The sequence below is a fragment of the Petaurus breviceps genome, unplaced genomic scaffold (assembly GCF_028583685.1).
Source record: "Petaurus breviceps papuanus isolate PSGF00001 unplaced genomic scaffold, PetGlider_PUasm1.0 90416, whole genome shotgun sequence".
In the NCBI taxonomy this organism is placed as follows: Eukaryota; Metazoa; Chordata; class Mammalia; order Diprotodontia; family Petauridae; genus Petaurus; species Petaurus breviceps.
Window position 1 is genome coordinate 2878661 of NW_027187244.1, and position 144179 is coordinate 3022839.

General features: G+C 37.1%; 1 pseudogene; it reads right to left on the reverse strand.

The window, feature by feature from the left end:
- Positions 1-38445: 38445 nt before the first annotated feature.
- LOC138177460 (small ribosomal subunit protein uS19 pseudogene) lies at positions 38446-92498 on the reverse strand (annotated as a pseudogene).
- Positions 92499-144179: the final 51681 nt, after the last annotated feature.

The window sequence follows — 144179 nt, forward strand, 5'->3', positions numbered from 1 at the left end:
TCCTACATGTACCAAAGTATGATGGCACCAATGAGTGTATAGTAAAAGACTTGAAAGAAGAAAGTCATGCATCAAAACTCAAGCAACCTGATTTTAGTATTAGAAAAGACTGAACAAAAAGAAAGGTGATGAGGGTTTATGTTTGTTTGTTATGTTTTGTTTTTTTGACCCCTAATCTCTATGGTCATTATTCCCCAACCAGTACAGAAATCCTCCATGCTATTTAAATAGCTAAATAAAGCTATTTATGTCACATTTATTTACTGATTTATTGAATGGCTAAAGGGATGAACAAGTTTTCCCTTCCTTTCCTATTCAAGGCACAAAGCAGCAGATATTACATTATAAAACAGCAATTTGTTTCCTTTATCGCAAAAGGAATGCTGGGGCAAAACAAAAAAAAGCATTCATTGGCAACTTTTTTTTTTTTAAGCAATCCGGGTTAAGTAACTTGCTCAAGGTTTCATGGCCGGTTATTTCTGGGTGTGGTGCTAAATGTCTGAGCCCGGATTTGATCCCCAGGTCATCCCGACACTGGAGCCGCTGCTCTCACTCGTTGAGCCACCTGGCCACCCCTAAGCAATTGTGGTTAAGTAACTTGCTCAAGGTTACAGGGCCAGGTGTTTCTGGGTGGGTGCTAAGTGTCTGAGCCCATCCCCATGTCATCCCATCACCGGAGCTGGTGCTCTTACTCGCTGTGCTACCTGGCCGCCCCGACAACTTTTTTTTTTTAATGAAACAGTAATATGTAATCCCTAATATATTTTCCCAGGCTGTAACCCCCCCCCCCCAGGGGATTTTGGTATTCTTAGGCAGACATTTCATTAATAGAGTAATGCCCATTCAGGTAATACCTCTCTCTGAGTACCTGAAAAAACCTTAACCTAAAAGGGTCAGGATCTCCCATTGCATGCTGGTTAATTACCAGTTATCCTGATGAATATCTGGTCCCTGGACTCAGTTATCTCTGGAGTAGAAAGTGAGGCTGGTGACCTTGTACAGTTGTCCGTCACTCAAATCAATGTCAACTGCATGTTGTCATAGTCCTCTTCAAAACAAAAGACAAACATAACAACCTCATAAATAAGGATTTGAATTGTCCAAACAAATTACTCAAGGTCCCTATCCTCTGACCAATAAGAAATACATGGTTCATTCTTATTTTAGTGGTCATCTCCCTTAAGAAGGGTCATACTTATAGGAAGAACCTCTTCCTTCAAGTCCTTGAAACTCTTCAGGACTTTTGACATCTTAATCCCACAAATGAAATATCAAAACTGGAAAAATCCATTTCAGGATCATTCTTCAGTCACCTTTGCACAAAGAAATACACACACACACACACACACACACACACTGGAAGAGGCATCTAGGTACTAGAGATAGTCTAAGACAATATAACACCAATGTGATTTTCACAGTGCCCACATCGGCTATGAATATGCTATTGTAGTTGTGAACCATAAAATGCAACTGGCTCTCCACATGGAGGACAGAACAAAAGCATTTATTCAAATACCAGAAAATTGGGGGGTAGAACCAAGATGGTGGAATGGAAGCAGTAAATTTTCTATATTCTTCCAAGAATCTCATCACTAAACTTTAAAAAAGTGAACCTGAATGGATTTTAGACTTTCAGAATCCACTGGGAGACTGAGTGTGGTAGAATCCAGGCCAGGAATGTGCCCACGTGGGTCAGGACAGGGGGAGTATGGAACATGCAGGGGCTGTACCAGCCTTGACTAGAGAGGGAATTACAGGAGAGAGAAGGAGCCCCAGCCAGCAGAATCGCCCACCCCAAAGGTGATTCGCAGCCTTCTCACAAGTGTCTCACCACAGGACAGGATTATCCTTAGGAGCTGGGTAAAAGAAAGCACAGGGCCCACAGCAGAGACAGGAGCTTCTCCTGAGCCTATTAGTCCAAAGCCTGGAAGGATAAAAATCACCTGCCTGATTTTCCAGGGGCCAGGATGGCAAGGTAAACTCTAGCAGCTCTGATTGCCCCTCCCTGACCTAGAAAAGGCAGAGATAATTGTCCCACCCAGAGTAAAATCCTGAAATAGGGGAAATAGCCTCAGGCTAAGGAGTCTAGGAGAAAGAATGTAACTGAGGCAGTAAGGAGTCTGAAATGAATGGAGGGAGGGGTCCCAACAAGCCCCACCTCACCTGACAAGCAAGAGCTCCTAAAGTCCAGGGGTTGGAGCCAGCAAGCACTAACAGCAGAATCCCAGGTGGACTTCAGCACTACCAGGAGAATCTGAAGACATTAGCTCTGCCAGCTGCAACATGCTGAACTTGCCTGAGCTGTAGCCCAAGGGCCTAGAGGCAGAAATCTGAAGTGGCCAGACCAGTCCTCCTCCACAGGTTACTCTGTGGTAACTCAGGGAAAAGACTGTGAATCCTGTCAATGGCCTCAGTCTAGACACCCAGAGGCTACAGCACACAAAGCCTACAATGAGGCCCTTAGCTCCCAGCCTGAGAAAGTAGAAAATAGGAAATTACAATGGGAAGTAAGGAAGCCGAGAAGAAGGGGAATGCAAGAAAATTGATCAGAATTTATTATAGCCAGCAAGAACAACTAAATACAGAGGACAGCATGGACTCTATATTCACACCTGAGACCACAGAAGGAAATATGAACTGGTCACAAGCCCAAAAAGCATTCTTGGAGGATCTCAAGAAAGATTTTAAAACCCAAATTAGAAAGGTAGAAGATAAATTTAAATCTACAGTGACCAAATTGGAAAAAAGTCTCACTGAAGAAAACAAATCCTTACAAAGTAATATTTCTGACCTAATTGGAGAAAATACCTCCCTAAAAAAGGACCTTCAAAAACTAACCAAAGAAAATAATTCACTAAAAATTAGAATCACTAAAATCAAAGCTCAGGACTCTATGATGCACCAAGAGTCAATAAAGCAAAACATGAAAATTGAAAAATTAGAAGAAAGTGTAAAATACCTCACTGGAAAAACAACTGACCTAGACAACAGATCCAGGAGAGATAACCTAAGAATTATTGGTCTACTGGAAAGCCATGATGAAAAAAAGCAGCCTGGACAACATTCTTCAAGAGATTGTTAAAGAAAACTGCCCTGAAGTTCTAGAATCAGAAGGTAAAATAGTTATCAAAATAATTCACTGGACTCCTCCTGAAAGAGATACCAAATTGAAAATGCAAAGAAATAGAGTAGCCAAATTCCAGAATTTCAGGGTTAAGGAGAAAATACTGTAAACAGTCAAAAAGAAACAATTCAAATATCACAGAACTACAGTCAGAATTGCTCAGGATCTAGCAGCCTCTACAGTACAAGATCATAGGGATTAGAATTTGATATTTCGTGGGGCAAAAGAGCTAGGACTGCAAGCAAGGATCAACTACCCGGCAAAACTGAATATAATCTTTCAGGCAATGAGATGGTAATTTAATGAAATAAGGGACTTCCAGACTTTCCTGATGAAAAAGCCAGAGCTCAGTGGAAAATTTGATCTCCAATTACAAGATTCAAGAAAGACATGAAAAGGTAAAAAAGGAAAACACACACTCAGACACACCCATGCACACATACACACTCATGCACACATGCACATAACTTGAGATGCATTAAGAACAAACCATTTACATCCTTATATGAGAAGCTGATACCTGTCGATATTGAAATTAATATGATTAATATGATTATCATGACCTTTAAAAGGAATAGAAGGTGTGGGTATAAATGAACTAATCTGATGATAACAAAAACACCTTATTAAGGGGATCAAAGGATGGTAATGGGATAAAAGGAAATTATGAGGTAGAAAAAGGTAAATTATGCCATAAAAAGAGGCATAAAGGCATACTATAGTAGAGGGGAAGGAGAGAGGGAGATGAACATTATTTGAATATTGTTCTCATTGGTTCTGATTCAAAAAGGGATCAACAGAGTCAATTAAGTGTACGATTCTAAGGTGAAAAGATACAAAATCTTATTACAATAGAGGGATAGGAGGGAGGGAGAGGAGCATTGTATGAAATTTATTCTATTTGGTTTGGGTCAAAGAAGGAATAACATACTCTGATATGTATAAAAATCCATTGTGCCTTATAGGCAGTAGGAGGGGTAAGGGGGGGTATAAAAAGGCGGTGTTAGAAGGGAGGGAAATTCTAGCAAGAGGAAAGGGTAGGTAAAGAAGGAGGGTCCACAGGGAGGGAATATTGAGGGAGTTGGTGGTCAAAAGTAAAACCCTTAAGGAGGGGAAGGGGGAAGGAAGAAACAAAAACAAACAGGGGAGGGAATAGGATGGAGGGAAAGAGACAGATAGTAATCATTATTGTGAATGTGAATGGGATGAACTCTCCCATAAAATGGAGGTGGATAGCAAAATGGATTAAAAACCATAATCCTAATATATGCTGTCTACAAGAAACATATATGAAACAAGTGGATACACACAGGGTAAAGGTAAAAGGCTGGAGTAGAACATACTATGCTTTAGCTAAAGCAAAAAAAAAAAATTAGCAGAGGTAGCAATCCTTATCTAAGATAAAGCAAAAGCAAAAATAGGTTTAATTAAAAGAGTTAATGAAGGAAACTATATCCTGCTAAAAGGCACCATCGATAATGAAGCAATATCATAACTTAACATATATGCACCAAGTGGTATAGTGTCCAAATTCCGAGAGGAGAAGCTTAGAAAATTAGAGGAAGAAATAGATAGCAAAACTATACTAGTGGGGGGGTCTTAATCTTCCTCTCTCAGAACACAATAAATCTAACCTCAAAATAAACAAGAAATAAGTTAAGGAGGTGAACAGAATTTTAGAGAGGCTAAAAATGATAGATTTCTGGAGACAACTGAAAGGGGTTAAAAGAATATACCTTCATCTCAGTAGTACATGGAAAATAAAAAAAAAAATTTGACCACGTACTAGGGCATAAAAACCTTAAAATTTAGTGCAGAAAGGCATAAATATTAAATTCATCATTCTCAGACCATGATGCAATAAAAATCATATGCAGTAAAGGGCCATGGAAAGATAGATTAAAAACTAATTGGAAAAGAAACAATTTATTCATAAAGAATGAGGGGGTCAAACAAGAAACTATAGAAGTAATCTGTAACTTCATTCAAGAGAATGACAATAATGAGACAATATACCAAAATTTGTGGGATGCGGCAAAGGCAGTTCTTATAGGAAGTTTTATATCCCTGAGTGCATACATGAATAAATTAGGGAAAAGGGAGGTCAATGAATTCGGCATACACTTTAAAAAGCTAGAAAAAGAACAAATTGAAAATCCCCAATTAAGTACTAAATTAGAAATACTGAAAACCAAAGGAGAGATTAATAAAATTGATATTAAGAAAATTATTGAATTAATAAATAAAAATAGGAGCTGGTATTATGATAAAAAAAAACAATGGAATTGATAAACCCTTAGTCAATATGATAAAAAAAGAAAGAAGAAAATCAAATTATGAGTACCAAAAATGAAAAGGGTGAATCTGCTTCAAAAGAAGAGGAAATAAAAACAATAATTAGGAATTATTTGGCCAAATTTTATGGCACATAAATGTGACAATCTTAGTGAAATTTATGAATATTTACAAAAATATAACTTGACCAGATTAAAATAACTGACCTGGAAAACAGATCCAGGAGAGATAATCTGAGAATCATAGGCCTACCAGAAAACCATGATGAAAAAAATGAGCCTGGACAACTTTCTCCAAGAGATCATTCATGAAAACTGCCCTGAGATACTAGAAGCTGAGGGCAAAATAGAAATCGAGAGAATCCAACGGACATATGCTGAAAGAGATCCCAAATTGAAAAGTCCTCAAAATGTTGTGACCAAACTTCAGAACTAGCATGTAAAAGAGAAAATATTTCAAGTGGCCAGAAAGAAACAATTCAAATATTGATGGTCTGCAGTGAGGATCACACAGGATTTGGCAGCCTCTACATTGAAAGATTGGAGGCAGTGGATTACAATTTTCTGGAAGGCAAAAGAGCTTGGGTTACAACCAAGGACCACATACCCAGCGAGATTGAGCATATTCTTGCAGGCAAAAACATGGTCATTCAATGATATAACTGAGTTCCTGACCTTCCAGATGAAAAAGCCAGAGCTCAATGGAAAATTCAACCTCCAATTATGAGATCCAAGAGTGACATAGAGTGGTAAACACACACACACACACACACACACACACACACACACACAGCTATTTAATAAGTGAAAATTGTTTATAGACAATTAGAGGGTATGAGTATAAAATACACAAAATGACAATTTAAAAAATATTTTATTTATTTATTTTTCATTTTTCTATTTTTCAAATGCTTTATTAACTTCTGATTTACATCATCCATTTCCACCAAATTTTGAGTTACAGATTTTCTCCACATTTTTCCCCTACCAACGACCCCAAAATAGCAGTCCCATAGGATATCCCCTCCTCCAATTTGCTTTCAACCATATTTTTTCCCATACCCCTTTCGAATTTTCCAGTGGATCTCTATGCCCCAGTGCTGTATATCTTATTTACCAATTACATATAAACTAGTATTAATAATAGTATATATATATTTTAAAATTTTATTTTAAAACTTTGAATTACAGATTCATTTCCTTCCTCCCTTGTCACCCACCCTTACTGGGAAGATAAGCAGTTCAGTATAGGTTGAACATGTATGACTAATGCAAAATAATAACATAGTAGATATATTGTGAAAGACTGACTATATTTCCCTACCTCCTATCCCACCTCCCACTTGTTCTATTCTCTACTTTGATCCTGTCCCTTTTCAAAAGTGGGTGCTTCCAAATTCCCCCCCCCAGGCTGCCCTACCATCCATCATCCCCCCACTCATCCCCTTCCCCCCTAATCTCCTGGAGGGTGAGATACCTTATTTAGTGTGTATTTCACTCCCTCCTCAAGCCAAATGCAATGGGAATAATGTTGACCCATTCCCTTTTGCCTTCCTATTCTTCCCCTTCATTGTAACCATTTTCCCTTGCCTCTTCTATATGAGATAGTATACCCCATTCTGTCTCTCCCCACCTCCCCTCTTTATATTCCTCTTACCTCTTAATTTTATTTTTAAGTATCATACCTTCCTGTTAAATTGGTTCTGTGCCCTCTATCTGTGTATACATGTAAACATATATACACACATTCACATATGTATTCATATGCCCATATACCCTCATAAATAGACATATATATACATATACAAATTTCTATTCCCGTCAACTACTGAGAAAAGTTTCATCTGTTACAATTATTGTGTTTTCCATGTAGGAATATTAATAGTTCAATTTTGATAAGTTTCTTATGATTTGTTTTCCCTGTTTATGTTCTCATACTTCTCTTGCTTCTTGTATCTGAATGTCAAATTTTCTATTCAACTCTGGTTTTTTCAGCAAGAATGCTTGAAAGTCCTCTATTCCACTGAATGAGCATATTTTCCACTGAAATATGATACTCAGTTTTGCTTGGTAAGTGACTCTTTGTTTTAATCCCAGCTCCTTTGACCTCTGGAATATCATATTCCAAGTTCAGTGTAAAAGCTTCCAGATCCTGGGTTATCCTGATTGTGTTTCCCCAATATTCAAAATGTTTCTTCCTGGCTGCTTGTAATATTCTCTCATTAATCTGGGAATTACAGAACCTGGCTATAATATTCCTAGGAGTTCTCTTTTTGGGATCATTTTCAGGAAGTGATAGGTGGATTCTTTCAACTCCATTTTGCCCTCTGGTTCTAAAATATCAGGGCAGTTTTCTTTGAGAACTTTCTGGAGGATGATTTCTAGGTTCTTACTTTGATCATGGCTTTCAGGTAGTCCAATAATTTTTAAATTATCTCTCCTGGATATATTTTCAAGGTCAGTGGTTTTTCCCATGAGATATTTCACATTGCCTTCTATTCTTTCATTTGTTTGGATCTGTTTAATAGCATCTTGATTTCTCATAAAGTCATGTAATGGGAATGTAAATTTGTAAGATCTTTCTGCCCCTAGGCTAAAGTGCACCTGGATCCTGGGGTGGGTGGCTTGTTTTTGAGTAGATACTTTTTGATTGGCCACAGGGTCAATAAGGTTGTTACATTCTCTGAGCCAGGAGAAGGCTATATAAGCCCTGATGTGTACCTTTGTTTGGGGGCTCACTTTGGGAAGTGTTTTGTGATTTGATCAGATGAAACTTTGGGAAGCTGTTGTTGAGAGCCCCCCCACCCCCACCCCCACCCCCACCCCCGGCTTTGAAAAACCCAGATGGTGATTTAGTATGGATGTAATGGTTGGACAATTTGGAAATCTGTCTACTTGATTTGTTTCTCTGTCTTGATAATTCTGTCTGTATATTCTGAAGTTCAGGGTGCTGACCTTTTCCCCCTGAACTAGGTAAATGATACATATTTGAGTGATTAAAGTAAGCTTGTTAACCCATTTTGAGTTTCTTTCCTTTATCAAAGCAGATCCAAGAACCTGTGTTGGCAGCAAACCCTGGGGACACTTGGGGTGCTTGCTGCTACAAAATGACATCACGAACAGGATCTGCAGAGTAAAAGGAAAGTGTGGGGGCTGGGATAATTGTTTGTTTCCCAGTTGTGGTAGCTGTGATTCTGTGGAGCCATGGACCAGGAGAGAAGAATTACCTGCATGCAGACTTCCCTGAGCTGAGAGCAGGAATGGTGAGCTGCTTGTATTAGGACCTGGGCAGAAGCCAGGAGCGGCAGCCACCTGCGGGAGGAGAAGGAACCCAGGAGTTTGGAATTCAGCCACAGGAAAAGATGAGAACTGAGCAGCAAAGCAGCGGCATTGAATGTGTTTCCTTGCTGCATCCCACAACTTGGGACCCAGGGGGAGGATGGACTTGTGACTATGGTGGGTGGGATGAAGTGCCTTGGACTCCCAAGGACCCAACCTAGTTGGTTTTGTTGCCCATCCCCCTATCTGTACTTGGAAGCAGGGGCTGGAGCTGTGTGAGGGGAAGAACACCCCCTCCTCCCAAGACAACTTTATTTGGGCTCTTGTTTTGAATTGAGGCGATAATGCAATGTACTTTGTATTTGTTTAAGGCCCAGTGGCCACATTGGTAACTTTAGTTTTATATCTTGAAAATGTGATCTAAGAGATGTTTAGTGCTAATTCAAAACTAAATTGACTATGCTATGGGCATGAAAGATCTTGGGGCCGAATGTAATGGGAATGTAAATTTTTAAGATCTTCCCTGCCCCTAGGCTAAAGTGCACCTGGAGCCTGGGGTGGGAGGCTTGTTTTTCAAAAGATACTTTTTGATTGAACAGTGGGTCAATAGGGTTGTTACATTGTCTGAGCCAGGAGAAGGCTATATACCTTTGTGTACCTTTGTTTTGGGGCTCACTTTCAGAAGTGTTCTGTGATTTGATCAGATGAAACTCTGGGAAGGCCTTTGTTGAGAGCCCCACCTCGGCTTTCAAAAACCCAGATGTTGATTTGTTATGGATGTAATGGTTGGGCAGTTTGGAAATCTGTCTACTTGATCTGTTTCTCTGTCTTGATAATTCTGTCTGTATATTCTGAAGTTCGGGGTGCTGACCTTTTTCCCCTGAACTAGGTAAATGATCCATATTTGACTGATTTAAGTAAGCTTGTTAAGCCATTTTGAATTGCTTTCCTCTATCTAAGATCTAAGAACCTGTGTTGGCAGCCACCCTGGGAATGCTGGGGTGCTTACTGAAACAAGTCATTAGCTTCTATTTCCTCCAATATAATTATGAAGCAATTATTCTCCTCATTGAGCTTTTGAGATTCTTTTTCCATCTGGCATATTCAGCTTTTTAAGGCATTCTTCTCCTCATTGCCTTTTTGAGCCTCTTTTGCCATTTGAGTTAGTCTACTTTTTAAGGTATGATTTTCCTCAGTCAGGGTGTTGACTCTCATTTCATAATTTTCTTGCATCATTCTCATTTCTCTTCCCAATATTTCCTCCACTTCTCTTACCTGCTTCTTAAGGTCCTCTATGGCCTATAACCAGCTCATATTTTCCTTTGAAGCTTTTGGTGCTAGAGTTCGGACTTCACTGTCTTCCTCTTGTTCCATGCTTTGCTCCTTTTTGTCTGCAAAATAGGAGACAAATGTTGGAATCTTCTGTCTGCTTTGTTTCCTTTGCCTGGTCATGTTGCCCCTCAGTCACTCAATTCCTGGGCTTTTTGCCACAATAGGACGCTTCCACCAGACAGGGGAGCATTCATCCCAAACACTGGGGTTTTCTCAGCTGCCAGAGGTATTAGATGGGTCCTCTCTCTGAGGTCTCCCCACTCTCTGGCAAGATGGACATACACCCCAGGACCTCCACCCTAGACTGCAATTAAGATCCAAGAAGGTTAAAGCAAGAGCCATTACCCCTCAGACTGGTGCTTGGTCCCCCTACACTCTGCAGGCCAGGAGCTGAAGCTGCCACATGGCCCTGGCTGGCTGTGCTAGCTTCTCAGTGGCTTCTCGCCCCAAGGGTCAAAAGCCATGCACTACTACTTACTGTGTCCCAAAGTCTAGACTGCACTGACGTCTCAATTTGTCCTTTACATCTATGCCAGAGGCTGGTCAGGCCCACCCTGAGGCTAAAGTCTTCGTGTGGGGCTGGGCTCAGCTCCCAGAGCACTATGCTGGCTGATTCCTGCTGGCCTGCCAGGCTGTCCTCAGTGGGAGGTTAGCTTCTCTGTGTCATTTTGTGGGTTCTGGAGCTCCAAAGTTTGTTCAGAGTCCCCTTTTTACATGGATTGGGGAAGGTGGAATCTGGAGCAGCTGGGAGGTCCTGCTTCTACTCCGCCATCTTGACTCCACCTTCCATAAAAAAAAAAATCTTAATAAGAGCAACAAAGGGACTGCAATGTTAGAGGAGGAACGAATGAAGTGGAAAAGGGTAAATCATGCCAAAAAACGATGCATTAAGTCAATATTGCAGAGGAAAAGAAGGGAGGGAGTTGAGAATTATATGAGCTTTTCCCTCATTGGTTCTGGTGCTAGGAGGGAATAACAACCAGTTAAGCATAGGACTCTATGGAGAAGAAATGCAAAAAGTATAATTTTAGAGGGAAAGAGAGGAGGGAGAGGAGCTTTGCATGAGATTTGTTCCTGTCACTCTTGGTGCGAAGAAGAAACATATTTCATTAAGTATAAAAATATCGTACAGGCAGTAGGAGGGGGAAAGTGCTACAAAAGGGTGGGGGGTGGTTAGTAGGGAGGGAAGAAGTAATGGGGAAGGGGAGGAAAAGGGAGGGGGCTGATAAGGGAATATTGAAGGAGGCAGTGGTCAAAATGAAAACTATTAAGAGGGGAAAGGAGAAGGGGGAAAATATGAGCATTAACAGGGGAGGGAATAAGATGGAGGGAAAGAAACAGATAACAATCACAACTGTAAAAGTGCATTGAATGAACTCTCCCATAAAACAGAAATGGATAGCAGAATGGATTAGAAATCACAATCCTAAAATATGCTGTTTACAAGAAACACATCTGAAACAGAAGGATACACACAAGGTAAAGGTAAAAGGCTGCTAAAAAACACAATATATCCTGCCTCAGCTAAAGTAAAAAAAAGAAAGCAGGGCTAGCAATCCTTATCTCAGACAAAGAAAAAGCAAAAATTCATCTAATTAAAAGAGATAAGGAAGTAAACTATATCCTGCTAAAAGGCACCATCAAGAATGAAGCAATATCATTACTTAACATATATGCATCAAGTGGTATAGCATCCAAATTCCTAGAGGAGAAGGCAAAGGAATTAGAAGAAGAAATAGATAGCAAAATTACACTAGTGGGAGACCTTAATCTCCCCCTCTCTGAACTTGATAAATCCAACATCAAAATAAACAAGAAAGAATATAAGGAGGTGAATGGAATTTTAGAGAGGATAGGTATGACAGATCTCTGGAGAAAACTGAATGGGCATAAAAAAGAATATACTTTCTTCTCAGCAGTACATGGCACATACTCAAAAATTTACCATGTTCTAGGGCATAAAACGTCACAATTCTATGCAGTAAGACAGAAATATTAAATGCATCCTCCTCAGATCGTAATTCAATAAAAATGATATGCAATAACGGGCCATGGAATGAGAGACTAAAAATTAATTGGAAATTTAAAAATTTAATCCTAAAGAATGAATGGGTCAAACAAGAAATTATAGAAACAATCAGTACCTTTATTCAAGAGAATGATAATATTGAGACAACATACCAAAATTTTTGGGATGCATTAAAGGCAGTTCTTAGGGGAAGTTTTATGTCCCTGAGTGCATTCATGACTAAATTAGAGAAAAGGGAGGTCAACAAACTGGTCATGCAATTGAAATACCTAGAAAAAGAACAAATTCAAAATCCCCAATTAAATATTATATTAGAAATATTGAAAACCAAAGGAGACATTAATAAAATTGAAATTAAAAAACTATTGAATGAATAAATAAAACTAAGAGCTGGTTTTATGAAAAAAAAACAAATAAAATTGATAGACCTTTAGTCAATATGTTAAAAAAAAAAGAAAGATGATAACAAAATTATGAGTATCAAAAATGAAAAGGGTCAATCTACCTCTAATGAAGAGGAAATCAAAACAATAATTAGGAATTATTTTTCCCAATTGTATGCACATAAATTTGACAATCTTAGGTAAATGGATGAATATTTGCAAAAATACAAGTTGCCCAGATTAACTGAAGAGGAAGTAAATTACTTAACTCACCCCATCTCAGAAAAAGAAATTGAACAAGCCATCAGTGAACTCCCTAGGAAAAAATCTCCAGGGCCAGATGGATTTACTAGTGAATTCTATTAAAGATTTAAAGAACAATTGATTACAATACTCTACAAAGTATTTGGGAAAATTAGTGAAGAAGGAGCCCTACCAAATTCTTTTTATGACACAAATATGGTACTGATACCTATATCAGGAAGAGATAAAACAGAGAAAGAAAATTATAGACCAATCTCCCTCATGAATATAGATGCAAAACATTTATATAAAATATTAGCAAAAGGACTACAGCAGATTATTTCAAGAACAATATACTTTGATCAGGTAGGATTTATTCGAGGAATTCAAGCTTGGTTTAATATTAGGACATTCATCAGTATAATTGATCATATCAATAAAACTGACAGAAAGCACATTATCATCTCAATAGATGCAGAAAAGGCTTTTGACAAAATACAACATCCATTTCTATTAAAAACACTAGAAAGTATAGGAATAAATTGAGCCTTCCTTAAAATAATAGGTAGCATCTTTTTAAAACCATCAGCAACTATTATATGTAATGGGGAGAAGCTAGAAGCATTTCCCATAAGAAAGGTGTGAAACAAGGGTGTCCATTATCACCCCTCTTACTCAATCTGGTACTTGAAATGTTAGCAGTAGCAATTAGAGAAGAAAAAGAAATCAAAGGAATCAAATTAGGCAAAGAAGAGACCAAGTCATCACTCTTTGCAGATGATATGATGATACGACTTAGACAGTCATAGAGAATCAATTAAAAAGAAACTACTTGAGATAAATAAATTTTTGCAAAGTTGCTGGATATAAAATAAACCTGCATAAATCCTTGGCATTCTTGTAAATTTCTAATGAAATCCAACAACAAGAGATAGAAAGAGAAATCTCATTTAATGTTACTGTAGACATTATAAAATATTTGGGAATCTACCTCCAAAAACAAACCCAGGACCTATATGAACACAACTACAAAACACTGTTCACAGAAATAAAGTCAGATCTAACCTATTGGAAAAACATCAATTGCTTGTGGCTGGGTAGATCTAATATAATAAAAATGATAATTTTACCTAATTTAAATTACATATTTAGTGCCATACTAATCAATTTACCCAAAAATCACTATATAGAACTAGAAAAAAAATAGTAACATAATTAATTTGGAAGAAAAAAGGTCCAGAATATCAAGGGAATTAATGAAAAGAAATGCTAGGGATGGTGGCCTAGTTATACCAGATTTTAATCTGTATCATAAAGCAGCAGTCATCAAAACTACTTGGTACTGGCTGAGGAATAGATCAGTGGATCAATGGAGTAGATTGGGAACATGAGACTCAGCAGTAAATGACTATAGTAATACCCTGTTTGATAAACCCAAAGATCCCATTTTGGGGGATAAGAACTCGCTATTTCACAAAAACTGCTGGGAAAACTAGAATATAGTAGGGCAGAAACTGGGTATAGTCCCCTATCTAACACCTTATGCCAAAATCAAATCTAAATGGGTTCATGATCTAGGTATAAAGGCTGATACTGTAAGCAATCTGGGAAAGCAAGGAATAATTTACCTGTCAGATTTATGGAGAGGGGAAGACTTCATGACCAAAAAAGCATTAGAGAGCATTATAAAATGCAAAATGGATAATTTTGATTATATGAAATTGAAAAGCTTCTGTACAAACAAAGCTGATGAAATCAAGATTAAGAGGGAAGTAAAAAATTGGGAAAGAATTTTTTTTAATGCAATTCGGGTTAAGCAACTTGCTCAAGGTTACACGGCCAAATATTTCTGGGTGTGGTGCTAAGTATCTGAGCTTGGATTTGATCCCCAGGTCATCCCGACACTGGGGCTGGTGCTCTTATTCACTGTGCCACCTGGCCACCCCTAAGCAATTGGGGTTAAGTAACTTGCTCAAGGTTACAGGGCCAGGTGTTTCTGGGTGGGTGTTAAGTGTCTGAGCCTGGATTTGATCCCCAGGTCATCCTGACCCTGCAGCCGGGACTGCTCTGACTCGCTGTGCTACCTGGTCACCCTGGGAAAGAATTTTTACAAACAATGTCTCTGATAAAGGCATCATTTCTAAAATATACAGAGAATTGAGAAAAATCTATAAGAATACAAGTCATTCCCCAATTAATAAATGGTCAAAGCATGAGAACATGCAGTTTTCAAATGAAGAAATTAAAGATATCTATAAGAATATGAAAAAATTCTCTAAATCACTATTGGTTAGAGAAATGCCAATCAAAATAACTCTGAGGTACCACATCTCACCAGTCAGATTGGCTAATATGAGAAAAGAGGAAAATGACAAATTCTGGAGAGGATTTGGACAAATCGAAAAATCAGTGTGTTGTTGGTAGAGTTGTGAACTGATTCAACATTCTGGAGAGCAATCTGGAGCTATGCCCAAAGGGCAATAAGTAAATTCATACCTTTTGACCCAAAAATACCACTTCTAGTGTTGTATCCCAAAGATATCATAGAAGTGGGAGGAAGACACATATGCACAAAAATAATTATAGCAGCTCTTTTTATGGTGGCAAAGAATTGGAAGTTAAGGGGTTACCCATCAACTGGGGAATGGCTAAACAAGTTGTAGTATATGAAAGTAATGGAATACTATTGAGCCATAAGAAATGAGGAACATATGGACTTCATATTTACCTGGAGAGGCTTATTCAAACTGATGTTGAGTGAGAAGAGCAGAACCAGGAGAAATTTGTACACAATTACAGAAACCACATATGTGTGATGACCAACTTTAACAGACTGGACTCTTCTCAGCAATGCAGGGTTATAAGTCAACTCCAAAAGTCTCATTGGAGAGAGATGCCTACATTCAGAAAAAAAGAAAAACCAGAAAGAACAGAGTTTGAATGCAGATCAAAGCAAACTACCTGCTCTCTGTCTTTTTCTTGTTTGGTTTTGTCTCCTCTTTCCCATTGTTCATTCCATCAATACAATCCTTCTTCATAACCTGACTAATGTTTAATGTGAAAGTATTTGCGGATCCTATACTTGATTGTATACCTCCATGGCGGGTGGGGAATTCAGGGAGGGGGAGAAATTTGAAACTCAAGGAATTGTAGAACTGAATCTTGTAAACTAAAAGTAAACAAATTAATGAAGACCAAAATTTTTTTAATTAATTAATTTTAAAAATAAAAAAAGAAAAGAAGCAGGAAATTTGTAAAAAAACAACAACAACAACAACAAAAAACAGAAAATCCAGTCCCAAAACCAGAACGTGAAATTCATTACAATAACCATGAAGTTGGTACAAATAACCCATGCTGCACAACAACATTCCCAAGCATTCCAAAGCCTCCCCTCCATCAGGCCTTTAAAACAAAACAGGTTCCCTGAAGCAAGAATGCCCCTCTCACACTTGCTCTAGCTGCTGAGCCTCCATGCTGCTTCCTCCTGGCAGTTCAGGGTCTCTCTTAGCTTGTGCTCAGCTTTTTATTCTGGTCATTAACTCCTCCCTGTTCTGCCCCTTCCTGTTGCATCACCAAGTTCATCCCACTATGGGATTCATGCCTTCTGTTTCTTAACAAAGACTTGATATAATCAAGGGCAAGGTTCAACTGAAACAAGGTGCTAAGTACTTTTTTGTTTGCCATTACAAGGGGCAGGGAAGATCTTCAAATCCCCATTACAATTACAGACAATCACTTGTATTCACTTCCATTTTTTTTGTGCAAACATTTTGACTGTTGCTGAGGAAGGTGGTAGGGAGTGCCGTCCCTTCCCCTTACCTCCATTTTCAGAAAAAATTGAAGGAGATTTATAAGAAACCTAAGCAACATGCTTGAAGGAGAGAAATTAAGGATAAGAGAGCAATTTGCTTCTCCTATTAAGCCTACTGAGTGTGAAACATTTCTTGTTCAGTTGGCATAGCCTTAGGAATGGGAAATGAGAGAGAAAGAAAGAAAAGAAAGAAAAAAGAAAGGAAGAAAGGAAGGAAGGAAGGAAGGAAGGAAGGAAGGAAGGAAGGAAGGAAGGAAGGAAGGAAGGAAGGAAGGAGGGAAGGAAGGAAGGAAGGAGGGAAGGGGGGAAGGAAGGAGAGAAGGAAGGAGAAAGGGAGGGAGAAGGAAGGGAGGGAGAAGGAAGGGAGGGAGAGAGAGAGAGAAAGAGAGGGAGAGAGAGAGAATATGCAAACCACTATGTAAAAGCAACCTACCTAAAGGAGAAATCAAAAATAAAATCAACAGAGGGAAGACACCAAAATAAGGGGGGGCCAGGAATAGTAGAAGGTTTCATTTTAATTGTGTTTTGAAGGAAGCCAGGAAATCCAGGAAGTGAAGATGAAGAAGGGGGGAGACCATTACAAGCATAAGAGAGAGTCAGTGAAAACACCCAGAGTTAGGAAATGGAGTCTCTTATTTGTGGAACAACAAAGAGGCTCAGTATTACTGTAAGAAAATGTGTAGGAGAAAGAAGGGAATGTAAATTGGAAGAAGACTGGAAAGGTATGAAGGGGCAGGTTATATAAAAGAGAAGTTTTTATATTTAATCCTGGAGGTGACTGGAAGCCAACTGTAGAAACATCTCTCAAAAGAAAGAACTGTAACACCCAAGTTATTCAGGGGAAAAATATAGCAGAGAAAGACATGCATTCTAATTGAATTAATGACACATGAGAGTTAGAAAGTATTTGCCATAATCTTGGGACTTAATCTTTCCAATTATTGAAACAGAAACAGAAGCATTAGATTCTTCACTGAAAATGCAGTTGAGATGTAGATGTAGTTACTTAACAATGCAGCACAGGCTGAAATTCAAGTAAGAAAATAATTGAAGTTGTATCAGTGGAAGCTCTCTGACCTCAAGGAAATGAAATATGGGAGAGGATGGGGGGGGGGACAGTGACAAGTTCACCCTTCCCTACATATAATTGGGCTCTGTGCCCCTCTTGGATTCTCTAAGAATATCTAGTCACAATCCCTAGTGATTCTATCAGCCAGAGCTACATAGTAGGGCTGGCCCTTAATTTGGGCATAACGAGTCTCTGAGTGTATCAAGGCTTAACCAAAATATGTTCTCCACTGACTGCCTGAAATTCTTACCTTAAAATCATGCCATTGGATTGTTTGTCATAGTGAGTTTGTGTTAAATTTAAAAATAAATCAAAATGGGAAATGAGTTTGGGTTATTGAAAGAAACCAAGATTTAGAGGCAAAGGTCCGTAGTTTGAATTCCTTCCCTGACACCATCTGATTGTGTCACATAAAATGAGTAACTTACCCCTCAGTTTCAGTTTTCTCATCTAGAAAATGTGAATAATAAGATTCACAATGCCTATGTCAAAGGATTATTTTGAGGAACACGTTTCATAAACTTCAAAGTGATATGTCAATATGAAAATATACTTTAAAGTTCTTATAACATTAAGAGAAAGCAATGGGTACCTTGGGTATCAGCTCTGTGGGTTTGGACTCCACTTAACATGATAATCCCCATGCATGAGGTTCCCTCTCATGCCCCCCTTTCCAACTTCCTTTTGTTTGTCTTATTCCATCAGATTGTAATATCCTTAAGGCTAAAAAATAAATGTTTATTCAATTGAATTATGAAATTGAAATATATATGTAGTCTTGTGGGAAATATACTAGATCTGGAATCAAAAGACATGGATATGAGTCACACCTATGCCACTTATTAGTCACGTAGTCTTTTTTTTTTTAAGCAATCAGGGTTAAGTAACTTGCTCAAGATTACATGGCCAGTTATTTCTGGGTGTGGTGCTAAGTATCTGAGCCCGGATTTGATCCCGGGTCATCCCGACATGGGAGCCGGTGCTCTTACTTGCTGAGCCACCTGGCCTCCCCTAACCAATTGGGGCTAAGTAACTTGCTCAAAGTTACACGACCTGGTGTTTCTGGGTGGGTGTTAAGTGCCTAAGCCCAGATTCGATCCCCAGGTCATCCCAACACTGGAGCCGATGCTCTTACTCGCTGTGCTACCTGGCTGCCCCAGTCACATAGTCTTGCAAAAAGCACCAGCATCTTTCAACCTCATTTATCTCCTTTAAAAATGGAAATAATAGAACTTGAGAGTTGAAAGGGACCTTAATCAACATCTTGTTCAAGCCCCCACTTCAAAGAAAAGAAAACATACCTGCTCTGACTCATTTAAGACTTGTTCAGGAAGATCAAATGAAATCTTGAGGTTTCTAAGTTTTCAAGAGCTTAATAAGTGTTACAAACATTACTGCTACTATCATGCTGGATTCCAAAGCACCCGAGGAAGACCTTCTTGGTCCTCTAAGCAGTATTTAGAGGAACAGTTGTAGGTTTGAGAAATCAAAACTGGAGATGCCATTTGAAACAGTGAAAGTCATAGAGAAGTTGAGATTAGAGATCCATTTAAAAATAAGATAATTGCAAAGGACTGGGTGATACCAGTTTTCTGAGTACCTAGACAGCAAGGAGCTACAGTAGGGTGTCTGTATTCTTAGGAAATTACCAAGAAAGGAGCAGGGAGTTGCTAAAGATAAACCAGCGATTGTAGCCAATCAAATCAATAAATATTTATTAAGCACTTTCTGTGCACCATACATTGTATTAAACACAGGGAATACAAACAGTGAAGTAAAAAGAAAAAACACAAAACAAAACACAATGTGCTTAAGAAGCTCATAGTCTAATGAGGGAGACAAACAACTTTTCTAACTTGGTTTCAAGCTTGCACTGGTTAGAAAGTCGACACCAATCTATATTACTGCCTGGCATAGTTCTAAAAGATAAAGAGGCCACACATGCTTTCTCTTTCCTAGAACCCAGTGTTGAGTGGAAAAAAAATCAGCTTGCTACCCTATGTGGTCCCAAATGTAGAGCATTTCCTTTGAGAGAGACGATAAAGGGGCCCATTAAAAAGACATACGGTAAGGGGCATTAGGCCTATCATATCATAAGTTTGATGGCAGATAGTTAGATCCAGCTTGTGCTGGCTTTGATATTACATTGTGCACTTAAAGTCTATTTTTGATCATTTACAAGGAAAAGAAAACTCCCAAATCAAAAATGTGTCCATCCCCCTGGGTCACACATCAAAGACTGCAGGCCACTCAGCTTTCTTGTCTATTGCTATACTCCAACACTAAGAGCTTTGGAAATTTTCTGACAAATTACATGGTGAATGAAATATTGACCTCCCAGGGGCTATCCTCAAGGGTAGCAAAAGGAGAATTCCATCAACCTATTACTCTTCTCCATTAAAATTCCTTGGATAGTGGAAAGTTTTGCCGGTCTGACAATGCTACCAATTTCTGATCTATACCATTTAACAGAATTCTATTGAATAGCACAGCATGAAAAGACAGCTGCAGTGCATGTGCTGAAAAAATGCATTGAGAACTATATTATTGGGGACAAAATAGGAAAAACAAACATTTTTTTTAAATTTAAGGAATATTATTTTAGAGGATCAAAAGATCCAGTCATATCCTTAAAATGACTGTACCTGGTTGTGTATCTGTGGCTGTCATCTCACTTTGGTTAAGATTAGTAATTTGTGCATTCTAAACTCACATATCTTTGGACTTTTCAGAATCAGTAGACATTTTGCAAGGAAAAAAAAAGAAGTAACCATTATATAATCCTGCTTTTAGATGACTCTCTTGGTTTTCTTCTTCTACAAAATGGTGTTAAAATAGTCTCTAAATTACTTTCCAGGTCAACAGTTTAAGACATTCGATACAATTCAACTCAATTTAATTCACTTCCATGCCCAAGGAGTTTCATTTTGCAATCAGAAAACAAATGTATGTACTGGAGGCTACTTTTGGTTAACAAGTGTTTTTAATTTGCTTATTTTTAGTTTTCAACATTCATTTCCACAACAAGAGATTGAGTTACAAATTATTTCCCATCTTTCCCCTATCCCCCACCCCAAAATAGCTATCCAACTGAATACCCCTTCCCCCAATCTGTTCTTTCTTATATCCTCCCCCATTTCCCCTCTGACTTTCTAGTAGGGCAAGATGGATTTCTATACCCAGTGTGTGTATATCTTATTTCCCAGGGGCATGTAAAAAACAATTTTTTTTAACATTTGTTTTTAAAACTTTGATTTCCATATTCTTTCCCTTCTTCCCTTGTCACCCACCCCTACTGGGAAGATAAGTGATTCAATATAGATTGTACATGTGTAGTTATGCAAAACGTTTCCATAGTAGATATATTGTGAAAGACTATATTTCCTTCCATCCTATCCCGCCCCCTCACTTATTCTATTTTCAACTTTGACTCTGTCCCTTTTCAGAAGTATTTGCTTCTAACTCCCCTCCCCTCCTGCAATCTGCCCTTCCTTCTATCATCCCCACTCTTATCCCTTTCCCCCCTATTTTCCTGTAGGGTAAGATACCCAAAGGAGTGTGTATGTTATTCCATCCTTAAGGCAAATTCAATGAAAGTAAGGTTGACCCATTCCCTTTCACCTTCCTTCTCCTCCCCTCCATTGTAACAGTTTTCTCTTGCCTCTTTTTTATGAGATAATTTACCCTATTCTATCTCTCCCTATCTCCTTCTCTCATTATATTCCTCTCTCTCCTCTTAATTTTATTTTTTAGATACCATCCCTTCCTATTAAACTAATCCTGTTCCCCCCCTCTGTCTATGTGTACATGTATACACATATTCACACATGTATTTATACACACATACACTCTCCTATATATATACACATATATTCCCTTCAACTATCCTTATACTGAGAAAAGCCTCATGAGTTACAATTATAGTTTTTACACATAGGAATGTAAATAGTTCAACTTTAATAAGTTCCTTATGATTTCTTTTTTCTGTTTATCTTTTCATGCTTCTATTGCTTCTTGTATTTGAAAGTCAAATTTTCTGTTCAGCTCTGTTTTTTTTTTCATCATGAATACTTGAAATTCCTTTATTTCACTGAATGACCATATTTTCCCCTGAAACATTATACTCACTTTTGCTGGGTAGGTAATTCTTGGTTTTAATCCTAGCTCCTTTGACCTCTGCAATATCATATTTCAAGCCCTTCAATCCCATATTGTAGAAGCTACCAGATCTTGTAGTATCCTGATTGTATTTCCACAATACTCAAATTGTTTCTTCCTGACAGCATGTAATATTTTTTTTTCCTTGACCTGGGAACTCTGGAATCGGGCTGTAATATTCCTAGGAGTTTTATTTTTGGGTCTTTTACAAGAGGCAATTGGTGAATTCTTTCAATTCCTATTTTGCACTCTGGTTCTAAAATATCAGGGCAATTTTGCTTGAGAATTTCTTGAAGAATGATTTCAAGGCTCTTTTTTTTTTATCGTGGCTTCACATAGTCCAATAATTTTAAAATTACCTCTCCTGGATCTATTTTTCCAGGTCAGTGGTTTTTCCAATGAGACATTTCACATTGCCTTCTATTTTTTTTTCATTTGTTTGGATCTGTTTTATAGTATCTTGATTTCTCATAAAGTCATTAGCTTTAAATTGCTCCAATCTAATTTTGAAGAAATCATTCTCTTCAGTAAGTTTTTAAAATTCCTTTTCCATCTGGAAAATTTGGCTTTTTAAGGCATTCTCCTCCTCATTGGATTTTTGGGCCTCTTTTGCCATTTGAGTTAGTCTATTTTTTAAGGTGTTATTTTCTTCAGAATTTTTTTGGGTCTCCTTTAGCAGGCTGTTGACTTGCTTTCATGATTTTCTTGGACCATTCTCATTTCTCTTCCCAATTTATCTTCCACTTCTCTTACTTGATTTTCAAAATCCTTCTTGAGCTCCTCCATGGCCTATAATCAATTCATACTTTTTCTTGGAAGCTTTTGATGTAGGAGTTCTGACTTCATTTTCTTCCTCCTGATCCATGCTTTGATCCTTATTGTTCCCCAAAAAAGGATTCTATGGGATGATAGCACTTTCTTTGCCTGCTCATCTTGCCAGCGAATTACTTGACTTTTGGGCTCTTTACCACCATAGAACTCTGCTTCCAGAACAGAAAGCTTTATCCCAAATTGCTGGGGTTTTCACAAATGTTGTCAGAGTTTTGAGGAGGGCACTCTCTCTACAGACACTACACTGGTACACTGGCATTTCCCACTCTAGGACCACCACCCAAGACAGCAACCCTGATCCAAGCAGGTTAAAGCAAGAGCAATTATCCTCGGAATGGTTGCTTGGCAGCCCTAGCATCTGTAGGCCAGGAGTTCTGGAAGCAGCCACACAGAAGCAGCAGAAGCTACAGCTATCTTGCCTTTCACAACTATCTCCCTGGGGGCAGGGGCTAGAACATGCTCTTAGGTCACCTGGTTTCAACAAAATTCTCCACTGACCTTTTTTTCTCTTTTTGGCGATTATGAGTTGAGAAGTCTGGAAACCGCCACAGCTACCTCACCAGGACTGCTCTTGGCTTCCAGAGCACTTCTATGTATCTTTCTTGCTGGCCTTCCAGGCTGCCTTCAGCAGGAGATTTGTTTTCCTCTGCCACTTTGTGTTTTCTGTAGCTCTAAAATTTGTGTAGAGTGATTTTTTTGCTTGGATTGGAAGTGATTGGAGCAGGAACTCATGCAAGTTTGTGCTTCTACTCCACCAGCTTGGCTCCCTTTCAAAATGTTTATAAACATATAATCAGAACTGGAATTGAGGACTTTGGATCCCAAAAGTCTGTTTTAGAACCTTAAAAGTTTTCTTATATTTAATCATACCTATGCACATGACATTCTAAAATATTAATATACTTTCATTTTACTCAAAAATACATTTAATTTCCCCCCTCCATATATTTATACTGCCTATCTGCACACCTGGAAATCTCTGCTCCTTCACTTATGTATCAGTTTCCCTGACCTTCTTTGAGACTCAGTTCAAATACCACCTGGTGCAAGAAGCCTCTCCTGCCCTACTTTCCCAGTTGATAATGCCTTCTCCTAGAATGTTCTCCGTATATTATGTACTTATCATTTAGATATATAGATATACACATTCTCACCCCTAATTCTCGTTGACATTTGAACTTTTTAAGGATAGACACTTTTTCATATTGTTTTCCCAGTATTTATCATATATACCTAACACATAAAAAGTGCCAAATAAATGCTTGCTGACTAAGCAACTAATCATCCTCCATGTGTGTGTGTGTGTATGTGTGTATACTCTACCTTATTGTACTATACCATGCTGTACCATACATACCATACCATACTATGCTATACTATGCTATGCTATACTATAATGTAATATAACACAACATAATGAAATATAATATATAATATTACTTTATATTACATTATATCATATCATATTCTATTCTATTCTAATCTATTATCCTCATTTTACATTAAGCAAACTGGAGCAAACAGAGGTCAAATGACTTGACCAATGTAACATTTACTGTCTGAGGCTGAATTTGTACTCAGATGTTCCTGACTCCAGGTCCAGTGTTCTCTACTGTGACACCTAGCTGCCTCTGTGTGTATATGAATAGATGCATGTTCCTATTATATACATACACATGTTTATGTACATAAATAGCCATGTATGTATATGTAACTATGCATACGCACACATATATGCTATAGAAGGAAAATAGTACTAAACTTGGAGACAGGAAACCTTGGCTTCGGTTGGGACTTTTTCTACAAACTAGCTATGTGACCTTGAACAAATTACCTACTTTCCCTGAGTTTCATTTGCCTTCTCTGTAAAATGATGTACAGATAAACTTAATGTTCTTTTAAGCTCTAAATCTACAAATTTATCACTGTAGGCTGCAAATTGGAAGAAAGTTGTTTCCATGGTAAGTTGAGTATATCTGAAAAAAATAAGTTCATTCGTTTAGAAAAAGGGGAACCTGTTTATTTTTCATGTTACAGAGAATACTGACTGGGGCATTGAATAAAATCAACAAGAAATAGGATTCTTCAGAGAAGAAACCCTTGACATTTTTTGCCTCAAATTCTAAATATGAAGAGATAACTTATTTCCTATAATTTATTGACTGCCTATGCAAGTGGAAATCAATAAAAATTCAAGTGAATAATAAAGTGGGAAAAATTAAATGTGTACAATGAGTTTTGGAAAGTATATACTGGCATGAGCTCAAATAAAGTCATGTGTTCAAGTTGTCAGATGCTTTTTCCCTCTTTTGTTGACAATATTTACCTATATGAATAATTCAGAATAGATTAAGATATCCTTAAAAGACCAAAGGAACAATACTTCAAAGATTCAAAAATCTATTTGTCCCTCCTTCTCTCCTTTTTTCCTCCCTCCCTTCTTTCCTCACCTCTTTTCCCTCTCTTCCCCCCTCACTTTTCCTCATTCTTCTCCTTCTTCTTCTCTCTTACCTAGGATTTCATTTGGTATAGGGTTGTACCAGGGAGAAAACTCTCTCTACCAAAGGAAATAATTAACCAACTTCGAGTTTATAGTCTTAGAGTAGTCTGGGACCACTGAGGGATTAATGAGTTGCTCAAGGTCAAAATCCAACATGTGTCATAGGTAGAAATTAAACCTAAGTGTTCCTGTCTCCCAGGTCAACCCTCTAGCCCTACAGCACAATGGTGGAGAAAGTACTCATAATTTAATCCTTCCAGTAACATTGAAAGAGAAATGTTTGAGAAAAAATGAATTTGTAGGCATGAATATAGGCCTTAATCAAAACTTTATGGGTGCCTCCAAGGTTCTATTTAAAAGCTCTTGCCCCTTTTGTGAGTTGGTTGGAACTCTATTTTTCTTTTGCTACTCCAATAAAAAAGTTACTCTCAGCCAGAAGAAGTGTTCCCTTCAACCAGGGACTAAATGAGGCTCTTTTGCTCTCCTTCCTAGCAAGGTGTAGCAGCAAGCACCCCAGCATCCCCAGGGTGGCTGCCAACACAGGTTTTTAGATCTGCTTTTCTAAAGGAAAGCAACTCAAAATGGGTTAACAAACTTACTTTAATCAATTAAACATATATCTAGTTAAGGGGAAAAAGGTCAGCACAACGAACTTCAGGGTATATAGACAGAAGTTATAAGACAGAGAAACAGATCAAATAGGCTTCCAAATTGTCCAACCATTACATCCATACCAAATCACAGTTACCAGAGAGGGAAGCATCAGCATCTGGGTTTTCAAAGCCAGGGGGCTCTCAATAGCTGCCCAGAGTCTCATCTGGTCAAATCACACAACACTTCTCAAACTGAGCCTCAAAGCAAAGCCTCCCATCAGGGCTTATATAGCCTTCTCCTGGCTCAGAGAATGTAACAACCCTTTTTATCCAATGTCCAATCACAAAGGACCAAGGTGTGGGGATTCCTGAAAAACAAGCTTCCCACCACAGGCTACAAGTGCACTTAACCCATGGGCAGGGAAGATCTTAAAATTTCTATTTCTAAAAAATTTCCATTCCTATAACACAAGGGCAAAGGGAGACACTTGAAAACCAATGATAAATAAATTTCTAAAAGGTCCAATTAAACTCCTGAACATGTAAATGTTTTATTTAATCATCTGCTCTGAGCATTACTTTTGAAATCTCACCAAAAATATTTTTATTGTAAGCTTGCTACCCCAACTCCAAAGTTGCCAAATTTTAGCCAAATTTAAAGAAACAAAGAATTCCACATATCATGCTAGTTATTATTTTATTTCTGTTTCGTGGAGAAGAGAAACTAATGGGGCAGGAAACAGTTATGAATTAATGATTCAAATACTGGAGATGAAGTTAGAATCAATCAACAAATAATTATTATGTACCTATTATGTGCCAAACACTGCTATTCACTGAGCATATAAGGACAAAACTGAACAGTCTCTGATGTCAAGGATCTCAAAGAGCTTACATTCTTTTGTAATGAAAAAAGACCTTTGAGTCATGGAACAAAAGTGGATGACATTGCATAGGTCTTCTTGTTTATCCTTCTCATCTTATTGTTAAGGAAATTGAGGCACAGGGAAATAGTCTTGTCTCTCAGACTTAGCTTCCTCAATTTTAAAAGTAAAGAATTGACCTAAATTACCTGGAAGATTGCTTCCAGCTCTAACTTACAAACTGATTTATATATAGGAGGTAAAATGGAAAAAAATGGCAATTGTTTATATACTTTTATCCAGAATTAGGTTGAAGCATCGGGCAGTTTTGGTTATTTATAAATTCACATATCCAGAGGTATTAGGGAGAACACAAATAAAGGCTTTATACTATTCAAATACCAAAATTTGTTTGGAGTGGTTGCACAAAGCAATATGCAAGAATGTGCCTATGCTAGCCTTTACAATCAAGATTTATTTAAAACCTTATTTCAGATATCTTATAACAGTAGTTTGATGAAGGAGAAAGATTCCTGGACTAAATGTGAACAGACACTTCAAAATGAATTCTGATAAAAAATCTTTATTCGTTTTGTTATTCTTGATAGAGTGCTGGACCTGGAATCAAGAAGACCAGAGTGCAAATAAAAAATCTGACACTTGCTATCTGTATGACCCTGGACAAGTCACTTAACCTCTGTTTGCCTCAATTTCCTCAAATGTAAAATGGAGATAATAACATTACCTATCTCAAAGGATTTTTGTGATGACAAAATGAGATGATATATACTAAAAAGTGCTTAACACAGTGACTGGCACATAATAGGCAGTAAAGAAATATTTATGATTTTCCCTTCCCTTTCCTATCTATTTCACAAGACTATTGTGAGAACCAAATGAAATTATAAGTACAATGTGCATAACCAGTTGAAAGTATTATATAAGTGCCATGATAATGTCTTGAAAATTAGAAAAATATTATTTTGTTAAAAAGTTAAAACTCCATAGACTATATTCCCCTATTAAATTAGAACTGCTTTTAATGGAAATTTGTTTATTCCTGGTGAACAAGAAGAAAAGACCACATTTTCCTTTGGGTGAATTCAAGACAATTGTTATCATTTTACCCCAACCAAGATGGTAGAGATTTTAAAGGGGAAACAGCAATTCTGCATACATGTAAAGGATGATACAAACTGTAAGTGACAATATAAATGTCAATTTTAATTTTTCTATAAATTTGGGGAAATCTTTTGTAAATTTCAATTAATCTAAAAGTTCATCATTATTCGTGATGATATTGTAATATTCAATGATGTTAATGTAATGTAAGCTTTAATATCCACTTTCACTGAGTTTACAGATATTGTTACTTTATATTGAAGAGCCAATGGAATTTGGGAAGTTACTGATTAGCTGTCATCCTCTAAATACTCTTTAAGAAGACTGAAAGTTATAACTGTAAATGTAGAGAGACAGACCATACACAGAAAACAGACAAAGCAGTGAGAGAACCTATTTCTTGAGATAACTGAGTTTAATCAATATCTTTTGAAGTATCACGATGAGAATTATTGAAAAGGAATTTTAATTGGTATCCTGAGGAAAAAGAACAGTGAGACTGCATTTCCAAATGTGGGAAATCAGCTGTTACAATGATGAGCAAAGATAACTTTGTCTATGATCAGTCTCACAGATGATACATAATTATGTTTAGTTTTTTTTCTTTGTTCATTGCACTGCTGATAAATAGTTTAGTCAGTTATCCTGATTCTTATTTAAGTCTAAAATGTTAGGGGGATTTGATAAGCAGAGAGATATGAATAAAATGTTATGGGAAGGAAAATTTTTGTTGATTAAATAAGTAATATTTGGGAAATAGGGTAGGTCTATAATCCTTACTATTGGGGAAGTCTAAGGCTGATGCACCCCTTGAGTTCAGGAATTCTGTGCTGCATTGAGGCTTAATGTATACTAAGTCTAAAACCAGTATGGTGGACTCCATCACTAGGATTCCTAAGGCAGGATAAACCCTACCAGAATAGAGAAACAGAGTGGTGACAGCTACCCTTTCAGCTTGAGGAAAATAGGAAGACCTAGTCTTAAAATATCAACAACAGCAAGATAAAATAAATATAAACTAAAGTGGAGACTCAAAGCTAATTATTTAATGAAAGATGTTGCAATTTTAGAAACTGACAAAGATATATTCAAACTTATCATTTGATGACATTAGAACCTGGAGTGAAAATTAATAATGAAAATGAGTTAAGTAGGTAGCAGATGTATACACATACATAGTGCATTCCCCAAATGATTAAAAAAGTATTACAATATCAATGTAATTCTACTTAAATGCTTTATAAAATGTCATGAAAAGTTCATGATCCCCAGGGGAAAATAAAAAGCTTATGGGAGGCCTCCAAAGTACTTTTTACCTTGTGTGGGTCAATCATATTACCTAGAAACAGATTTAGAGAGAGATGATCACCTAGCTATTCTTTATATGAGGACAGTTGATCCAAAAATCTTTTATAGCTGCAATAATGATGTAGTCATTATTATTCTTAAACCCATTTAACTTGGTTTTTTTTCCAAATATGGATGAGAAACTAGGGACTATCTTTTATGCCAAGCATATTAATTCTCATAAAATTTACACTTACTGATTTTTGTTCAATAGCTATATTAATGACATGATGGTAATTGGAAGAATAGAGAAAGAACATCTGGAGTCAGGACTCTTGGAGGTAGGATGGAATCAAATACTTCCTGTGAAAAGAAGATTCTCTTAGGATTTGAGAGATGTTATCAACAAGATAAGAAGGTGCTTCAGAGGTTTCCTATTTGTAGGGATTATGGACTCTTCAGGATATTTTTAAAAATCATTTCGGTAGAACTCCATCCATTTATATGTGCCTTTTCAATAATTCAAGGAAGGCATGTTTATTTCATTTGTATTTGTGTATATGTAATAAATTGTTATGATATATTATATTCTACATCTGGAAAGGCATAAATTACTTCCTCCATATCCATATACATTTTAATGTAGAAACTCAAAAGGTTTTTTGTTTTTTGTTTTTTTTAATGTCCAAGCAACCACAGCAGTCATGTAGTCTAACCCATGCCTAAATTAAAATTCCCACCATAACAAACCAAGCAAATGGTCATTCAGCATTTTGTTACATAGCTCTCATGAAGGGGAAATCGCTATTTCCTTAATCTGCCAATTATGGATTGGAATGCTTCTAATTCTTAGGAGGTTTTCCATGATATAAAAGTAAAATACAGAATTTGCTTTCTTTTTAAGCAGGGTACTGTCCCCTGCGTTCTTGGTGCCTTACATTTATTAGAATTGCCCCTGCAATATTCTCTTAATTCTCTTCATTCTGTCCTATGTGGGCAAATAATACAAATCTAAACTTCCTCCTCTATAACAACTTTTTGAATAATTGAAGACAGTTCTTATGCCCATATACATGAGCTCTCACATAGATGTATATGAATACAAAACATGTAGACATGTTAGTGTAAAATACACACAAATCCTACATGTATTTTGTAGGATTTATTTACTTATCTGTATATGTGCTGTCTTCCCTAAGAAGGATGTCAAATGCAAACTCCTTGAATGCAGTAACTGATTTGTTCTTGTTCCCTCACTGTATTTATAGCACGAAAGTAGACAAAAATACTTAATAAATGCTTGTTGTTGTATTATTAACTTTATTGAATTAGGTATCCTGAACTATAATTATATATCAGATTATTTCAAATTGAATTGAATTATATATATTGAACTTTGTCTTTCTGAGAAATCCCTTTTCTCCAATAAATTCAAATTAGCTTTCAACTTTAAAGATTTACAAGTTAACAAGTAAAAACTAAAACTAAACATTCATTTTTTCCCCTGCCCATGAAAATATGCCCTTTAAAATTGCACAAGAAAGTGAAATACCCACATTTCAAACTATCTTATGAATTTAACAAGTCCTTCTCTAAATTCCTATTTTGACTTTACATTGTGAAAGTGACTCTGGGTTCTTCAATGTTACTCTAGAAAAGAACAAGGCATGAGAGATAGAGGGGAGCTGTAGCAGTGTCATCTAGAGACATGGATATGCCTGCATTCCAATGACTAAGCTAGTTAAATCCAGAGATATTTCTCAACAGGTTGGTCACAAGGTAATGCCTTTTATACCATAGCAACTTTTGGATATTATTTCGTAATAATAATAATAGTGACGACTATGATAACTAAAATTTGTATAGCTCTCTAAGACTTGTGAAGTACCTTGCATATAGTATTTAATTTAATTTACTAAATTGAAGAGAATGTGTGAAATTCATAATAGTGGGGGTATAATCCACACTGTTGATATTTCAGAAGTATTAAAGCATATTTGTAAGAATACTTGCAAGAGGGAGACAGAGCCAAGATGGTGGAGTAAAAGTGGGGACTTGCTTGAGCTTTACCCCAAACCCTCCAAATACCTGTAAAAATGACTCTAAAAAAATTCTAGAGCTATAGAACTCACAAAATTACAGAGTGAAACACATCCCCAGCCTAAGAGAGACTGGAAGTTTAACAGAAAAGGTATACCACACCAGGTTGGGAGCATAGAATAGTGCTGTGAGCGCCATGTGGGCACAGATGCAGCAGGGGCTGAATCACTGGAGCTGTGGTGGTTTCCAGACTTCTCAACCCACAAACACCAAAGACAGCACAGAAGGTCAGAGGGAAAACTCCGTGGACCTGGGTGAAAAAGGAGTATGATCTGCTGGGGTCCAACCCCAGACCCAGGGACAAGCAGCAGCAGCACGAGTGGCAGCAGCGGGGGCAGTGGTTGCTTCCAGAGATCTGGCCCCAAAGATGGTGGGGGATTGTGCAGCTAATACAAAACCCCTGAAGTCTGGGACAGTACACCCACCTCCACTCCCAGCCCCACTGGAAGCAAAGTCCTATCTTGACAAAGAGTTAGAAAGTCAAGTATTTGGTTGGGAAAATGAGCAAACAGTGCAAAAAAAGTCAGACTATAGAATGTTACTTTAGTGACAAAGAAGATCAAAACATACCAACCAGAAGATAACAAAGTCAAAATTTCTACATTAAAAATCACAAAGAAAAATATGAAGTGGTAGCAGACCATGAAAGAGCTCAAAAAGGATTCTGAAAATAAGAGTAGTAGAGGAAAAATTGGGAAAATAAATGAGAGTGATGCAACAGTACTTTCAAGAGAAATAAACAAAACTGGAAATAATGGATCTTGACTGAAAAACAAAAGATTTTTTTTATATAATCAGGATATATTTCCCCATTTGGTAGAAAGTAATATTTAAAGTTATTTTTTATTAATGCTAAAAAAGATATTCCATTACAAATTGTATTTATATGACATGGAGAAAATATTTTACTGCTTTATCTTTGTAACACTTACACTATTAATTTAAATTGGTTAAACTGCATCTCTCATGCATTCATAATAAGACTAGACTAAATTGCAATCTTTAATTTTCCAGTGATGTTTTTATTGCCCAGTGATACATAGACTAATACATTTCTACAAGTTTTAATTCATCTTCTCTATCTTCCCTAATGTAGAATTGGCTGACAAAAAGTAAAAGTTAAGTGAAACAATATACATGTATATGTTTCATGAGATATGGATTTGGATTCTGATTTTTCAAAGCAAAATTGAACCATCCCAATTATTAATCCAGGAAAGAAAAGGGGAAAAGAAAGACTGCACTCTTATTTTGGGAAAAGACCTGACATTGTAATGCAGACAGTGCCTAATTGGTATAGTGTTGGTATGACAAAAGTTCATGTTGTTTGAAGCATGTTGTTTCCCCATAAGAATAGTTGTACAAATAAAAGTTAGGTTGCCAGCACATCTCACAAAAAGGTCAATGTAACTAAAGATTTAGCTGACCATTTGCAGTAACCTCATGGCTTAATGAGTAAGAAATGGAGAGATTCAGGGAACTTTTTTTAGGAACTCTTTTAGGTTCCTTAGACGCCTATTTCTGCCGCCATAACAGGCCAGCCATTCATATGGATATATATTAATAAGCTGAGTATTTATATCTCACTGTATCTGTATTTGGGGGGAGTATATAGTAAATGCTAATTGATGAAGAAAAAATAGAGAATGCTTTGGTGCTTTGGATTATAAGAATATGATGATAGGATTTTGATTTAAAGAAACAAGGCACTGTAAAGATCACCTGCTCCAACACCCTTCTTTTACAAAGGAGGAAATTTATTGAGCATCACATAAGGAGAGAAAAGACTAAGGCAGTAAGTAGCAATACATAGTAGGAATAGACTTCTAGCTAAGATATTGTCCCTCTAAGTCCATGGCTTTTACAAGTTCACTGAATCCTAATATTTTTTAAAGAATAAAAATCCTTATAGTGTCAAAGAAGTTCATGGATTATAATTTAATAATAATTGTACTATTAGTTTAATAATGAGTTGACTGGGTCATATCAATCAATCTACCAAAAATTACTTTATAGAGCTAGAAAAAATAGTAAAAAAAAATTCATATGGAAGAACAAAAAGTCCAGAATATCAAGAGAATTAATGAAAAGAAATGCTAGGGAAGGTGGCCTAACCATACCAAATTTTAATCTGTATTGTAAAGCAGCAGTCATCAAAACTGCTTGGTACTAGCTGAGGAATAGGGTAGTAGACAAATGGAATAGATTGGGTACATGAGACTCAGCATTGAATGACTATAGTAATCTACTGTTTGATAAACCCAAAGACTCCAGTTTTGGGGATAAGAACTCACTATTTCATAAAAACTGCTGGGAAAATTGGAATATAGTATAACAGAAACTGGACTTAGACCATCATGTAATACCACATACTAAAATCAAGTCTAAGTGGGTGCATGATCTAGGTATAAAGGCTGATACTATAAGCAATCCGGAAAAGGAAGGAATTGTTTACCTGTCAGATTTATGGAGAAGGGAAGACTTTATGACCAAACAAGTATTAGAGAAAATTATAAAATGCAAAATGGATAATCTTGATTACATTAAATTGAAAAGTTTCTGTACAAATAAAGCCAATGTAAACAAGATTAAGAGAGAAGTGGGAAATTGGGAAAGAATTTTTATAACTAGTGTCTCTGATAAAGGTCTAATTTCAAAAATATACAGAGAATTGAGTCAAATCTATAAGAATACAAGTCATTGCCCAATTGATAAATGGTCAAAGGACATGAAAAGGTAATTTTCAGAGGTAGAAATTAAAGATATCTATAAGCATATGAAAAATGCTCTAAATCACTATTGATTAGACAAATGCAAATCAAAACAACTCTGAAGTACTACATCTCACTGGTTACATTGGCTAGGACAACAAAACAGGAAAATGACAAATGCTGGAGAGGATGTGGAAAAATTGGAACACTAATGCATAGTTGGTAGAGTTGTGAACTGATTCAACCATTCTGGAGAGCAATATGGAACTATGTCCAAAGACTATAAATAATTGCATACCCAGTAATACCACTTCTAGGGCTGTATCCCCAAAGAGATCATAGAAGTAGGAGGAAGACCTGTATGTACAAAAATATTTATTGCAGCTATTTTTGTGGTGGCAAAGATTTGTAAATTAAGGGGATGCCCATCAATTGGGGAATGGCTGAACAAGTTGTAATATATGAATGTAATGGAACACTATTGTGCTATAAGAAATGAGGAGTAGACAGACTTCATATTTACCTGGAGAGACTTACACAAACTGATTTTGAGTGAGAAGAGCATAACCAGGAGAAATTTGTACACAAACACAGACACAACGTATGTTTGACAACCAACTTTGATAAACTGGACTCTTCTCAGCAATGCAAGGTTATAAGAAAACTCCAGAAGACTCATGATGAAAGGAAATGTCTACATTCAGAAAAAGAACTAGTAAGAACAGAGTTTGAATGCTGACTGAAGAAAACTACCTGCTTTCTTTTTCTTGTTTGGTTTAGTTTCCTCTTTCCCGTTGTTCATTCCAAGGGTTACAATCCTTCTTTACAACCTGACTAATGTCTAATGTGGAAGTATTTGCAGATCCTATACTTGATTGCATGCCGCCATGGGTGGGGGGGGGGGGAAGAAGGGGGAGAAAACTTGAAACTGAAGGGATTGTGGAACTGAATCTTGTAAACTAAAAGCAAACAAACAAATTAATAAAGACAAAAAAATACTAAAAATAATGACGTGACAATTCTCACTACTAGTCTGGTGTTTTTCATTTCAAGAACCAGACCCAAGGTAGTGACGAATTCAAAGTGCACAGCCATGTGCTACCGTAGTTTCTAGAAGGAACGCTAAAGGACTACAAACCTCTCTAAAGTTCTCAGGGAGCAGATGTCCTTATAATCTCTACCTCCATGTTTTCTGGTTGGCAACTAATGCTCTTGTTCATCTAAAAGGGTATGATCAATATGGATATATCAAATCAAACTAGTTCATGAGGCCTCATCCACCAGGAACATTCCACCTTCTTCCTTGCTATGATCTTCTGTGTCTAGATAAGCCCTAATCATACGAACAAGGTAAAATAAAATCTCCCTCTCCCATGACCAAGGAAAACCTCTTAAATTTATACAGTTTCTTTACTCAGAAGCATGTAGCTTGTTATTTTTTAAGCTACTAAGAATTCCATAATGACTTTAAGTGAATTTTTCTTTTATTAATCACAACAGTATACACATATTCATTTGAAAAGAGAAGATATTTACAAACACCTATACACACAAATATGTGTGTATACATTTATATAACATTTGAGACTGTATTGGCAGCATAGTATAATGGATAGAGTTCAATATGAAAACTTAGAAAGATCTGAGTTCAATTTCTGCCTTATATGCTTCTCACTGTTTTTGTAGTTTATTTTTTTTTTCAAATGTAATGTATGGCAATGATAATATCTATCTGAAAAGGTTTTTGTAAGTAGAAGGTGAGAATGTAAAGCAATTTTGTAAATGTTATAGTGCTATAGAAATGTTAGCTATTGTGATTTATTCAGTCTATACCAAGTGTGTTTTCTCCCTTATTATACTGAGTCAGTTTGATGAGGTGGATCCTTCATAATAATTCCATGGTGCCTTAGGGTACTAAAGTGTAACGACTGCAAGCCATTTTGGTGTGGTAAATTTTGGCAAAGAGCAGAAGAGCCAAGCAAGGATAACACATAACAAAACTTCATTACTCCTTACAAGATAAAAGGAAGGAAAATCTTTTTTTTATATGTATTCCCCATTACCTGCAGTGGAGAACAACATATAGAAGGGTGATTTCCTGACATGGAACTTCCCAACAGCTTTAACACTCCATTTTATCAAAATCCCAGAGGCCTTTGCCGCTCAAATTTATGTAGTGTTTTAGACAAAGATTGGTTGGCACCAATAGGAGATTATTCTGTCATCCATAGAAGGAGATTGTAATATAGTTGTGATCAATGAAATGCGGGTATATTCTTTTTTCTTTTTGGGGGGCTTAAACAAATATTTATTAACTGAATTTCATTGAAATGGTTTCTCGAAGAAGCAATATTTCTGGCCTTCTAAATTATATGAAGCAGCAAGCAGTAAGAGAGACTAGAATTTAAGAAAATCTTTAAGAATTAACTTGCATCAAGTAATGTGGTGCTGCTTTTTTAACCTTTTTTTTTTAATTTTAAAAATATATTTTTAGTTTTCAGCATTCATTTCCCTAAAATTTTGAGTTATTTTTTTCTCTGTATCTTTCCCCTACCCCACCCCAAAATAGTAAGAATACTGAACACCCTTTCCCCCAATCTGTTCTCTATTATATCCTCCCCCATCAACCCCCTAAATTTCTAGTAGAGTAACATGGGTTTCTATACCCCAGTACATGTATATCTTATTTCCCAGTTGCATGTAAAAATATTTTTTTTCAACATTTGTTTTGGAAACTTTGATTTCCAGATTCTTTCCCTTGTTCCCTCCTCACCCATCCCCACTGGGAAGATAAGAAAATAAATATAGGTTGTATATGTGGAGTTACACAAAATATTTCCATAGTAGTTATGTTGTGAAAGATTAACTGTATTTCCCTCCATCCTCTCCCTCCCCACTCTTATTCTATTTTCTACTTTGAGGCTGTCCCTTTCCAAAAGTGTATGCTTCTAACTACTCTGTCCCCCAATCTCCCCTCCCTTCTACCATCCCCCTTGTATTTGAAAGTCAAATTTGCTGTTCAGATCTGTTTTTTTCATCAAGAATACTTGAAAGTCCTCTAGTTGACTGAATTACCATATTTTCCCCTAAAGCATTATACTTATGACTTAGGTCATTCTTGGTTTTAATCCTAGCTCCTTTGACCTCTGGAATATCATATTCCAAGCCCTTTGATTTCTTACTTTAGAAGCTGCCAGATCTTGTGTTATCCTGATTGTGTTTCCACAGTACTCAAATTATTTCTTCCTGACAGCTTGTAATATTTTTACATAACCTGGGAACTCTAGAATTTGGCTATGATATTCCTAGGATTTTTCTTTTTGGGATCTTTTTCAAGAGGCAATTGGTGAATTCTTTCCATTTCTATTTTGCCCTCTGGTTCTAGAATATCAGGGCATTTTCCTTGAGAATTTCTTGAAGAATCATTTCTAGGCTCTTTTTTTTTTATCATGGTCAGGTAGTCCAAGAATTTTAAAATATCTCTCCTGGATCTCTTTTCCAAGTCAGTGGTTTTTCCAGTGAGATATTTCACATTGCCCTCTCTTTTTTCATTTGTTTGGATCTCTTTTATAGTATCTTGATTTCTCATAAAGTCATTACCTTCCAGTTGCTCCAATATAAATTTGAAGGAATTATTCTCTTCAGTGAGTTTTTGAAATTCTTTTTCCACCTGACAAATTTGGCTTTTTAAGGCACTCTTTTACTCATTGGCTTTTTTGGGCTTCTTTTGCCATTTGAGTTAATCTATTTTTCAAGGTGTTATTTTCTTCAGAATTTGTTTGGGTCTCCTTTAGCAGGCTGTTGACTTGCTTTTCATGATTTGCTTGAATCATTCTTATTTCTCCTCCCAATCAATCCTCCACTTCTCTTACTTGATTTTCAAAATCCTTCTTGAGCTCCTCCATGGCCTATAACCAATTCATATTTTTCTTGGAAGCTTTTGATGCAGGAGTTTTGACTTTGCTGATTTATTCTCATTCTATGATTTGATCCTTTTTCTCCCCAAACAATGATTGTATGGGGACAGCTAGGTGGTGCAGTGAGTAAAGTACTGGCCCTGGATTCAGGAGGTCCCAAGTTCAGTTCCAGCCTCAGACACTTAACACTCACACAAACACACACACACACACACACAAAACTAGCCGTATAACCTTGGGCAAGTTACTTAACCCCAATTACCCTACAAAAAGGAAAAAAAAATGATTGTATGGTCTGATTGTGCTTCCTTTGCTTTCTCTTCTTGCCAGCCAATTACTTAACTTTCGAGCTCTTTGCCATGGTAGAACTCTGCCTTCAGAGTGGAGAGAGCAATGTCCTAAATCACTGCGGATTTTTACAAATGTTGTCAGAGGTCTGATATGGGTGCACTCTTTGCAGCCACCACAAGCTCAGGCACACTGGCCACACAACCCAGCACCACCACCCAAGACTGCAACCCAGATCCAAACAGGTCAAAGCAAGAGAGATTACCCTCTGAATGGTCTCTTGGTCTCCCTACAGTCTGCAGGCCAGGAGCTCCAGAGGCAGTCATGTGGCAGCAGTTGCAGCCACAGTACCTCTCCCAGCTCTCATCCCAGGGCAAGGGCCAGACCATGCTTTTCAGTCACCCAGTCAACCAACAGTCAACCAAAAGAGTTCCCCACTGACCTTTTAATTTCTCTTGGAATTTATGAGTTGAGAAGTCAGAAGACTGCCACAGCTACTGTTGATTCACTCTCCTGAAGTCTGCTCTGGCCAGTCTGTGCCATAGGTTGGGGCTGCCCCAGGTCTGGTCACGGGTGTTTCACGCGTGACCGAGCTAGGCTCCCAGCTTGGTGTGATAGACCCTGCCTGTTGGCCTGCTGGGTTACCTTCAGCACGATCTGTCACTTTGTGGGCTCTGTAGCTCTAAAATTTGTTTAGTCATATTTTACGGGTATTGGAGGGGGTTGGAGGGGGAGTTCATTGAGGGTATTTTCTAGACTGCCTGATAGGGACAAGGAATGGTGTAATGGTAAGAGAATTTGAAGATCTTCCCTGCCCCTTAATGGGACTCAAGTCTAACTCAACAGGAGGGGCTTGGTTGGGGAGAGGCTTGTTTTTCAGGAAGGCCCACATCATTTGTTATTTTGTAATGAGGCAGTGGATTACAAAGGTTGTGATATCCTCTGACCCTGAAGAAGAGTACATATGCTCTGAGGTGAGGTTGTGCTTTGGAGATCACTTATGGGAAGAGTTGTGTGATTTGTCCAGATGAGATTCTTAGAAGGCATTCAGCTCTCCCCACCCCACCTCCCACTTTGAAAACCCAGATGCTGGTGCTTCTCTCTCTGTATGCATCTATGTAATTGTCAGACAGATAGAAGCTCTGTCTGTTGGTCTGTTGAATTATGTTATTTTCTCTGGCTATACTTTTTGTCTCCTTTCAATTTCTCTTTGTATTTTCTGAGATTCAGGGTGCTGAATTTTCACCCTGAACTACAAGAAACATATATATGTTAAATGAAAGATTGTTGACCCTTTTAAAGTTGCTTTCCTTTAGTAAAGCATATCAAAAAACCTGTGCTAGCAGCCATTCTCGATATGCTAGGGTACCTGCTGTTACGAATGGGAGAGAGGTAAGTATTGTCGTGGTTTAAACCAAGGATGCCAAAAAGCGTGGAGTTTTCATGATGTGTTTCAGTGGAACCATCTCAAAGAATTCAGAGTCAGGTAGAAGCACAACCTTCCCTTGGCTCCAGCTTCCACCTTCCCAATCCATGTAAAAAGGGGACTCTAAACAAACTTTGGAGCTGCGGAACTCACAAAATGACACAGAGAATCTAATCTCCTGCTGAGGAGAGCCTGGCAGGCCAATAGGAATCCAGCGCAGCACTCTGGGAGCTGAGCCCAGCCCCAGTAGCCCCAGGGCAGGCCTGACCAGTTGCCCACCAGAGGGACTCCAGATCAGCAGCAGCTGTGGCCATTTCCAGATTTATCAACACATAGATGAGAAGGACAAAGTGAGAGGTCAGTGCAGTCTCGACTTTGGGACTCAGTAAGTGAGACTGAGTGGCTTTTGCCCCCCGGAGCAAGAAGCCGCTGAGATGCCGGCACAGTCAGCCAGCGCCAGGTGGTGGCTTCAGCTCCTGGCATGCAGAGCGTAGAGGGAGCAAGCACCAGTCTGATGGGTAATTGCTCTTGCTTTAACCTTCTTGTATCTGGATTGAAGTCTTGTGTGGATATCCTGGGGTTTCTGTCCAGCTTGCCAGAGTGTGTGGAGACCTCAGAGAGGGCACCCATCTAATACCTCCAGCAGCTGAGAAAACCCCAGCATTTGGGACAAAAGCTCCCCTGTCTGTTGGTAGAGTCCTACTGTGGCAAAAAGCCCAGGGGTCAAGTGACTAAGGGGCGACATGACTAGGTAAATGAAACAAAGCAGACAGAAGATTCCAACTTTACACTCTTATTTTAGATACAAAAAGTAGAAAAGCATGGAGAAGGAGGAAAACATTGAAGTCAGAACTCCAGCACCAAAAGCTTCAAAGGAAAATACAAGCTGGTTATAGGACATAGAGGATTTTAAGAAGCAGATAAGAGAAGTGGAGGAAAAATTGGGAAGAGAAATGAGAATAATGCAAGAAAATTATTAAATGAGAGTCAACACCCTGACTGAGGAAAATAATACCTTAAAAAACAAACTGCCTCAAATGGCAAAAGAGGCTCAAAAAGGCAATGAGGAGAAGAATGCCTTAAAAAGCCGAATTTGCCAGATGGAAAAAGAATCTCAAAAGCTCAATGAGGAGAATCATTGCTTCAGAATTAGACTAGAGCAAATGGAAGCTAAGGACTTTATGAGAAATCAAGATGCTGTTAAACAGATCCAAGCAAATGAAAGACGAGAAGGCAAGGTGAAATATCTCATGGGAAAAACCACTGACCTGGAAAATAGATCCAGGAGAGATAATTTAAAAATTATTCGACTACCTGAAAGCCATGACCAAAATAAGAACCTAGAAATCATCCTCCAGGAAGTTCTCATAGAAAACTGCCCTGATATTTTAGAACCAGAGGGCAAAATAGAGGTTGAAAGAATGCAACAATCACCTCCTGAAAATGATCCCCAAAAGAAAACTCTTAGGAATATTATAGCCAGGCTCTGGAATTCCCAGATTAAGGAGAGAATATTACAAGCAGCCAGGAAGAAACAATTTGAATATTATGGAAACACAATCAGGATAACCCAGGATCTGGCAGCTTCTACACTGAGGGATTGAAGGGCTTGGAATAGGATATTCCAAAGGTCAAAGGAGCTGGGATTAAACCAAGAGTCACCTACCCAGCAAAACTGAGTATCATGTTTTAGGGGAAAATATGGTCATTCAGTGGAATAGAGGACTTTCAAGCATTCTTGCTGAAAAAAACAGAGTTGAATAGAAAATTTGACATTCAGATACAAGAAACAAGAGATGCATGAGAAGGTAAACAGGGAAAAGAAATCATAAGGAACTTATGAAAGTTGAACTATTAACATTCCTACATGGGAAAATAATAATTGTAACTTATGAAACTCTTCTCAGTATTTGAAGGGATTGGAAATATATATATATATCTATATATGAGGGTATATGGGCCTATGAATACATACATGAATGTGTGTATATATGTTTACAGTTATGCATAAATAGAGGGCACAGGACCAATTTAACAGGAAGGGATGATACTTAAAAGGTGAAATTAAGAGGTGAGAGGAATATAATGAGAGCAGATGGGGAAAGACAGAATGGCGTAAACTATCTCATATAGAAGAGGCAAGGGAAAATGGTTAAAATGGAGGGGAAGAATAGGAAGGCAAAAGGGAATGGATCAACCTTATTCCTGTTGAATTTGGCTTGAGGAGGGAATGAAAAAAACACGAAAAAAGGGAGACCACCCCCCAAGGGGGAGGGGGGGGGGGGGGGGGAGGACAGGGGGGAAAATGGAAGGGGGGGCAGGCTGGGGGGGAGGGAAGTTGGAAGTATCCACTTTTGAAAAGGGATGGGATCAAAGTAGAGAATAGAACAAGTGGGAGGTGGGATAGGAGGGAGGGAAATATAGTCAGTCTTTTACAATATATCTACTATGTTATTGTTTTGCATTAGCCACACATGTAAAACCTATACTGAACTGCTTATCTTCCCAGTAAGGGTGGGTGGTAAGGAAGGAAGGGAATGAATCTGGAATTGAAAGTTTTAAAATCAAATATCCATATATATATATATATGTACTATTATTAATACCATCTTACATGTAGTTGGGAAATAAGATATACAGGCATTGAAGCATAGAGATCCACTGGAAAAGTCAAAAGGGGTATGGGAGAAAATATGGGAGAGAGCAGATTGGAGGAGGGGATATCCTGTGGGACTGCTATTTTGGGGCAGTGGGTAGGGAAAAATGGGGAGAAAATTTGTAACTCAAAATCTGGAGGAAATTAATGATTTAAATCAGAAGTTAGTAAAGCATTAAAAAAAGAATTCAGAGTCAGATCACCTCTAATCCAAGTATAGGCATTTATTGAGATTGACACCTCTCATAAAGTGGGCTAAATTCCAAGAGGAACCAGAAACTTTAGAGAAAGCATGATGGATTTTTATAGGGTAAAGATGCAATTACATAACAGAAATTTACATAGAATAGAGGAATTTTAGTAATATTAAAAAGGCAGAATAATTTTCTTAAGGAATTAGGTAATGGAGGAGGGGTCCCATCTATGGTTCTGTGGTTAAACATTCTCGTCATTCTGCCCTCCAATTGGCTAGCTACTGTGGTCTGGTTAAGACATATAGTTAGGTATTGTGGTCCTGTCTTGGGCTAGATGGATGATGTGATTGTGATTGAATATATGAACACACCTGTTTTGTGGGAATGGGTCTGGGGGCAGTGACCAGTTAGAGGCAGTAGCCAGGTTCCCATCACATGGGAACACCTACTGTTTCTGTGGAAACTAAGAGTTTAGGGACACACCTGTTGTTCCACTGAGCAGTCAGGCACCTGTGAAGAAGTTAGAATATTGGCAGGGGTATTAGTAGGTACAGTGGGCCTGCAGTTCAGTATGGCCAGACCTACAATGAAGTTAGAATATTGGGGCCGGGGGCAGCTTTATTAGGATTCCAATCAGTATGAGATTTAACTCGAACTGGGCCAAATGAGCAAATGGCTGGGAGGGGGCTAAAATTTCCTGGGTTTTCCTCACCTTGAGATACATGCTTCCTAAAATGTTGACACTATACCAGTAAAAGCAGTTTTACCTGTTCAAAAATTAACACTGGATCTTGTTGCATTTGATATTCAAGTGATTATAGGTTGTAAGTCTGAGCAATGGACATTCATAATTCAAATGCTTACTTCCCTGACTGGGTGTTCAGAATGGATTTTGAACTATTATTTCAGGTATTTTATTTAAGTTGTGTTGCTTAAAATTCTGAGGGGAAGAGTATCTAGATACATAAAGGAAAATATGACTTCTTGTCCCCTGCTTATTTCCTAAGCCCTCTCTTTTTCCATTGTCCCCTGGTATCGTATCAGGCACATAATTTTTTTGGGAAGAGTATTCTATTTTCGTATTTTCTCAGCCTTTATACTGTTAAACGTAGGGGCTGGTACTTCTGGTGGCGATGCTCTTTCTGGAAGAGGGATGGGGAGGTAGAAAATCTACTGCCTGTAAACAGTTTATACCAAGAAGTCTCTTAAACACTACAATTGTCTAGAATCTCAGAACCTACCTCTCCCCCACCATTCCTGCCTAACTAGATAGCCAAAGAAATATCCCAGCTGAATCCTGGGCCAGAGTTACTATGGCTTGCTGAGAAAAATGTGACAGTCTGTTGTGAATGGTTAACAAATCTCCTCTCCCTTTCTAGTCTATGTGCATCAGAGCCCAAAAAGGCTATTCAAATGAAAACTCCCTTCCCTTACTGGTGTCCCATTTACACCTGCATATTTTTTGGTCCCCCATCTGCAACAGTAGCCCTACTCCACCTCTATTCCCATTTTCCTCTGTCTTACCCTGTGACTGAGCCCTCTGCAACTGCCTTCTATGATAAGCAAAGTGTCCTTTTTCTTATTTTTTTTTCTTCTCCTTGTTCTATCTCCTTACTATTACAGTAACCTGGCTGCTCCCTGAATAATCTGCACCCTTGGCCATGCTTGCCAGGGCTACTAGATGCTAACTTTCTCTTGCCCCTTGAGAAACAGAGACAGCAAAAGAGGAAGGTCAACTCCCTGCAATTGCATCAGGCCTAACTTTTTCATTAATTTCCTTCTAGGTTTACTCCTTTCAGAATTATCACCACATCCAAACAGTGGTAACAGTTATCTGCCAGTTCCCCGTGTCAATTCCTATCCTTTCTAAGGAAGTTTTGTTACCTGGTTCAGTCTTCCATTTCAGCCTAACCCCTTGCCTTAAACTTCAGAACTTCGACTTTCTTATTGAAGTTCTTTTATCGCTTTCCATTTCATCAACCTCAACTCCAATGGCTTGCACTTTCACTCTACTTCAGTCTCATACAGACAAATATACTACATCTTATCAAATTTCATGTTCCAGAACTGAGATTTTTCTCTCTGACTATAACATCTTATTCCTCTATCTTTCCTTGTGCATCAGATTTCATAGAACTATTTTCTATCCTTCCTGCTACATTAATTTGACCAATCTCTTCCTGCTTTCAATACTTCTCCAGCCTTGGTTTCCACCCTTAAATAAAAAGTTGACTATGTTAATTTTTACTCTTTTTCTACGTTCCAATCCTCTGATTCCATGTCCAATCACCTAGTTTTTAATTACCTTTATTATCCATATTCTCTCTTTGGGGGGAAAGGAGTGGGATGTAGCAGAATGCTGATGGAACAGTTCACACAGTAATTCTAACTTAATTCACTATAAATTTATATGATCTAATCCCAACTTACTTATAAACAAAGAAGAAAACTTTTTTTTTCTTTTTTTTCTTTTTTGCTTTTTACGGATGGTGGAGGGCTGGACAATTGTGGTTAAGTGACTTGCCCAAGGTCACATGGCTACTCGGTGCTAAGTGTCTGAGATCGAATTTGAACTCAGGTCCTCAAGACTCTAGAGCCAGTGCTCTATTAACTGTACCACCTAGCAGCCCCAGCTTATAGGTATTTTTTGGATTTTTTTTATTAATTTGTTTACTTTTAGTTTACAAGATTCATTATCACAACTCCTTGAGTTTCAAATTTTCTCTCCCTCCCTCCCTCGCCCCATGGCAGCATACAATCAAGAATAGTATCTGCAAATACTTTCACATTAGGCATTAGTAAGGTTATAAAGAAGGATTGTGACAGATGGAATGAAGAATGAGAAAGAGAAAACAAAATCAAACAAGAAGAAAAAGGGCAGGTAGTATGCTTCAATCTGGGTTCAATCGCAAATCTTTCTCTCTCCACCATGAGTCTTTTGGGTTTGACTTATGTCTCTGGATTGCTGAGAAGAGTCCAGTTTATCAAAGTTGGTCATCACACATACATTGTGTCTGTAATTGTGTAAAAATTCCCCCCTGGCTCTACTCTTCTCACTTAGCATCAGTTCATATAAGCCTCTCCATGTAAAACTGAAGTACATCTGCTTCTTATTTCTTATTGCACAATAGTATTCCATAACATGCATATACCACCACTTGTTCAACCATTCCACAATTGATGGAAACCCCCTTAATTTCCAATTCTTTGCTACCCCAAAAAGAGTTGCTATAAATAGTTTTGTACATATGGGTCTTTTTCCTATTTCTATGATCTCTTTGGGATACAACCCTAGAAGTGGTATTGCTGGGTCAAAGGGTATGGAATTATTGATAGCCCTTTGAGCATAATTCCAGATTGTTTTCCAGAATGGTTGGATCAGTTCACAACTTCACTAGCAATGCATTAGTGTTCTAATGTGTCCATATTCTCTCCAGAATTTGTCATTTTCCTGTTTTGTCATCTTAGCCAGTCTGACTGGTTAGATGTGACACCTCAGAGTTATTTTGATTTGCATTTCTCTAATCAATAGTGATTTAGAGCATTTCTTCATGTGCTAATAGATATCTTTAATTTCTTTCTCTGAAAACTGTCTGTTCATATCCTTTGACCATTTATCAACTGGGGAATGATTTGTGTTCTTATAGATTTGGCTCAATTCTCTGTATATTTTAGAAATGAATCCTTTATCAGAGACATAGGTTGTAAAAATTCTTTCCCAATTTCCCACCTCCCTCTTTATGTTGGTTACACTGGCTTTGTTTGTACAGAAGCTTTTCAATTTAATGCAATCAAAATTATCCATTTTGCATTTTATAATGCTCTGTAATTCTTGTTTCATCATAGAGTCTTTCCCTCTCCACAAATCTGACAGGTAAGGTAGTCCTTGTTTTTGGAGATTGCTTACAGTATCAACCTTTATACGTAGATCATGCACCCATTTAGACTTGATTTTGGTACATGGTTTTAGGTAATGGTCTATGCCCAGTTTCTGCCATACTATATTCCAGCTTTCCCAGAAGTTTTTCTCAAATAGTGACCACAAAAACTGGGGTCTTTGGGTTTATCAAACAATTGATTACTATAGTCATTGGCTGCTGAGTCTATTGTGCCTAATCTACTCCATTGATCCACTCCTCTATTCCTCAGCCAGTACCAAGCAGTTTTGATGACTGCTGCTTTATAATACAGATTGAAATCTAGTATTGCTAGTCCACCTTCCGTAGCATTTCTTTTCATTAATTCCCTTGGTATTCTGGACCGTTTATTCTTCCAAATGAATTTTGTTACTATTTTTTTTCTAGCTCTATAAAGTAGTTTTTTGGTAGATTGATTGGTATGGCACTAAATATATAATTTAATTTAGGTAAAATTGTCATTTTTATTATATTAGCTTGACCCAGCCACGAGCAATTTATATTTTCCCAATTAGTTAGATCTGACTTAATTTGTGTGAAGAGTGTTTTGTAGTTGTGATAATATAGGTCCTCGGTTTGTTTTGGCATGTGGATTCCAAAATATTTTATAATGTATACAGTAACTCTAAATGGGATTTCTCTTTCTATCTCTTGCTGTTGAATTTCATTGGAAATATATAGGAATGCCAAGGACTTATGTGGGTTTATTATATATCCTGCAACTTTGCCAAATTTATTTATTGTCTCAAGTAGTTTTTTACTTGATTCTCTAGGATTCTCTAAGTATATTATCATATCATCTGCAAAGAGTGATAGCTTCGTCTCTTTTTTACCTAATTTTATTCCTTTGATTTCTTTTTCTTCTCTAATTGCTACTGCTAACATTCAAGTACCAGATTGAATAAGAGGGGTGATAGTGGACACCCTTGTTTCAGGCCTGATCTTATTGGAAATGCTTCTAGCTTCTCCCCATTACATATAATATTTGTTGATGGTTTTAAATAGATGCTACCTATTATTTTAAGGAAGGCTCCATTTATTATTAGATTTTCTATTGTTTTTAATAGGAATGCATGTTGTATTTTGTCAAAAAGCCTTTTCTGCATCTATTAAGATAATCATGTGGTTTCTGCTAGATGTATTGTTGATATGATCAATTATACTGATGATTTCCCTAATATTAAACAAATCTTGTATTCCTGGAATAAATCCTACCTTATCAAAATTTATTATTCTTGATATAATTTGCTGTAGTTTTTTTGTTAATATTTTATTTAAAATTTTTGCATCTATGAGGTATATTGGTCTATAATTTTCTTTCTCTGTTTTATCCCTTCCTGATTTAGGTATCAGTACCATATTTGTGTCATAAAAAGATTTTGGTAGGGCTACTTCTTCACTAATTTTCCCAAATAGTTTCTAGAGTATTGGAATCAAATGTTCTTTAAATGTTTGATAGAATTCACTAGAAAATCCATCTGGCCCTGGAGATTTTTTCCTAGGGAGTTGGCTTATGGTTTGTTCAATTTATTTTCTGAGATGGGGTTACTTAATAATTTATTTCCTCTTCAGTTAGTCTGGGCAACAGGTATTTTTGTAAATATTCATCCATTTCCATAAGATTGTCAAACTTATGTGCATACAATTGGGAAAAATATTTCCTAATTATCATTTTGATTTCCTCTTCACTGGAGGTAGATTCACCCTTTTAAGTTTTGATACTCATAATTTGATTTTCTTCTTTTTTTTTGTCATATTGTCTAAGGGTCTATCAATTTTATTGTTTTTTTTTTCCAAAAACCACCTCAGTTTTATTTATTAATTTAATAGCTTTCTTAATTTTAATTTTATTAGTCTGTCCTTTGCTTTTCAATATTTCTAATTAATATTATATTGGGGATTTTGAATTTTTTCTTTTTGTAGGTTTTTCAATTGCATGCCCAATTCATTGACCTCCCTTTTCTCTAATTTAATCATGGATGCACTCAGGGATATAAAAATTCCCCTAAGAACTGCCTTTAATGCATCCCACAAATTTGGTATGTTGTCTCATTATCATTCTCTTGAATGAAGTTACTGATTGTTTCTATAATTTCTTGCTTGACCCACTCATTCTTTAGGATTAAATTGTTTAATTTCCAATTAGTTTTTAGTCTGTCTTTCCATGGCTCTTTATTAAATATAATTTTTATTGCATCATGATCTGAGAAGGATGCATTTAATATTTCTGCCTTACTGCATAGAATTGTGAGGTTTTTATGACCTAGAACATGGTCGATTTTTGAGTATGTGCCATAAACCGCTAAGAAGAAAGTATATTCCTTCTTATCCCCATTCAGTTTTCTCCAGAGATCTATCATACCTATCCTCTATAAAATTCTGTTCACCTCCTTAACTTATTTCTTGTTTATTTTGAGGTTGGATTTATCATTTCAAAGAGGGGAAGATTAAGATCTCCCACTAGTATAGTTTTGCTATCTATTTCTTCCTCTAATTCCTTTACTTTCTCCTCTAGGGATTTGGATGCTATACCACTTGGTGCATATATGTTAAGTAATGATATTGCTTCATTCTTTTTTTTTAAGCAATTGGGGTTAAGTAACTTGCTCAAGGTTACACAGCTAGGTGTTTCTGGGTGGGAGTTAAGTGTCTGAGCCCGGATTCGATCCCCCAGGTCATCCCGACACTGGGGTCGGTGCTCTTACTCGCTGTGCTGCCTGGCCACCCTGATATTGCTTCATTCTTGATAGTGCCTTTTAGCAGAATACAGTTTCCTTCCTTATCTCTTTTAATTAGATCACTTTTTGCTTTTGCTTTATCTGAGATAAGGATTGCTACCCCTGCTTTTTTTTTTTTACTTTAGCTGAGGCACGATATATTTTATTCCAGCCTTTTACCTTTAACCTGTGTGTATCCTTCTCTTTCAGATGTGTTTCTTGTAAACAGCATATTGTAGGATTATGATTTTTAATCCATTCTGCTATCTGCCTCTGTTTTATGGGAGACTTCATGCCATGCGCGTTTACAGTTATGATTATTATCTGTTTCTTTCCCTCCATCCTATTCCTTCCCCTGTTAATGCTTACATTTTTTCTCCCCTTCTCCCTTCCCCTCCTTAATAGTTTTCCTTTTGACCAATGCCTCCCTCAGTATTCCCTTATATACCCCGCTCCCTTTTGCTCCCCTTTCCCCTTACTTATTCCCTCCCTATTGGTCACCCCCTGCCTTTCGTAGCCCTTTCCTCCTCCTACTACCTGTAGGATATTTTTATACTTAATGAAGTATGTTATTTCTTCTTCGCACCAAGGGTGACAGGAACAAATCTCATGCAAAGCTCCTCACCCTCCCCTCTTTCGCTCTAATATGATACATTTTGCATCTCTTCTCCATAGAGTCCTATGCTTAACTGGTTGTTATTCCATCCTTGCACCAGAACTAATGAGGGAAAAGTTCATATATTACTAATCTCCCTCCCTTCTTTTCGTCTGCTATATTGTTTTTATGCCTCTTTGTGTGGCATAATTTGCCCTTTTCCCCTTCATTCATTCCTCTTCTTCCATTGCAGTCCCTTTGCAGCCCTTAATAATTTTTTAATTGTCATTTTCTATATTTCATACTCATACCCTCTACTTGACTACAAACCGTTTGCTATTATTAAATAATAGGGTGTGTGTGTGTGTGTGTGTGTGTGTGTGTGTTTTCCTTCTTTCCCTTTCTATGTCCCTTTTGCATCTCATAATTGGAGGTTGAATTTTCCATTGAGCTCTGGCTTTTTCATCAGGAAGTTCTGGAAATCTGTTATATCATTGAATGACCATCTCTTTGCCTGGAAGAATATGCTCTGTCTCACTGGGTACATGATCCTTGGTTGTAACCCAAGCCCTTTTGCCTTCGGGAAAATTGTATTCCACTGCCTCCAGTCTTTCAGTGTAGAGGCTGCCAAATCCTGTGCAATCCTCACTGTGGTTCCTTAATATTGAATTGTTTCTTGGTGGCCACTTGAAGTATTTTGTCTTTTACCTGGTAGTTCTTGAGTTTGGCCACAACATTTCAAGGACTTTTCAATTTGGGATCTCTTTCAGGAGGTGTCTGGTGGATTCTCTCGATTTCTATTTTACCTTCAGGTTCTGGTATCTCAGGGCAGTTTTCCTTAATTAGCTCTTGGAGAATGTTGTCCAGGCTCATTTTTTCATCGTGATTTTCTGGTAGGCCTATGATTCTCAGGTTGTCTCTCCTGGATCTGTTTTCCAGATCAGTTATTTTTTCCATTGAGATATTTTACCTCTTGTTCTAATTTTTCATTCTTGTTGTTTTGTTTGACTAATTCTTGGTTGCTCATAGAGTTATTTGTTTCAATTTGGTTGATTCTAATTTTTAGCAAATTATTTTCCTTGGTTAGTTTTTGGAGCGCCTTTTTCATATCAAACATTTTTCTTTTTAAGGAGCTGTTTTATTCATCATAATGTTTTTCTAATTCTGTGATTTTGATCTTAAGAGACTTATTCATTTTGTCTTCTATCTCTCTCATTTGGTTTTCAAAGTTCCTTTTGATCTCATCTAGGAGAGCTTTCTGTGCTTGGTACCCATTCCCTGTGGATGTTTCAGCTGTGGGTGTGGAGTCCACATTGTCTCCCTCTGAGTTTGGTTCCTCCCTCTGAGGATAGTATTAAGCCAGAGTCTTTGTAGTCTGCTTTCTACCCATTTTGAGGCAGGGCCCTAGCCATGCCCTTCCTCTAGGGTTCCCAAACCTTTACCGTTGAGGGTTTTGCCCTGGGGCAATAGTTACTATGTTTTCAGTGGGGGGGAAGGTTGGAGTAGGTGGGGTTCACTCTGCCATCCTGGTCCTTGGAGGTCCTGATAGGGTTTTTTTTTTTAAATTTCTGGGCTATGGAGTATTATTCCCAGGATTATTTGCTGTCCCAGACAGGGGCCCTGCATTTGGTTCTTACCTTGATCTTTCCTCTCCCAGCCCTTTGTTGACAGGCCTGGTAGTAGCCCTTGTGGTTGGTGGGATGACTTGCCCCCCGAGTTGATCAGGCCTCCTCCCGGGCCTGACTCTGCTGCTTATGGGTATTTTTAATAAAAAGAGAGGGGGAAATAATATTTCCCTTCCTCAACTAAAACAGAAGGTCTTTAAAAATGGAATATCAATGTGATATGAATGGAGTGAGGATAGAGTTTGCTTTTTTACTCCACTGTACTGGTGTTTCTCCATTCAAAATTAGTATGTGCCTTTAGTGTCCTTCATATCTGGCATAAAGTCTGAAAGGCAGAAAGGATGGTCTTGACTCCAACCTTCCTTCAGGAGTAGCCGAGAAGCAGGCTATGCAGACTCTATACATTAGAAAGCTGACTTGACTGGACACAAAAGATATTGGGAGGAATGATTTGGATTCACAACATTGCTTTTCTGTCCTTCAAGCTTTGAGTTCTTTCTTTTAGTTAGCAAGAGATCAATAAAATCAGGCTTCCCCTCCTTGGCCCCAAGAGCATTCAACCAACTGTATCCATCTGTAAGATGCTCCTATCTCTGTGTCCTTAGGGTGTTGCAGTTAAGAATTATAGTCTCAATATGTACCAGTACTTTCTGATGGATTTGTTTGTTTGTACTGATCTAGAAAATATCTTGGATATCCATGTGCTTGAAAATGTGTGTGTGTGTGTGTGTGTGTGTGTGTGTGTGTGTCCCTCTCTGTCTCTTTCATAATTACCTCTCTCTTCTGTAGGTCTCAGTAGTTATGAAAATTCCTCAGTTCTTTCCTGAAGGAAACATCCCCAACTCCCTCCCCAGATCAGCATTGCTAATAGTGTGATATGTAAACCCAATGGCAAGCACTGTAAAAAATGCTGCTAGTATTCATTGGATTGAAAAGGAACTAAAATGCCTACTGAGAAAAGTCCTCAGTGGTGTATGGGACAGGTAAAAGTGTGGTTTCTCAGAAACTATCTGTAAAGTAAGTAAGTCCTTAGGCCTTAGGCCTAAGTTTCCATTTTTCTAGAAATTATGTGACTTTGAAACATTAGAAATCTTTCTATGTAGTTGCTCTATTCTAGCCAGCCCTTTTCACCCAGCTTACCATAAAAGAGTTAAGTTTCTATAGAACTGCAGGAATTTCTGAACAAGACTGCAGATAAGGAGGAACAGGCAGTAATCTTGGGAAAGAAGCTCAGTCCCTGGTTCTCAGAATAAAACTCCTAGATAATACTAAAAATAATAAAGAATGGGAAGGAGCTGGCAGCAGCAGGTGGATTTGACCAAATGAGGAACAGACAGTAGCCTCGGGGCACTCAATTCCCAATAAGAATGTGTGTAGGGTAAGACTGAAGGGGGGTTCAGTATTCTAAGATTGTTACTGCGCCTGTGTAATGAACTTCATGTATTATGTATATTATCCAACAACATTAGAGCCTCATTAGTAATAATTATGTTAATGTTTGTAACTCTTTTCTTATTTAACCCAGCTTTAGCTTCTGCACAGCAGCCTCCTCTCCTGGGCATTGTTTCAGCGACTGGACCACCCACTTCTCCCGAGATTCTAATAAACTTCCTATCTTCACTTTGAGGTCTCCAAGTAGTCAATTTAGGTTAGGGTCTCCGGACCCCACACAGTGCAAACAACCAATAGAATCAGATACTATGAAATTGTTGTTTAATATATAATCATTTGGTCTAGATAAAAAAATGAAATTCACTCAATTCATTCACATATCTAGGTATTCATCAATTGCCTACTTTCTCCAATCCATTTTACTTTCACTTTGAAGCTAAGTATTGAACTCACCATGAGTAAACTGCAGATCAATAGAAAAATGTATCAGTGGCTGCTTGTCAATTTTTATTTTATTTTATTTTATATTTATTTATTTGTTTGTTTGTTTATTAAAGCAATTGGGGTTAAGTAACTTGCTCAAGGTTACACGGCCAGTTATTTTGTGTGGGTGTTAGGTATCTGGGGCCAGAATGGATCCCAGGTCTCCCCATGCTGGTGCTGGCACTTTTACTCACTGCCTTACTCACTGCACTCTTACTCACTTGGCCACCCCTTGTCAATTTTTAATAGAAAAAAAATTCAAATCACTTCATAGATTTCCTTTATTTAAGACAAAAGGTAAAGTTAATGACAGATAATTAGATGTCTCAGGAAATAATTTAGTGTCTGGCCTTTCATTTTGTATTTATTTTTTCTAAAAAAAAGAATATACCTATGAAAAAGATATGAGTTGCCTCAAATATTGTTTATTTTTTCCTGTTGAAGATTTTCTATCTGTATTCTATCCTTTTGGGATTAACTGATTACTTTTTAATAGAGGGGATATTGAAAGTTAAGTCCATTCAAACTTAATAACAAAGTGTACTATGCCAATTTGGAACTACTTTAAAATTAAAGAAAAGTATTATTAAAGGGTGATGCAATCTATTGAAATACAAGAAGATAAATTAGTGGAGATTTATCTATATCAAGAGAGTACTTCAGTGTGGGCAAAGTGGACAATACATTTCATTTGATTCAAATGACTTGGGTTTGAAATCTTATCTCTGACACTTACTAGACTTGTGTGAGCTTGGGCAAATCACTTCATCTTCCCAAGCTTCAAATTTATCATCCATAAGATGGGCATACTACTATTTGAACTAGGCACCTCAGAGTGTTGGTCTTAGGAAAGTGCTATGTGAACCTTAAAGTGCTCTATGCAAATTTGAATTATTTATACCTTTATGGACAAATGATTTGGTTTGTGTATGCCTGACACCTATAAAAATTGAAAAGGAATTATGGGGGTGGCTAGGTGGAGCAGTGAATAGAGCACCAGCCCTGGAGTGAGGAGGACCTGAGTTCAAATCCTGCCTCAGACACTTAACACAAAAACTAGCCCTGTGACCCTGGGCAAGTCACTTAACCCCAATTGCCCTCCAAAAAGCAAAAAAAAAAAGAAAAGCAATTATGTCTTCTCAACCTATATAATTCTTGTCTTTTCTCCCTGTTTTTCATTAATTACTCCACAGTGAATATGCCCAGTATACCTGAGATCTTCCTTTTAATTCTTCATATTTTTATACTATTTTTAATACTACTTATTAGGTTTATATGGCTATTATAATTTATTCTTACTACATTAGTGACCACCTATCTTAAAGATCACTGATTCTTTTAAATTATCTTGTGTAAATTTAATCATTAAATTTATGGTTATTTAAATACATCATATGTTGTTGTATTATCTTTTTGGTAGATGTTTAATTCTTCCAAGATATGGGCTTTCTATGATTGGCAACCATACAGTATTATTATCAATCTATCAATAATCATTTATTAATCACTTATTACATGCCAAGGGATATAAATACAAAAATGTAAGAAAGAAAATTTCTCTCCTCAAGGAGCTCACAATCTAAGGGGAGAGGGAAAACAATATACAAAAAAGAAGCTGAAAGCCAGGGAATGTGATGGGGAAGCAGAAAGTACCCAACTCAGGGGCATGGGAGAAAAGTTAGAGAAGTTGCAAAGTAGTGCATACAGGTGATAAACAAGAAGAAGTTCTGAGCTGAGCTCCCTCTTTAAATGGAGGTTTAGGGAAGTATTTGTGTTAAAAAAAGATCTGTTTTGGTATCTGAGAGCATCTTGAAATTATTAAAAGGACAGACTGGAACAATTTTCCACAGTCAGTCAGATTTACTTTTATTTAATTCTATGCCTAGAAATATGTACTCATGTATTGCCCATCCAATTACACATTAAAATGTAGATAATATCCATTATTCATTCATTTGGCCTCTGTTTTGTGATTCTCCAGGGATGAGGAGGGACAGAGTCATGGAGGCATAATGAAACCTAGCAATTTTCCCTTAGTGCCTTTGTAACATTATCCACAATGACTTAGATAGTACAGAATATCAAATTCTGATAAGGAAAACCAAGAAAGTGAGTCATTTTTCCAGCTCAGGGAAATTTAGAAGGATAGAGAATCCTGGAGATACTGGGGTTGGGACTGGACAGGAGCACAGGCAAGTGAATGCAGTGGTAGTGGGTTATGGTGGCAGCAACAGTGACCAAGAACAGCCTAGTATTCAGGTCAGTAAGGGAGCCAAACATTTGGCAGTAAGAGATCCTTAGAGACACCTGAACTAACACCGAGACAGGAAGAGGTGCCATCGGGCAGGTTTGTTGCACATTACCCAGTTCTGGTTTACAATGCCAGTCTTGAGAAAGGTGTTCATGGTGGTGAGGGAGCACAGGTGCTACCTTTGTAGGGAGCAAGGTACAAGTACCAGAAACAATACTGTGACTCTGAGCCCAAGAACAAATGGGGTGGAGATGGGGATTTATTTCTAGTCTTTTTCCCCACAAAGAAACCTTCGGTGCAATAAATCAGAGAAGGAGACCAAAACTGAGGGTGTGCCAACAGCTCAGTATTTCTGAACCTACAGAAACTCCCAGCATGCTAACCATGAAGAGATCCAGCAGCAGTTTGCAAAAACTCAACCATACACAAGCTATCAGACATATTTTTGTCGAATATAGACAAGGAAGGCAGTGAATAGACCCCTTCCCAGATCACAGCACTTTGGAAGCACCAAAAATTTGCATGTCCCCAGACTGAGCAATGAAAGCAGTAAGAGGATATAAAAGAAGAAATAAAGATAGACAGCCCCACATGTGAGCAGAGATTAACATGAAATCTACAGTCAAGAGTCAGACTGGAAAAATAAGCAAACAAATAAAGAGTCTGACTTCATAAAGCTACTGTGGCGACAGGAAAGATCAGGACAGAAATTCAGAAGAAGATACTTTGAAAGCATCTTAAAGTAAAGCTTCGATGCCAACCAGCCCAATAAGAATTCCTAGGGAAGTTAAAGAAAAACAAAGAAAAAGAGTAAAGAAAAATTAAAAATCAAATGTGAATAGTAGAGGTGAAACTGGGAAAATAAATGAGAACCATGCAAGAAAATGATGAAATGAGAAATAACAACTTGGCAAAAGAGGTACCAAAAATACTGAAGAAAATAGTTCCTTAAAAATCAAAGTTGGTCAAATAGTTTTAATAATTAGAATTGGCCAAGTGGAAGCTAATGACTTCAGGAGACATGAAGAAACAATAAGATGAAATTTTCAAAAGACTGAAAAGCAGAGAAAATGTGAAATATCTCACAGAAAAAAACAACTGACCTATAAAATAGATCAAGGAGGGATAATTTAAGAATCATTGGACTACTAGAAAGCTATAGTTCAATAAGTCATTCTCTTTTGATTAGCTGTAGATATCACTGAAGAAACTGTATTGTTCCTAGGTTTAGTGCAATCACTGCAATACTATACATAAATAAGATGGGGGGAAAAGTCTGAATACAAAAGAGCAGGGCATCATGAAGGTAACTGGGAGATGTTTAGACCTATGAAGAGAGGGGATTAAATTTTGGAAGGAAAAAAATGAACAATTTGAGGAAAACATGCACACTTTCTATGTCAGATTCTGTTTCCGTCTTCCGTAAAAACAGGTAGAAGGAGTGAGTTAAGGAGGATTAAGGACTCAAGATAAGTAGAAAAGGTAAGTAAAATAATTGGTGTGCAATGTAAATTCATAAAGTAGATTAATGAGTGGAATGATTTTGTAAATTAAGTAGGAGTTGGGTTTGAGGAGGGAGGCAAGATAGGTTAGTGTTATGAGTTTTATTGATACTAACGAAAGAGTGATGAGCATGGCTGCAAGTGGTTAAGAGGTTATAACATTCTTTGCTAGTAATAATAAGTTACTTGTAGGTAAAATATAAAAACTCAAAATAAATTTGAAAAGCAGGGTTTAAAATCTTGTTGATTATGTGATATTTTTATCTGCCACTTCAAAGTGACCACAAGTAATATTCAAAATGTAAATTGTTTTCTGTTTTAGAAGAGAAAGTAAAATGCCTCAAAGAATTCCTCTCCACACTTCATGTTATCAGGGCCAATGAAATGATTCTTAGAAAAAAAATTAGAGAACATATTCAATTGGGGGACAACTAAAGACTCTGAAGTGAGAAGGGAAAGTGGACAGTCAGTAGGAGACTGAAGAATAGAACCACGTAATAAGGAAGGAGGAGAAAAGTAAAAGGGCAAGAATATATGCATTAAATCTATTGCTCATTATTCTCTGTACCCAGAAAGTGTGATTTCAAAAAGTATCTTTGGAAAATAAATGGCCACTCAGTATTCAGTACCAACTTAAAAAAGATCTGAGTGGATAGACTTCTGCAACTATAGTCAGGAACAACTAGGTTAAACATTTATTAATTCTTTATCTGTTTTGGTTCAAAATCAGGGATGCCAAAAACTGTTGAGGTGGGGGCTCTTCCCAGGCCAAACTGTTTTGGTTTCATGATTGTTGTGGTGGAACCATCTCAAAGAATTCAGAGTCAGACCAACTCTAATCAAGTATAAGTATTTATTGAGATTTGACACCTCTCATGAAGCGAGGTGTTCCAAGAGGAACGAGCAACTTTAGAGAAAGCAAGATGGATTTTTAAAGGGGGAAGATGCAATTATAATAACAGAAATTTACATAGAATAGAGAAATACCATTAATATTAATAAAAGGCAGGAGGAGTTTCTTAAGGGATTAGGTAATGGAGGAGGGGTTCCATCATTGATTCTGTAGTTAAACATTCTGGTCATTCTGCCCTCCAATTGGCTAGCTATTGTGGTCCTGTCTTGGGCTAGATGGATGATGTGATTGTGATTAAATACAAGAACACACCTGTTTCTGTGGGAATGGGTCTGGGGGCAGTGACCAGGTAGAAGTAGTAGCTAGGTTTGCATCACATGGACACACCTGCTGCTTCTGTGGGAATTAAGAGTTCAAGGACACACCTGTTGTTCTAATGAGCAGTGAGGCATATACAAAGAGATTAGGACATTGTGGGGGGACCTGGGGCTAGGTAGGTGCAGTGGGCCTGCTGTTCAGTAGGCCCAGGCCTATAATGAAGTTAGAATATTGGGGTTGGTGGTAGCTTTATTAGACTTCCCTCATATCCATGAATAAGTCACTTATCAGATCTACAATTCAAGTTTCCTACTTTACTCGTGATTTACTTGAACACTATACACCATCTTTTGCCTCCATACCTTTATACATGCTTCAATTGCTGTCTCACTACACCAACACCTTTACATTTCCAATTTTTTTTCAAAATTTAATTCAAATCAAACCTACTCCTGAAGGACCTTTTCTGGTTCCTTCCTCCAAATCCTTTAAACTTCAGCTACTAATTCCTTTACTTCTCAAATTGTCTTCCATCTACTCTGCATATATCTTGTATGAGTTTGGTTGTTACATGCTATCTTTGCCATTAGAAAGTAAGCTCCTCGAGGACAGGAGTCATGTTTCTTGCCTTTCTCTGCAATCCTAGTTCTTAGCACTGGTACATTAAAATGTTTTAGATAGGCTAAGCCCGTCTTTGAAGAAATAAGTGAATAAATAAGCAAGAAAGAGCTTGCTATGTACAAAACATTGTACTTAATGCTAGGGATAAAACTAGAAAAGAAAGTTCATTCCTTCAAGGAGTTCATAACCTCATAGAAGAAGACAAAGTACTTAGGAGATTTCAGCTAGAGTTCATATGAAAAGACGCCATGAACTTAGTTGTCCCACATGTAAAACAGAGATGATTATAACTTCCCTGATTACCTCACAAAGTCATCATGACTGTCAAATGATCTTATATCAAATATAAATAAAGGTATCCTATGCTTTTTTATTTACCTTCCGTATATGTTATACAGATCATTTCTCTGTGAATATGTAAGAATACTTGCCAAACTTTATGTCTCAAAGAATAAAAATGTCTTAGTTCCCCTGGATATGCTGCTGAAGTTTAGTAATGCTTTTATTCTTTCCAAACATGTCAGCCAGACCCTCCAGTAATCCAAGTTTACTTCAAAGTTTATAGGATCCAGTGATATGACAATTCAAGGAGGGAGAATATCATTGGTATGCTAGTAACTGTTTAACAACCAGCAATTAAAAATAAAAATAAATAAATGAAATAAAAAAGTTTAATCTGTATTATTAACATTTACTTCTCACTTTCTTAAGCTTATGTAATCATCAAAATAATAAATCAAACTCCGACTTACAGTTTTCTGATTTCTAAGGTGTAAATGTTGAAAATTTAATCATTGGCTATTGGCAGCTGGTTAGAAACTGGTTCCACCTAAGTCTTGGAGAAAGAACTCAAAAGTAGGAAAATCAGGATAGGCTTCCCACAGGAAGTGATTTATGAATGGAGGCTGGAAGGAAGCTAGGGATTCTAAATGCTCAAGTAAGGAGAGAGTGCTTTCCAAGCTTAGGAGATAGTCTACAAAACTGAAAAAGCAGGGCATGGATTTCTAAATTCAGGAGTTAGGAAAGGAGGACAATTAGTCTAGAATAGGAAATGTATGTGTGACATAATGTGAAGTATAATTTCTATTACTTTATATTTTGTATGCATTGTATCCTCCCAAACCTAGTAGAATGTGAAAGTTTTGAAAGTTGGTAATATTTCATTTTTATAAACTATTCTCAGGGCTTAGGACATAGTAGAAATCTCCTAAAAATTTTAAATTGAAAAGTTTGCTGAGAAAAATTAATAAAACTCCAACTCACAAACAAGCACAGTTGAGGTTTTCACTGTCCAAAATTATGTGGAACTGGAATTACTTTATTTTCTCTCTGCATTTTGATGTATATCTCATTAACAATCCATAGTTTTTAATTAGGCCAATAAGGGAATTCCAACAATTCTACCAATAATTTGAAAATTTACACATGGCTTTTAATACTTATGCTGTCATGTCCAAACTTTAATCTCATATCCAAGTGGTATTATTTCAGAACTAATTTTCAAAGCAATTAGTGGATATGCATTATGCAGCATTGTAATATTAAAAAAGGGAAATAATTTATTCTCTGTTCTCTAATCCTTTCCATTAAATCTAAATCCATTTTTATTAAATGGCACAAGAACAACTTTCATTCCCAGTTAAAAAAAAACAACTAAAACTTTTGAAGGGGCTTATATAACAGAGGACAGAAAATTAGCATTTTAATGTGCTTTTAAAACTCAAAGAATAAACATCACTACATATTTTGACCTCCACCTTGTTTCCTATAATGTTGGATAGACATTGTATTTTTTGCAACACAATTCACAATTTGGAGGCCTGAAAAGAAATTGAAAATAACATAGAAAAGTATTTCAGACTCTCTCATTTACGATTTAAAATATAGTCAGCATATTATTGGCTATAATATTGGAGAATGCTTAATAGATTTGAACTCAGTAATCACATTTCTTAGCAAGATAATTAATGGCAACTTTTTATGAAATGATAATGGTTGTATGCCATCAACATGATAGATAAACCCATTTGATAAAATATAATTTGCTATTAAAATGTCACAATTTATTATAGTGGAAAGAGATCATGGGGTCATAGAATTCAGAGCTGGAAAAGATCTTAGATGTTATCTAGTCCAAAGCTTACAGGTGAAGTTACTGAGACTCAGAGAGAAGTGATTTACACAAGGTAAGGTCCAGTAGTTCTAGAATTCATATCTAGGACTTCTATCTCCAATTCAAGTGCTCTTTCCCCTAGATTGAAGTTTCACCTCCAACAAACAATTACTGGGCAATGGTCTTAAGCTCTCAGTGTTACAGGCAACTGTCAGACTACAAACTGCTGAACCATTAGTAAATGTTGACACACTAAGAGCATTATACATTGGTTAAATCGCAAACCTGAAGTGAAAATTTAAAAAGAATATATAACAAAGATCAAAGAAAGGGAGTTAGTGTAAATTAACCTTTTTTTTTTAACAAAATCATAAAACCTATAGGTGACACAGTGGATAGGCTACTGGGTTTGGAGTCACAAAACCCTGAATTCAAGTGTGACCACTGACACTTACTAGCTGTGTGACCTTGGGCAAGCACTTAACTTTTATTTGACTGAGTTTCCTCATCTTTGAAATCGTGATAATAATAGCACTTGCCTGACAGGGTTGCTTTTAAGAATCAGAAGAGATAATTGTAGAGCATTTAGTACAATTCCTGACACATAATAAGCATTATATAAATTTTTGTTATTATTATAATTACTATGCTTATTATTGTTACTGTTATTATTAATAGGTTTACAAACAAGATTCTATTTCTGGTGGCACATTAGGGTATTGTGCTAAGGGTGGAATGGACATAGACAAGAGACCTAATCTTGCAACAAACCTTTTGATGATGTTTATTTACTTAGCTGAGGGATTCAACTCAAGTAATATTTTACCAACAATTCATAGATTCTGAAATGCCAATACAAAAAAAGTTGCTCTCTCTTCTTGATCATAAGAAGATTTCACTAAGTCTTATACAAGCCTGAGTTGTGGATAGAGAAAAGTGAATAAGTCAATTTTGATAGATTTTAGAAGAAGAAGAATATGAATTAGTTTGGAAAGGTATATGGAAGCATTTTTAAAACTCCTTTTGATTTCCCCCAAAGAATATTAAGAAATAAGCATGTCTCTAGTCTAAAACCTTTCCAGATTTTTCATTTTGGAAAAGTAGGTAATAGGGAAAGAACACATGTTCAAGATAACAAAATTTGTTCAGTCTAAAACTTTTTTTCAATAAATATTAAAAACAAAGACATTAATAGGGTATTATGATATAAAAACCTGGGTACTTTTTGAAAGTCAGTAGAGGAGGGGAGCAACTTAACATTTAGTTATCCAGTACTGGCATGTATGACATTGGAACGTGATAGGTTCTGCCTAATTGGAGCCAAGTAACCTAAGCTCTCTGAGACTCAGTTTCCTCATTTGTAAACTGAGGAGACTGAACTGCCTCCAAGGTTGCTTTCATCTCTAAGAATGTGAGATATTTTTGTTTGTTTATTTTTCCCTAAGAAGAAGAGTCAGGGTAAGAAAAGAAATTGATTTCCACAAACCAGCATAGACCCCGGTCTCTTTACTTTTTTTGTCACCATTCACTTGCTGGAAAATATTTGACTTTTTACTACAATGCACACAGTCATTTGCAAGCCTTTGAGTTGGTCCATTCCTTTGCTGTCATTTTAGCTGAAAAGCTAGATTTAATAAGAGATACATTGAAACTATTATACATTACATAGATACTGTGTGCAACGGTAGCAAGCATGATTCATAATACATTAGGAGACATGTTTTCCATTTCCAAGTCTACCCTTTATATGTTAAGGGCCTTTCTCCACCTTTGTATATCAGTAACTCCCTCGATAAAGTGGAAGGAACAACAATTGCTGCCATATAACACTCAGAGTTAGCTTTCCAAATCAAAGTCGCTGATCACATATCACAGGTCAGTGAATAAAGGAAGAAAAGAGAAGATTTGTATTCCCACTCTGGTCCCCAACATGGTTGTATCATAATGTTGGCCCTCTGAAGAAACAGCTCAGCTTTCTGGATGAAGAGTTTTTATAGGATATTAGAAATCTTACATTCAAGGTATATCCTATAATTCACTTCAGTGGACTTTGTAATACAGTTTTCAAAGCAAGATAAGATAGAGAGGAAGAGCTCAGTAGTGTCCCAGTGGATTTCTGCATTTACACAGGTGACCTAAATACTATTTTTTCATCATTTGTTTCTCCCCCAAAGCACTTTGTTGCTTAAGAATTAATGATATTGGGACCTGAACGTCTATCCTTCCACCTTGTTATTCATGTGCATGAATAGAGTTGAACATTGTTTCATTCTCTTAATATTTCTAACTTTGTTTTCTGGGCTTTAATTTAATCTGCTTTTTGCCCCCTCCTTTCTGCTACTGTGCAATGAGAAGAATAAAAAGAAGACAAGGCAAGAATTTGTGAATTTGAGTTTCTAAAGCATCAGGATCATTACTTTATTCCTGGAAAATAATTAAGGATCAAAAGAGCATTTTGTATTTCACAATGATCATATTCAAAGTTCAGGATATTTATTTCATGGGGGATGGATATTTTTCACGTATTCATAAAAATAAAGGGATGGTATGTATAAATAAATTCCCTTTTTCCTGCTGCCTTTTTTCCCTTCACTCTCACTTATTATTCCAAAAGTGGTGCTCATGCTTGTGAGGCCATTTAATGTCTTAATATGTGTGTCTCTTATCACCATTTTATTGTGGGTTTGGGAAAATCACTTCTTTCATAGACCATTTTTTCTCATATAAAAAAATAGAAGTTAGGCTGGACTAGAAGATGATCTAACTTTGCCATCCTATGATGTCATTTATATGATGCTATCTTATTTGGATTAGGAAGAAGGATTTTTGTTTTATTTTGTTTTAGGCTAAGGCCAAGGAAATAGATGCAGCTAGATATTCCTGGCTATTCTGTGTGACATTTTTGAAGATACTCTTGAATTTCCCATTTTTAAACCTGGGGAGCAATCTGAAGCCTCTACTGAATAAAATGATATGTGGTAAAGAGGATACCTTCCCTCTCTCTGCCCCCCACTGAGGTACATAGCAGACGTGGCTCCTCTCATTTAATTGTGTGCTGCAGGCAGCCATGAAGCATCTCAAGATTGGAAGAGATTTTCTGTGGTAGATCAATAGACTAATTGCACCTAAAACATATAGCAAGCCTGGAATTGTATGTAATCAGGGGAAATGGGTGGTATACATTTCAACCCAGTGGCTTTAGCTGGGGTTTTGATAACCTTGATGTGATTATGACACAATCTCTGAATCATTTGAAAGCAATGTTTTACTTCCTAATTCCTAGTATATCAGTAAATACAAGCTGTCCCCATCAACCAAATCAGAGAGGAACAAGTAAATTTAGGGTCAGGATGTTCTATGTGCACTGATGTGACTCATCTTCTGGGTAAGAATGTTTGGTAAGGATTTCATTTACCCTGAAATAATCTATTTTTCTATAAAATCATGATGCCTCAGTTTTCTTATCATCAATGGAGGTGATAAATGGAGGGAAACTTGGTGCCTGATATTTTGTTTGCAAGTGATTGTGCTCTCTATGCAGCCTCTGAAGCTTAGATGCAACAAAGTATGTACGGGTTGATTCGCTGCTGCTTGTGATACTTTTGGCTTTACAATTAACATAAAGAACACACCGGTGCTCCACCAGCCAGTACCCTACCATCTATACATGAAAGCATTAGTTACAACAAATGGAGAATGTTGTTTGAATTCCAAACATACACTTGCTGAAAAGAACTCACAGAGTTCTCACACAAAGTGCTCACATGATGATCAGAAGTTTTGAAACAAGGACACTATCAAGGTTTCTCTCAAGAATTTTGGAATTGATTGTGTCACATGGGAGACACTGACAAAGGTGTGCCCTCATCAAAGAAGGCACTGTGCTGTATGAGAGAAGCAGAATTGCAGCTCAAAAGAAACACACGTGCACAAATTTAGAGATATTTCTCCTCTCTAAATTTTTATGTGGACTATTTGTGCCCCAACCTGTGATGGAACCTTCTGAGTTTGTGTTGAACTGGTTGACCACAATCAGACACATTTTACCTTGACTCCAATATAGAGATTTTATTTTGGTTCTGTTTGAGAACAAAGAACAATGACCAACCAATCTACCAGGTGTCCCACAGGGCTCTGTCCTGGTTCACTTCTCCCTCTATACTATTTCACTTGGTAATCTCATCATCTCCCAGGGATTTAATTATTATCACTATGCTGAAGATTCTCAAATCTACTTGTCCCACCCTAATTTCTCTGCTGATTTCTAGTCTCACATATCCAACTGTCTTCATACATCTAAACTAGATAGTCCATAGGCATTTTAAAGGCTTCATGTGCAAAACTGAACCCATTATCAGTCCCCCTAACCCTCCCCACTTCCAAACTTTCCTCTTACTGTGAAAGTTAACACTATCCTTCCAGTCCTCCCTAGACACAATCTAGGTGTCATGCTTTACTCTTCCCTCTCCTTCACATTCCATATCCAATCTGTTGTCAATACCTATTGATTCTACCTTTGCACTATCTCTTACAACATCTCTATCCTCTTTGGACACTGCCACCATACTGGTTCAGGCACTAATCACCTTATGCTTGAAATATTTCAATAGACTAATATTTGGTCTTCCTGATACAATAGACTAATATTTAGTCTCCCCACTACTGACCCTTCTCCATTTAGCCCCCAACATGATTTTATTAATGTACAGTTCTGATCATGTTATTCCTAGCCCCTAGTTGATAAACTCTAGCAGCATCCTATCATTTCCATGGTAAAATACAAGATCCTCCATTTGGCATTTAACATCCTTCCCAACTTCTCTCCCACAACTTTCCGGTCTTCGTATACCTTCCAATACCTCCACCATTCACTCTACAATTAAGTGACACTGCATTCTTTACTGCTCCTCAAACAAGACACTCCATCTTTCAGCTCAGCATATTTTTTCTGGTTTTCTTCCATGCCTGAAATGTTCCCCCTCCTCTGTCCTACCTTTGGGTTTCCTTGGCTTCTATCATGTCCCAGCTGAAATCCTGCCTTCTACACTAAGCCTTTCCTAATCCTTCTTAATTTCCATGCCTTCCCCGTTAATTCTTTCTTACTTATCCTATAAATAGTTCATTTGTACATGTTTGCTTTCTTGCTATCTCTCCCGTTAGAATGTGAGCCTCTCAAGGGAGGAGATTGAATTTTGCCTTTCTTTGTATCTCTAGTACATAACATAGATCCTGGCACATAGTGCAAGTTTAATGTTTCTTGACTGAGTGAATGATTTTTTCCAGGCTTACTGCAAGAACAGAAATTCAAGTCTCACCTCAAATACATACTATGTGACCCTGGGTCATGGGAACTCTCCATTTTCCACTCAAGTCTTTAATAATGAATGAATAACAATCATTTTCTATACACTAGGCACTATGCTGAATGCTGGGCATACAAATAGAAAAAAAAAGAAGGTAGTCCTCAAGCTTGCTTTCTAAATACACTTAAATAAGCCAAATAGGAGAGGAGTAGCCAGCAAGAAATGTCTCATAAAGGAATTTACATTGAGGGTAAGTGTTAATGATACATCCTTTTTCAGGAATTTTGACTTGAGTGGATGGTAATTCAATGGTGGCAGAGAGGGAAGGTGCACAGGGAATGCGAGTATGATGATCTTCAGTAGACTGGAAATGGTGATAACTGGTAGAGTGACAATTTTAAGCTGGCCACAAAAAAGTAATATAAGGATGAAGAAAATAGTAAAGATTTACTAAATTTAAAATGGTGAGCAGGTGCCAATTTGCATTTGGGGAATTGTCAACACACTACTGAAATCACCAATCTAATTTTAAAAAAAAGATCATTAGCTCCTGATTTCCTCTAGCATTAAATACAATTTCGTCTACTTGGCATTCATAGCCCTTGATAATCTGACTCCAGTAGTCTAGCTTTTAGAGCTAAATATTTCATTTACCCACTCTAAAATCTAGTCAAACTGACCTGCATGCTGTTCCTAATACACAACATTCCATTTCTATCTCCATACTTTACTCAGGTTGGTCCCCATGCCTAGAATTTATGTCTTCCTCCCTCTCTGCCTCTTAGAATTCTTTTGCTGTTGTTTAATTGTTTCCGTCATGCCTGACTCTTCATGACCCCATTTGAGGTTTTCTTGTAAAAGATACTGTAGTGGTTGGTCATTTCCTTCCCTGGCTCATTTTGTAGATGAGGATACTAAGGCAAACAGGGTTAAGGGACTTGTCCACAGTCACATACCTGTGTGTGGTATGTGCCTGAGGTCAGATTTTAAATCAGAAAGATGAGTTTACCTGACTCTAGGCCCAGCATTTGATCCACTAAACCTCCTAGCTGCCCATTAGAATTGCTAGCTCACTTTAATGCTAAAGTCATCTTCTACTTCCCACAAGAGTTTCTTTTCTTCTAAGTGCTCCAGATGCTATTGCCATTCCCAAATTCCATCCTCAAAATATATTCATTCTATGCTGCTTTATAAGCACATGATTTTCCCCAATACATTGTGAGCTTCTTAATATAGGTACTGTTTCCTCTTTGTCTTTGTATCCAAAGGAGTTATACAGTGTCTGACAATGAGTGCTTTTTGACTGATTTATTGATTGACTGATTGGTTTCCTACTAGAAGGGCCTAATTGACCTCCCTGTCTCCAGTCTTTCCTGACAGATCAATGTTTCTAATGAAGGAATTTAATGATGTCCCTCTACTGCTCAAGTATTACTGGTAACCCCTTTTTGCCTGCCAAATAAAATCTGGATTCCTAGCCCAGCATTTGAGACTCTCTAGTTACACATTACTTTTCAAATCTTTTCTGTTGCTTTCAGATTACTTCAAACAAACTGACACCTTCATATTTCTCTTAACAAACACAGTTTTTTAAGAGTCATTCCAAGTAAAAGGCAAGTAAGGTACTTGCTTTACATATATAAAGCTTAGGTTGGGGGAGAGGCACAGAAAAATATGTAATATATGCATCTACTTGCATGACAGTGTGTGATAGATTGAGATAGAAGGTAGGTGATGAGTACATAGATATAGATGATAGATTAAGATATTGATAGATAAATAGAACATTTATTTTACCCTAAGGATATGAAAATAAGAAAGCAATATTATTCTCAAGGAGCTTACATTCTAATAGGAGAAGATAAAATATAATAGTGAGCTTTATGGAAAGGAGAGGGAGGAGAAAGGAGAACATATGCTACACCATTAGAATATGGAGACATTTTTTGGCAGAGTTAGCTAGTTTTTAGCTAGTTAAGGGGCTATCTCCATAAATCCTGATGATCATTCAGGGTCAAGTTCAAGGGCTATTCCCTCTATACAGGCTTCCTTAATTTTGTCATGCAGAATGACCTTTCCTCCTTTCAAATTACTTTAGTACTCATTAAAGTAGGCCTTGTATTTGTAATTATTTTCATCGTTTTCTCATAACATATGAAGCAGCATGGCAGTGTGTTAGTGTGCTGATCAATGAATCAGGATGACCAGAGCTACAATCTAAATCTCTGTTAGTTACTAGTCATGTGAAACTGAGTGAGTCCCTTAGCTTCTATATTCCCAGTGTAACTCCCCAGTGTTTATTTTAAAATCTTCCCAATTTGACAAACTTCCTAGCCTTCTTGGACATTAGTCTACCTCATAAGTCCTATGCTCTAGCCAAAGTGACCTACTTGCTATCATGTTCAGTGCTCTTATATATATATATATATATATAATTTATTTCTATATATTTATATTTTATATATATAATTTATAATTTATATACATATATATACTTTTATAAATTCTGAGCATTTATACAAGTTGTGCCCCATGTCTTGAGTGCACTCCCTTCTTATCTATCTATCCATCTATCATCATTATTATCATCTTCTTTTACCTGTATCATCTCTTTCTATTACCTGTCTATACATCCATTATCTTTATTTCTCTATCAATATCTGTCTTCCCCTCTATCTAGTTCTCTGTCAGATATCTATCCATCTGGCTACTTCATGGTATTGCTATGCTCATCAAGTGAGATAAACTCTACAAATGTTAACTACAATGATGATAGTGAAGATGATGATGATGATGATGACACTGATTTCTTTCCTCCAACAGAATGTAAATTCCTTGAGGACAATGTCTCTTCTTTGTGTGTTTTTGCAATCCTAATACCTCGCAGTGCCTGGAATATAGTTAATACTTAAGAAATATTTACTGATTTGAGTTATTTACTCTTTTAAGGCATAGATTATGATCTATGGGTGAAGTTCTCACGCTTGATGTACTAAATCTCTGTTAGTTACTAGTCATGTGAAACTGAGTGAGTCCCTTAGCTTCTATATTCCCAGTGTAACTCCCCAGTGTTTATTTTAAAATCTTCCCAATTTGACAAACTTCCTAGCCTGAGGCCAGCAGAGATAATTCTGATGTTTCTCTGTTCCTTGAGAATAGAGTCTAAGTTGCATTCATTTTTTATCTATTGTTTTTCCTCTTAAAAAAAACAACACTACCAGTCCATTTTCAATTTTTTCCATCAAGAAAGGATCAGTTTACTACATTTTATTTTCAAATTCGCAAAATAAGCTTTAAAAAATAAAAAAGCAAAATTAAAGATGTACATAACATGATGAGATCATCTAGAAAATGTTTCTATAATTGGGAAGTCTATTTTTAACTCTTGGAAGGATGAGAATTTAATATTTGTAATCATATAACTGTAATTTTAGTAATTTACCACAACTTCTTAAAGTTCAATTTAGTTTTTGTGGCTATTAAAACTTTTTTAATGATGTTTATGTTACCATTTTGTACAAAGTAATATAATTTCAATCAACCAATTTGTATTGCCAATTATTAATTGCCTACCACATGGCAAGCTTTGTGCTAAACCCCACGAATACATATATGTCCCTTCTTTCAAAGAGCTTACAATCTAATGTCTAAAAGTGCAAACATATTGGAGATTCCAAGAATATCCAAACTTGAGAAAAAAATGAATAAAGGCAAATTATCATAGAGTGTCATGGTTCTGTAATGAAATATATTCTTTAGAAAAACTTAGATCTAGGTCCCTAGGTTCCCACAGATATCTCTAAAGTATAACAGGACATAACTTGTTCCCAATTTTCCTGCAAAAAAACTAAATCACTTCATTGAGGGATGATCATACAATAAAGTGAACAGAAGAATGAAAAAGTAATGAAAACAGAGGTTCAAATGAACACTGCTGACTCTACAATTCTGCTTGGTTTGCTACAACCTCAGTGATTGGATTTGTGTGTGAATACAGGAAGTAATTGGGAATAAAGTTCACAAAACTGTCACTAAGATTATAATGACTCTTAATGCTAGTGATAAATAAAGTGTAATTTTCCCTAATGCAGAATCCTCACTCATGAACAAGGAGTAGTTTATAGTACATAGAAAACTATAAAGCTGTTTAACATTTCTGTAATGTGCAAGGAAAAACTTGTAGAGAAAACAGAGAATTGCAAATGATCCTGTATAAAGAAATGAGATATAATTGAGTACATGAAAAAAGCAAACACTGCAAAAAAGTAATCTGCTTGTTCTGACCCCACCAATAGTGTGTAGCACAGTGGCTTGCACATAAATTATACTGAATATTGAATAAATAAATGAATGATCAGAAGTAGCCTCCTACAGAACAACTGTTCTCTTCCAACAATGTTCTAATTAATATCATAGAGTAGTTGAATTGGAGATAGAAAATATCTTAAAGATCATGGAATAAGATGAATCCCACTCCCATTTTAGAGATGAAAAAATTGAGGGGGAGATAAAGGGAGAGAGGGAAAGGAAGACAGAGACAGAGAGACAAAGAGAGACAGAGAGAAACTTATAAATGTATTTCACTCCGTTGACTGAAAGAAGAAAAGAATTATGGGTAAGATATATTGCCTATTCTGTCAGATGCAGTAATTCTGAGTGAGATTAACTACTTTTCTTTTTTTCTACTTCTTTTAAAATTTTATTACAAAAAAATGGTTCATTGAATAGTAGTACCCTTTCTGGAGGGTAGAAGGAATATTTATAAATCAATTCAATAAGTTAAAAATCTTAAAATAAAATAAACCATATTTTTTGGTGGTGTCATTGTTGTTCTAACCCAAAAGGTAATGTAAAATAACAAAATGTTAGGATTAGAGGTCTTCAGAGTTCATCCTATTCAACCTTTTAATTTTACCAAAAGAGTAACTGTAGATCTGGGGAACTGAAATTACTTGTCCAGGGTCATCGGTTAGCAAACAGCCAAAACAGGAATAAAACCCAAGACTCTTATTTCTAAATCCAGCATTCTTTTGTTGAGAATTCGTTTCGGACTTCTTCATCACAATGGGTTTTGTTTGTTTGCTTCTGTTGTCCCTTTAGAGGAAAAGTCCTCCGCATGATGGTGTGAAATAAATCATTAAGTTTCTAATATGAAATACCTTGGTTGAGAGTATGATTTGTTGTTGTCATTCAGTTGTTTTCAGTTATATCTGACTTTTCTCAACCCCATTGGGTTTTTCTTGAACTGACTTTTTATCCACTGTACCATCTAACTACCTAACTGTATGACAGGAGATAAGAAAAGAAGACACTTCATAAGATACTTATTTTCCTAAAGATGAATTAGATTTTTTCTTTACTTTCTACTTTGTCACAGAACTAGGAGCAATAGGTGAGAAGTTACAAAGAATAAGATTTAGATTTCATGTAGGGGAAAACTCTTTACAATTTAAGTTATCCAAAAATAAAATGGACTGCCTCAAGAGGTAGTAAATTTCCCATTGCTAGAGATTCTGATCAGGTACAGATTGAATTGGATTCTTTCTGAGGTTCATTATAACTTTGAGATTCTATAGTAACTTCTTAACAATTGTACCGAGATCCTCTTTGCTGGAGGTCTTCATACAAAGGTTAGATAGCAACTTCTTAAAGAAAGGATTCTTATTCAAGTATGAGACAAACTACATGACCTCTAAGCCCCTTCCAGGTCTGAGATTTAGTGAATTTGTGAATTTAGAAAGCCGAATTAACAAAACTTTTCTTCACAAGGTTTTTTTTTCTTAAATAAGAGATTTGTGACCAAGGATAATTTCATTAGGTAAGCATATGGAAAATTTTTGTGTCTATCTACTCACATGTGTTTGTTGAAGAATGATTCATTTATCAGAAAGAAACATCATGCCAGATATGAAAGATGACAAGAAACCAAAAAGCACAGTACTTTTTAGCAAAAATGAGGAAAGTGCAACTGAAATTTCTACTAACAAAAACAATGTATAGCTATTAAACAGTTAGATTTTAAGTACTTTAAAAAATAAAGGTTGGTAGAGAAAGCAAATCATTTAAATCATCTCATTCTATTACTGTAGATCTATCTTTGCAAAATTCCATAGGTTATTAATGATTATACAAAAATTCAATAATATTCTTTTACATGTTGAAATTATTTCTAAAGTTATGAGTTGCACTGTTGCAACAGTAGATAATAGCCTTTCTGATGCCATTGCCTTCTTTCACTCTCTTCTCTCATTAATTTTTGTTCTATGAAGTAGCTCCATAGACTCACTTTCTAAGCTTAACTGACAATTAGGTAAAATTGTTCAGCATATACACAAAATTGGCACCTCACCTTGTCAAGATATTAGTAGGTACCCTGTTTTCCAGACTTGAGGCCCAGAAAGCAGACTGTTCCCTGAGCTTGGAATTATAACAATTCTTTGTACTCAGCCTCTGGATGATCTCACCCTCTGGATTATCTCAGTCACAGCAAAATCCCAGAATTACTTCCCACCAGCATCAGGTGGTCTCTGAGCTTGGACAAGCACCTGTAAAAACTATGTTCTGGTCATGAAGTCCTGCTATGTATCCAACTGTCATATTGCTGCTGTTACCCCTCCCTGTCAGGGCCACAGCTCACTGTGAAGTCATTGGTTTAAGTATTAAGATCTCCCCACACTGCATCTCCTCCCTCCCCTAATAAAATACAGTCAGTGCTCTTGCACATGTGTCCTAGCTTGCAAGTCATTTCTCTCACTTTGAAATTAAACTTCTGTTTGATCCCTGACATTACTCTTTCTAGCCTGCTTTGTTCGACTCCATTCACCCACACATTAGAGGTCAGTTCTGGTCCGGTGCAGTATGTTTAGGGCACTTTGGACATGACAAAAATAATAACCTGCCGCTACTCTCAAAGAGTATACATATAATAAGGGAAGGTAAGAGATGCACACAAATAACTATTATACAAAAATAATATAACTAATATGGATAAAAGCAAAGTCTTCAACAAAACGCCTTTCCCAATACCTGTTAATTTGAGTGCTTTGTCTCTTTTAATTATTTCCTGTTTTTCTTTCACATAGTTTGTCTGTATATATTTGTTTGCATTTCTTCTATTACATTATAAGCCCCTAGGGGGCAGGAACTATCCATCTTTTGACTCTCTATACCCAGCTTAGCACAATGCTTGGCCCCTTTTCACTTCAGCTATACTGACTTTCCACTTCTCTGGAATTCTCTAACATGCCTCAGAACTTGGTGTCTTCTCTTCCTAGTCCCCTCATCCTCCTTTCAGCTTCATTTTGTTTGTTGTCTTCCACCATCATATCATAAGCTCCTTGAACACAGGTATTGTCTCTGTTTTAAATTTGTATTTGTATCCCCTAAGGGCAGGTAGATGGCATAGTGCATAGAACACCAGAACACCAGGTAGGGAGTCAGGAAGTCTCATCTTCCAGAGATCAAATCTGGCCTCAGACACTTACTAGCTGTGTGACCGTAGGCAAGTCACTTAACCTTTTTGCCTCAGTTTCCTCATCTGAAAAATGAACTGGAGAAGAAAATGGCAACCCACTCCAGGATCCTTGCCAAGAAAATTCCAAAAGGTATCACAAAGAGTCAGACACTGAAAGCAATTAAACAACAACAACCACAAATTATATCCCCACTACTTAGCACAGTACATATCACATAGTTTTTGTGTTTATTGACCCCCTGAAAGTGAAAGATTTAAAGAAGAAAAGAATCACTGTGGGGAGAAGAGAATGAAAAGTGCATCAGGAAAGGCTTCATAGAAGAGGTTAAATTTAATCTGTGCCTTGTAATCGGTGTATTATTTGAAAGGGCTGAGATTAAAAAGAACATTTTATACATAGGTCACACTATGAACAAAAAGACAAGGTAGGAAAATCTGGTATATATTCTAGCACACTATATACCTAAGTAGAAACTCTAGAAAACAGATAATTACATTACAGTCTCATTGAGCACATGAAGGAATGTAGTGTGACATAATACTGGAATAGTAGATTAGTATCAGATTGTATATGGCCATGAAGATTCAGATTATATGTTATGGTCAATGGGGAGGGTTTGAAGGTTTCTGCAAAGGGGAATAATATAATTAGATTAAATCCAGAAGATTATTCTGGCAACAGTACACAAGATGAAATAGATGTAGAAGGAAAATTATGTTCAATCGTGAAGGCCAAGTAGAAGGAAACATTTTAGTCTAGTTCCCTTCAAAACAATTCTACAAAAATAGAGAAAACATACCAGGACATAGTTTAGATCAAGAAATAAGGAAAAATAAGTTAGTCATTTCTGCTGTCCAGGTAGGCACAGGGAAATAAAGGTTGATGGATACTGGGGACTGGTTCTTCACTTGAGCATGTTAACCTTCTAGTTCAAGGGATAGAGAAGTACCTGTTGCTGTTAATTGAGGCAGGATTCTGAATCCAATGCAGCAGGGTCTGACACTGGGGATGGAGTTGGGACATAGGCCAGTTGGTGTCTCTGTTACTCATCCATCACCCAGAGGCGAGACTCAGGTCCAACTCCTATCCTAATGTGAAACCCAACACAGATTATCCAGCACAGATTGTTCAGACCAAAGGAGAGACTACTGTTAGTCATCTTGATCAGAATCTGTAGAAGTTTCAAGCTAGCTGACGGTGGCTGAGTTCAACAGCAGTCTACAGGGACTCCAAACAGGGGCAAGCCTACAGTTTTGTTGCTCAGACATTTTGTTTCTCAGATTGCAAAATTCAAATAAGGAAAACAGTGATCAGACTTCATCCTATAACAGAATGTTTTCAACACACTGAAAGCTCATAAAGCCCCCAAACAGAAATGTCTCTGGCACCTTTGAATAAAACAACACTGAACACCAGAAGAAAGAAGCAACAGGATTCATGAGCACACAAAATAGAACAAAGCATGGTCCAGAAAATTATCTCTATAATTGAATAATGTCTGGCTCCAAAATAAAATCTGGAAGAATGAAAGCCCTATTTTGGTGACAAGAATATTTAAGACGGAGACATGAAATAAGAAAATGGCTCCATAAAATCTATAAGCAGAGCCTCAAAACACACAATGTAGACATTCAACTAGAATTCCTGGAAGAAATTAAACAAAGTCTTTTTTTTAAGTTCAAATGATTTAATAAATGAAATGAAAACGGTAGAGGAAAGGATAAGAAAAGGAATGAGAATTATGAGGCAAAGACTTGAGAAACAACAACTTAATAAAAGAGCCACAAAACCTTATCCAAGCAACTAACTTCTTGACCATTAGAATGGATCACCGAGTCTTAGAAATGAGTGTCTCAGGGCAGAGTTAAGATTGCAGAGTAGAAGCATGACCTCTGAGCAGCTCATGCTTCCACTTTCCCCAATCAATGTAAAAGGGGGATTCTGAAAAAAACTTTGGAATTGCAGAAACCACAAAATGACACAGAGAAGCTAACCTCCCCCTAAGGACAGCCCAGCAGGCCAGTGCAGCACTCTGGGAGCCTAGCCCAGGCCCCAAGAGCAGACGTTTTAGCCCCACAGCAGGCCTGACCAGCCCCGGCCAGAGGGACTCCATATGAGCAGCAGCTGTGGGCCTTTCCAGAATTATCAACACATATGAAAAGGACAAAGTGAGAGGTCAGTGCAGTCTAGATTTTGGGACCCAGTAAGTAGGAGTGCATCACCCAGCAGCACATGACAGCTTCAGCTCCTGGCCTGCAGAGTGTAGGGGGAAGAAGCAACCAGACTGAGGGGTAATCACTCTTGCTTTAACCTGCTTGGATCTGGATTACAGTCTAGGGTGGAGGTCCTGGGGTGTGTGACCACCTTGCCAAAGTGTGTGGAGACTTCAGAGAGGACACCCATCTAATACCTCCAGCAGCTGAGAAAAACCCAGTGTTTGGGATGAAAGCTCCCCTGTCTGGTGGAAGAGTCCTACTGTGGCAAAAAGCACATGGGTCAAGTGATGGAGGGGCAACATGACCAGGCAAAGGAAACAGCAGACAGAAGATTCCAACATTAGACTCATATTTTGGGGACAAAAAGGAGCAAAGCATGGAACAGGAGGAGACACTGAAGTCAGAACTCCTGCACCAAAAGCTTCAAAGGAAAATACAAGCTGGTTACAGGCCATAAAGGGCCTTCAGAAGCAGATAAGAGAAGTGGAGAAAAATGGGGAAGAAAAATGATAACGAAGCAAGAAAATTATGAAATGAGCGTCAACAGCCTGAATGAGGAAAATTACACCTTAAAAAAATAGACTAAGTCAATTGGCAAAAGAGGATCAAAAAGGCAATTAGGAGAGGAATGCCTTAAAAAGTCAAATTTGCCAGACGGAAAAAGAATCTCAAAAGCTCATTGAGGAGAGTCATTGCTTCAGAATTAGATTGCAGCAAATGGAAGATAATGATTTTGTTAGAAATCAAGATGCTGTTAAACAGATCCAAACAAATGAAAGAATAGAAGCCAATGTGAAATATCTCATGGGAAAACCCACTGACCTGGAAAATAGATCCAGGAGAGATAATTTAAAAATTATTGGACTACCTGATAGCCATGATCAAAGTAAGAACCTAGAAATCATCATCCAGGAAGTTCTCAAAGAAAACTGCCCTGATATTTTAGAACCAGAGGGCAAAATAGAAGTTGTAAGAATCTGCCAATCACCTCCTGAAAAAGATTCCCAAAAGAAAACTCCTAGGAATATTATAGCCAGGTTCCAGAATTCCCAGATTAAGGAGAGAATATTACAAGCAGTGAGGAAGAAACAATTTGAATATTGTGGAAACACAATCAGGATAACCCAAGATCTGACAGCTTCTACACTGAGGGATCGAAGGGCTTGGAATAGGATATTCTGGAGAGGTCAAAGGAGCTGGGATTAAAACCAAGAGTCACCTACACAGCAAAACTTAGTATCATGTTTCAGGGGAAAATATGTTCATTCAGTGGAAGAGAGGACTTTCAAGCATCCTTAATGAAAAAAACAGAGTTGAATAGAAAATTTGACACTCAGATACAAGAAGCAAGAGAAGCATGAGAAGGTAAACAGGGAAAAGAAACAATAAGGAGCTTATGAAAGTTGAACTATTAACGTTCCTACATGGAAAAACAATAATTGTAACTGATGAAACTTTTGTCAGTATGAAAATAGTTGAAGGGAACATATATATATATATATATATATATATATATATATATATAGGTATATGTGCATATGAATACATATGCAAACGCTTATATATGGGCACAGGACCAATTTAACAGGAAGGGATGATACTTCAAAGGTGAAATTAAGAAGTGAAAGAGGAATATAATGAGAGGAGATGGGGAAAGACAGAATGGGGTAAACTATCTCATATAGAAGAGGGAAGGGAAAATGTTTACAATGGAGGGGAAGAATAGGAAGGCAAAAGGAAATGGGTCACCCTTTTTCTCATTGAATTTGGCTTGGGGAGGGAATGAAATACACACTAAATAGGGTAACTCACCCTACAGGAGAGTAGGGGGAAAGGGGATCAGAGGGGGAATGATGGAAGGGATGGAAGGCTGGGGGGGGGGAAGTTGGAAGCATCCACTTTTGAAAAGGGAAGGAATCAAAATAGAGAATAGAAAAATTGGGAGGTGGGATAGGAGGGAGGGAAATATAGTCAGTCTTTTACAATGTATCTACTATGTTATTTTTTGCATTAGCTACACATGTACAACCTATACTGAAATGCTTATCTTCCCAATAAGGGTGGGTGACAAGGGAGGAAGGGAACGAATATTTAATTCAAAGTTTTAAAGTCAAATGTTTAAATATATATATGTGTGTGTGTGTGTGTGTGTGTAATTACTATTATTAATACTATTTTACATGTAATTGGGATATAAGATATACAGGCACTGGGGCATAGAGATCTACCATGCCCTACTTGAAAAGTCAAAAAGGGTATGGGAGAAAATATGGGAGAGAGCAGATTGGAGGAGGGGATATCCTGTGGGACTGCTATTTTGGGGCAGTGGGTAGAGGAAAAATGGGGAGAAAATTTGTAACTCAAAATCTCTCAGAAATGAATGATGTAAAATCAGAGGTTAATAAAGCATTTGAAAAATTTTACAAAAGAAATTAGTGTCTCAATAAGACAATAAGAAATATCAAAATAAATGCAATAGACTAAAAAAAGAAGAAAGGATAATGTATCTCAAATCAAAAACAAATGGACAGGAAAATAATCAAGCATAATAAGCTACAATAATTACTATCAGGTAATTTAAGAATCATAACAGTACTTCAAAACAATGACAATAAAAAGGTCGATATCAGGTTTTTTTTTTGTCTTTATTAATTTGTACCTATACTTTGAGTTTACAAGATTCAGTTCCCCAGTTCTTTGAGTTTCAATTTTTCTCCCCTCCTCCCCCCCCCAAAATTGTGGCATACAATCAGGTATAGGATCTGCAGATACTTTCACATTAGACATTGGTCAGGTTATAAAAAAGGATTGTATCACATGGAATGGACAATGGGAAAGAGAAAACCAAACCAAACAAGAAAAAGAAAGAGAGCAGGTAATTTGCTTCAATCTGCATTCAAACTGTTCTTTCTGGTTCTTTCTCTGAATGCAGACATCTCTCTCCATTATGAATCTTTTGGAGTTTACTTGTAGACCTGCATTTCTGAGAAGAGTCCGTTCTATCAAAGTTGGTCATCACACATACGTTGTATCTATAATTGTGTACAAATTTGTCTTTGTCCTGCTCTTCTTACTCATCATCAGTTCGTATAAGTCTCTCCAGGTAATTATGAAGTCCATCAGCTCTTTGTTTCTTATGGGACAATAGTATCCTATTACATGCATATACCACAACTTGTTCAACCATTCCCCAATTGATGAGCAATCCCTTAATTTTCAATTCTTTGCCACCACAAAAAGAGCTGCTATAAATATTTTTGTACATATGGGTCTTCCTCCCACTTTTTGATCTCTTTGGGATATAACACTAGAAGTGGTATTGCTGGGTCAAAGTGTATGAAATTATTTATAGCCCTTTGGGGTTCCAAATTCCAAATTGCTCTCCAGAAAGTTTGGATCAGTTCACAACTACACCAGTAATTCATTAGTGTTTCAATTTGCCCACATCCTCTCCAGCATTTTTCATTTTCCTGTTTTGACATCTCAGCCAATCTGACTGGTGAGATATGGTACCTCAGAGTTGTTTTGATTTGCATTTCTCTAATTAATAGTGATTTAAAGCATTTCTTCATATGCTTATAGATATCTTAAATTTATTTCTCTGAAAACTGCCTGTTCATATCCTCTGACCATTTATCAACTGGGGAATGATTTGTATTCTTATAGATTTGACTCAATTCTCTGTATATTTTAGAAATGAATCCTTTATCAGATACATAGGTTGTAAAAATTCTTTCCCAATTTCCCACTTCCCTCTTAATCCTGGTTACATTGGCTTTGTTTGTCCAAAGATTTTCAGTTTCATGTAATCAAAGTTATCCGTTTTGCATTTTATAATGCTCTCTAATTCTTGTTTGGTCATGAAATCATCCCCTCTCCATAAATCTGAGAGGTAAACTATTCCTTGCTTTCCCAGATTGCTTTCAGTATCATGCTCTATACCTAGATCATACACCCATTTAGACTTGATTTGGGTATATGGTGTTAGGTAATGGTGTATGCCCAGTTTCTGCCATACTATATCCCAGTTTTCCCAGCAGTTTTTTTTTTTCAAATAGTGAGTTCTTATCCCAAAAACTGAGGTCTTTGTGTTTATCAGAGTAGGTTATTATAGTCATTTATTACTGAGTCTCATGAACCCAATCTCTTCCATTGATGCACTGCTCTATTCCTTAGCCAGTACCAAGTAATATTGATGACTGATGTTTTATAATACAGATTTAAATCTGGTATAGCTAGGCCACCTTCCCTAGCATTTCTTTTCATTAATCCCTTGATATTCTGGAAATTTTGTTCTTCCAAATGAATTTTGTTACTATTTTTTCTAGGTCTATAAAATAATCTTTGGTTAATTGATTGGTATGGTGCTAAATATGTAGTTTAATTTAGGTAAAATTGTCATTATTATTATATTAGCTTGACCCAGGCATGAGCAATTGATATTTTTTTCCAATTAGTTAGATCTGGCTTTATTTCTGTGAAAAGTGTTTTGTAATTGAGTTCATAAAGGTCCTGGAGCGTTTCTTTTGGAAGGTAGATTCCCAAACATTTTATATTGTCTACAGTAATTTTAAGTGGGATTTCTCTTTCTATCTCTTGCTGTTGGATTTCATTAACAATATACAGGAATGCCAAGGCTTTGTGTGTGCTTATTTTATATCCTGCAACTTTGCCAAATTTATTTATCGTCTGAAGCAGTTTATTTTTTTACTTAATTTTTAGGATTCTCTAAGGATATCATCGTATCATCTGCAAACAGTGATAACTTGGTCTCTTCTTTGTCTATTTTGATTACTTTGATATCTTTTTCTTCTCTAATTTCTACTGCTAACATCTCTAGTACCAGATTGAAAAAGAGGGGTGATAGTGGAAACCCTTGTTTCACCCCTGATCTTATTGAAAAATCTTCTAGCTTATCCCCATTACATATAATACTTGCTGATGGCTTTAAATAGATGCTACCTGTTATTTTAAGGAATACTCCATGTATTCCTATACTTTCTAGTGTTTTTTAATAGGAATGGATGTTGTACTTTGTCAAAAGCCTTTTATGCATCTATTGAGATAATTGTGTTTTTTCTGCTATATTTTTGTTGATATGATCAATTATACTGATGGTTTTTGCATTTCTGGAATAAATCCTACCTGATCAAAGTATATATTTTTTGTTCTTTGGAGGGCAATTGGGGTTAAGTGACTTGCCCAAAGTCACAGGGATAGTGTGTCAAGTGTCTGAGGCAGGATCTGAACTCAGGACCTCCTGACTCCAGGGCCGATGCTCTATTCACTGAACCGCCTAGCTGCTCCATCAAAGTGTATTATTCGTGTGATAAGTTGCTGTAGTCTTTTTGCAAATATTTTATTTAAAATTTTTGCATCTATATTCATGAGGAAAATTTTATCTCTTCCTGATTTAGGTATCAGTACCATGTTTGTGTGATAAAAAGAATTTGGTAGCACTCCACTAATTTTCACAAATTGTTTGTAGAGTATTAGAATCAATTGTTCTTTACAGGTTTGATAGAATTCACTAGTAAATTTGTCTGGCCCTGGAGATTTTTTCCTAGGGAGTTCACTGATGGCTTGTTCAATTTCTTTTTCTGAGATGAGGTTATTTAAGTAATTTACTTCCTCTTTAGTTAATTTGGGCCACCCCTCAATAGTTTTCTTAATTTCGATTTTATTAATCTCTCATTTGGTTTTCATTATTTCTAATTTAGTATTTAATTGGGGATTTTCAATTTGTACTTTTTCTAGCTTTTTCAACTGCATGCCCAATTCATTGACCTCCCTTTTCTCTAATTTATTCATGTATGCTCTCAGGGATATAAAACTTCTCTTAAGGGGTGGCCAGGTAGCATAGTGAGTAAGAGCACCAGCCCCAGTGTCGGGATGACCTGAGGATCAAATCCGGGCTCCACACCCAGAAATAACTGGCCGTGTAAATTTGAGCAAGTTACTTAACCCCAATTGCTAAAAAACAAAACAAAACAAAAAAGGCAGTCTTAAGGACTGCCTTTTCTGCATCCCACAAATTTTGGTATGTTGTCTCATTATTGTCATTCTCTTGAATGAAGTTATTGATTGTTTCTATGATTTCTTGTTTGACCCATTCATTCTTTAGGATTAAATTGCTTAGTTTCTAATTAGTTTTTATTCTGTCTTTCCATGGCCATTTATTGCTTTTGATTTTTATTGCATCATGATCTGAAAATGATACATTTAATATATCTGCTTTTCTGCATTGAATTGTGAGGTTTTTATGCCCTAGGACATGGTTGATTTTTGTGTGTGTGCCATGTCCCACTGAGAAGGTATATTCCTTTTTATACCCATTCACTTTTCTCCAGAGATCTATCATACCTACCCTCACTAAAATTCTATTTACCTCCTTAACTTCTTTCTTGTTTATTTTGAGGTTAGATTTATCAAGTTCTGAGAGGGGGAGATTAAGGCCCCCCACTAGTATAGTTTAGTTATCTATTTCTTCCTCTAATTCTCTTACCTTCTCCTCTAGGAATTTGGTTGGTACACCACTGGTTGCATATACATTATGTAATGATATTGCTTCCTTCTTGATGTTGCCTTGTAGCAGGATATAGTTTCCTTCCTTATCTCTTTTAATTAGATCAATTTTTGCTTTTGCTTTATCTGAGATAAGAATTGCTACCCCTGCTTTTTTTTTTTTTATTTTAGCTGAGGCATGATATAGTTTACTCCAGCCTTTTATTTTTACCCTCTGTGTATCCCTCTCTTTCAGATGTGTTTCTTGTAAACATAATGTTGGAGGATTATGTTTTTAATTCATTCTGCTATCTACTTCCCTTTTATGGAAGAATTCATCCCATTCATGTTCACAGTTATGATTACTATCTGTCTCTTTCCCTCCATCCTATTCCCTCCCCTTTTTATGCTTTTATTTTTCTCCCCTTTTCCCTTCCTCTCCTTAGGAGTTTTTCTTTTGACCATTGCCTCCCTCAGTATTGCCTTCTTATCAGGCCCCCCTCCTTTTTCCTCTCCTTTCTCCTTATTTTTCCCTCTCTTCTAACAACCCCCTCCTTTTGTAATCCTCTCCCCCTCCTACTTCCTGTAGAATAAATTTATACTTAATGTAGTATATTATTTCTTCTTAGCACCAAGAGTGACAGGAGCACATCTCATGCAAAGCTCCTCTCCCTCCCTTCATTCCCTCTATTATGATAAGTTTTGTATCTCTTCTCAAAAGAGTCCTATCCTTAATCTGTTGTGTTATTCCCTCCTTGCACCAGAACCAATGAGGGAAAAGCTCATAGACTACTCATCTCCCTCCCTTCTTTCCCTCTTCTGTATTGTTTTTATGCCTCTTTGTATGGCATAATTTACGCTTTTCCACTTCATTCTTTCCTCTTCTTCCACTGCAGTCCCTTTGTAACCCTTAATAAGGTTTTTTTTTTAATCGTCATTTTGTGTCATTTATATTCATACCCTCTACTTGTCTATAAACAGTTTGCTCTTATTAAATAACAGGGTGTGTGTGTGTGTGTGTGTGTGTGTGTGTTTTACTTGTTTACCTTTCTACATATTTCTTGTATCTCATAACTGAAGGTTGAATTTTCCATTGAGCTCTGTTTTTTTCAACAGGAAGGTCTGGAAATCTGTTATATCATTGAATGACTATCTCCTTGCTAAGAAGAATATGTTCATTTTTGCTGGGTAGGTGATCCTTGGTTGTAACCTGAGATCTTTTGCCTTGCAAAAAATTGTATTCCACTTTCTCTGATCTTTCAGTGTAGAGGCTGCCAAATCCTGTGAAATCTTCACTGTGTTTCTGCAATATTTGAATTGTTTCTTTCTGGCTGCTTATAGTATTTTCTTTTTTACCTGGTAGTTCTTGAGTTTGGCCACAATGTTTCACAAACTTTTCAATTTGGGATCTCTTTCAGGAGATTTCCTGTGGATTCTCTTGATTTCTATTTTACCCTCTGGTTCTAGTATCTCAGGGCAGTTTTCCTTGATGAGCTCTTGGAATATGTTATCCACACTCATTTTTTTCATTGTGATTTTCTGGTAGGCCTATGATTCTCAGATTATCTCTCCTGGATCTGTTTTCCAGGTCAGCTATTTTTCCATTGAGATATTTTCCTCTTTTTTCTAATTTTGTATTCTTGATATTTTGTTTGACTAATTTTTGGTTACTTATAGAGTTATCCACTTCAGTTTCGTTGATTGTAGTTTTTAGCGAATTATTTAGCTAAATTATTAGTTAGTTTATGGAACTCCTTTTCTTATCACACATTTTTCTTTTTAAGGAGCTGTTTTCTTCATTGTAAAGTTTTTCTAATTTTACAATTTCGATTTTAAAAGAATTGTTCATTTTATCTTCTATCTCTCTAGTTTGGTTTTTGAAGTTCCTTTTGAGCTCCTCTAAGAAGGCTTTCTGTGTTTGAGACCAGTTCCTTGTTGAGGCTTCAGCTGTGGGTGTGGAATCAACACTGTCTCCCTCTGAATTTGGTTCCTCCCTCTCATCATAGTAGGACTCCAGAGTCTTTGTCTTTGCAGTCAGTTTTCTACCCATTTTGAGGCAGGGTCTTAGCCACACCCTTCCTCTAGGGTTCCCAAGACTCTACTGTTTAAGGTTTTGCCCTGGGGCAATAATTAATATGTTTTCAGGGTCAGAGTGGGGGATTGGAGCAGCCAGGGTTCACTCTGACATCCTGGTCCCTGGAAGTCCAGATTGGGGCTTTTTAAATTTCTGGGCTGTGGATTTGTAGTCCCAGGAGTAGCTACTACCCCTGCCTAGGGACTTGCATTTGATTCTTACCCTGCTCAATCCATTCCCAGCTCTTAGGTGATAGGCCTTGCAGTGGACCTTGTGGTTGGTGGGTCAACTTGCCACCACCTTGATCAGGCCTCGTCCGGGCCTCTGGGTGCTGTGGGGTCATCTTCCGGGCTTATGTTTTCAAGAAAGCATCAAATAAAGCTGCTGAGATTTCTCAGAACCATTCCTTAAAGTAAAATTTGAAAGAATCCACAGGTTATTTACTCAAACTCCAAAATGAAAAGACCCAGGAACATTGTAACCAAAATCCACAGCTTCTAGGTCAATGAAAACTTTCCATTTACCATCAATACATCATTCTTTCTCCAGTATTAGCTGATCACTCAATACCTTAACTTCTGCACTTGCCTATCCCTTCTGAAAGGCTAGAGGAAGGAGCAAAAAACTCCTCCCAAAGTCCTCCATTATATAGAAGACTCAGAACTTTCAAGGTTGCTCTTCATTTTCATCAATGCCTCTGCTTAGTTTCCACTGAACAGAACCTCATGTCCCATATCAGGTACTTACTACATTCCCTGCCCCCCACCCACACCACTACACACACACACACACACACACACACACACACACACACACACACACACACACACATACACACACACACCCTTTTCCACTTCTTTTTTGTGTATTGTCTTCCATAATTACTTTGTAAGCAACTTTTGAGGGCAGGTCTTCTTTATATTCTTTGTGTACCTGGTTCTTAGTACAATACCTGCCACATAGTACGCACTTAACAAATGTTTATTGAATTGAGTTGAATTGAATTGAAAAAGACAAAAAAAATGTTATAAGAAGAAAGTATTGGAAAATACATCCAGAAAGAAATAATTTAAATTCTAAGGAGCTATGGTTAGGATCATACAAAATTTAGCATCCACCAGTCTAATGGGACAAAGAACCTGGAATACATTTCAAAAGGCAAACTGTATCACTTTACTAGTGAAAATAACTTACCAAAAAATATTAAGTATAATCATATATGGGAGACGGGCATTTTTATTGAAATAGAGGACTTCTAAGCATTCTTGATAGCAGAAACAATAGATAATTTTATTAAAGATAATGAACAGAGTTTTAAAAAAATTAATAATTTTGATCACCACAATGAACAAAAGCAATTACCAAGAACTCATGATGAGACGTGCTACCCACCTTCTGAAAGAGAGGTAATAGACTTACGGGACACAGTCAGATACATTTTTTTAGGGGAATGACCAATATGGATCCTTTTGTTTTGTTTTTGCTTGACTGTGTACTTGTTACAAAGTTGTTATTTTTTTTTTCAGTGTAGTGAATTGGGAGGTAATGAATTTTTATTAATTAAAAGACATTTAAAAAAATAGAGAGACAAGTGGGAGTGGAAAGAACAGTCTGGAAATTATTGTGATCTTTCCGGTGAAAGGTAATGAGGCTTGAGGTAAACCAGTGGCAAGGGGAAGGAAAAGGACATTGTATAACTCAGAGATGTTTAAAGGATGTTAGAAGATGTTATAGAAATGTAAATTTAAGATCTTCCCTGCCCGTAGGCCCTTTGATAGGCTTAAGTGCACCAGGATCCTGTGGCAGGAGGCTTGGTTTTCAGGAATGCTCACACCTTGGTGCTCTGTGATTGGGCAGTGGGTCAAGAGGCTTGTGACATTCTCTGAGCCAGGAAAAGGCTATATATACCCTGATGTGAGATTTTGTTTTGGGGCTCACTTTGAGAAGAGTTATGTGATTTCACCAGACAAGACTCTAGGCAGCTGTTGAGCGCCCCTGGCTTTGAAAACACAGATATTAGTGCTTCCTTCTCTGGTAACTGACTAGATATGAATGTAATGGTCAGACAGTTGGAGGCTTCTCTGCTGATGTTTGTCTGTCTGCTTGTAACTTCTGCTTGTAACCTTTGTTTGTATTCTCTGAAGCTCTGACTGCTGACCTTTTCCCCCTGAACTAGGTAAATGACATATGTTTGATTATAGCAAAATTGTTGACTCATTTGGAGTTGCTTTCCTTTAAAAAAGCAGATCTAAGAACCTGTGTTGGCAACCACCCTGGGGATGCTGTCATGCTTACTGCTACAGAAGTTAATTATAATTATGGTATAAATCTAATAAGATAGGGATGAGCAAAAGGGAGTAGATCAAGATGACCCAGAATTTTGAATTTTGGTAACTGGTAGTGCCATTTTATCCAAATTATAATTTCATTCATTTGTTTAATGTGGAAGAAAATAAGTGTAATATAAGGTAGAGAATGGTAGGTAAAAGAAGTTGGATAAAGATTTCTAGGAATGTTTGAGATTAAAAAGAACAATATTAGCTGAAGATTAGGGATGGCAGATATTTTACATCTGTCTCTTGTACATAATTTCTCCTGTAAAATCTTTTGATGGTAAAATACACAATCATGGCAGGCATATGTATCTCCATTGCCTTTTAGATGACATCCATCATTTATTCTTTCGAGACTATGATATTTGATGGATCACACCTATGTAACTCCCCCAAAATTACATAAATGTTAAAAATGTGGTTATTAGTTTCTAGGAGAAACTTGGTGTCAATAAACACAAAAATATTTTCTCAAATGCAAACTATGCCTCTTTCATCCTTTTATGTAACTTAAAGCCAAATCCAATGTTCATCTCCAGTGACTTTGTAAGACATGCCCATTAATGAATCTATTCTGTGGTTTGTCTAGTCACTAAAATAGATTAGAAAAGGTGTCACCACATTACAGCTTATGAACCAAATCTGACTCACCACCTTTTATTTTTGTTCAGATGTGATGTAAGAGTGCTTTTTACATTTTAAAATGTAATTTACATAATGAACATACTCCTTCTATATGATTTTCCATGTGTATAGTTAGGTTAAATGCTTTTGGGTGACTACAGGTGTCATTTAGGGGTATTTGCAATATTCTCGGCCTTAATGCAACTGAGACAACATAATCCATAAACAAGATTTTTTAGAAGACCTTCTATATTTAATTCTTTTTCCATTTAGACTCATATGATAAAATTCTCAATGATAGTAGAAAACACCTTTGGTGAGCATATATCTCCTTGCCATGTCTCATTTTCTGGCACATAGAAATCTCTCAATAATTTTTTTCATTCATAATAATTGGATTGTTGTCAAATCAAGTTATCTCTTTTGGCATATATATCAAGGAATGTTGTAAGATTTTGACACAAGTATGAAATATACCTTTTTGGCAGAGATTTAATCTATTCTCTAAAAAATCAAATGCTCCCCCATAAGCAATGAATGACAAAACTATGGTTTTGAATCATCCTACTTTATTTTGAAATAGAGCCCTCTGATCTCAGAGGAAAGAAAATGAATGAGAACTTTTGGGTAGCATACTCCATTTGTTAGTACAGTCATGGATTATTAATATATTTCTTCACAAAAAAGGATATATTCATGTCTTCCCCAAACAAAATAGTCAATGCTAAAGATATGAATAGATTTGTTGGTCTCTGACCATGAAATATAGGGCATAGCTCAGTTCTCTGTCAAAGCCCATTTCTAATAACAAAGGACACATTAACCCATGACTAACTTTCTAATAAATTTCTTTTTCTTCCTTTATCTTTTCACAAGGCAGAAAGGCTCAACTGGCATGACTGGTACTCATCACCTCATTGATGTTAACCTCAAACCCCCCATCAAAATACTCAGCATTTGTAGCAAGATTTTCCTGGGAAGTAGAAACCAAGGGATTCAGTGATGTTTTTTATGTCCCATAAGCAAAGCTTCTTAAATATTTTCTACTCATGACCTCTTCAGTGCTTCTTAAACTGTGGGGAAGAAGCACTGCTAAGTCTCTTTGTTCCCTTATGTGTATGAAGCAAGATAGAAAATGTCACCAAATCATAGGAACTCAGGGTTGGAAATTTGGTAATTTGGTAACTCAGGTTTGGTGAATCTTTTTTAAATTTTTATTTTTTGTGGTAATTTTTATTAGCTATCTCAGAGTTATTATTATTATTATTTGCCTTTTGGAAGGCAATTGGGTTTAAGTAACTTGCCCAAGGTTACACGGCTAGTATTTTTGTGTGGGTGTTAAGTGTCTGAGACGAGAACCGAACTCAGGTCCTCCCAACTCCGGGGCTGGCATTTTACTCGCTGCGCCACCTAGCCACCCCTATCTCAGAGTTATTGAAAGGAGAGATGCTTCATAAATTTATTTATTACATACAGTATATTTTCCCTTTCATTGATTGGATTGGCCAAAATCTTTTTAAACCCTTCAAACATTTTCATGAAGAAGTTCTCTGTGACTTGGTTAGTCTTGTCCTTTTATGATACACACACTATACAACTATGCCTATACTCAAAACCATTCAGTACCTGTAAAAGAATTACCATCTGGTATAGTCTTCAAGAACACAAGACCCTTATATGCACCGAATTAGACTTTTTAGTGGAGAACACTAATAGTCACATAATATTGAACCACATTTAGCTATTACATATCAAGTTTAGTTTTGCTACTTTTTCTATAGGATTTGTGCCCAATAACTAGTGATTTGACACAGTACTGGAGAATTTCAACCATATTCTTACAAACTTCTTATAAATAAAATCTTAGTGTGAAATGGTATAAAAAGACACCATGAATAATATGTGTGACCAGAGGAGGAGATGAAGGAGATTGGAAGAAAATCAATAAGGAGTCCAAATGGTGTATGTGATATTGGTGGTAACCCATAGACAAGGGAGATGTCACAGTGCAGTGGATTGAGTGCTGAACTAGAAGATACCAGACCCAAAGTTGAATACTAGTTTTGCAACTCACCCAAGTCACTAAATATTTGCAGACCTTTGTTTCCTGCTCTGTGGAATGAGGGAGTTGGGTTAAATGATCACTAAATTCTACATCTTCAATCCTACTTAAAACAACAACAACAAAGGGGAGGAGGGGCTCACATGTTAGTAATATCTTCTTTGTATTACTTATGGGAAACCATGGACAAGAAGAAGTCACCTTGATAGAGAGAAATATCCACTGACTACAGAAATACTCACACAAAATCATAGCTCCCCCAAATCACTACAAAAAGAAAGAGAGAGTGAGAGAGGGAAAAAAGTTCAGAGAGAGAAGCAGAAAACCTTCCTTAGCATATATTCTTGTACTTTATATTCAAGGGCAACTTCAGCAGCCACTGTAGTTGATAATGGTTTAAATTATGTTTGCAGAGACTAATAGTGTATTAATAGACACCATGATTGCTTACAGGATAATGGAGAGAATTCTGACATTCAAGTTCAAATCTTGCCTCTGTCACACATTGTATACCTGTGAGAAAGCCCTTTAATCCCTCTAAAACTCTTTCCTCCTTTGAAAAATGAGGACAATAATGTTTGTAGTTGGCTACCTTTTAGCATTATTGTGAGGACCAAATGAAATAATGTATGTAAAGTGTTTAGAAAATCTCAAAATTCCACATAAATGATAGCAATTATTACTAATAATAGTATAAGGGAAGGAAGCAAAAGAAAGGAATTCAGTTTCAAGAACATTGATGTTCGGAGTGACTAGGTGGTGCAGTGAATAGAGTGAATAGGCCCTGGAGTCAGGAGGACCTGAGTTCAAATACAACCTCAGAAACTTAACACAAAAACTAGTCGTGTGACTTTGGGCAAGTCACTTAACCCCAATTGCCCTCCAAAAAGCAAAAAAAAAAAAAACCCAAAAAACAGTGATTTTCCCTGCAGCTCTATATTTTCTATAGTCTGGTCAAGTGAGTCAAAAACATGGAGTGAGGTACAAATTATTTTCATAAAAATATTAATATTTTAATTTGTAATCTATCAAATATTGATAGATATAATGCACATAAAGAAGCTCTTTGGAGGGATAATCTTTAAGAGTGTAAAGATATTCTCACAGCAAAAATTTTGAGAACTTCTGAACTAGAGCAATGCCCAAGAGTTTCTATTTCTTAGGAGCGATATTCAACCAGGATATTTAAGTATATACAAATGTTACTGTTCCTTGAAAATAGATCTGATAAATAGAAGTATGTATAGAATTATTTCACATAAGCACTTAATACATATATATGTATATGCATGTATGTGTGTACACACATACAAACACAAACACATATATATGTATTTGTGTCTAATGGTAGCCATCTGTAAGGTGAGGGTGCTATGGGAATGGGAATTTAAGATCTTCCCTGCTTCTAGGCCCTGTGATAGGCTTAAGTGACTCTGAGAACCTTCCTTGTTTTGAAAATATACTCTGTCCTCTAATTGGCTGAATGTGGTAACCTGAAGCCTGTGGCAGGAGGTTTGGTTTTCAGGAATGCCCAGACCTTGGTGCTCTGTGATTGGGCAGTGGGTCGAGGGTTGTGACATTCTCTGACCTAGGAGAAGGCTATATATACCCTGATGTGAGGTTTTGCTTTGGGACTCACATTGACAAGTGTTGTGTGATATGACCAGATGAGACTCTGGGCAGCCATTGAGCCCCCTGCCTTTGAAAACCTAGATGTTGGTGCTTCCCTCTCTGGTAACTGAATAAGTATGGATGTAATGGTCAGACAGTTGGAGGCCTGTCTACTGAAATGTTTCTCTGTGTCCTTCTGTAACTTCTGTCTGTATACTCTGAAGTTTGGGGTGCTGACTTTTTCCCCTGAACTAGATAAATGATATATTTGATTGATTAAAACAAGATTGTTAACTCATTTTGAGTTGTTTTCCTTTAGAAAAACAGATCTAAGAACCTGAATTGGAAGCCACCCTGGGCATGTCAGGGTGCTTGCTGTTACAGAGGGAAGGGAAGAAAAACATTTTCTTAAGCTTACAAGATAACTTCATCATATATGTAAATGGAATAGCAAGTTGTATTTAATAGATTTGAAGTTTCATGTGTAATCATTTTTATTATATCATGTTATGGAAACATTTTCTTGATCCCATAAATTAAAAAAATAAATATTTTTAAATGAGGAAAAAAGAGAAAATAGATTCCCTCATTCTGTAGATTGAGAGTGATATAAAAGGAAGGAAGAGTTAAGGAGGTAGAAGCAAAGCTATGGTCTTTTGAAAATGTCCAAGTATCTCTCCTCTGTGTCATGCTGATGAATTCACTTTTGAAGAAAACTATCAAGAGAAGGGCATGTGTGTATGTGTGTGTGTGTGTGTGTTCCTCTAAGATGTATTTTTTAATGAATTGATGACATTGTAGGGTCCATTCAGTAATAGTCAATAGTGATTCTACAACTGAGTTTCATGAAAGTTGAGTATCTAGTGGAATTATTTTGGACTACTCACATCCTTCAGATATTCCATGAAAATATTAGATGCTTGATGTTGACCAGGATGCAAAGACTTAAAAAGTGAAGAAGCAAGAAGTGAGATGAGTTCAGAGTTTACCACCTTGGTTCAAATCCTGAATCATAGTTCAATGAAAGTGATAGAAAGGGTCACAATAACATGACTAACACAAGCCCAGGGATTCTGGGTAGCTATGGAATAAAAGAAAGGCTTGTATCCTCCTTGATGCAGTCTTAGGTCCTGTTCAACAACCTATGTCTTCCTTAGAACAGTCACACCCGCTTCAGTTTTCCACTACATTTATCCCTTACAACGTGAACAACAGAATACAGTTTGGCACTTTTTTTTAAAAATTTTGTGTTCAGGTTACTTGAGAGGGATCAAAGGGAGAGCAGTGGGTGGCTCCAATACCCAGGTGGCCATGTTTTACAGACTTGTAGGTGATAGAGAATTCACCCAGGTAATGTCTGATCATCTTTGGCTTAATTTTTACCTGATTGAAGCTCTTGCCATTATAGAGGCCAACCATACTTCCCACACTCTGGGGCAAGATACTCACATCTGGAAGGTGCTTCTTCCCTGCCTCGGGCTTTTCCGTGGGGGTGCCTCCTTCTTGGCTTTCCCCAGGTGCTTCAGGAGGGAATGTTGTTTGTGCCTCACACCCTTGTTGAGTCTCCCCAGCTGTTGAGCGCTGTGCAGATGCATGACCTGTTCACAGGACGTGTCCAGCAGCTGATCCAGGTCCACCCTGAGATAGGTGAACTTCTGAGGATTCGCTTCTTCTTCTGCTCCGTTTCCACCATCTTGTCTGCTGTCAGGAGGCACCTACTCCTAAAAAAACTCTTTATCTGCATTTGAGCAAATCAATTTTATATGTATTCAATATTTTCTCCTCCCACATCAAACATTTATCTTGAATATGGTGTGTTAAGTAAATCCATCTCGTTTCTTGAAAAAGATTAGAATCTCCAGCACAGGCTGTAAAAGCTGCAAATATGTCTTGTAAAGAAGTGAGAAGGGAAGAATTTCTGATTTTGTTAACTTGTGTCCATCTGTAGGCAATAGACCTTCCTACACACACACACACACACTCACTCACACACTTGTATTTTATAATTTAAATATACACACATACGTATGTAGATATATGTTTGTGCACACATGTATTTTTCCTAAGAAGGAGAAAATGTCAAGGTTGATAATAAACAGTATCTTGGTATTGGGAATTTGAGAAGAAATGCTTATAATGTTAATAATAACAATAATAACTAACATTTATATAACCTTATATATTCCAGGGACTTTTCTAATCACAACAGTTCTATGAGGTAGATGGTATTATTATCTGTTTTTTACAGTGGAGGAAATCAAGGCCAACAGAAGTTAAGTGACTTACTCAAGATCAATCTTTCAGTCAGTCTACATATGCATGCTGCTACTATGTGCCAGGCACTGTGCTAAGCTCCAGTCACATAGCTAGTAAGTATCTCAGGCCAGATTTAAACACAGGTCATCCAGACTCAGTGCTCTACCCCTTGCACTATCTGCCTCAATAATGCTTCTAGTAATGGCAAGGACCATAGCAATCATTTTTTTCAGGGATCTTTAACACTTTTGGGTCATGGATGCTTCTAAAAGTCTGGTGAAGCCTAAGGACCCCTCCTCAGAATGTTTGTGAATGCATAAATCAAAATATATACAAGTAAAGTGAAAATGAAGTATATTGAAATTGTTACTAAAATATTTAAAAAATCAAGTTCATTGACCCCAGATTAAGAACATGTAATCTTTTCTTACCCCATCATTTTTCAGAAGGTGAATTGTGGCAGAGATGTAAAAGAGCTTATCTATTATGAGCAAAAAGGGATAGTCTTCCTGTGCCAGGCACTGCTCAGATACAAAGATAAATGAGATTTTATCTCTTTACTCAAACAGCTTACATTGAATAAAGTGATGCTATGGGCTATTGGTACTGAATACCACCTCTAACTCCATGAGTAGAGACTATTTGATTGTATAACAGGCATTCATATGGAGGGGACATTAGAAACAGTGAGACTGTTTGAATCTGCCTTTTCCCTGTCCTTAGGAAAGTCATTGTGCCATGCAGTATAGGAATTTCAATACTTCTGATTATTGTTTTGAATTGTATGTGTGTATATGTGTGTGTGTGTGTTAAATATGATCACTCAGAATTTTATAACATACACATATGCTTGTTAGAGACCAGGCTCACTATTGGCAACTAATAGGAAAGGAGTGGGAAGAAAGATGGGCTGGAGGAAGGGTGTAATCCTTTTTTTTTTATCTACTAGAAATATATATTTAATCAAGGCTTTATCAAGGTTTTTCTCCATATTCATGAAATTAGAGTCCACATTCAGGTTTGGAAAAAGGAAACTTTTAGAAAACATTTTTGACTATTTGAAACCTACCAAGAAACACTTTTATATATTTCATCATATTTAGATATCACATATCATTCCTGCCAGTTGGAAATATGAGGCTTTGATATGGAGGTGGGGATGGGGATACTGTGGAACATGCCTAATGAAATTCATTAGCTAAAACCAAGCAGAAGGAATAAAACAGGAGTTCACCCAAGGTGTCCCTTGCACTATCCAAAAAAAAGTAGAGGGCACTCAGTCAATGCTCTCAGATTCTGTCTTAGGTGCTCTGGCAGTTTCTGTATCTGAACCCTTTGGTTCTGCCCCTAGTGGTTGGTGACTTAGACTTTTTGGGGAGTTGGGCGTAGTCTTGGATTATGGGTTTATCCAATCAGATTAATTCTGTTTCTAACTTCCTCCCTTACTTCCCAATCCCATTTGTAAACATCCCTCCATCTTTCCTCCTTTCCTGCTGCTCTGCTTCATTGATTAACTCCTAACTCCAGGACATATCTAATAAGCATTTGATCATATTAAATCAAAGTAAAAATAAAGCAGAGGTATGAATCAGGACAGAGACTTGACATAGATCACACATTGTATCATATCTCCAGACCTATCACAAATCAAACACAGAGATTAAAAGTATCTTTCCTTCAGTTTCCCAGCCAGTGGTCAACAGCCAGTTGAGACACTAGAATTCTACTTAACTGAGGTAAAAGAACCTGAGTACCCTTAAGGAAGGATAAAAAAAAACATTTATTAAGTGCCTACTGTGCCAGACATTGTGCTATGTGAGATACAAATATCTCATTTGACTTTCACAACCATGAGAGATAGGTGCTATTATTATCCCTATTCTACAGTTGATGGAACTGAGGCAGACAGTGGTTAAGTGACTTGCCCAGTGTCACACAGCTAGTAAGTATTTGATGCTGGATTTGAACTAGGGTCTTCCTGACTCGAGGACTAGTACTTTCTCCACTGTTCCACCCTAGAGTGAGTAAGGAAAGAGAACGTGCTGGACACAGGGTCTGAGATCTTCAATCTTGTGCAACTGGCCAGGATAAAGAGAAAGGAATTTTCCTCTACTAGAATATGCTAAATGACCATGACTCTCAGTTTTGTATAAGGGGCCAAAAGGGAGTAAAAGAGCAATAAGCAGCATTCTCTTAGCTAGCACAACAGCCTTCAAATTTCAGGACCTTCAGTTTGACTTTCTTTAAAAAAAAAATAAAGGTTTTTATTTATGTCTCCTTTTTTTTTGCTTTTTATATTCTCATAGTTCCTTCCTCCCTTCCAGCCCCCCCCCCCCAAGTTTCTCTTCCTCTTTCCCTCCCAGGGAACCATGCCATATAATAAATGTATTAAAAAGAAAGAAAATCAGATATCAGCATAACATCTATATAATGCAAATATCTGAAAATATGTGCAATGTATAAAAATGTGAGGGCCTTCCAAATCTTTAAAAGGGTGAGGTGAAAGCATCTTTTCATTTTGCTTCTTTCAAAGCATGCTTGTTCTTTATAACCTATACTAATATTCACTTTTATTTATGTGTGTAGTTTTAATTTTCATTGTTGGAAAGAAGTTTCTTATAATTATCATATATACTATTTTCTTGTATATACTTACTTCACATTGCATCACTTCATATAGATCTTTCCATGCTTCTCTGCACTCATATTTGTAATTTCTTATAGCATAGTGGCAGTCAGTACATTCTTACAAATTTTGTTTAGGAATTTCCCAGTCAATGAGCATTAGCTTATTTTCTGAATTCTTTGCTCTTATACAAAATATTGTTATAAATACTGTGGTATATTTGAGGACTTTCTATTTATCAGTGGCCTCCTTTAGGTATAATTTTAGTAATGAGATCTCTAGATAAAAGAATACAGACATTTTACACATTTTATTTGCATAACTTCAAGTTGATTTCCAAAAATATCTGTACTGATTCACAGCTCTCCTAATATGTGTGTCAGGGGTGACTAGGTGGTGTAGTGAATAGAGCACTGGTCCTGGAATCAGGAGGACCTGGGTTCAGATCCGGCCTCAGACACTTAACATGAAAACTAGCTGTGTGACTTTGGGCAAGTCACTTAATCCCAATTGCCCTCCAAAAAAAAAGGCAAATAATAATAATAATATGTATGTCAATCTTCTCATAACAAACTCAACATTTGCTATTCCCTCCTTTTGTCTCTCATTTTTGTTGCTTTACACTATATAGAGTGAAAAGTGGGGATTGTTTTCATTTACTTTTCTCTTAAACTAGAGATTTTTTAAAAATATTTTTCATATGGTTGTTAACAGTTTTCACTTCTTTTGAGAATTATTTGTTCATAGCCTTTGACCACTTCTATAATGATAAATGAATTTTGGCTTTTTTCAAATCATTCTCCCTTTTTCCATCAAAGATTGCTATGAAACATTATGATAAGAATCCACAGAGCTGTTACTTGCCCAGATAAAACAAATTTGATTTTTTATGTTCGATTATCTTTTTTTATTGTGAAATTAACATTATAGGGACAGGATATAATTTCATCAGTAGAGAGAACTCCCAGGAGAGGAAATACCTTCTAACAATGTAGTTTGGCACCTTTACTGATAGTTATAATTTTAGTTAACTAACTAAAATACCAAAAAAACTAAGTAATTTTCTAAGAATCACATAGCTGGTATGTATCAAAGAACGTACTTGAACTCATATCATCTTGGCTCAAAGACTGGTAGTGATAAGTGCTTCTCAAAGTGTGGGACAACAGACCCTTGCCCAAAATAAATTCAATAACTTAGAGGTTTCTCCAGAGAAACAAAAAATCTTTACTACTTCTCTCTTGAGAAGGGGGAGTCATTACCACCAGAAACAAGTTCTGGAAGAAGAGGCCCAAAATACAGAATGTAAAGCTTGGTTATATACCCAAAAGACCATCCCTCCCTGCCCCATCCTGTCCTTTGCTCCCATTAGTTAGGAACTTAGACTCACAATCTTAACCACAAAAATCTGCTTACATAGCAGGTAAAATGTCAGAAATATCAAAATAGATATGAAAGCAGAAGATACATGTGTAGCAGTATCAATATAGATATGAAAGCAGACAATATTTTATGAATCATGAGGATTCTAGGTCATGGTGACCTGTCCAGAGTTTTGTAACAGGATTTCCAGTTTTATATTTGTACAGGTCAGATGGTGGTCAGTGGAAACAAGTCTGAGAAATCTGGGCCTGCGGTGAAATCTGAAGGGCCTGTACTTTCCCCTCCTATACATTAGCTTAGCTTAGCAAAAAACTTCAATTTATGACCAAGGCAAGGGTCTCAAGTTCCTAAACTTAAGCCTGGGCTTCTGGCTACTGGTTGTAAACCATACTAAATCTTAGGTTACTATCTGAGAAGTTTTCACCTCACATACACATTTAATTAATAGAAACCTAAGTCTGTGGTCCAGTCAATCTATTATTAAATCTTTGAGAAGTCATCACTTTTATCCCACTCATCAATAAATACAAAAAAATTAATATACAGAGAAGAACAAGAAAGAGGGTTGTGTTATATAATGTTAGACTTCCAGTGATTATTCCACCAACCTAAAATTATTTTCTTTAATACTCCCTGAATGGCTCAATTATAAGCGAGTGTTAAGAGGGCATATACATCTCTGGAATCATTTAAGCCATCATATGAGAGACTTAATGATATCCTAAGGAGTTAGTTTTTTTAAAAGGAAACAAAAAACATCTAAGAAACAGAGATTCTGAGAGTCTAAAATTCCAGATATTTGATTGTGTGGCTTTCTAGAGCATCCCTGAGGAGGAGCACACGGCTAGGGGAGGGGCAAGTCTTTGAACATTCCTGCACACACACATACACACACACACACACACACACACACACACACACACACACACTCTCCATCCCCACTCTGCCTTTAGCCAGAAGAGGTCTGCAAGATCTTGGACTTCCCCCCTTCCTATAGATATTCTACTATCTATCCCTGGATAATCTGTCAACAGTGTCTGCATTGAAATGGAGGGACCGATGGATACCGATTTACTCTACTTAAGAGGAAGTTCCTGAACACCTCATTCTTGGGCTGAAAAATACTTCCAAAAAGCAGGATTTCAGAATTACACCTCTGTCACATGTGTTCTCTATAAGTTCAAGCATACTTCATCCTAGACTTGTTGAAGAGTGTGCCCCAGACTCCTCGGGGGGGATGTTTTGAACTAATTGATTACTGTAGAACCATAATAAATAAACCTTTCTAAAAGCTACTTAAAGCTGGCTAACTGAAAGGATTCTAAACTGACAATTTCGGGGGGAAACACATTGTTTGAGGCTCAAGTTGATAGCATTAGGTGCCCCTAGAAGTTTAAGAGGGAGATGTAGCCATCCTCTCTCTGGAAACATGACTTATCAGTGAAATTTTGAGGTGGAATCAAGGCCTTCAGAAATTACAGTGAGTACAATAAAAAAATCTGAAGATGTGTTACATATAGTTCTCCCCTCCTCCGCCCTGGGATTTTTTTTCTTTTAGAGATATAGTTCATCTGGGTTCAAATCCCAGTCTGCTGCTCATAACATGTGTAACCTTAGGCAAGTCACTTAATATCTTTAGGTCTCAGGTTCCTCATCTATAAAAGGAGAAAATTTGAATAACTGACTCCCTTAGGTCCCTTCTAATTTTAAATTTATATTCCTAGCTGGGGGAAAAAAAGACTCTATTTGTGTGCCTTCTGCCTTTTGTTCCTTTTCTGTATTTAAAAAAATATATGTGTGTATGCATATGTGTATGTATGTATATATGTGTGAGTTGTGTGCGTACATGTTTGTGTTGGAATCTTATTTTAGGAACATATAACTAAACCTGGAAGGGACCTTAGAGTCTAAATAGTCTGGTCTTTTTATTTTGAAGTTGAGGAAACCAATGCTCTAATTGTTATACTTTTGATTTTAATATCTAATAAACACCACCTCCTCAAGTAGAAGCTGATTTTGTAACAAATATGCATAATCCAACAAAACAAATCAACATTTTGACCATGTATGCAAATGCATATCTCATTTTGATTCTCCTGTGCCTTAAATCTCTTATATAATTTACAGCATAAATGCCAAAGGGATAAATGCACTAAATATCAAAGGCCATCTCAAGAAGAAAGAGGAAAAGAGAAGGAGAGAGAATTCTTTCTTTTTTTTTAAATGCTTTATTAACTTCTGATTTACATCATTTGTTTCCACCAGATTTTGAGTTACGAATTTTCTCCTCATTTTCCCCCACCCATCCCCCCATAACAGCAGTCCCACAGGATATCCCCACCTCCAATCTGCTCTCTCCCATATTTTCTCCCATACCCGTTTCGACTTTTCCAGTGCATCTCTATGCCTCAGTGCCTGTATATCTTATTTCTTAATTACATGTAAGATGGTATTAATAATAGTATATATATATATATATATATATATATATATATATACGTATACACACACACACACACACACACACATATATATATATATATATACACATTTGAATATTTGATTTTAAAACTTTCAATTCCAGATTCATTCCCTTCCCCCCCTGCCACCCACCCCGACTGGGAAGACAAGCAGTTCAGTATAGGTGGTACATGTGCGGCTAATGCAAAATAATAACGTAGTAGATATGTTGTAAAAGACTGACTATATTTCCCTCCCTCCTATCCCACCTCCCACTTATTCTATTCTCTACTTTGATCCTGTCCCTTTTCAAAAGTGGGTGCTTCTAACTTCCCTCCCCCACATCCTGCCCTCCCTTCAATCATCCCCCCTCTCACCCCCTTCCCCCCTATTCTCCTGGAGGGTGAGAGACCCTATTTAGTGTGTATTTCACTCCCTCCTCAAGCTAGATTCAATGGGAATAAGGTTGACCCATTCCCTTTTGCCTTCCTATTCTTCCCCTCCATTGTAACCCTTTCCCGTGCCTCTTCTATATGAGATAGTTTACCCCATTCTGTCTCTCCCCATCTCCTCTCATTATATTCCTTTCTCACCTCTTAATTTCACCTTTTAAGTATCATCCTTTCCTGTTAAATTGGTCCTGTGCCCTCTGTTCATTGACACCTGTAAACATATATACACACATTCACATATGTATTCATATGCCCATATACCCTCATATATAGACACATATATCTATATCTATCTATCTATCTATCTATCTATCTATCTATCTATCTATCTATCTATCATCTATCTATCTATTCCCTTCTACTACTGAGAAAAGTTTCTTAAGTTACAATTATTGTTTTTCCATGTAGGAATGTTAATAGTTCAACTTTGATAAGTTCCTTATAATTCCTTTTCCCTGTTTACCTTCTCATGCTTCTCTTACTTCTTGTATCTGAATGTCAAATTTTCTAGCCAACTCTGGTTTTTTCAGCAAGAATGCTTGAAAGTCCTCTCTTCCACTGAATAAACATATTTTCCCCTGAAACATGATACTCAGATTTGCTGGGTAGGTGACTCTTGGTTTTAATCCCAGCTCCTTTGAACTCCGGAATATCCTATTCCAAGCCCTTCGATCCCTCAGTATAGAAGCTGCCAGATCCTGGGTTATCCTGATTGTGCTTCCACAATATTCAAATTGTTTCTTCCTGGCTGCTTTTAATATTCTCTCCTTAATCTGGGAATTCTGGAACCTGGCTATAATATGCCTAGGAGTTTTCTTTTCAGGATCTTTTTCAGAAGGTGATTGGTGGATTCTTTCAACCTCTATTTTGCCCTCTGGTTCTCATCAGAGCAGTTTTCTTAAGAACGTCCTGGAGGATGATTTCTAGGTTCTTACTTTGATCATGGCTTTTAGGTAGTCCAATAATTTTTAAATTATCTCTCTTGGATCTACTTTCCAGGCCAGCGGTTTTTCCCATGAGATATTTCACATTGCCTTCTATTCTTTCATTTGTTTAGATCTGTTTAACAGCATCTTGATTTTTCATAAAGTCATTAGGTTCCATTTCCTCCAATCTAATTCTGAAGCAATGATTCTCCTCATGGAGCTTTTGAGATTCTTTTTCCATCTGGAAAATTCAGCTTTTTAAGGCATTCTTCTCCTCATTGCCTTTTTGAGCTTCTTTTGCCATTTGAGTTAATCTATTTTTTAAGGTATGATTTTCCTCAGTCAGGTTGTTGACTGTCATTTCATAATTTTCTTGCATTGTTCTCATTTCTCTAACAATTTTTCCTCCACTTCACTTATCCGATTACTAAGGTCTTCTATGGCCTGTAACCAGCTCGTATTTTCCTTTGGAGCTTTAGGTGCAGGAGTTCTGACTTCACTGCTTCCTCCTGTTCCATGCTTTGCTCCTTTTTGTCCCCAAAATAGGAGTCTAATGTTGGGATCTTCTGTCTGCTTTGTTTCCTTTGCCTGGTCATGTAGTCCCACAGTCACTTGACCCTTGGGCTTTTTGCCACAGTAGGACTCTGCCACCAGACAGGGGAGCTTTCATCCCAAATGCTGTGCTTTTCTCATCTGCTGGAGGTATTAGATGGGTGCCTTCTTTGAGGTCTCCACACGCTCTGGAAGGCTGGACACACACCCCTGGATCTCCACCCTAGACTGCAATCCAGATCCAAACAGGTTAAAGCAAAAGCGATTACCCCTCAGACTTGTTCTTGTTCCCCCATACACTCTGCAGGACAGGAGCTGAAGCTGCCATGTGGTGCTGTCTGGCTGTGCCAGTGTCTCAGGTGCTTCTCTCCCCGGGGCACTCCCACTTACTGGGTCCCAAAGTCTAGACTGCATTGACCTCTCACTTTGTCCTTCACTTTGATAAACCTGGAAATGGCCACAGCTGCTGCTGATCTGGAGTCCCTTCCGCAGGTGGCTGGTCAGACCCACCCTGGGGCTAAAACCTCTGGCTCTTGGCGGGCCTGGGCTGGGCTCCCAGAGCGCTGTGTGGGCCGATTCCTGATGGTCTGCCGGGCTGTCCTCAGTGGGAGGTTAACTTCTCTGTGTCATTTTGTGGGTTCTGCAGCTCCAAAGTTTGCCCTTGACAGTAGTAGAAAAGCCTGGAAAAGGTTGAGGCTTGGGAATTAAACATATTAAGTTCTTTGTTGTATGTATTCAATTTGAACTGCTTATGTGACATTAAGTTAGAGATTTTTAAATAGGAGATGGAGAGGCAGAGCTGGAGTTCAGGAGAAAAGATGGAGTCAGGCATATACATGTGAGAGCCACCTACATAGAAATGGTAATTATCTCTAAGGTTTTCTCTCTAGGAGTGCAAAAAATGTCCATAGCTCTCATGGAAGAGGCCCTATATGCAAAGCAATCTCCAAACAGCAGCATTTGGAGGGACTCTTTCCATTTGGCCTCTAAGCATAACAACTTCACTGTGAATAGCAAAGGCCTTCTGGGAGCCTAGCTTTTCCTGGCTTGATACTGCTAATCACAGGATCACTGAGAAAAATAGTATCTCATTAGTTCTATCTATCAAGAAATCTTGAACAAAACAAACCATTCCTTCCCATAAAATAAGAATTAAAAATAAATTGCTGGGGCAGCTAGATGGCATAGTGAATAGAACACTGACCCTGGAGTCAGGAGGACCTGAGTTGAAATTCAGTCTCAGATACTTGATACATTTACTAACTATATGACCTTGAGCAAGTCACTTAATCCCAATTGCCCTGCCTTCCCCCTGCCCCAGATAAAAAAAAAAAAAAGAGAAAGAAATTGCTGATTTTGTATAAGGGAAACCATCAAATCAAGGCAGGAAGGGGCGGGGGAGTGTGTGTGTGTGTGTGTGTGTGTGTGTGTGTGTGTGTGTGCACCATTGGATTTTTTCTTACTAAAACATAAAATGGGAAATAATATAAAATACCATGTCTTACAGAAATGCAATTGGGACAAATGATGAAAAATTGAAGTGGTTATATGTGTAAGTAGATATAAATAAAGACCTATACACAAAGCTATGGAAAAGTGGATAGAGAGTGAGACCTGGAGTGAGGAAGACTCATCTTCAGAAGTTTAAATCTAACCTTAGACATTAATTAGGTATGTAACTCTGGACAAAGTCACTTAACTTTTTTGCCTCAGTTTCCTCATCTGTACAATGAGCTGGAGAATGAAGTAACAAACCATTCCAGTACCTCTGCGAAGAAAACCCCAAATGGGCTCTCAAAAAGCCAGACGTGATTGAAAAAGAACTTAACAACAACAATAAATGCATAGTAATAAGGGTTAAATTGCTATATAACATCAGCAGTTCTGTGATGCTATCAAGAATTGTCATAAAAAGGAGTAGCTTAAGATACCAAAACTTTTAATGATGTCCATTCTATGTATTAATGATAATTACTGGATCCTATAAATCAGAAATTTTAATAGGGCTGAAGAACAAGTAGCACCTTCATAATGTATGCTTTTGTCTTTTCTTTTCCATGCACAATTTCCTAACATGTCTTTCCTTTATGCAAATTCATATTCACACAATGACTCTAATATAGAAAGCATTAAAAAGTGATTCAATCATTATTAAGCTGGGATTTTCTGTCTTTTAGGGTCATTGACAATGCTTTTTCAACAATTAAATTTTAATTTCTGGGAAATGAGGCAAATCTGTTAGAAATAGGTTGGAACTTCTTGATATAGGTGGGGAATGGAATAATAGGTCGATTTTCTTCCCACTGAGAGAAGAGAAAGCATGCTAAACTTGGAATCAGAAGAGACCTGGATTCAAATATCAACTCCCATATTTACTATTTAGGTTTTTAATTACTATTTAATTTCGTCCAAATTTCATTCAAGGCACTTTAAATATATACTCTGGTGGATTAGAAAAAGTGAACACATCATTCAGGTGCATATGCAATAGTTTAGAAAAGATTCTTACCCTGGAAATACTTAAAATCTGGTGTAGCTTTCTGGAACCCAATAGATGAAAGTTTCCTTGGATGTCATATTACTTAATTGCTAAAATACCCACAGAGGTCAACTATAAAGCAATCCTTCTTCTAAGTTGTTTGCATGGTAAGTATTAACAACATGGTATTGAGCAGATTAAAACTAAACCAGGTTGAGAAAGTAGACCAATTTTATCAGATTTACTGGTAGAAAACATGTATGTGTTTCATCACATTTTTTAATTAAACAATAAATGTGATCTCAGGAGTGTTAGTGTCATTTAACATTTTTATTGACAACTTGGATAAAAGCATGAAATTTTCAGGTGAATATAAAACTTAAAGGGATAGATAATGCAGTGGATGATAGAGTTGAGAGAGAAAGATCTGGACATACTAGAGTGTGGGGTTAGGTCTAATAAGATAAAATATAAGAATAAAGTTTCACATGGCTAAAAATGGCATCTTCTCTAGTACACAATTGGAGATGCATGATTACAAAGCAGTTGTTCTGAAAAGAGATTTTTGGGAATTAGTATGATGTAGCAGCTTGAAAAACAACACTAATGAATTTTGATGCTGCATTAGGAAAGATATAGCTTCCAGGGATGCAGAGGTGAAGGTAACACCATACTCTGCCTTCATCAGAACTTACATGATGAATTCTATTCAATTCTGGGTTCTACCATTTAAGAAAGACTATTAAGATGGAGAGTATCCATAAGGAGGAAACCAACATGGTAAATTTAATTCCTGATATATGAAGATTACTTGAAGTAACAGAGCATATTTAGCCTGGAGAAGAGACTCAGTGATGATAACATAGTGTTCTTGAAGTGTTTGAATGGTTTTCATACTTCACTATACATCTTCTGTCCTGCAAGGTTTCAACAACATGGACTAAGATGCCCCTCCCAGGATAAACTCATCACTTTTAAACTCACTACCATACAACTAAGTCAAATCTTAATTGATTCCATTTTCTTTAGCCTCCCTTCCCCTCTGAAGGACTGGAAGGTCAAGTATCAAACTCCTCCAAATGCTCTCCTTCATAGAGAGTAGAAACCAAACTCTTAGCTCCCTCCACTTTGCATATCCTGCCCTGCCTAATTTCAATTAACAGTACAAGGTTCCCTCATGCTGGGTACACCTTAGTGTTTCATCTGCCTCCATCCTTCACTTTCATAACTCCTTATTGTCTCACTCTATATATTGTAAGTTCATTGAGGACAGTTACTGTCTTTCTTTTTACTAATTGTATCCCCAGCATTTTAGCATAGTTTAGTATAGTACCTGGTATATAATGTTATTGTTAAGTAATTTCATTCATGTTCCACACTTTGTGATCTCATTTGGAGTTTTATTGGAAAAAATACTGAAGTGCTTTTCCATTTCTTTTTCTACCTCATTTTATTTATGAGGAAACTGAGGTTAAGTCACTTGCTCAGGGTCACATCAAAGGAACTTAATGAACATTGATTGGATTGAAGGAGGTATCAGATTTTTCGATTTAACCTCAGAGGACAAAAATCAGGGATATTATGTGGAAGTTGTCAAGAGGCAAATTTCAGCTAAATATAAAGAAAAACTTCCAAACAATTAAAGCTTTCCAAAAAAAAAGTGCAATATTCTCTTTTAGATGAAGTCAATTCTCTCTTCTTGGAGGTCTTCAAAAAGAAGTCGAATTGCCATTTATCCAGTGTGTTATAGTGAGACTTGCTTTATGGACACGTTTGACCTGTTGACGGTCACACTGTTTTTCAAATTCTATGATTCTGCAAAATTATAACCCTTTAGGGGAAGGGATAATGTCTTAAATTTTCTGGTGTCCAATTTAGCACCTACCACAATATTGCATGCTCAGTAAATATCTAATTACTTGTACGTAGAGCACCTATAGTAATAATATGTAATTATTTATTATAGAATATATAATAAAATATTATTAATAATAATATAATAATAAATATACTCCATTTATATGAAAACGTTAAGTCCAAGTAGCCTGTTTTAATTTAGAGTGTTTATACTCTAATTTGCATGCAACATACTTTAATTTAGTAACCAGAATTTCAATTGAATTTCTTGTTTTTGTTTTATTACATCAATTTTTTTTTTCAATAACATTCACACATACTCATTCTTCAATGTTGCCTCTCTGTTGTTCACGCATTTCAGTGGTATCCCGCTCTTGGTGACCCCATTCAGGATTTTCTTGGCAAAGATATTAAAGTGTTTTGTCATTTCCTTTTCCAGCTCATTTTACACATGAAGAACTGAGGAAAACAGGGTTAAATAACTTGCTTAGGTTAACAGCTATCCGGTGTCTGATGTCAGATTTGAAGACGTCAGTCTTCCTGACTGTAGGCCCAATGCTCTATAACCACTGTATACCCTAGCTCCCAAAATGTTGCCTCTACATCAAAAAATATTTTCTAACTTGTTTGGAGATGACTGTTCAATTTCTGCCATAAATGCATTTCTTTAATTTCCATAAATAATTCCTTAATAAGTTCCATAAAATGCATCCCATCATTAAAGCCTGTAAGAAATAGTGAGGGTATTAAAATCAGGGAAGGGCTGGGATCCAATCCCACCTCTCATGTTACTATCTAGATAATCCTGTATACATAGATAGATACATACATAGATGCTAGGAGGTTCATTGGATAGAGTACCCAGATGGGAGACAGGAATACCTGAGTTCAAATCCAGCCTCACACACACTGTTTGATCATGAGCAAGTCATTTTACCTCTGTTTGCCTAGGAGGCTGCTAGGTTGTTCAGTGGATAGAGCACTGGGCTTTGAGTCAGACTTGAATCCAAATCTGGCCTCAGACATATTCTAGCTATGACTAACTATGACACTAGGCAAGCCACTAACCTTTATTTGTCTTAATTCATTGGAGAAGAAAATAGCAAACCATCCCAGTGTCTTTGTTTTTGGGGGGAGTTTCTTTGTTTGTTTTTAGCTTTTTAGAAGGGGGAAGGCAGGGAAAATGGGGTTAAGTGACTTGCCCAAGGTCACACAGCTAGTAAGTGTTAAGTGTCTGAGGCTGGATTTGAACTCAGGTCCTCCTGACTCCAGGGCAGTGCTCTTTTCACTGTGCCACCTAGCCGTCCCTATTCCATTGTTTTTGAAAGAAAACTCCTTAGACAGTACTGATGTGTGATGGTCCAAGGGGTCAGAAACAGTCAGACACAACAGAACAATTAAACTAAAAATCTTAGATAAGGCTCTAAGCCTCACTTTCCTCAGTTGTAAAATGGAAATAAATGTAGTAACAATATAAATGAATAAAATAAAAGAAACAAAAAAACTTGAACCCTGTATAATTGCAATGACTAAGCTTAGCTCCAAAGTAGAGATGAGAAAATGCACCTCTCTCCCTTCTTTGTGGAGATGGGAAATTATGAGTATCAAAAAATATCTAGGGGTGTCCAGGTAGCACAGTGAGTAAGAGCACCGGCCCCAGAGTCGGGATGACCTGGTATCGAATCTGGGCTCAGATACTTAGTACCACACCCAGAAATAACTGGCCATGTAACCTTGAGCAAGTTACTTAACCCCAATTGCTTTAAAAAAAATTATCTATGTGGGCAGAGACAAGATGTCAGAGTAGAAGCAGGACATTCTGTGAGCTCCCCCCAAAACCAGACCCAATATCTATAAAATATGACTGTAAACAAATTTTAGAGCTACAGAAACCACAAAGTGACAGAGAGAAACAAATCTCCCACTGGTGCCAGCCTGGAAGGCAGACAGCAAGGTTCTATCACACCAAACTAGGAGATGAGCTCAGTCCCACACTAGCTGCTCCAGCCAGGGTGGCCCCGACCAGTGGCCCAGACCGGCCATAGCCGACTTGAGGAGAGTGAATCACCAGCAGCTGTGCTAGTTTCCTGCCTTCTCAACCCATAAAGGCAAAAGAAAGAGTAAAAGATCAGTGGGGAACTCTGTTGGAACTGGGTGACTAAAGAGCATGGGAGAGAGGTGGCAGGGGTGCAGCACTTGCAGCTGCTGCCACATGGCTGCCTCTGGAGCTCCTTGCCTGCAAATTGTAGGGACAAATAATCATTAAGAGCACAATTACTCTTGCTTTGACCTGCTTGGATTGAGTCAGTATCAAGGGGGGTGGTCCTGGGGTGAGAAACACCAGTGTGCCAGAGCTTGTGATGGCTGTAGAGAGGGAGCCCTCTTGAAACCTCTGACAACATTTTCAAAAGCCCCAGTGATTTGGGACAAAGTTCTCCCCTCTGGAAACAGAGTTTTACCATGGCAAAGAGCTCAAAAGTCAAGTAATTGTCTGGCAAGATGAATAAGCAGAAGAAACACAATTGGAGCACAGAATCCTTTTGGGGGGACAAAAAGGATCAAAATATAGAACCAGAAGAAGACAGCAAAGACAAAACTCCTACATCAAAACCTTCCAAGAAAAATATGAACTGGTTACAGGTCATGGAGGAGCTCAAGAAGGATTTTGAAACTCAAGTAAGAGAAGTGGAGGGAAAACTAGTAAGAGAAATGAGAAAGATGCAAGAAAATCATGGAAAATGAGTCAACAGCCTGCTAAGAGAGACCCAAAAATACTGAAGAAAATAAAACCTTAAAAATTAGAATAACTCAAACGGCAAAAGATGCCCAAAAAGCCAATGAGGAGAGGAATGCATTAAAAAGTAAAATTTGCCAGATGGAAAAAGAATTTCAAAAATTAACTAAAGAGAATAATTCCTTCAAAATTAGATTGGACCTAATGATTTTATGCAAAATCAAGACACTATAAAACAGTCCCAACAAATGAAAAATAATAGAAGGAAATGGGAAATATATCATTGGAAAAATCACTGACCTAGAAAATAGATCTAGGAGAGATAATTTCACAATTTTGGGACCGTGTGAAAGCCATGATCAAAAAAGGAACCTAGAAATCATCCTTTAAAAAATTCTCAAGGAAAATTGGCATGATATTCTAGATCAGAGGGCAAAATAGAAATTGAAAGAATTCACCTATCACCTCTTGAAAAAGTCCTTCCCCTCCAAAAAACTCCTAGGAATATTATAACCAAATTCCAGAGTTCCCAGGTCTAGGAGAAAATATCACAAACATCCAGGACGAAACAATATGAGTATTGTGGAAACACAATCAGCTTACACAAGATCTGCCAGCTTCTACATTAAGAGATCAAAGGGCTTGAATTTGATATTCCAGGGGTCAAAGGGGCTAGGATTAAAACCAAGAATCACCTACCCAGCAAAACTGAGTATAATGTTCAGGGGAAAATATGGTCATTCAATGAAATAGAGGGCTTTCAAGAATTCTTGATGAAAAAAACAGAGCTGAACAGAAAATTTGATGAATTCAAATACAAGAAGGAAGAGAAGCATGAGAAGGCAAACAGGAAAAAAGTTATCATAAGGAACTCATTAAAGTTTAACTATTTACCTTCCTACTTGAAAAATGATCATTGTAACCAATGAGACTTTTCTCAGTATGAGGATAGTTGAAGGGAATATATGTGTGTGTATACATACATATATATGTGTGTGTGTGTATACATATATATGTTTATATAGGAGGGTTTGTGTATTAATACATATGTGAGTGTATGTATATATATATATATGTATGTATGTATATGTGTACATAGAGGGCACAGGATTGGTTGAATAGGAAGGGATGATATGTAAAAGATAAAATTAAGAGGTGAGAGAGAAATATAATGAGAGAAGAAGATAGGGAGAGATAGAATAGGGTAAATTATCTCATATAAAAGAGGCAAGAGAAAACTCTTACAATGGAGGGGAAGCACAGGAAGGTGAATGGGAATGGGTAAACCTTACTCTCTTTGAATTTGACTTAAGGAGGGGATAACATACATACTTAATTGGGTATCTTAGCCTACAGGAAAGTATGGGTGAAGGGGATAAGAGGGGAATGATAGAAGGGAGGGCAGATTTGGGGAGAGGGTAGTTATAAGCACACACTTTTGAAAAGGGTCTGGGTCAAAGTAGAAAATAGAATAAGTGAGGGGTGGGATAGGATGGAGGGAAATATAGTTAGTCTTTCACAATGTAACTACTGTAGAAATGTTTTGCATAACTACACATGTACAACCTATATTGAATTCCTTATCTTCCCAGTGGGAGTAGTGTTATGGTAATGGGATTTGAAGATCTTCCATGCCTTTGAAATTGCTGACATAGCAGGAAGGGGTACAGCAGGAAGGAGCCAGAACCCAGTAGGAGCCATCCTGGAGCCAGTGTGGTGACTGGAAGTGGCAGCGATGGTGGTTCTATGAATGCTTTTTTTTGAGTCAGCCAGAATTTCTGGTATGGACTCCTGCTGAGGACTGCCAGGGACAGTAACTACAGGGCAGGGGGGGGGGGGGGGGGAGAGCTGCTGGGAGCAAGCCACATGATGGCTGCATAGGTACCATGAGTGAGGAGAGTAGGGTTTTTGCCTGAGCTAGCCTGTTCTGTTTGGAAGGCTTGAGAATGTGAGTGTTTACTGCATTAACTACATGTGCCAACTCCGTGGCTACTGTGATGGCTTTGACTTTCTGGTTTTGAGACTCAGTTTTTTTGGGTATTTGAATAAATGTTCTAGCTACATCCCCTATGTAGAGAACCTTTTACATTTTGTGATTAATATCCATATCAACATATTTATAGTTTTCATAGGCATTGGGTATACTGCATTGTGGATACATTTGGTGATGATGGTGGGATCACAAAATGTCAGGCCCCTATTTGGAAGCAGGAGGGCTTTAGATGGAGAAATGACTATCCTAGGATGGGAGGATTTGCCTTATTCCTCTCTAGCCAGAGAATGAGTCAAAAGCACAGGACCCTGTGAAAACTGGGAACCAAGGCCATAAGAGAGAGAACCTGGAGATTTGGAAATATGCTTGCAAGGAATACCCATGGAACCAGGCAAAGAAATGGCAGGAATGTGCAGGAGAGGCTGGGTCCTGCTAACAAGTTATAGTCTTATGAGTAAAAGTAGAGATAAACTCCTGGAGGAAAAAGCTCAGATGGCAAGGGAGTCAGCTAGTTTGCATGAGGATTCTTCTGTATCACAGCATTGAGAAGAGTAAACTGGAGGGTCTCAGGTGGTGGTAAAAAAATCAGTATAAAATGATGAGGTTAGAGGTGCTTGAGACCCCAGAATATCAGCACGCTGGGCTCTGACGAATGAATTTGACTCAAGGCTTCTCTCAGCCAAAGAAAAGCAAAGCTTATTAAAAGTTCACTTGTATCGGACACAGAGTAAGTCTGTGCTAGAAAATTGGACAGCATGTGAGATGGGGTCTTATATACAGAAGGCTGTAGGAGGAATCTAGGGGTGGTGTACAGGAGGAGTTTGGGGAGGGTCTTCAGGAGGAATTAATGAGTTAAATGGATGATTAAGGGTGGGAAGGTGCGGGAGGCTACCTGGAAACTACAGATAGTGGTGGGCTAGGCCAGTTCAAGGGTGGATTGATATTTTGATAGACTCAAGGGTGGGAAGTAGATGGAGGGCTAGGCTAGTAACAGAGGTTTGGGCCCAGCTGCAACGTAATGCTTATGGCCTCATGCAAATGCCTCATCAAATGGGATGATTTAATCAGAATCCAAGGGGGTTCCCAGAGACTGTACCTCAAAGATTCAAAGAGAACTCAAGGGGGTTCCAAGAGACTGCACCTCATCATTGGAAGAACAGCTACTCTTCATGTAGCTAAAAAGAAGCAAAAAACTAACAGAAGGAATGTGCATGTAGCTTTTGTACAGGGTAGGGAAGAGTTGCTGTGACAGTTGCCAGGAGAATGTGTGTAAGGAGAATTGAACAAGGTTAGATGAGGAGTCTTCTAATGCAAAAGTTCTCTGCATATGAAGAAGAAGGCAGGAGAACCACCAGGGCCAAACAGAGTCCAGGATGATAATTGAGGATTACACTCAACAGGAGGTTACTGATATATTGAGTAGATTCACCCAAAGAATTGGAGAGGCTTTAGTGACTTAGACAGTAAGAATCACTAATGAAGGTACCAGAGGAATAGCACCAGATAGTGTGGATTGCTTAAAATTCATAAGCATCAATCATTATCTTTTTATACACCAAGCTTTTAGGGATGCTGTATTTTTGATTATCTGTGATAAGTTGTAATATTGTGAATATTGTACCTTGATTTACTGTGCATGTTTTGCTCTGATTTGTCATTGAATAAATAGAATGTTCACTATACTATGTAATCAGAATCTTAAAAGCTATTCATAGCAGCAGTCCTCTGGAAAGCTGCTCATGCTTGGCTTTACACTGGCATACAGTTGACCCACTACACTAATGATATCATGATACAGGGAAAAGATGCAAAAAAAGTGGAGAGGAGTTTGACCCTTCTAATTGAGCATATGAAAAGTAAAGGGTGGTAAATTAACCCTTCAAAGGTTCAAGGACCAGCTCAAAATATAGAGTTTTGGGGTATACAATGGAACAACAGATTAAGAGAGATTCTTCCACAAACCAACAAAAGATTCAGGATTTTCCCACCCCTACCAATAAGAAGGAGGCCCAAAAGTTCATAGGATTGTTTGGATCCTGGAGGCACCACATTTCCCATTTGGGACAGATTTTGAAACCTTTATATAAAGTCACTCAGAAGAAATATGAATTCAATTGGGGAACTGAGCAGAGTAAAGCTTTTGAAGAAGCCAAGGCTGCCATACAATTGGCCCTAGATTTATGGCTCATGCAAATTGATCCAGGGAATTACAAGTGACTCTCTGGGATGAATATGCAAACTGGAGTTTATGGCAAAAACAACAAAGCAGAAATGTACCCTTGGGATTTTGGTGTAGGAAACTCCCTTCATCTGGAGTTCAGTATACACCTTTTGAAAAGCAGTTGTTAGCTGCATATTGGGCTTTGGAGGAGACAGAACAACTGACTCTGGGCCATGAAGTGATATTAAGACCTGGAATCTTGATTATGACCTGGGTAATGAGTACCCCAGCTTCTCACAGGATTTCCCAGGTCAAGGAGAAAATATGAGAAGCAGCCATGAAGAAACAATTTGAGTATTGAGGAAACACAATCAGGATAACACAGGATCTGGCAGCTTCTACACAGGGATCAAAGGGCTTGAAATATGATATTCTGGAGGTCAAAGGAGCTGGGATTAAAATCAAGAATCACCTACCCAGCAAAACTGAGTATCATGTTTCAGGGGAAAGTATGGTAATTCAATGAAATAGAGGACTTTTAAACCATTATTGATGACAAAAAAAAAGAGTTGAATAGAAAATTTGACATTCAGAATCAAGAAGCAAGAGAAGCATGAGAAGGGAAACAGGGAAAAGAAATTATAAGGAACTTATCAAAGTTAACTATTTACATTCCTACATGGAGAAATGATAATTATAACTTATGGAACTTTTCTCAGTAACTTATGAAACTTCTCAGTATACATATATACACTTATATACACACATATACATGCATATATATGTATACATACATATATCTCTATATAGGAGGGTATATGGGTGTATTAATACATATGTGAGGGTGTGTATATATGTGTATAGGTATACATAGAGGGCACAGGGCCAATTTCATAGGAAGGGATGATATTTAAAAGCTGAAATTGAGAGGTGAGAAAGGAATATAATGAGCTGACATGGGGAAAAGACAGAATGGGGTAAATTATCTCATAAAGAGGAAAGGGAAAACTGTAACAATGGAGGAGAACAGGAAGGAAAATGGGAATGGATCAACCTTACTATCATTGAATTTGGCTTAGGGAGAGAATGGCATACCCCCTAAATAGGGTGACTCACCCTTCAGGAGAGTAGGAAGAGAAGGGGATGAGAGGGAGGATGTTGGATAGGAGGGCAGGTTGGGCGAGGAGGGAAGTTAGAAGCACATACTTTTCAAAAGGGACAGGTTCAAAGTAGAGAATAGAACAAGTTGGGCGGTGGGATATGATAGAGGGAAATATAGTTAGTCTTTCACAATATATGCATTTTGGAAATGTTTTGCGTAACTACAAGTGTACAACCTATATTGAATTGCCTATATTCTCAGTAAGGGTGTGTGACGAGGTAGGAAGGGAAAGAATCTGGAATTCAAAGTTTTAAAATCAAATGTTTAAAAAATAATTTTTTGACATGCAACTAGGAAATAAGATATACAGACCCTGGGGTGTAGGGATCCATCTTGCCCTACTGAAAAGTCAAAGGGGAGATGAGGGAGGATATAGGAGAGAGCAGATTGGGGGAGGGAGTTTACAGTGGGTTCACTGTTTTGGGGTGGTGGGTAGAGGAAATATGGGGAAAAATTTGTAACAATATATTGTGGAAATGAATGATGTAAACTAAAAATAAACATAAAATTTAATTTTAAAAATATGCAGGGTAAGGAGTTGGGTAGGCATTGGTTCTGAACTCCAGTATCAGATGACAAGGGCATTTCCTATAGTTTATTGTCAGCAATTATCAAATAGATCCCTGGATTTACAAAGAGAAGACCTAAGGTCAACTAGTCACTGACAAAGCAATAGCTTCTCCTTCCCAGATGGGTTCCTGGAGGCCCCAAGAACATAAAACCACCTGGACTTGCCTGCCTTTCCTTTCTCCCCTCCATCTCAGTACACATAACTACTGACAGATAACTTACTTAAGAGTTACTAGGAGAAGAATGTTGTAATCAGTTGCCTTCTTATGGAAGCCCCTCTCATCCACTGATAGTCTGCCTGGATACCTCCCATAATGATTAGCATACTGGCAGCTCTTCTCAATCTCAGCAGTAAGAAGAGTATAAGGACAGACGGTAAGATGATTTCTAAGTATGCTAACCACCAGGGAAGGTGTCCAGGCAAATTAACAAGCACAATGACAAGTACAATAAGAGTGCACTTATCACTGCTGAAAAATAAAACCCTTTCCAAAATCCCTGCTTTCCATTCTCTCATTGTACTCCCCTACCTAAACATAAACCACCCCGAATAATATCCCAATCTTTATCTGACTTTTCCACTCTGCCCTCTGGAATTCCCAAACTAGAATGGACAATCTCACTTTCATTTAGACATTTTCCTTTAATAATCTTTACTTCTTCTAGCAATGCTTGAGACCTGGTTCTACTGAATAGCACTGCACCCTGGACACTTTTTTTTTCTTTTTTATCTTTTTTCTCTCTTTTTATTTTTGCTTTTTGGAGAGCAATTGGGGTTAAGTGACTTTCCCAAGGTCACATGGCTAGTTTTTGTGTTAAGTGTCTGAGGTCAAATTTGAACTCAGGTCCTCCTGACTCTAGAGCCAGTGCTCTATTCACTACACCACGAAGCTGCCCCCTGGACATCTTTTTCAAATATTGTTTTCACCTTTTCTGATACCCCCAAATACACTGATCCTAGTGGGGAAATCAGAATAGTCATTGCCTTTTCCAAACTATTTTTCTACTACCTTATTGCAGTACCCACACTGGCATACCCAGGATGGCTGCTAGCACAGGTTCATAGATTTGATTTACTAAGAAAGATAGCTGTTTAAGGGGTCAACAATATTTTTTAAAATTACATTCACTCATTCCGGGGAAAAATCAGGACCCTGAACTTCAGAGAAAATACAAGCAGAGAAATAAAGACCAACAGACATGGCTCTGTCTGCATCAATTATACACTTTATATAGATCCCTGGATCAAGAGAGTCTTTACATCTGAGCAGTTAGGGAGCTCTGAACATATGGCCATTCAGAATCTTGATCAGGGAGTCACAAGATCCTTCTCAAAAGTGAGCCCCCAAAGCAAAATACCAACTCAGAGTATATGCTTCTTAGAGCCAGAAGGCATCATAAACCTTTTGACCTAGTGCCTAATTAGAAATTAGCAAAAGGTGTGAAAGCCTTCCTACAAGCAAGTCTCCTCTAAGCAAGCTTCCCTTAATGAGCTCCACGTGTGGCCTAGTAATGGGCAGGGAAGATCTTAAATCCCATTAACATTATACATCTTCAATCAACAACCTCTCCTCTATTACCACTTATCTCACATTCTAGATGGTGGTAGCCATTATATACCAACCACCAATAGATTCACCTTTCTCAACAGACTCAGAATGCAGCCTATATTCTCCCCTCTCTACTTCAACTCCTATCTTTCATAGTAGTGGACTTAAGTGTGCGTGTTGATGTTCCTTAAATGCCTTAACTATCGGTTTCCTTAATATATTCAGCTCCCGCTAGACACTTTCTCTCCCCTCCAGCTATGCAAAGTTTGGTCATATCTTTTCTTTCAATCACTCACAAGCATTCCACAGTCATTTCCAAGCTCTGAAATTCTAGCTCATCAAAATATTTTGTCACCCTATTTATTCCTTATACCATCTGTTATTATTTCTAGATCTACATTAAAAAGGAAAAGGACGTACCTCTGTAAAAAATATTTATAGCGGCCCTTTTAGTGATGACAAAAAAATTAGAAATTGAGATGATGCCCATCAGTTGGGTAACGACTTAACAAGCTGTGATATATAAATATAATGGAATACTTTTATATGCAATAAGAATTAACAGGCAAATTTCAGAAAAAAACTGGAAAGACTTGTATGAACTGATAATGAAGAGAAATAAACAGAATCAGAAAACACTGTAGATAGTTTCAGCAACATTATATGATGACCAACTATGAATGACTCAGTTTTTCTCAGCAACACAATAATCCAAGACAAGCACAAAGGACTCACAAAGGAAGATACCATCCACATCGAAAAAAAAAAGAATTAATAGACTCTAAATTCAGATTGAAGCATATTTTTCACTTATTTTATTCTTTTACATGTTTTTCCTTTTGATCTGTTTCTTCTTTCTCAACTTTGACTAATATGAGTATATGCTTTATATGGTAGCATGTATCCTATATCAAATTGCCTACCATTTTCAGAAAAGGGGAGGGGAAGGAGGGAGGAAAAAAATTTGGAACTCAAAATCTTATAAAAATGAACGCTAAAAGTCATCTTGACATATAATTTCCATAAAACGAAATACTTTTAAAAATAAAACACTTGGGGGGAGGGGCAGGGAGACTATTCCTAATTCAATTTTTTGTCCTCACTGTGATCTATATTCCTTCCTATCTTTACTATTTTTCAATGCCATCAACTCTGCTTTATCTACATTCTTTACCACCTTTTTAACCCTGACCCCAGTGTCAATCCCTTCTAAATAACATTGTTCTCTAGTCTCAAATTTCTTTCTCTCTTTTATTATCACCAACCCACAATGCCAAACTAAAACCCTGAATTACTCCCATTCTCCATTTTCTTCCTACTAGTGTAATCCTGAATAAAGCCAGGGTGAATAATTTGACCAGTGAATAAGTTCACTATACTGAACTGTATTTCACTGTAGGAGGAAAACCTTTTACTACTTCGTAAATGATTCTCTATTTCGCATATTATATGTCTCTGAGACATATAATACTCTGTATGTCTAAAACAAAATTCATTAGCTTTCCTGAAAAAAGTCATCCCTTTTCCAAACTTTCCCATTTTTCTTGAAGACACCAACATTCTTCATTCTCCCTGGTTTTCAATTTCACAATATCCTAAACATCACACTCTCCACAACTAACCAATAAGTTGAAAAATCTTTCTATTTCTATCTCTACAACATCTTTTATATAGCCCCCCCTTTTTTTTCCTCACAATCACCACCTTTGTTCAAATGTGCATCCATTCTTGCCTGAATTACTGAAAATGGTTTCTAATCAATTCCTCTGCCTCAAGTATTTCCTCTCTTTCAATCCATCTCCCTCAGTTTCCACAGTGGTTTTCCTAAAGCATAAATCTGACCATGCTACTTTTCTTCTTAATATACTCCAGTGGCCCTGTGTTACCTCCAGAATCAAATGTAAAATGCTCTTTGGGGGCATTTAAAGCTCTTCAGAAAGGAACCTCTTTCATTCATCCCAGTCTTCTTACACATTACTCCCCTCACACCACTCTAAAGCCTAGCTTTATGATGTACTACATGATGCTCCATCTCTTGTCTCTGCCTTTGCACTCATCATTATTTTTCTTCCCTAGAAAGTTCTCTCTCCTCATCTCTACCTCTTTAAATTTCTGGCTTCATTCCCAGTTCAACACCAACTTTACCCAGGTGGCCCATTCACAGTTCAACAGCCAGTCGTCCTTTACCCTATAAGGTTGGGTGGTATCTAGGTCATATATAAATTGTATGCATCTACACACACACATCGTATCACTGTGATTATTAAAATTTAAGTTTCTAGAGGACAGGGGTTCTTTCTTTAGTCTTTTCATGCCTCAAATTTAGCATAGTTCCTGGCATGTGTCCAGGGCTTAATCAGTATTTCTTGATTATTTGAGAATAATTATTACTGCACTACTTACCTTACAAGATAATTGTGAGAATCAAATGAAATAAGGTGTGTAAAACACTTTATTGATCAAACCCTATGTTGGCCAAAAGTTGACGATTCACCAATAATAAATTGTTTGATATTAATCCATCTATCAAACTATAAACTTTCCTATCCATCTATCAACCTATAAATGTGTCAGACACTGTGCTAAGTGCTAATGATAATGAAACTAAGAAAAAGAGAGACAGAGACAGAGAAAGGGAGAGAGGGAGGAAGGGAGGAAGGAAGAAAGGAAGGAAGGAAGGAAGGAAGGAAGGAAGGAAGGAAGGAAGGAAGGAAGGAAGGAAGGAGGAAGGAAGGAAGGAAGGAAGGAAGGAAGGAAAAAAAGGAGAGAAAGAAAAGCCCCTTCCAAAGATATATATATATATATTCGAATTGTATATACAAATATACAAAATAGATATACAAATATTCAATATACAAAAGTTTGATATAGTCAAGGAAACTTTATTACCAACAGAGACAGGAGGAAAGTCTTCACTTAGAAGATAGCATTTGGGCTTAGTAACTAAGGATTCTAAATAGTAGAAGTGAGGAAGAAGAGCATATGCGACATTAAAGATAATCATTTCCAAAAGTACAGAGAGGATTGACAGGGTCTAAGGAACAGTGCCAACACTTATTTTCACTGATTTGTCATTGGTATGAGAATAGAATCAGCATTTTAGAGCTGGAGAGAAGCTTAGACATCTTCCAAACCAAGGAAGAAACTGAGGCTCATAAAGAGGAAATTAAATTTTCTAGGTCACACAACTAGCTAGCAGAGTTGGGATCACAGCTCAAATTTTCCTGTTTCTTAGTTCAGCTCTCTTTTGACTATATGACATGGGTTTTTGTTTTCTTCATATGACTCGACTAAAAAAATGATACCAAATAGTCTTAAACCATTCTTTGGGAATTTGAAAAATGTGATGATCACCAGTTTTTCATATGTATCATACCTCATGAGGAGCTACTCTATCTTTGTAATTTTCCTCATATGGTATCTCTAACAAAGCATCACACATGATTAGGTGCTTCATAAATACTTAGGATGAAGATGATACTTAGTCCAGCCATCTGTTAATGCAAAATAATTGGAAAGTCAGATAAGAAAGAGTATAGGCATTTCTCATTTGAAGTGTGATTTTTCTGTTATTTCATTGTTCTTTAAACTACCTAATTGACATTCTGTTAGGGAATTATCCCTAAGTACTATTGGACATACGAAGAAACACCATTACATCACTCAGGTTACTAAGGTTTTCTGTCAGCATGCCAGAATGTAATTTGAGCTTGACTAGGAATCAAAAGTCCTTGGATCAATCCCTACCATTTTTACTTCATGATTATGTGACCTTGGACAAGTCACTTTACCTAAATAAATTCCAATACCTTATTTTGCTTTTGAAAAAAAAAGAATTTTACCATAAACTTTACATGTGGTTTTGAAGAAAACACTTACGGAATGGCATATTGGATATGCTGATGGGCTTAGAAGTAGAAAGACAGAGGTTTAAATCCTGCCTCTAACTTATTATGAGATCACTCACTTATCTCTAAACCTTAGTATGCTTATCTATAAAATGAGAATAAAAACATCTCAAGGTGTGTGTGTGTGTGTGTGTGTGTGTCAGAGAGAGAGAGTCAAATGAGAGATTATATGTAAAGTGATTAGCAAACTTTAAGACACCATAGAAATAACAGCTATTATGTAATCTTGAAGTATTTAATATACATGTCCAGTAAAACACACATACACATATCTCAGTTCATGTCTTTATTTGTATCTGCATGACAGAAATATTAGTTAATTCAAAGAAGAAAATTAATAAATATGAGAGACAGGGCCATAATTTAACCAAGGTATCTAAGAGGTGTTTTTTTTTTTTTCACATAAGGATTTCTGGAAACCGGATTGTTCATTTCTCTGTCTTGAATTCTTACATTTGCAAGTTCTATAATTGCTGGATTCCTGCAAATGATTCAGCAAATAAGTCTATTGACACTTTATAGCTATAAAAATTCAATTTAAAAGTATGTCAGAAAAATTGTTTATATTACTCATAAAACTTTACCCAGTGAGCCGCTTACTATGTATACACAACAAGGAATCCAAAGATCAAAGGAAAGTTCCCATGCAGGTAAATCAGAGTTTTATCTGAGAAGGGATAAACAAAAACAAAAACAAACCAAAACAATGGAAACAAAGTGAGTGTCCATCTTTTGGTGATGGCTGGACAAACAGTCATCAATGACTGTAATCAAATATTACTGCTTTATAAGACATCAAGAATATAACTAATTTAGAGAATTATTTGAATATTAATTTAAAAATTAAGGATAATAAAGATAATCAAGAGAAACATATATATATATATATATATATATATATATATATATATATGGACATGTGTGTGATGAGAAATATTAATCGGGGTGGGGGAAAACTTGGATTTTAAACCCCAAAGCACACATCTTTAAAGACTGAGTCAGAACATATGTCTCTCTTGAAATGGCCCAGAGAATAGACCCAGTACTATGCATATTCTCTAGGATGGCCCATACAATTCCCAGTCTAACAGGGCGATAACTCCCCTAATTGACCAAATTATAGGCACTGAGAGACAACAGAATCTAGATCAATAATATAACCAAGTTTGAGTAAGGAAAACTGTAAATGAAGCATATCCTCTCCTGTCCCCCTTCTTTCAGTAGAAAGATGGCACCCTAGCAGTGCAGAATAAGGCAGATATTATCAGAAATGCATCTCATTTCCCCTTCAACTGTACTCTATTACAAACTAGTATTCTACTGAATGTAAGTATTGGGATGTGAGAGTGATGTAAAAAAATGAATAAAACATATTTTTCTTAGAAGAAGTAACAGTTGAGAAAATTTTTAAACTTTTCAACCATTTTTGTTCTCAAAATGCAGTAAATAGAGCATAATTGTGCCTCCACAATTTGAAAGTGTTAATGGTTTTCTCAGAAAGTAGATCATTCCTTCAAGCAACACATCTTAGTAAAACTTGGTAAGACTTCAATGAAATTGAATTTGTCAAAGCAAAATATGGCTTGATGAAGACTATATTAAATTTTAATAGTAGTATAATACTAAATAGTAGATAGGGCTAACTGGAATATTTTGGAGCAGGGTATAAGGGAAATAGTTCTGGTCTTAGAGTCACAAAATCACAGAATATCCAGGTTAGAATTAAAAACTGAGGAGCTGTAATTCAATGTGTACCTGTGCATGGATTCTCTTTATAACATACTTGACAAGTGGCTATGTACTTGCTTGAAACCTCTAGTGCCAAAGATCACTTGAGCCAGCCCTATCTACTTTGGGGCAGCTCAACTTTTTAAGAGGAAGTTGCATATACTCTTTGCTCTTAGATTGGCCCTCTACAACCATGCATTATAGGCTTAATCTCAGTGTGACAGTCTTTGGAGAAGAAATCCTTATTCTGTGGTTATATAAGAAGCTGCAAGATAAATTAGCAATGTTTTTCTCTGGGGGCTACCAGTTAGGGATGCAGTCACAGACCCCAACTTTTCCTATAAATATTTACTATTCAAAAATCAGTTTATAGCTACTCAGCAGAGCAGCAGCCCTTCTTGCTCCACAACAGACAGCTATAATACCCATTCCCCATCAACAACATAAAGGGGTCCTACAGTTGCTATTGATATTGGTGCTACTTATTCCAACTTATTTCAACATTAAAAAGTGGAGATCCTTGGGGCAGCCAGGTAGCTTAGCGAGTAAGAGCACCAGCTCCAGTGTCGGGATTACCTGGGGATCGAATCCAGGATCAGACACTTAGCACCCACCCAGAAACACCTGGCCATGTAACCTTGAGCAAGTTAATTAACCCCAATTGCTTAGGGGTGGCCAGGTGCCTCAGCAAGAAAGAGCACCGGCTCCAGTGTTGGGATGACCTGGATCAAATCCGGGCTCAGATACTTAGCACCACACCCAGAAATAACTGGTCCTGTAACCTTGAGCAAGTTGCTTATCCCCAATTGCTTAAAAAAAAGTGGATATCCTTGCTAAAGACCAAAGAAATAGGACTACCCCAAACTATTTTGCCTTCAGCAACACAGAACATTTAATTACTAATGCTACAGAGAATCAAGTTGCAATGAACACCACAAACACAGCCTTTAATGCCAAATATCTGCCTAGTCATAGATTTAGTGATGTAATTGTATAGTCAGATGTGAAATATTGGCCTTTCACAGTGGTGAATGAAGTAGACAGGCTTAAGGTCCAATTAGAGTACAAAGAGAAGACCAAAAGATTCTATCTAGAAGAAATATCTTCTATCATCTTGACCAAGATGAAATAAATTGCTAAGATTTACTTGAGAAGACTGTCACAAAAGCTATCATCATAGTATCAATACTGTGATATCACAGTATCAATACTTCAATAATTTCCAGAATCAGGCAACCAAAGATGCTAGGACCAGTGCTACTCTCAATGTGTTCCAGATCATCACTGAACTAAGTTCTTCTGCTTTTGCTTTTGACCTTGGAGGCAGTACTTTTGATGTTTCCATTCTTCCCTTGAAGATGGCTTCTTTGAAGTCAAACCAATAGCTGAGGACACCCACTTGCGTAGGGAAGACTTTGACAACCACATGGTCAACCATTTCATTGCTAAGTTTGAGCAAAAGCACAAGAAGGACCTCAGTGAGAGCAAGAGAACTTTCTGCCATCTTTGTTATACTAGTGAACATGCAACTTGCATTCTTTCTTCCAATACCCAGGCCAGTATTGAAATTGTTGTTGCTGTTCTTGTTCATTCTTCATTTGTGAGTTAGGAGGCTGTCTACTCCAAGATTTCCTCTATAGAATAGGCATATGAGAAAAATTTTGCTCCAAATGGTCATGAAGGACGCTGAAGTAGGCATTACAGCATGCTTAAAACTTGGTAAGGCAATGAGATTGACTTCCTCCATGAAGATATCAATTTCTATACCTCTATTCCCCTTTGCCATTTTAAAGAGCTTAATGAGGACTACTTACATGGCATACTGGACCCTGTAGAAGATGGCCTAAGATATGTCAAGCTAGATAATTCAAAGATGTATAATATCATCTTGGTTGGTAGTTCCACTCAGATTCCCCAAATCCAGGAGCTTCTGCAGGGCTTCTTCAATGCCAAGAAATTCAAAAGAGAATCAATCTTGATGATTTATAGGCAGTGGCCTACGATGCAACTCTTCAGGATGCCTTGTTTTCTGGAGATAAATCTGAGAATATTCAGGACTTGTGTCTGTTGGATGTCACTCCTCTTTCCCTTGGAATTTTGGAACTGCTGGTGGAGTTATGACAGTTTTAATCAAATGAAATAACATGATCCCCACCAAGAAGATATTGACTTTTACCACCTCCTCAGAAAACCAGCCTGATGTGTTCTTCAGGTTCATAAGGTGAGAGAGAAATGACAAAGGATAATAATCTACTTGGCAAGTTTGAGCTCCCAGGAATCCCCTTGGCCCCAGGTTTTTTTTTTCATGTTTAAGTAACATTTGACATTGATGCAAATGCCAGCCTCAGTGTGTCTGCTGCAGAACAAAGCACAGGCAGGGAGAATAAAATCACCATCACCTATGGCAAAGGTCATCTGAGCAAAGAAGATATCGAGTGTCTGGTCCAAGGGGCTACAGAATATACAGCTGAAAGTGAGAAGCACAGACAAGATGTCTTCCAAGAACTCTCTTGAATCTTATAGTTTCAACATGAAGGCTACTGCATAAGATGAAAAACTCCAAGGCAAAATTTATGATGAAGACAAACAGAAGATCCTTGACAAATATAATGAAATGATCAACTGATTGAATGAGATCAGACTGCTGAGAAGGAATAATTTGAGCATCAGCAAAAAGAATGGGGGAAGGTCTACAACTTCACTAAGTTGTACCAGAGTGTGCGGGCATTTCAGGAGACAGACCTGGTAGGTTCCCGGGGAGGGAGCAACATCTTCTGGAGGTGCTTATTCCAAATACACCATCGAAGAAGTTGACTAAATGCACCAGAAGAAAGAACATTCCACACAGCTTTCCAAAAAATTGAGGGACTAAAATTTATAGCAAAGGCAGTAACAGTTTAAAAGTAACACTTAAACTACTGTGTAAATCTGGGCATTCTGAATATTTTAATGTCTGCAGAGGGATATAAGTGGATAACATTGCACTTAATCAGTATTGTAAACAAGTAAAAGCAGAATTTTTGTCTTGGAGAACAAAATCTATTTAAAATTTATACATGAAGAAAATCAGTTCACAGACCTAGGCTTGAGTGCATGCTTTGACACTTACTATTTATGTAACCCTCAACAAATCAGTTAACCAGTATGAACTATAGTTGAGTTAACTCATCTATATAATGATACTTATACCATCTATCTTATAGTTTCATTGAAAGAAAGCCACTTTGTAAGCCTTAAAGTACAACTGAAATATAAGCTACAAACATTATTTTTCTAGGGACACCTTGTTTCTTTTTATAGAAAGAGTCTTTAGACCTGCCCCATATTTCAAAAATCAAAACAGCAAGTCTGGACCTCAGGCCCCAAAGTTGTCCTTATTATTGTCTTGAATATAAAATGATAAAGATTCTATTGCTTCTCATAGCTTCTCATTTAAAATAAAATAAATTCATTGGTCTAATTTGTCAACCTGAAAATTATAAGGTGGGATTTCAAAGTGAAGGACCAGACTAAATTCTTTTTTCTAAGGTCCTTCCCAGGTTTATGAAGGTGATAGATCCCTCTATTTTTTGTTGTTTTGTGATACTTCCACCACAAGTTAGAAAAAGAAAACTGAACTAAATACTAAGTTGAGGTAAAAATATGTTTTTCCTTTAGTTTCAATGATCAACTCAGTTAAGGACCACATGCCAAAATATGTCTAATATTTCTTTACTTAGAATTAAATAAACTTCCTCAACTTTTAAAAACCAATAACAAATTAATATCAGATTTTATTCAGTATCTGTAAATGAGGGTTCACAATAAAAATGTATATCACTTTCATGTCATGGTCATTTAACAGAGGAAGAGAGAATAAGTATAGTCCTTTTCTAAAAACTTAATGTTTGACAAAAAAAAATTAGATAATAAAGGAAGAAAACTGATTTTTGGAGGTCTTCGTGAAGGCAAGGGAGATAATTGGAAGATGAATTCGTTTATGTATTCACTAGCAAATCATTTTTTCTCTTCTCCTTTCTTTATTCTTCATTTCCAATCTATAACCAGTTCTGTTGATTCTCCCTCCACAATATCTCTCATTTGGACATTGGTCTTCATTCACACAGTTATGATCCCAGTTCAAAACTTGCCTGAATCACTGAAGAAGCCTCCCGGCTGCTTTCCATAACTCCATCTATTACAATACAATTCAATGACAAAATAATCTTACTAAGGCATAAGTCTGACTATGTTCCCCCTCTTCTAAAAAATGTTCAGTGGTTCTATGTCTCTTTTATAATTTGAGAATGAGATATAAACTCCTTAGCCTGAAATTTAAGACCATACACAATCTAGTTTGAATCTTCCTTTCCTTTCTTTTTTATGCTTCCTATTTGTATAATCTATATTCTAATTGAATTGACTTACTAGTTATTTCCTGAACTCAACATGCTATCTCCCAACTCCTGTAAATTATCCAAACTATCCTCCACAGGGAATGTTCTCTCTCCTATCTTTCCTTTTCAAATTCTCTTCTTTCAGAGATCATATCTAATGTCACCTACTCCTTGAAATTTTCCTTGAACTCTCTAGTCAAAAGTATCATCTCTCTCCTCAAATGTATTTAAAGACTTTTTTTTCTGGATCTCTTCTTTTTTCTTATCATCCCCTCCCCCCCACACACCTTGTCTTATATTTAACTATGTTCATGCCATAAATTCCTGAGTCCATCATATCAGTAAAAGGTAGATTTCTTTAGGACAGAGACAGTTATCAATTATAATTTTTGCCTCAATCTTGAGGAAAGGCCTCAGTACATTGGGTGAATAACCTGCAGTAAGTTTATAGAAAGACATGGATAGTATTCCCCCTAGAAGGGCAGGTAGGGATGGGTTGTAATTTGCTTTATTGGAGAAAATATGCACACTGTTGAGGTCATAAATCAGAGTAACCTCTGAACACAAGACTATTAACATAGTAGGCACATAATAAGTGTTTCCTGAATTTTTTGTGGCATTTCTAAATGTGTTGTAAAACATTTGCGACATGCTACTTCTTTATAGGTCCTAAGGAAGGTATCATTAAAAGTGAAGAGTTAGCCATTGTGATATGGGAAGGCCAACCAGATAGACCCACATGGGCATTTTATTTCAATGAACACTTCTGATGAATAATTCTTTCTGAAGACCAAAAGTGAAGTGGGTAATTTCAGTGTGGTTGAATCAGCGAAATGAGTCGGACTACATTTTTTCCCCTTCACCAGTCATGAATAATATAAGTGGGGAGAATCTAAACCAGTGTAATGAAGCAGGCACTAGTTTTAATGTAACATTTATCACTTGATGGGCCTAAAATTATATTTAGCTACTTTAGTGAAGTGAAATCAGCAGCTCACACTTTCTCCTTCTTTACAATGATGGCATTTCTTTATTATTTTGCCATAGCTTGCAACAATTAGAAATATATAGCATGCAGTTAGTGGGTATTATGCCTACATAAGCGATCTAGATAAAACATAGGCATAAACGTGCTAGCTCCAAATGTATCTTTGGGAGATGTCTGAGAAATGCTCACCAATTAAAAATATGTGTGAGGAATGAAGCAGGATTGTACCATGAAAGATGAACCCATTCTCATTTTATCTAAGAGTATTATCAATGGATACTTAGCCACTTAGGGGAAGAGAGGCTAGTTGAAAGATAGATAACTTGTTCTCTTTCATCAGACCTTTTGTAGATTTTCAGTTAAACTGAGGTTATTTTATCATCACTCTTCATATTGCAAGACTGGAAATGCAGTCACCAATTAGGAAAGTAGCATCCTAGGACCTGGGGACACTGAGGGGATGTAAGGGCATCAGGGCAACATTTAAAACTCAAACTAGAAACTGTTTACATTATACTTCCCAATTCTTCTATAAAACTATCCTATTTTTAATTTTCTCCCAAACTTTACAAATAGCATGCCTGATGCAACTCAAACTAGTTTTGCATCATAAACTCACTAAGAGATAACACTCTGAATCTGTGGTCAGAGGACATGTTTTCAAATCCTGTCTTTGCTTCTACATGTTTGAGTTTGTTTGAACTAAATTTTCCACCTCTCTATAACTGTTTCCTCATCCATAAAAGGAGTGAACTCTACTTGTTGTTGCTCAGTCATGTCTAAATCTTTATGACTCCATTTTGGATTTTTCCTACGCAACGATACTGGAGTTTTAGGCCATTTCCTTTTTCAGCTCATTTTACAGCTGAGGAAACTGATGTAGACAGGGTTAAGTGACTTGTCCAGGGTCACCTAGCTAGCAAGTGTCCGAGTCCATATTGGAATACAGGAAAATGGTGTTCCTGACTCCAGGACCAGTACTCTATCCACCGAGCCACCTGACTTTGCCCAACTCTCCCTTACTTAAGTCCAATTCTTTAGCAAGTCAACACATCATTCTTGTGATGTCATTTGGCCTCTTTGAGAATGAAAGATGAACAACAACAGCAACAGTTATCCTGAGAAATGTATTAACTGATGTCTAAAGTCCCTCTACCTCTAAATCTATGATCTACTCTCTCAGGTCTTGCCAGATTTTAAAAACATCTCTGCAGGGATTGCAAATGTGAAACAATTTTATGTACAACATTTCGAGCAATAGGTACATCTCTTGCCTTGATTTTTGTGATTCTTCTCAAGAGACATCTTGACCTCAGAAGTTCAAGTCTGGCCTGAAGACTAACCCCTCAAAACAAAGCAAACATTCTCATTCCAATTAAAGACTTTCAGTGATGGGAAGCTCAAAACTTTAGAGATAATCCATTTCATCAGTTCTAATTGTTTGGAATTTTTACCATATATTGAACCTGAAGTATTTTTTATTTTCAATTTTCTGCAACACCCATTCATAGTTTTTAGTTCAGCCTACTAAGGCATTTAACATTTGATACACAAATCAAAAACTCTTTCCACAAGACAGTGTAGTAATCTTTTTTTGAAAACTACTATCATGCAAGTTGTAAGCCCCTTGAGGGCAGGGATTTGTCTTTTTCCTCGTTTTATATCCCTACATCTTTTTTTATTAATTTTTTTATTTTTTTTATTTTTTTATTTTTTTTGCTTTTTTGTAGGCGGGGAGAGCAGGGCAATTGGGGTTAAGTGACTTGTCCAAAGTCACACGGCTAGTAAGTATTAAGTGTCTGAGGCCGAATTTGAACTCAGGTCCTCCTGACTCCAGGGCTTGTACTCTATTCACTGTGCCACCTAGCCGCCCCTATATCCCTACATCTTAGCACAGTGTCTGACACATAACAGGTACTTAATACAGGTTAATTAATGGACTATCGATTGATATATGGGGCAGCATAAATGATTCAGCCACTGGAGTTAGAAAGGACCCAAATATACTTTTCAAAACAGTTGGTCAACATCCTATCTTTGAGCAAACCTAAGTACATACAGAGCATTTGTAGCAGCATGCATTCTAGGATACTCAGGATCGCTACCATCACAGGTTCTGCCTTACTAAAGGAAAGCAACTTTTAAGGGGTTGCTTTCACACACACACACACACACACACACACACACACACACACACACTTCAGGGGAATAAGCACCTTGAACTTCAGAAAATGCAAAAATAAATTATAAGCACACAAAAAATACATACAAAGAAAATAATACAATTCAACAGACAGACAGGGCTTCTAGCTGCCTGACCATTACATACATACATAGTTGGTTACCAGAGAGAAGCGTCAACATCTGTGTTTTTAAAGTCAGGTGCTCAATGTCTACCCAGAGTCTCATCTGGCCAAATTACATAGCTCTTCCTATAAATTATCCCCAATGCAAAATCTCACCCCAGAGTATTACCCTTCTTCAGGGTCTCAGAACATCACAACCTTCATGACCCACTGCCTAATTACAAAGTAACAAAAGGTTTGGGGCTTTCCAAACAACAAGCCTCCCCCCAGTCAAGCACCTCCTGTTGGGTTCCACTTGAGGCCCATTAAGGGGCAGAGAAGATTTTCAAATTCCCTTGCCATTATAGCAGTATGATTGGAAAGTCACTTCAATCAGAATGAATTGACCTAGGCTCAAATTCTGTTTCCTTTTGTCATATTTAATTCACCTTGCACAAGTCTTCAAAATTCTTTAGGATTCACCTTTTCCACCTATAAAATAAGAGACTTGGATTAAATAAGTTCTAGAGTCCTTCCCAGGAGTCAATCCTCTTATCCTTTGATTTGAGGCTCCTTTGATTCTTCACCTAATAGAGCTTTAGCATTTACAGCAAGGACCACTTGCCTGTACCTAATCAGGAGGATGTAAAGCTCGTTAGGCCAAAAGCTTCATCAGTGAGATGTTGCATAACTTTGCATTCCACTGATAGTAAACTACTTGTTTATATGTTCTCCTGAAACTGTACCCCTATCTGTCCATTACTAGTTATGACCAAATTCTTGTGCTTGAAGAATCTTACATTTGTACCATAATAACATCAATTGAAGGAAATAGGGATCTTTAGCCCAAGGAAGATTATGGGTTATAGAAATGAATTGTCTAGAGAAGAGGAATTATGCTTGCTCTTGACATATAGTAAACACTTAATAGGCACTGACCAAATGACTGTTTGTCCCCAGAGGGCAGAAGCTGAAAAGAGAGAAATTTAGACTTGATATTACAAAATACATCCAAATAATTGAAGCTATTAAAAGACAAAATGAGGTACACCTCTCAGAAGGTAGTAGTCATTCTATTACTAGAGGAATTAAAGCAGGGGCTTTTCCCGTATTTTATAGTGGGGATTTATTTTTTGAAATATGAGTTAGACTAGATAGCGATTGAGACCCCTTCCTATTCAGAAATTCTATAATTCTATAGTTCTGAATATTTGCCTTAGTTCTATATCTGATATGCTAGTCCTCTGGGACTAGAGTCTTCTAGGGAGTAGAGTTCCCTGGTCTCTGTGGCTAACACTACTATGTATTGCCAGAATTCACTCTGTCTGACATTTCTTTATTACCTGTTTTGAGCAGAGGCTTCACACATTCAGATGAGCATTTTAGGGATATCAGTGTTGAGGATAGCAGGAAAGGTTAGAAACTGACATAATTAGGAAGCTAATACAATACTCCAGGCAAGAGGTAACATGGACCTGAACTAGGGCAGTGGTTCTATATATGAAGAGAATGAGATAATTCTGAGAGATGCTATGAAAGTAAAATTAAAAAAAGAACCAGCTACTGATTAGATATGAGGAGGGGGGAAAGTAAAAAGCATAGAGAGTGACTCCAAGGTTTAGAGTAGAGGCTTCTGGAATTAAAGCAATGTGTATTTACAAAAACTAAGCTTTAAAAGTGTCTCATATTTTGCACCTCTCCAATGTGTTGAGACATATGTCATGGCTTATTTTGCCTAAACTTTAGTTCTGTCTCAGATGCCAAGTGATTTGAAAGAAAATATCTTTATGCCATGAAGAGGTCAGAGTTTTAAAAAGGAAAAAGAATAGCACATTATTTTAGGATTAGAAATTTCACATTATAAAAATGATCAAATATATCTCTGTGGGGCTTTTTACCACTTTTTTTAGTGAAATAGTTTGAAAAATCACATGAAAAAAATTCTTTCTTGATCCATAAGTATTTTGGGGAAGTTAAAGTTCCTTTGGGTTCGTCATTAATTCTGCACCATGTTTTAGCCTTCAAAATATTTCAAAGCCATTAATAATTAGATACTTCAGATTAGGAGAGACTTAAGAAAAAGAAAGAAAAGAGCGATCGATGTGGAAGTTTAACCAATTGGATCTACTTAAAATCTACATATTTCTCCAATAATGAAAATAAGCTCTAACTAATTTTATTGGTGTCTGTGTCAAAAAATTCCCTCTGAGACTATTTTTGGTATCAAGTGACAGATACAGACTAATGGAAACTCCTTCCTCCAAATTCTACATCTTTAAGCTCATTCCACATATACAAGAACCACACTTAATTCTGAAGCCATACATATTAACCTTTATTTTGATTACTCACTATTCAACAAGAATTTCTTGTTTCTTCTATGCAAGATATTAGGAAAGATTTGACTTTTGTACAAAATATTTCTTCCCCTCGTGGAGAATAACAGTTTAGGAAGGAGATAACATACAAAAAAAACAAATTATTCATATACCCCCAGAATATGTCTCCTCTCCCTGCTTCCTTCTGTCCATCTGTCTTTCTGATACCCCTCTAAAACAAACCCCTAAAAATGAATAGCCACATATAAAACTAAGACTGGCTCTTATAAATTCAATACATAATGAGACATTCTATTAGGTAATACTAATGGACTGTACACAAAATCCAGAGACATGGGCTCAAATACAGTTTGTTTGTTTAATCTGTGTAACCACAGTCAAATAACTTCTCTCTGAACCTCAATTCCTTCATTTTTAAAAAGGACAAAAATGACAGCAACATTATCTCAGAGAGTTTCTGCAAGGTGTCTTCTTAACCTTATATCACTACAGAAATTGGAAATTATTTGGTTAATCTAACACAATAAAGAGTCCACACCTGAAAAATATATCTAACTAAAATCTCTCCTTCTGTACTTGGAACCTATTTCCTCTGAGGACAAAAAGTATAGCTTATCAACATTCCTCTTATAGTCAAGTAAGCAGATATTTCAGGAGCCATTAGAAGCCAGGAACCCTCTTTGAAGGTCTTTCTCTGGACCCTCTCCCTATGTTAAAATCAAAGTCATGATAGAACTGTCGAAAATTTCTCCTTTCTTTGGACTAAATAAGCCAATTCAAAAAGTGTTTTTTTTTTCTTCCATCAATCAATTAATAAAAAAGACATTGTTTAATTTTGTTGAGACACTTCATACTCACATAAAAAAACATCTCAATTATAAACCCCCAAATATAATCCCTGAAAACACTTCAGTAAAACTGCATTTAAGAGTGACTACAGCTGATAGCATTTGAAAATTTATACTTTAGTTACTTATCATTCATTAAAAAGAAGGTAGATGTATGCTCTAAATTTAATAAATTTTAAACAGCACAGTACATTGTATTTTAGATCAGTATTATTGACCTTTAAAAGTCTTTCTATTTATGATTTAGTTACTGTATTTCCTTCAATCCATGTCAGTTCCTATATATCTTTTCATAATTCTTTGAATTCTTCAAATTCATTCCACATTTAATAATAACATTCAATTATGTTATTATTTTTGAGTGGTTTCAGTCATATCTGACTCTCCATGACCCTATTTGGGGTTTTCTGGGCATATATACTGAGTGGTTTACCATTTTCTTTTCCCACTCATTTTACAAATGACTGAGGCAAACAGGATTAAATGATTTCCCCAAGGTCACACAGCTAGTAAGTGTCTGAGGTTGGATTTGAACTTAAGTCCTCTTGACTACAGCCAGGACTTGCTCACTAATCCAACCACACCACCACATATTTCAATTTGTTCAGTGATTCCTCAGTTGTTGTAGCACAGTTCGTATCGTACTTTCCATTATTACAAATAGTCTACTAGAGATATTTGGTTCACAGGGGATCAATAACATTTTTGAAGAATAAACTTAATAGTGGGATCTCTGGGCCAATGGTGATGAAACTTTCAATCATATTTCTTAACAATTCTCATTATTTTCCAGAGAAATTAAGTCAATTCACAGCATCACCATCAATGAATTAGTATTTCTATCTTTTCATTGCCAATACACCATTGAAAGGTTCTACCTTTTATCATCTTATTCAATATGATTGGAGTAAGAACAATATTTACCCTTAATTGCTTATTAATATTTATTTATTTTTTGCTTTTTATTGGAGGGGGAAGGTAAGGAAATTGGGGTTAAGTGACTCGCCCAAGGTTACAGGGCTAGTTTCCATATGTGTGTGTGTGTATTAAGTATCTCCTGACTCCAGGGTTGGTGCTCTATTCACTGCACCACCTAGCCTTCTTGCTTATTAATAACTTTTTAAAATTAAATTTTATGTTTATTTTCAGTTTACATCATACATTTCCACAAGATTTTGAGTTACAAATAATGCTCCCCATCTTTGCCCTACCCACCATCCCAAAACAGTGATCTCACTTTATACACCCTCCCCCAATCTGCTCTCTCCTATATTGTCCCCTATCCCCCTCTGATTTTACAGCAGGCCAAGATGGATCTCTATACCCCAGTGCCTGTATATCTTATTTCCCAGCTGCATGTAAAAATAATAATAATAATATATATTATTATAACCTTTGATTTTAAACCTTTGAATTTCAGATTCTTTGCTTCCTCACTTGTCACCCACCCTTACTGGGAAGAAAAGCAATTCAATATAGGTTGTACATGTGTAGCTATGCAAAGCATTCCAATAGTGGATATATTGTAAAAGACTGACTATATTTCCCTCCATCCTATCCCACATCCCACTTGTTATATTCTCTACTTTGATCCTGTCCCTATTCAAAAGTGGGTACTTCCAACTTCCCTCCCTCCCAGCCTGCCCTCCCTTCCATCATCCCTTCCTTCATCCCCTTCCCCCCTAATCTCCTGTAGGGTGAGATACTTGATTTAGTATATATGTCATTCCCTCGCAAAGCCAAATTCAATGAGAATAAGGTTGACCCATTCCCTTTTGCCTTCTTGTTCTACCCCTACATTGTAACCATTTTCCCTTACCTCTTCTACATGAGATTGTTTACCCCATTCTGTCACTCCCCATCTCCTCCCATTATATTCCTCTCTAAACTCTAAATTTCACCTTTTAAGTATCATCCCTTCCTATTAAATTGGTCCTGTGCCCTCTATGTATACCTATACACATATATATACACACTCACATATGTATTCATATGCCCATATATCCTCCCATATAGACATATATATGTATGTATACATACATACATACACACATATATGTATGTATACATACATACATACACACATATATACACACACACATTTCTATTCCCTTCAACTATTCTCATACTGAGAAAAGTTTCATAAGTTACAATTATCATTTTTCCATGTAGTTATGTAAATAGTTCAACTTTGATAATTCCCTTATTATTTCTTTTCACTGTTTACCTTCTCGTGTTTCTCTTGCTTCTTGTATCTGAATGTCAAGTTTTCTATTCAACTCTGTTTTTTTCAGCAAGAATGCTTGAAAGTCCCCTATTCCACTGAATGGCCATATTTTCCCCTGAAACATGATACTCACTTTTGCTGGGTAGGTGACTCTTGGTTTTAATCCCAGCTCCTTTGACCTCTAGAATGTCATATTCCATACCCTTAGATCCCTGTGTGGCCACCTTGAGGCTAAAATCTCTGCTCATGCAGGTCTGGAACTCAGCTCCAAATGCTCTGCACTGGCTGCTTCCTACTGGCCTGCTCGGCTGTCTTCAGCAGGAGGTTAGCTTTTCTCTGTCATTTTGTATGTTCTGCAGCTCCAAAGTATGTCTAGAGTCATTTATTAAATGAAGTAGAAGAGGGAGAAGCTGGAGTCACGTGGAAGTCCTTTTTCTACATTGCCAACTTGACTCTGCCCCCTAGATTATTTTTTTGATCATGGCTTTCACGTATTCCAATAATTTTTAAAATTATTTCCTCTGCATCTATTTTCCAGGTCAGTGTTTTTTTTTTTCCAGTGAGATATTTCACACTGCCTTCTATTTATTTCATTTGTTTGGAACTGTTTCATAGTATCTTTATTTCCCATAAAGTCACTAGCTTCCATTTCCTCCAATCTAATTCTGAAGGAATGATTCTCTTCAGTGAGCTTTTGAGATTTTTTTCTTTCCATCTGGCAAATTTGGCTTTTTAAACATTATTCTCCTCATTGGCTTTTTGAGCCTCTTTTGCCATTTGAATTAGTCTCTTTTTTTAAGGTATTATTTTTCTTCAGTCATGTTGTTGATTCTCTTTTCATGATTCCCTTTTAATCATTCTCATTTCTCTTCTGAATGTGTCCTCCACTTCTCTTATTTGGTTTCCAAAATCCTTCTTAAGCTCCTCTATGGCCTGTGACTAATTCATATTTTTCTTGGAAGCTTTTGCTGCAGGAGTTCTGACTTTTCTGTCTTCCTCTTTTTCCATGCTTTGATCTTTTTGGCTGCAAAAAAAGAATCTACAGTTGGATTGCTGTGCCTGCTTTCCTTACTGTGCTTGCTCATGTTGCTACTCAATTATTTGAGTTTTGAGCTATTTTCTGCAGTAGAACTCTGCTTCCAAAGAGGAGAGCTTTGTCCCAAATCGTTGGGGTTTTCACAGCTGCCAGAACTATTAGACAGATGACCTCTCTGAAGGCTCCACCAGCTCTGGCACCTGGTCATGAACCCCAGGGCCTCCATGCCAGACAGCAATCCATATCCAAGAAGGTTAAAGCAAGAGTGATTACCCCTCAGAATGGTCACTTGGTCCCCCTAAAATCTGCAGGCCAGAAGCTCTGAAGCAGCCACATGGTGGTGGTGGCTGCTCCTGAGCTGCTTCTCCCCCTAGGGGCAGAGGCTGGACCCCATTTCTGGACCCCCTATTCCCAAAGTCCACACTGAACTCTCACTTTGTCTTTTGCATTTATGGGTTGATAATTCTGGAAACCCCCATAGCTGCTGGTGACCCACTGTCCTGAATTCCCTCCTGCCCTGGCTGGTTGGGCCACCCTGGGGCTAAAACCATGTGCTCACACAGGACTGGGCTCTGCTCCCAGCACACTGCAACGGACCCTTTCTGTCCACGTGCCAGGCTGTCTCCAGTGGGAGGTGTGTTTCTCTCTGTCACTTTGCGGGTTCTGTAGCTCTAACATTTGTTTAGAGTTATATTTTATAGATATTTGAGGTTGTTATGGGGTAAGTGCACAGAGTTTTTGTGCTTCTATACCACCATCTTGGCTCTTCCCCCTTGTTTATTAATAATTTTAACACTTGTTCAGATGGTTGTGGATATTTTCACTTGTTTTTCTTGAAATTTATAAATTTCATTTAACTACTTATCTCTTTGGTAATGGTTCCTAGTCATCAATACTTGTTTCTTTTCCCTATGGGGTTTGTGTGTCAAACTTCTCAGATATCATGAATTCAAAGATTTTCTCCAGGAAATTCTAATTCTCATTACATTGATTTTATTTGTGTGTTTATTACTTTTAATATAGACAAATGTGTCTCTCATAATTTTCTTTTATCTCACTACTTCTTACTAATTCTCCCCATTCACCATTGTGAAATATCATTCTCCATTCTCATAACTTTTTAAGAGTGCATTTTAAAAAATATTTAGCTATTTTTTTTTTCCAATTTTGTTTTAGAGAATGCAAGATGTTTGGCTTAACCAATTCTTCACCAAACACACAAAAACCTATCCTAGAATTTCCCACTGAATAATGCAGATATTAAAAAGAATAAAAAAGTTTTCATAAGCCTATCATAATTCAGTAGTTACTGTTATGTTTATCAGCCTCTGCCATATGTATTTTCTTTAAGGTCCTGTTTAGTTTATACATTCTATAGCTAATCTTTTTCCCATTTTTTCCACTGCTAGATATTTGATTATTTACTAAACTATGGTATCATTTATAGTATGGTGATTCTCAATTCCATTAATTCACACTTTTTGCATCATTTTCCTTGAAATTATTTACCTGTTTTTCAACCTAATTATGGCATCATATTTCTAATTTTATAGAGTAGCGCCTTAGCAAATTGAGTGGCATTGTATATTTGGAAATTAATTTGAGTAGTGTAATAATTTGGATATTGAAAATTTTGATTTTTTTGTATCAGCATAGTCCAGCTTAAAAAGTGACCATTTTTGCCATTTTATAGCTATTAATTTCTACCAATATTTTTTCTACTTGGATTTCTACAAATCTTGTGTGTGTGTGTGTGTGTGTTTTGTCAAGTTAATCTTAAGATATTTAATCCATTTGCTAAAGGGTATGCATGTATGAGTATATATGTGTGCATCTACATATAGATACACATAAGTATCTGTTTACACACATTTGTAAAAATAATACACAGGAATGTATACATGTGTTTCTTCCTAATTTTTATTTGTAATATATAAAATGCTAATGACTATGTAGATTTCTTTTGTGGCATGTTAATATATTGATGAAGTAGTTTTTATTAATTTTCTGACATTTTCTAAGTAACTTTCACATCATATGCACAGGGATATAATTGTACCTTCACTATGACAATGCAGTTATGGTCTTGTGATTTGTTCACCTGTCCACTTACTCATTAGGATACAACTTTAAATCCCCTTGCCCTATTTAGTTCTTTTGTTGTTGTTGTTGATTATATTTTTATTGAATTATACTTTGTGAAGGATGTAATTAAATTTTTGGTATTTCAGTATTTATTCATGAGTTCATTGTTAAAAAAAACATTATTTTTGAGAAGGTCACATGTGAATTTATGCATATTCTCTAAGATTCCCATTCAGAAGACTTTATAAGCATAACAAAATTCAGTGTTTAAATCTCCTTTTTCTCAAGTTTTTAATTTCATTTAGTTTATATTTCTGTTGGATTTTCATACTCTAATAAGATTTTAATATCATTAAAATAAAGAAAGAAATATTGTACTATGTAGATCTTTAAAAAAATTTTTTCTTTGAAAACTTTTTTTGTTATTTCTTTGAAATATATGTATTATATATATATACAGTTTAATTTAATATAGTGACTTTTGTCATAACAATTGCTTTGAATGTCTCTTTATGTATTTATTGGTATTGTATTATCTGTATTAATTATATCCTTTAAGAACAGATTTTCTTCTAGGCATCCCATTTTTATTTGCGTAAATTCATAGACTGTTAAGTGTATTTCTTGTATGGAATTAATGTATAGGTTTTATTTCCTAATCCACTTCACCACTCCTCAATAAAGTCCTTTGGCACCATTTCTTCTCCAGGAGCCAGTAGAAAAAGTGTAGGTGATTAATTATTGTTTCCTTATTGTTTGATTAATCCTCAAGTCTTTCCTCTCCAAATATTCAATGAACCACCAAATCATGTTAATCTGTTTTAATTGAGTCTCTGACATCCACATCTACATCCTTTTCACTGATTACATAGTCACTACCCACGTCATCTCTTGAATGCACTATTGCCGACAGCTTATTGGCCTCCAAGATTTCAGTCTATGTTTGTCCAATCTATCTTCTATTTACATTGAAAGTCCTTTACAACCTAGCCCCTTCCTATCTTTCCAATTTTCTTATTCTGTATTTACCACTATATATTCTTTGATTCAAGGAAACTGGACTTCTGGATGTTCCATGAAGAAGGCACTACATCTTTCAGGTCCAGGCATTTTCTCTGACTGTCCCCTATGCCTGGACAGCTACCCTTCCTCCACTCTGACTACCCAACTGCTTGGCTTCCTTTAAGTCCCAAATAAAGTATCACCTCCTACAGGAAGTTTTTGTAATGCGTCTTAATTCCAGTGCTTTGCTTTTTACAAATTATTCCTCAATTGTCGTGTATATGACTTTCTTTCATATATTTCTTTGTATGTTGTCCCCCGAATAGATTGTGAGTTCCTTGAGGGCAAGGACTTTGTTTTTTTTCTTTTTGTATCCCTTGCTTCTGACACATAGTACCTACTTAATTATTGTTTCCTTATATATTGTTTGATTGATCCTCTTTCCTCTCCAAATATTCAATGCACCACCAAATCATGTTGATCTATCTTCATAGTGTCTCTGACATCCACATCTACATCCTTGCATGATTGGCAAGAGCTTATTGCCCTCCAAGATTTCACTCTATTTTTTTCGAATGTGTCTTCTACATAATTGTCATATTATTCCTTCTAAACTCCAAATCAGACTCTCCTGCTGAAATGCTTCAACTGGTTCCAGATTAATGCTAGAATATAATATAAACTTTTTAACTTTAGTCGTATTTATTTGAAGTTCCTTACAATATTGCTCCAGAATATCTTTCAGGATTTCTGTCACTTTTCCTTTCATGCATTTTACACTGCAACAACCTAGCCTATTTTCTGTTGTCAAAATCTACCATTCCATTTCTTACCATTGTGTTTTGGCAGTCTTCCAGCTCCCCTACCATGGCTGACACTCTGCTGTGTATGACCAAATAATAACTACTTTCTAATATTCTTTAAAATCCTACTAACATTTAAAAGTTGCACATTCTTGCTTCAATTGTTTGAAAAAAAGAGATAAAGGAAGAAAGTAAAGAAAGAAGAAAACTGGGTGGGTAGGTGGCACAGTGAATAGAACACTAGTCCTGTAGTCAGGGGGACCTGAGTTTAAATCTGGCTTCAGATACTTAACACTTACTAGCCGTGTGACCTTGGGCAAGTCACTTAACTCCAATTGCCCTTTCTTCTTCCCTCCAAAAAAGCAAAAACAAAACAAAAAAGGAAGGAATAAAATATGGAAGGAAGGAAGAAAAAGAGAAGAGAAAAAAGAATGAGGAGGGAGGAAAGAAAGATGTAAGAAAGAAGACTCAAAAAGAAGAAAAGAACAGAAATAACAAACATAAGGTAAGAAGCAGAATGGAAACTTACAGTGTGACAGAAGATAGGAATGTGGAAAAATGTAGCATAGAGAAGGGAGTAAAGAAGTGTTGCTGACCATTAGGGGCAAAGTAATAAGAATGAGCCTCCTTTGATTCATGGGGTAATTAGACCTTCCAGTACCTTAAGAAATGATGGGGGGAGGAGTAGGCACACCCAGTGGCAGAGAGAAAGCAGGAATTTATTTGAACTCCTACATGAATTTGATCAATAAACTCCAAAAAGTGAACCTGAACAGAATTTAGAGTGACAGAATCCATTGGGAGACTGAGTGTGGTAGATTTCCAGTCCAGGAAAGTGCCCATGTAGGACTGGGCAGGGGGAGCACAGAGTGCATGGGGGCTGAACCAGTGTGGACCTTACACCAGACCACAATGGAGTCAGAGCAAGCCCTAGCCCATGGATTCACTCACCCCAAGGGTGATTCTCAGGCTTTGGCACTGCAGGAGAGAGGATCTGTCAGAGCTGGGTAAGAGACAAACAGAGGGCCCACAGCAGTGATAGCAGCTTCTCTTGGGACTATCAAACCACAGCCTGGATGTTGAAAAGTCACCTACCTGAACTTAAGGGAGCCAATGTGGCAGAGTAAACCCTAGCTGCTGTAATCTCCCTCCCTGACCCTGAAAACCCAGAGATTATTTCCCCAGTGTAAAATCTTGAAATAGTGGAAGCATCAGCAGGCTTGGGAGTTCTAGAGGAAGGGTATGACTCTGAGACTGTGATTGGCCTGAAGTGAAGGAAGGAGGAGTCCTAATAAGCCCATCTCAGCTGACCAGCGGGAGATCCCAAAGGTCAGGGTGTGGAGCCAGAAAGCACTAAAAGCAGAAGGCCAGGCATGCCTTAACATAATCATGGAAATCTGCAGACAACAGGGTAGCAGGCCACCCACTGCTGTGCCTGCCCAAGCTCTAGCCCAGGGCACAGAGCCAGAAACCTGAAATGGCCAGACAACCCCTCCCCCACACCTTACTCCATGAGCCTTAGGGTAACACAGGGGAAACACTGAGAATCCTGGCCTTCGCCTCAGTATAGACACCCAGAGGCTATAACACACAGAGTCAATAAACTGGCCCCTATCTCCCAGCTTGAAAAGTATGGGTCAGAGCCCTCTGTACCCCAGAAGCAGAAATCCACATTAAAAGCCAGGAGATAGGTAATCACGGTGGGTCAGAAGCAACTTGGCAAAGGAAAACCAAAGACCATTGAATCCTATTATTGTGAACGAGAAGAAACACTTTCAGAAGGAGACACCATCAACTCTATACCTACACCTGAGACCACAGAAGGAAATATGAACTGGTCTTAAGTCCAAAAAGCATTCTTGGAAGAGCTCAAGACGCATTCTAAAAGCCAAATTAGACAAGTAGAAGATAAACTGACCAATTCTTTTAAAATTGAAGTTGCCAAAATGGCAAACAATCTCACTGAAGCAAACAAATCCTTACAATGTAAAATTTGGAAACTAGGAAGGGAGATTCAAAATCTAACAGGAGAAAATACCTCCCTAAAAATGAAATCTGAACATAGGGAAAAGGAGTTTCAAAAACTAACCAAGGAAAATAATTTGCTAAAAACTAGAATCAGTCAAATTGAAGCTAAAGACTCTATGATGGATCAAGAAGCAGTCACACAAAACCTAAACAGTTCAGTCTATTGGTTGTAATCTTTCTTTACAACTTAACTAATGTTTAATGTGAAGGTATTTGGAGATCCTATATTTGATTGCATGCTGCCATGGGTAGAGGGAGGGTAGAGAGGGGGTAAAATTTAAAATTAAAGGGATTGTGGAATTGAATGTTATAAACTAAAAGTAAAGAAGTAAATTTAAATTTAAAAAGAAATAATGTAAATTCACATATGAATCAAGAAAAAGTCATCCAGATAAAGAGGATATGTAGAGTATGATTGACTCACTGCTGAGGCGTATCAGGGCAGTTATTTTGTCAATCTGATATTAATAACAGAGAGGCCACGATCTTTCCAGAACATATATACAGTATATTATTGAGGCAATGCAGTAGTGTAGTCAATAGAGTGCTTGACCTGGAGTCAGGAAGACCTGAGTTCAAATTTAGCCTCAGACACAGAGGCAACAACCACACTGGCATACCCAGGATAGTGATAGTAATGGAATGTGGAGATTCCCCTGTATTGGGCTTGGTTTTCAAATTGATTGTATTAAAACCCAGAGCTTGTTAATCCCACCTGTGGGATGGACTTTTTGATGTGAAAAGAAAGTCCTGAAGTGGGAGGAGCTGGTGAGGTAGATTTGGAGAGACAAGAGAGAGGAGGAAGTTCTTTTTGGAAGCAGCACCTCGTGGAGAGGGAGAGACTAAGAGATTGCTGGTGGCCGCTTTGAATTGCCCTGGACTTTTGAGACCTGCCCCCTGAGCTGCCAAGGACTGAGGAGACATGGCTGTTTTGCTGGTACTTTGTCTGTCTGTTTTGATGTTATTTTGCCAGATTTGTCCACTGGTGAAAGACTGTCCTGTTGAAGAAGTCCTGGAACCTGGCATTTGGTTAAGAAGGCCTGAGACTGTCCTGCAGACAGAGAGTGAATACTGTCCACTGGTGAGGGACAGTACTGAGAGTGAATACTGTCCACTGGTGAGGGACAGTACTGTTGTTGCAGGGGTCTGGAGACTGTCCGGCAGACAGAATGAATACTGTCCACTGGTGAAGGACAGTGCTGTTGTTGCAGGGGTCTGGGAGCCTTTCTGTTGGTTCAGAAGCCCTGAAGAAGGATTTTCTTGTTGTATGTTTACAGAAATCCTGGGAGAGGGCTTTGCTAATGTGTTCAGGGGTTCTAGGACTGTTCTACAGACAGAGGATAAATTCATGAAGGGACTGGCAATGTATCTTATGGCCTTGCTAAGCCTTGTCTCTCCAGGAACTAAGATTGCTGAGAACTTGCCTCGTGTCAAGATGAAGAAAAGACCTCCATTTGGGTATTAAGTGCTGTGTTTAAACTTGATGTAACTCTGGGGTAGATTCAATTGTGATCCAGGGGTGGGGAACTTTTGACCTTTTTGTGTTCTATGGTTGAGCAAATGAATGTATTTTACTTATGTTTGGAAACTAATCTCCATTTGAGAAGAGGGGCTTTGTGGTGGACTTAATTAAGGTATAGCCTAGGGGTGGAGAAGTATTTGGAACAGAGACTTTGTAATTGATTGAATGATTGGAAAGTCCTGGGGTGGGGTAGGCCTTGGAGATGATTTAATCACACTTAGTAAATGCTGTATTTTGAATGATGTCATGTTTTGATCTTCTCTGTTCTGGGTTTGTTACTGAATAAAATAGAGAGCACCTATGCTGGTATTTTGAACCTGGGAAGTTGCCTTTGCTTGGTATTACATTACAGGCTGCCAGCATAGGTTCTTAGATCTGCTTTACTAGGAAAGATAGCTGTTAAAGGGGTCGACAATCTTTTTAATTACATTCAATTGCATACAGTTACATACAGTAATTAAATTATATTTAATTATATACAGTTTAGTTCAGGGGAAAAGTCAGTACCCTGAACTTCAGAGAAAAATAAAACAAAGAAAATAGAGGAAATAAAAGCATAAAAATAAAGACCAACAGACAGGGCTTCTAACTGTCTTATAAATTAGCATAGATCAGGGCAGCCAGGTAGCACGGCAAGTAAGAGCACTGGCTCCAGTATCAGGATGACCAGGAGATCGAATTCCGGGCTCAGAGACTTAGCACCCACCCAGAAACACCTGGCCAGGTAACCTTGAGCTAGTTACTTAACCCCAATTGCTTAAAAAAAAAAAAAATTAGCATAGATCAACAGATAGTTCCAATTATCTGACCAAGTGTAATGGAAATGCAAATTTTAAAGATCTTCCCTGCCCCTAGGCTAAAGTGTACCTGGAGCCTGGGGTGGGAGGCTTGTTTTTCAGTAGATACTTCTTGTTTGGCCAGTGAGTCAATAAGGTTGTTACATTCTCTGAGCCAGGAGAAGGTTATATAAGCCCTGATGTGTAGCTTTGTTTTGGGGCTCACTTTTGGAAGTGTTCTGTGATTTGATCTGGATTCTGG